We start from the raw sequence: 144,179 nt of genomic DNA on the forward strand, positions 1-144,179 counted from the left end.
GTTAGCATAATTTAGCTAAAGCGTGCACCGCTTAGTGTTCCCAGTACGCTACGTTCGCTTCAGTCCAAGGTAGTGGGGCGTGTTTTCAGAGGGTGAAGGGCACGCTCTTATTTGGAATGTCGTGGCTCCAAAAGGAAAAGATTTTACTGACCATAAGCTGCAAATCTTTAAACCAGCTCCAATGCAAACCAATGGGTGACATCACTCTTCCTGCTACGTCCATTTTCATATAAAGTCTATGAAATAATCAAAATTCCATAAATATTAAACTATTCCTTTGCCACAATTAACAACATAACAAAGACATTTTCTTGAGAATGGACACATGGAAGACAAGTGACACATAAGAAGAAAACACATCTATGTAAATTCAGCACTGATGCAAGACAGCCGATCCCATGTCAACTTACTGTGAAAGAACTTACAGCACAGCAGCCAAAGGTGTTGCTGCTGTGATGAAAGAATAGTTGGAAATACCTCCAAAGTCAAGCTGATATATAGAAAATAATACACAAATGGAGATATAATATTAATTATTCTGACACTTTAAAAGTTGAGAAATCTTGATAAATCAGGACACAGACAAAGTCAAATCGCCAGAGAAAGAGAGACAGTAAAAGAGTGCGAGAGACAGTGGGTGGGTGGGAGCGGTGAGATAGTGACATAAATATATAACACGAGCAAAAACTGCAAGAAGAAGAAGAAGCTTGCATGCAATGGTTTTGAAGCAGGTGGGGCTGAATCCCTCCTGGTGGGCAGTGATTGCTGTTGGCTGAGGTCCACCCAGCCTGCAGCTAGCAGAACTTTATCTATGGCTCAGTAAATTCCCTTTTATTTGATTTGATTTTTTTTCCTCAGGTTGAGACTTTCTGTAGTTCCGTGACAGAAGCCCATAACATATGCACACTTTGAAGCCCAAAAGTTTAAAACATGTCTTCATAAATCCCACTATAGTTTATAAATGTGTATGTACTTTTATGATGTTACGGAGAGGAAAGTACATTTACAAAGCGTAAACATATGGGTGATGCTGTATATCATGCTGCTGTAATCAAGGGAGCAAAACCCAGGCCCCTGATTAATTTACTGCTCATTAACAAACACACACAAACGCACACACACACACTCACTGCTGAATATTATTAGTCAGTCCAGGACACACACAGACAGACAGAGCATTTGTTTTTCTCACTTTAACATAGTTCATTTTTAGGTAGCAGTGGCCAAAAAGTCTTTGAATAGCATTTGTCAAAAAGATGAGTATTACTCTTCTTTAAAATTTATCACAGTTCTTTAGAAACTGTGATTGTTTATGGGATACACTCATAAAGAGTAAAAAGAAAAAAAAATACACACATGGGTATCAGCTGGATTTCATTTCTCTCTTTTTTCTCCTTTCCGCTACTCTCTTCATAGAGACGTGGGGAGCTCATAAAGAGGCAGAGAGGGAGAGGATCTGGGTGATGTAATTTGCTCTTAGCGTCAGTGAGGAGCAGACCGGTGATTTAGCAGGAGTGTGCTGAAGACATGACAGAGACTAATTGCTTTCATTAATCACGTTTTGCAGGGCCCTCTCCGAGGTAAACTAATTGAAATCCTCTTACCTGTCAGGGCGCCAACCATTGTGCGCCGGCAGGAGTCACGCAGGGAGGAGGGGCGGCAGCGGGGAGGGTAAAGGTGCAGGGAGAGAGTGCAGGAGAAGGAACAGGCAGGAAATGAAGCTTTAACTACAAATAAACCATGTCTTTGTCTAGACAAATCTCTTTTCAAGCCGTAATGCTCTCTGAAATGTGTTAATGTCATGTAAAGTCTTTCAGGGGGCTGCGGAGCTGAGGAGAAGCCAAGCGCAAATGTGGCTTGGGAAGAAAGGCTCTTTTCCAGCATAAAATACCAAATCAAATTATTCCCCTGGCCCATCTGCCAGTGGCGTCGGAGAGAGAGAGGCTTTAGGCCTTAATACCTTTGTGTGTGACAGGGGCCATTACTGAGGCCCCTTTATGGTGGAACACAACAGAGACATCAGAACAGCCCGGTTTCTGCAGACAGATGGAGGAAAGACAGACAGACAGACAGTGAAGAGATGGAAGAGAGTGGATTCCCTGGAAAGCATGCCTGCAAAGTATAATGTAGGAATCAATTACTTCCACTATCTAAGCATACAGAAGCCTTATTGTTTGTTACCACTGTGGATTGGTTTCAGGTATTCACATTAAAATTTGAAGAGAAATCAATTTTTCATGGACATTTTGTACATTTAGAAGTCACTGCGCCAAAAAAGTAAAAACTTTGTGGTATATTTTCAGTTAAATCTTGTTATACACAGCTGGTAAAAGAAATAAAAGCTAATTAAATCTCCAATAGCAAAAAATGAAGTTGATGTAACTGATTTATTAGGTGAAATCACAACTTTCACCTTAATTCACCTGTGGATGGGGGCATGAATGGAATGGAAAGTGACTTCTATTGTCTTACTTTTCCTTATTCTCTCTCAATTTTTTTGTATTTGCTAATTTTACATGTGACATGATGGTGTTATAAATATAAACTATGGCATAGGTATGAATCAAGTATGTAATAATGGTATGTATGTCCTTTATTAAAGAACATCAAATGCTAACAAACAATGATGATATGACCTCGGCGTCAAATCCACACATACCTGTTCAACTCTCATGTATTGTACCTCACTGCCAATCGGAAGCAGTTTGAATTTAAAGAAGCGGTCACACCTGCATATACATCCACTCACATACACACACACACACAGACACACAAACACACACACCTCTATTTGGCAGTGGTATTCAGGAGTCGCATAGAAGACAAATCCAAAAGTGATTGCCGTGTGAAAGGCCCTCCTCCTGCCTTGAGAGTGCGTCTCCAGTTACGAGGTCACAGACAATTAGAGAGAGAGGATCAGACAGCCCCACTGTTGTCATGGTGCTGCAGAGTGAGTCTCTATCTGCACGCACACACACACACGCACACACACACACACACACAAACACACACACACACACATATACGTCCACAAATAAGTAGAGTGATACAGTACATGAATTATACACACGCTAACCGCTGATTACAATCACTCACACGTTCTTTAATCACATACAAAACACAAACATGCATGTATGCAATGCTGCAAACACTTATGCATCCATACGCAAACACACACACGCACACATATAGACAGCTTACTGCCCGGGACTGCCGTCAGCTAACACCTTGCACGTCCTCTTTCCCCCCACCCTCCATGTCAGACCAACACTGCCTCAGGCTTCAAGCACAGACATCTTTTTGGGAGGTGTAAATGTAATTTAAGGTTCAGGAATGAATTTATTTGCCAAAAAAATATTATCTGTCGATCTGCAGGGTGTTCACTGCTTCCTGAACACCTCTTGTCACTGTGCTGCCTTCCCTTGTGGTGTAGCGAGGAGGAGAAGGGCCTGCAGGGACACGGGCCGACTCCAGATCTTATCGCCGCTACCATCCCGTATTAGGTTACATCCATTTTTTAATTTAGCATAGTGGGAGACAAGTCAGCATTCACAATGAAGCCTTTATGATCTGTGTCAACTCAGTGCCAGGGGATGAGTATTGCTCTTCATCTCTCTGCGCATAAACGAACAGACAGCAGGCCAGCTTCTTTGGCTTGGACTAATAAGGACATTACAGTAGCCTTGCAAAAGATGCTACTTAAAGCTAATAATGTTACATTTTTCATAAGAAACTATCACTGGGGTGTTGATTTAACTTTAACCTAATTTATGAGGCTTTAGTTGATGATAATGCACATTATATGTATAGAAGATTTGTTCAACATATTTGGATTTCTTGATATTCCAGGGCAATTGACCCATCAATAAGAGCTGCTCCCTGTTGCTACGCCTGTCAAGCTTTCCATTGTGGTACGCCAAATATGCAGTTTTAAGGGATAATAGTTGCAGATTTCCTATTTTAAATTTGTTGTAATTTTTGAAACAACAGGTTTTCAACTTCACATAGAAGTATACAAAAAGCAGGATTCTCTTTTCTAGCCAACAACTATTGATTTTGGCAGCTGAAATGATGATTGTTACTAGCTAGTGTTAGCTAATTAGCTAATGGTAACTCTATGAGTTAGTTGAAAACTTTGTCTCCAACTGACTTTTTGATTTTTCCAGTTGATTTGTTTTAAAATGAAAACCCAGTAAAGGGAGCTTAAATGTGTGTATGATGATGCCATACTAAAAGACTGAGGTTAAACCATCATGTCCCATACAAAAAGTCATCATGTAAACCAGTAAAAACAGGTGAAATGTTTTTTTGTTGTAAAATAATCCCAATGCGATGCTTACTGTTGGAAAAACATACTTGGACAAGCAACACACAGGTTAGGTCTGCTGTGCCTAGTAACAGTTGCTAAACTATTAGATTAGACTGTTCACTATTAGATCACTGTTCAGGGGAGGGGTTTGGCAGTTGTACTGTCGGATTTTGTAACATCTTCATTATGTCATCATTTCAAACTTTCATTTTGCTGCACATCCATACTGTGCATACCTCCACTGAACTTTCTTTCATTCTCTCATGCTAACCTTTCTACTGTAACACTAATCGGCCTAGCAGCTTTTTGTCAAGAATAATATCCTTCTAGTATGCTACGTGCTGATGTGAATTGGCGTAGGCTGCTTGGCTGAACAGTCCTGTGCAGCTCATGAACTAACTGAAACAATTAACACAGTGAACTCTGTCAATGCTCTAATTCTCAGGGCTTGAGGTTCAGAGGAAGAATCATGAATTATGGATTAAGGTTTAAATACCCCTGCACCTGTTCTATTAGGCCTATATGTGAGCTTTGTACATTCATATCTGAGCTGAGTGGCAACTACAGTTGGCTGCGGTGCAACTCAAAGCATTAAGCTCAAAGTGAGATCATAAAACAAAATATTCAACCCGCTTTGAAACTGGGAGAACAGCAGTGAGACAAGCCAATGTCCCCTTATCAACTTTACCTGGCAGTAGCACTGATGTGTGTGAATGTGTGTTTAGATACTGTACAACATGCCTATTCAGGGAAGAGGTATGAGCAATCAGAGGGCAGAGAGTGAGCAGGGGGTGGTGAAGGAGAGAGGGCATAGCAGGGGGTGAATGTGGGGTGTGTGTGTGTGTTGGGGGCAGCTGGGGGCATAGGGGAAGGGTGAGGTGTGGGGAAGGAGCGAAGGGGGGGGGGGAGCCTCGGTTTCCTGTTCCCCAAATTCCCAGCTCCTGTCTGCGGAGCAGGTACACAAAGCCTCCCTTGAAGGGTTTGGAGAGGGGCGGCAGGATGAAACGCAGCCACTGATGGTTAACAGATCTGTCCCCCTGGACGCCCCCCTCTTTCCCTTCCCTTCCCTTCCCCTCCCGCACTGCTAGCCAGCGCTGCGTTTGTTTACATTCTCCCAAGCCTTTTTAGCATTTTCTGGCCAGGCCAGGAGACTTGGCGGGGCTCCACGCTGCTGATTGCCATATTCCCAGACCAGAAATGTCACTTACCACTTTGCTCTCCTTCATCCGCCAGTTAAACCCTTTGTAATCCCCCAGAAGAGCGGAGTCACCCAGGATATAGAATATTTTCTCCTGTCCCAGTGGCTCCTTGCCCTGCGCTGCCCCTCCATCCCCTCTGTGTCCCCTGCCCGGACAGAGGCAGAGCAAAGAAACCATTTCAGCCAACTGGAACGAGACATTAACATTCCTACAGGGGCAGTGTTGGCTCAAGAGACAGAGTCAGACCATAGAGAAAATGCCAAAAGAGCAATAGAACAGTGGCATTAAACAACACTCACATGGGTCTCTTGGTTCCTGTATTGTTTAAAGGGTTGATTACCAAATTGACATTTTTTTTTTTTAAATCAACCCTGTACCTCGTTATCTAGCTATGCAAATAGCTTTGGTTTTATGTGACCAGGTTTTGAGGTACCCATCTCTGAGATTTCTGTCACCACAATATAATGGAAGCTAATGGATTTTCATTTGTCAGAGATTTGAAGATACATTTTAAAATTTCAAAAGCAACATGTCAGGGTATTCTGGACAATCCACAGACCTCTTTTCTACTTTCTACCTGAAACCTGTTGACAGCATGCTCTGTGGATTATCCAGACTAATGAGAACACTATTTTTGGAAAGTGTCGTTGTTAATTTTTTTACAAATATAATTTTAACAATGGTTTTTAAAATTCGACTCTCTCCTTTTGGAGGGAGCAGAAATCTCAGGGCCTGGCCCTTCCAAACCTGGTTAAGAAAAAAAAAAATCCGCAAGCCTAGATGCCTCTAGGGGTAAGTGAGAAAACATGTTTTTCGGTGAAACAACCATACGAATATATGAGGATGTTGTCACATCATTTGTTATATCTAGGGAAAGTTTGCTGAAAATATGCCTGTGCATACGAACACACATTTATAATACATTCACGTCACAGTCTGGCCTGTGGTTCAGGGCTTTGATGAAGTGGATCTAGACTAAAAGTAAATATACGTTGGCCCATGGAACTGGACTCTACACTGATAAAGGACTTTAATTTGACCATGATCAAAAAATGTTGATGTAATATTTGTAATTTTCTCTCCAAATTGAAATGATTTCCTTAAGTAGAAGGTCATAGGTAAAAGTGGTAAAAGCATGATATATTTGTAGTCTTAGCTTCAGTCATCATCTGAATGAGTGATCTTCACCATAATATTTCAGGGCCTATGCAAAGAGAGTAGAGTATCAGGACAAGGAGGGAAAAAAAAATCTAATGAGCGAGAACATACGGCCTACCTATGAAACGGGGTTCACCTTTCCTTCATTTCTACTTATAGAAAAAATATGCGAGGAGAAAGAAAACATCACCCATGACTTATCGAGCAAAAACAAGCCAAGGTGGGACGCGAGGCTGTTTTATTAACCGGATGACATCGAGTTTATTAAACTGGCTGAGAGGCTCCTTCTCCTGCCAGACGAGAGGGAGCTTGGCCCGGGTCCGAGACCTAACTGGGGAGAGCCGGCCCAATTAACACCCGAGAGGGAGGTCCTTACACACACACACACACACACACACACTTACTGAACACACACAAACACACATATACGTAAACACCATGCACATACTCACACACCCAGCATACAGGGAGGTCTGAAGGGGCCACAGCAGCCAAATAAACCCTCAGGGACACAGTAGTTTGCAGCTCTGAGTTAGCTAAGCAGTCATGCACGTGCACACTTGCGCTCACTGTCGTGGGGTGGCCTTAGCTTGCCATATAAATCTCTGCCACTCACCTTCATATGGAGTGGTGTGGTGGGCCCAGTAAATATGAGGGAGTGTGTGTGTGTTTGACCACAGATGCAGGTGGAGCTGCGGTGTGGTCGGGCAGACAGTGAGCATCGTTCCAGCTCCAGCCCTGGCAACGCCGTCACTCCCGTAACGACTCAAACACTACAGCCCTGCAGTGGTTATGAGCTGTGGTGAAAGGTTATGTGAAAGTGTGCCTTTGTTGCCGAATTTGCTCAGCGAATGAACTTCAGTACCAGCAGCTGTTACAAGCTGGTACAAGATTTTTTTTTTCTTTGTAGGAGGCACACAGCAGGGAAGTACTGCACTACATCAACTTCCAAAAAAAAAGCGATTTAGAAAATTTTCAAATTGTTCTGGAATCAGAACACAAAAAGACTAATACCTCATGTATGACTGGCAGACATAAGAGTTAAGTTTCAAGATGTTTCTGGTTTATGATATTTAATCAAGAATAGATTGCGTACTACTGCTGAGCTAGTGTAGGATAGATGCATGATGAGAGACTCCTGCAATGGCTTCCACTGTATATCATTGCTTTATTGAAACAGCATGGGGTTTGTCAAAACTACTTCTGGTAAAATAACATAATTTGCAATACTAGATGCCAGAAGACCCTAATACAATACATGGCAAATAGAACAAACCCTGTCCTCGTCCTGTGGGTGCCTGAATGTGTATGTGTGTCTAGCTAACCCTCGCTGACCTCTAAAAGACACAACCTGCTCTGTGAGTCCATTAACACCGTTGACCAAATCTTATTTAGACCAATCATACTCAAACTCCCCACCAATGCACATGAATAGCGATGTCACAGTCTAGAATCACTTGGGAATGCCTCATCTGTGTGGGACCAGCATAGTTGTGGACGCCCGGCCCCTCGGAGTTGACACTCCTGGCTGGGATCCCTGGCATCCACAGCTTCCTGATTACCAGCTGTCCCTACCCTACTCTGCCTGTCAAATCCCAGTAACTGAGAAATAAACAAACAGTAAACAAAGGGCCTAGTTTAGCACCATCACCCGCCACAGCATGACAACAGGTTTGTCACTCTCGCTGCCTGCCAGGGGGAAACTGAGCCCAGCAGAGGCCTTCTTCATCTTAAAACCACTGGAGGAGGAGCTGCAATCAGCGACAGCGGGTTTGTCTACCCTGCCTCAAGACAAACAGCATCAGCCAAACCAAGAATAAGGAAACACAGACTGAAACAACCTAATAGCGTGCCGTTCTGGTTCTTTGATTGAGCAGAAACTCCTTGCAGCTCTGCTAAGGATGGAGGCTTTGTGTCTAATCCCCCTCCCCTTTTCTCCCTTATTGTCTCAATCTGTGGACATCTGCTCGCTACAGAGACAAATTCCCCTAACTTGAGACACACTAGCCACCAAGAGGAGAACACAGGCCTATTAATAGGCTTCCTGCTCGTAAAAGAGATGTGGCAGATCAGGTTTTTTGGGGGAGTTTGATATGCATGTAATACAATATTAGTTCAATTGTGATGCACCGTCAGAGGCCCCCTCTATGGAAATCTGCATGAAATCACTGTCTGGGCAAGGTCGTAAATCACCAATGGCGTTGTTTATTATTGCAGTACAGTTTTATGGAGGGCGGGTGCTTTGCTGGGACGTCCTGGTGAGGAATGCCCAACAGAGGACCTGCTAGGTAATGGTGCCTTTATTGCCGGGGGGGGGGGTTGATGGGAGTTCAGTGAAGAGCAGGCCTCTTGAGAATTACACGGTTACTGTAAAGCCTGATTAAAGCACAGGAACACCTATATCTAACAAATGCAAGCACATGACATGCTCATCAAGCAGCCGCCGCATCAAAAGATGATAGATCTCGCAGAAAATCCGTCAGGACTGTGAGTCAGGTGAATGACACAGGCCAAACAGACACAATCTTGCTCGTATTTTTATTCCTTTCTGTTTTGTGCGAGAAGCCAGAGCGGCTGGCCGACATGCCACAACACCCACTCTTTCTTTCACGAAATGTCTGGTCTGGTTGCGACTGACTTTTTCTGCCAGGTCTCAGAGCATCGGGAAAACTTATCAAAGAGAACAGACGTCTATTCTACACTGCAGAGAGAGCAGCACTTTTCTGCTAGAGCGACAGCCAGTCAGAACCTCAGACAGTACTTAGTCTTTCAGCTGTTCGGAAGTGGGAAAAGCACATTAAGGGTCATTGTGCCGGTGCATTCCGGCGGTAGCAGCCCGACTGCTTTGTCCAGTCTGGCAGACATACACGCCTCACCCTGGCCATCGCTCCTACTCCATCTGAAAACATAATTGATCTGGATATTAAACGGTTCGTGCGGCTCTAAATAAAATTCCATGCATGCTTAATGCTCCAATGTGGTTTTGGACGCCGGACACTTTCTTCCCTATCCAGGCTAGTGGTACATGCTGGACTGTCTTAGCTGTGACCACCTCATAAAATCAGCCTCATAAATATTTTTCATGTGTTATTTAAACTAACTCAGCTCTCTATGACTTGGGAGTCTTTTGATATCTGTAAATTATGCATGGACTCTCCTACAAACATACACTACGGTATAAAGATAGGACTATTACAAATGTTGGGCTGAGCGTCGGCTCAGCTTCAGGAGCCTCAAGAATGTATGACGCATGTAGTTCGCTGTCATGAAAATCCAGTATTGTCTCACGATAAAATGAAAATTGAAATTTATGAGACTCTTCTGAGAAAAAAACATCCAATTAATAGAAATGCAACCACAAAAATACTGAACCTTTGCATTATTTTAAGAAGTCACGTTAGTTATTCCAGAAGAGTCACAAAAGCATGCCTGTAATTCAGATGTAGCCATGATGTAAAAAGTATTTTATTGCAGCTATTGTGAGGATTTAAAGAATGTGATTAGCATGTGGGTATGTGATGTTGTTTGGCCTAGACTTGTGCCAGCTCCGGTTTCTATTTGCTTCCTGGTAGGATTAGTGGTCAAGGCCTGTGACATCAGTGTCAGTCTCAGGACACTGGGGGCAGATAATGGTGTTATTATTAATAACACAATGGGATGTTAAAAAAGTTTAACCAGACCTCAAAACTTTTTTCCACTGATAAAAAAATATCAATCTTTAATTGTTTCAATTGTTTTACACCTAAATTCTACATTTGAGACACAAATTTGACATAATTTAATTCCTCAAATATCTAATCATGTATTAATCACCAAGTATTTTCTCTATTTATGATGACATTTTGTGAAAAGTACTGTATTATAGTTTAAAACAAAAAGAGAGCAACATGTACTAGTTCACAAATCAGTTTTATTAATTTAAACACAATCAAATAATAATGTCAAAAACATCTGTACACATATTTTGCAGACACAACAATCTTTTGCATTTCACAATGAGGCCCATGTACTGTAAAGTATTTCCAGTTTGCATTAATGATTGCAACGTAATAAAAAAAAGCGTGCTGTATGAATCTATAAAACATTTCCTCTATTTACCTACCATTACCTTGACCTAGCAGCAATATGTAGATACCCCGGAGTGCAGGGGAGAAGTTGTTTTGAAAAGATCACATAATGTGGTCAAAGGAGGGGGGGGACGGGGGTTGGAGGGCGGGTGGGGTGGGGGTTGGGGTGCGAGGGATAGGGAGGACAGGGATCCGAATTGAAATGTAAAGGCCAACAGTGATCATGTGCAAAGGAGGGAAAATCAGAAACACAACAAGTTGGTTTCTGTTTAAGAAATTCACAGTCGATAGCACATGTCCTGTATGTTCACAAACCCCTCGAAGTTAGTGGCTTTTCTCTCAACGTTAATTATGGTTTCCCCATCCACAGATGTAGAAGCACTAAGAAAAGGGCTTCATGTGTTTCAGCTATTTCAAAGAGGGGCACAGAATGTATTTTCAACGTCAAATAAAAACACTACATCATACAAAATTACGCTTGCTGTACAAGAGTTTTGTTATAGTGCTTGTATAAAAGATAATAAAACCTATTCAAGTCTGCTTTTTTAAATATCAGATTTATTCAAATTTGTTGTTAAAATGGCTCTTGGGAGACAGGAAATTTGTGAGTTTTCTCACTTCCATGCCGAATCCAAAACCCTTATCAGAATTAAGTTTACTTCCAAATATGTGGGGTCAGGGCTGCAAGCTGGTGAAATGACATAAGGACACAAGTTGTGAGCTACCTTTCTGAATAACTAAAAAAACAAATACCTCTTTCCCTTTGAAATATGAGTCTAAAAAGGACTTGCAATAGAGGAGACCTGTTATGCTATATAAAGATGTGAATGAAGTTTCCTGTAAGGACGAGAAACATCACAGAATCAAATGAAAGGTCATTGACACTTGACATCCATGCTTTTGGTCTTGACAAAACAATTTATCACAAAATCCCATTATCTACATATTTGTTTACTGAACAAAACTTGAACACATCAACACTTTAAGGCGTTGCACAAGCTTACGTATGTGCGATGGGATGCCTTTTTTTTTTTTTTTTACTTCAATGAAAAAGCATTGCCACCTTTCAAGAGCACGTACCTAAATGAATATAGGAAGGAATAGTCCAGTGATTACAAACTTACACACACAAAAAAAAGATTTCCTCTGTACACGATTGTCTCAGCATTGTAAATAAAGTTTTTTGTAATTTTCTTAAATTATTAGAAAACCCCTTTTTTTTGTTTCTTCCATAAACGCCTTCCTCTTGCTGTGGTGGAAATCAATAGTACTTTGTAAAAGGCACGAGTCTTTTGTCATCGAGGTACCTTCTCAGTGGCACGGTGCCACTCACAAAGTCTTCGTTCATAAATAAGAAGCACAGGACTCCCAGGCCGACGGTTAACAGAGGAGCAGTCGCTTTGTCTTTCTGTCCCATGACGGAGGGGGGAGGCCGAGAGAAAAGTAGGTTGACAGATAAGGAACAGCAATAAAGGGGAGGTGAGGGGCAGAAGGGGCAAAGAGCTAGACGGACGAAGAAATGTCACCACCAGTAGTTGTGGGCCTGGGGTTTACTGTAGCTGAGTTCTGTGGCGAGGTGAGGTGAGGCGGGCGAGGCCATCAGTAGCTCTGCTCTCCTCACAGGTGTGAACCCTGACAGAGTCCCGGCACAAACAGGGGGGCCGTAAAACACTCTGACAGCTTCAGAAAGCAGCCAATTCACAGTAACCAGGGCAAGCAGCTGCAGCGCCGTAAATTCACCTCTCTCCTTCGCTTCCAGAAAAAAAAAAAAAAAAAAAAAAGTTTAGGGTTAAGACAAAGTGTGACCGTATGTCAGCACATTAACCGTGTGCTCAGCCTTTTTTTTTCTCTCCATTCTCCTCTTCTTTTCTTCCCGTGTAGTGGAAGACAGACGCCAGGTAGCACAGGGGGGCCTTTTCTGAGCTGTGGGGTCTGTGGCAAGCGTGGGACAGGGCTGGAGGGTGGAGGTGAAAGGTTGCAGGGTGTGCTGAGGCGGAGCAGGGTGTACGGTGGTAGTGTAGTGCTACAAGTACTCCAGGTCTAGAGCATGGTGGAGGGCCATGAGGTCTGAATGGCTGGAGATCCTCCAGAAGGGCATGTTGTGCTGTAGGAAGAGTAAAAAAAAGTGGAATCATATTATATCAAATTTTATTTAAAACATAGAAAAACATTCTCTACATTATTTTAGTGCTAAAATAATGAGTCAATTAATCAACTGGTCAGTTGAAAACCTTTAATTTATCATTTCTTTTTTCATTTATTTATGGAACAAAATGCCAAACTTGCAAGCTTCTCAAATGTGCTTTTCTCTGTTTTATATTATTGTAAATTCCATATCTTTACTGTTGGTTGGACAAAACAAGCAGTCATCAATTTCCCAGAGCCTTTTCACTATTTTATGATGTTTTAACAGCTAATTATTAATCTGATTAATCTGAAAAATAATCTATAATTAAAATAATAGTGAGTTGTGGTCCTGCATTATTTTCTAGTGCTTGCAAGAAGCACTGAGAAGATTTTCTGCTTTATACTGCAGCTAATACATACAATAAATAAAGAAAGTCTGGTTCATTCACAAGGAAAAGCAATCATTTCAACAATACACCCCGACTGCTCCTCTTGCTCCCTTGTGCATAAGTCTATGCAGCCAAATAGCACATCTGTACCTCTAACTAATTTCTCTGCTGCATCAAGTTGTAGCTTTATACCACCAAACCAATCCAATAGCTGTCTTCAACCTCAACAGAAATAAACTCCCCACAGTGTTTTTGAATGAATCTCCTGCCTGTGAGTGTGTGTTTAGGACAGTGCAAATGAGCTGTTGTTCCCAAGAAGAGGACAGAGGAGAAACCTGAGTCGCAGAGAATGAAAGGAGCTTGTCAGGTAGAGTCCTCAGCTCCTCAGTGTGCGGAGCCCATTACCCTCCCCTTATCAAAGGTATGGCCTCTCCCAGGCATATGTTCCGCTTAGGAGAGCCTGCACTGACCCTTAAAAAGCTCTTTGCTTTTTGTTTTGTAAATTGTCTTTGCTTTTAAGTTTAAAAGCTGGAGATGTTATCTCTGCCGTCTCTCCCAGGCGATGGTAATAACTGAAGGCAGAATTGTTTCAGGGATTGTGGATTTTTCTCAGGTTAGGGTGAAGGAATGAGGGCCGAGAGAACTTTCAGACATTTGCTTTTGTAGTTCCACACAGTGTCACGTCTGATATGAGGCCTCCTGACGGGTGAAATTGTTGTGTTATTTCACGTCCTCTCTGATGTTGACACAGAAACCTTTTACCGCATGGCGTGTCGTGGGACTCGCTGCACTCAGACGGGGGGAAAAAAAACGCCTTATCCTTCCATCAATGTCACACTCCAACAACTCAAGACTGAGTAAAAATATTTGCATCTTTTTCCACAATCATCCCTCAAGACCTTATTCCCAGGGCGTGCTCGCTTTTCATAATACAGAGCTATTGCTTTACACATTTATCCAGGGTAAAGGTTGCTACTTCTTCCTAATCACTCTTCATCTGTCCTCATGCTTCTACTCATTGTTTACTGAGAAACAGGTGAAAAAGGAGCTGGAGGCTTTTCAAAGGGAAACTCTGTGTCTTCACCCTGACACACTGCAGCTCACTGTTGCTGTCAGTGAAATATGCTCCTGGACCGCTGATTAATTTGCTAATGAATATGTTTGCTGCGTGCGGCTTGCACGCGGTTTACACCCAAACTTGGCAGAAATGCTGAATACACAAACTGTGGAGCAAGAGCCAACAGGTAGCATAAAAAGGGTAAATCAGATGTCAGATTCATCTGAACAGACACCGTCATGTTTCCTGAAACACTACGGGAGATTTCAGCTTTTGGCCTTTCTTTATCCATCTTGTGCTAACAGGCTTGTCATTGCAGTAAATATTCTAATTTCATCAACAATGATTTAAGTCTCTTTTATGCGTGCTCTATTTACGGTGCGCCTTCAACATGCCTGAAAGGGCCTGTCTAGCATTACACATACAGCATTCACGCTGCTCAGGGCACCAAGCAGGAATATATAATTATGCCATCTCTCCCCTCCCCTGCTCTGTAAACCTGAGATGGCGGAGGAAGAGCGCTGATTACACACCACAGACTTTCTCTCTTGTACTTGGATGCCCTATAAGAGGATCAACAAACGAAAGTAAAGCAAGACTGTTAAGGAGGAGAGCTCGAGCGCTGTTTCCTTTCTTTGGGAAGGTATGGCAGGTATGTTTTGTGTTCTGAAGGCATTCATAATGAACTCTCGACCTTACAGAAAGTAATTACCAGTCCAAACATTATCTTTTCTCCTAACTCTGTGTATTTCTAGTCAATGTTTTCACTACTGTGCATACAGTATGTGCTGTCTATTATTCTCAGAACTCTTACCTTTTTTGAGCCTTGCTCCTCTTCCACACCATCGCCAACAACAATGTAAACAACTTTCCTCCCGAACCTTTGAATTACTCTCTCAAAGCAGCTCTCCTTCCCTGTGGAGGAGTTGACAGCAGAATGTTAGTGGAGCGTTGCATGGATGCAAACAGATACACAGGCACACACACACTTTTGACCCACACTAAACACCATCAAGTTGATTCAGAGGCACAGGGTGACAAGAGCCCTTTTAAAAACACCACACGCACACAAAATAGGCCAGAGTGTAAACACTTTGAGCTCAGCACGGAGATGTGATAAGATCAGCCTTCAGATAAAGACAATCTGAAAAGCATTAACTCTGCAGTCCCCCCCCCAAACCTGGGACAAATGGACTTAAATCAGCTAAATCACTCTTGTATGGACCTGGTTAGAAGAACCAGTACGCTTAACGCTCTGAAGAACCCTGAGCTATGCTGCTCCAACTCTGTGCTGATGGGCCTGAAAATGGCGCAGGAGTGAAGCTTGATGTTTATTTTGCATTTGAAACAGTGAAGGGGAAGGACTGGAGGAAAAGGGGGGAGATGGGAGGAGGGGGGTTGCTGTTTCTGTGGAATGACATAAATGTGCAGAAGTGGTTTCATATGCAGAGACTGAGCAGGAGAGGCCTGGGGAGGCCCAGCACAGGCCCAGCTCCAAGAAAATAATCCCAGGCTGATTAGGCCTATTCCTTCATAGAAGAACATCAATCCTCTCCGCTGACTGAATATCCCACCCCATCCACGCCTCTGTCCCATCATTTAGGTAGCACATGTGTCTTAGCTAGCCCCTTTCATACAGAGATATATAAATAATAAAGAATAAAAAATATTACTGTAAAGAAGACTCCTCATTATGCCGGCTTTGCTTTGTTATACTGAACCAAACAAAGCCGGCATGCTGCTCCTGTGTGTGATTTTGGATAACATGTGTTAGCATAGCGTTCCAGAATCAGAGGCGTGACGTGTAACACAACAGCATTGGCGTCTAGTGTGTGTAGTCCTGCCATGCTGGCTGTCCCTATTACACAGACATTGATCTGGCAATGTGACTACCTCTGCTGCTGGCTTAATTGCGGAACAACAATGCCCCCCATCACACGTTCGTACCTTTTATACAGAACAACGAAGCGGAATAACGGCGCAACATCCCCGCCTTGAATAGGCTGTGTAAAAGGGGCTAATGTTTACACTCACATTGCTGTGAGAAGTGAAAGTCCAAGAGGATTCAAATCACACATTTCAAGCATGACATACAAAATTCAGTATTTACCTATTTTGGTTGCACTATAAATATTCTCGATAGGAAAGACTATGCCCAGGCCGTAGAGCAGGACCTTAGCCAGGGCAGGGATTAGCTGCGTGGTGGTCACCAGGATATTCACACAGTTTGACCTGTATTAGAGAGACAGAGGAGGAAAGCAAAGGGATTACATCATTCTAAATCACTGTGAAGGAGGACAAAAGAAAACACAGGGTGCAGAAAATAAAGACACGGCAATGTATCAGTTGTTTAAAACATGTCCTGCAATGATGGATTGGACCTCAGCTCCTTTTTAAAGTTAGATCTCTTCGCACACTTATCTTTCAAAATCAGAACACAAATCCTGTCCAAAAGACAAATCGAAGCGCTGTGTTTTCTTTAATGGCTTGGGAGTATGGAGCTGACTTATTTACACCACATGTGAGTTTATATATGTGTGGTATGGGACTGGGTACAATTTTCCTCACTGGAGTCCTACCTTGAGTGGATTAATGTTAGTGCTTTCAGTGCCAGTGTTAACCAGGAGTCCGTCAAGGCTTCAATTTCTGCTCGCAATTGCAACCAGGCTTCCCTTTTGGCTGGGCCCAGCAGACCTGAAACGCAGGGTAACATTGTTTGGGTTGGACCAGCCCTCCAAATACCACTGAAATTTTCAAAATTTACCCTGACCAAGTGGTATGGCATGTGTGCTTTTTAAAACACACTAACGCGAACACACGTGGACACTCACACAAACGCCCACATAATGAGGGCACGTACATCTGCAAACCCGTTTCTACATGACAAATTTCTGCAGAGTGGCGCTGCTTGTTGGGGATTACCTCCGACGTTATTTTTGTAGGTGGTGTAGATTTCTTTTACTCGTCTGTAGCGGAAGGCCAACTTTCTCATCCAGTCCACTCCCCCCCTCACACCTGTGGCCAGACATAGGTTGGCACTGGTCGCTGCTGCGTGGAAACCATCAGCGCTGAAGTTATACGTACTGAGAAAGACAAAGGAAGAATTTGTTAGGACCAGCAGCTTCACCATTGATGGTAGTAGAGTATATGACACATTTTATTTTGACCTTTGAACAAAGAATCAAAGTGTACCAATGTTGTACCTTAGGTCCTGGCCGTTGTCATCGGAGGACACATCGTCAATATGTACCTGGTCACATTCCTGAAATACACAAAACATGCTCTTTGAATAATGTGGGATTCACATACTCTTAAAGACACACCTAACAAGACTATTTTAGAACTAGAGGTTTCTTTGGTGGGAGAAAAGCGTCACTCCCCACATGTTCTAGGTAATTTTTCACTAGAAAAAACATATTTATTTAGGAAATAGAACTTTGGCTGGACACCTCGTTCTTAAACACCTTCTCCTTGACTTTCTATCTATATCCCTTTGAATCAGCTCGCAACGTTTTTCTTCCCTTGTGCCCTCACCAGCCCTGTCCAAACAAAAACAAACCTTATCATTAGTCTGGATGGACCTGTGGCCCACAAAGTTGTTACCACTAGAGGGGTCTAAAGATATTCATAGCAACAGACATAACCAATTAGGTCCCAATCCAGCAACTCTAAACACTCCCCAGGTTGGCATTTGAACTGCTATGTCTGAGAGTACAGATATATATACATACAGTAGAAGAATGTATGTAGGCTTGCTGAGTGTATAAAGAGCCTTGGCACTAATGGTCTGTGCATGTGTATGTATATACGAGTGTGCATCTCTAAACATATGTGCAGACTACTCTTCCCCTTTAGGGTGCCTGGCTCCTCTTGGAAAGGTAGAGGGATTCTACAGCTCTGCACTGATTCCACCGGTACACAGTAACACAATCCAGACTTTCTGGTAAATGTAACCTACTAGAAAAATTGAACCTGATGCTAACCGCCAATGAAATTATGACCTCTGATTGCTGCTGCGCCACACACCAACACAGCCCCGGGGCCAGTCAGCCAGCCAGCCGGCAAAAGAGCGCAGGAGAAAGCAGACTAAAAATCTGTTATTAGTTTTCCATTTATAGGAGCGCTCTAGTGCCTCCCCCTTCCTCCCCTCTCCCCGCCCCCTCAGCCAACTTGAAATGTGAGGGACTCCTGCCTTGGCATTCAGATCAACACATTTCATATGGGGCACAGGAGAGACAGGCTAGCTGAGCCTCTTTTGACTAAAACTTGGGACAGCTAGCAATTTTGCCAAAAGGAGGTTGAGCAATAGTCTTGTTAAGAGCAAAAGGCTTTGAAATGAATGAGACATCAACCTCTTAATTTGTTTCAGTCATTCCTAATCTAGAATTAATAACACAGAGACTATCTGATATCTCTATGAAGTAGTTTAAAGAATTTCTCTGGTTTGAAATTGGTCGCATAACTGCCAAAAAGGTTCTCACCTGTTTAAAGTTATGTGAAAAATAATAATTTCACATGGAAATTGAAACTTGAGTGAGAGAATTCCCCCCCGGTTTCAAGTATGAAAAATCCTTCCCGAATTTTTAAGCTTTTTAATTAAGTTTCATCCGGCTGTTAAGACACCCAAACACAGAAAGGACTTCCTTGTTTTAAGTCAATCTAACTGAGGCCAAATGCTGACGTTATTGCATTCCTCTCTAATGCTAGAGCAGGGTAAGGGTAAGGGCTTTGGACCGTAAACCTTTTTTATTTTACTGGTTCCCCTCTGAACAAATTTTTCATCTCCCTGGATTTGTGGGGAGAGGGAGGGGAGAGCGACGTGAGGAAAAACTCAAACCAGCTGTTCTTTAACAGAATTAAAATCTTGACCCCCAACCCCTGCTCTAATGCAGCCATTCTCTCGCCAAGCCTCTCCCAGCAAGCACTGAGATCCAAAGAGGAAAAGACTTTGACCCCGTGACCCTTTCCCCTCCTCTCCGGGGCTCCTGCACCCCGATAAGGGGGTGGAAGGGAAGAGAGGTGGAGACGGAGGAGAGCAGCGGGTAAAGGCTGGGGGAGACAGCCTAAACTGACCTCACATGGAGCGGGCTCTGAGCCCTGCGTTCCAGAAGATGGACTGCCAATTGGAGATGGGGTGTAGGCGGGGGCTCATAGCTCTGTTGGCCTAATCTGTTTCCAGACACTCACCAGCAGATCTTTAATAGTTGAAGAAAGCAGCAATTTGTCCCAGCTTGAGGATTTGCTGCCAACAGACTTGTGGATAATTTATGTTCACAAATTATCCAAAAATTTTCCTCAGAAGAAAACCCAAGCCAGAAGTATTAGTGTGCGTAATTCCTTTAGTAGTGGTGGCATGTCTGTTTGTTTAGGAAAACAAAAACAGCTCCCTGGGTTAAGTACCTCATAAAGCCTCCATTCAGAGACCTCCCATTCTGGTGCAAGTGACTGGAATGCTTCTATTATCCTTTAATTACCCACTAATAAATCAGACACAATCAGCTAACTGCAAAAGCTCCTGCCACCTCTTTTACTTTGGGCACAGATCCATTCAGTTCCACTCATTTGGTATACCATTGCTTAATTGTATGCTGTCCCCTGGTACCTTGTTAAATAACAATAGTTCCTCATATTTGTTCTTCCCATGTAATGTGTTTCTTTCAGAGTCTGACAGCCAGCAGGGATCAAAGCAGATATTTGAGAACAATATTACTCAGCATGTTAATTATGGGTCTGCCAGATCCAAACTCCAACATGACTCTAAACACATAAATATGTCTCAGTAATTAGGCCTAACAGAGGCCATTATAACTGCTGCCTGATTATGAATGATTTTTTATGGACTTGTCCAGATCCTCAAAACTAACAAACACATCAAACCTCAATGAATGTAAAGTGATAAAATTCAAAAGGCCTGAAAAAATACAGGGGTTGGGTCCATCTCACCAAGCTGCTTATTTGCAGTTTGAATGCACTATGTTTACATAGCTTTGTAATTATGTAGATATTTCGACAATTAATTAACAGCTAAACGGGGCTCACAGAAGTTTGGATGTGTGTGTGTGTGTGTGTGTGTGTGCATTGACTGAGAATTAGGGGGTTGCTGGAAGAATGCACAGACCCCAACAGTTACTGTTCCCAGCTGGGGCTGGCATAAACCTCTGCGCTGGCTCCCTGGGAGGACTGGGAAAGCTAACAGAGGAGGTGGCTGTGGGTAATGTCGTGCAGTAACCCTTACACATACTCATTAGGAGCCACTTCTGAAGGCCACGTAAACACCACGGAGCCATAGATGGTGCAGGTTCAAGTCGGTTTAGTACAGTCGTATAGTTGACATGGACAAGATGGAAAGAAACACGGTGGGGCGGTGAATTTTACTAACTGACGGACTTGCTGACAAACCCAATGGCATTCTAGCATATTTGCATGGGTGAATGCTGAATTGCCAAAGAAATAGAATTGCTCTGAAAATGCATACTGAGTATACAAAATACAAATAACATACAAATAAAAGAAAATAAAAAGTAATGTGTCTCAAAAGTTTTGATGTAATTTTCAGCTTAATTAGTGTTAAGATTTATTAGTGTTATGATTAAATAGCTCACTTGCAGGACTTGATGGAAAGAATTCATAAGCACAGAAAGTTAGTGTCATTGAGTCTTTCAAAAGCTCAAAAGGAAAAAAAAAATAACACTGCTATTATGTTGTTTGTAGAACACTACTGATAGACTGACAAATCTTTATGATGGTGGCAGTTGAGAGGCAGTCTGAGAATTTCTTAGAACCTTTTGAACATCTCTTTTCCATCGAATCCCCCCATTCTCCCCTCACCGAGCAAACAGTGGTCTCTCTAAAACCTACAATCACCGCTAACTCACACCAGATGTTCCTACTGTACTCAAGAGTGAAGAGCCTCCACCAGAAGCCATCGCAATTACTCCTTATGCAAACACTATGTCTTTCTGTTAAATTCATCAGCAACATATTTTCTTTTATCTCCGTCCATTCAGCTACCAGATAATCCTTATCTGTAACAGAAAGATGAAAACACCAAAATATGTGCAACAATTGAAGACAGGATGCTTCTGCCTCAGAAGGAATCCATCTCTACATCATTCACTCTCTCTTCCTCTCCCTATCTCTGTCTTTCTGTCTGCTGAAAACTTTTCACCGGGGAGGAAGCTATCAGAGCCCTCTTTGTTCCCTTGGCATCTGTCATTAAGCAATCAGCAATGACGGCCTGAGTCTTCCTGTAGCCCTGGAAAGAGCTCAGAGTGGTGACTGCAACCGTCAGAGGCAGGGAGACGAAAGAGGGGGCTGCTCAGCAATGTTACCAAAACACAGAAATGGCCACACTATCTAAACTAACTCTTAGACCTGTTTTTCCCATGAAGGTCTAGTTCACTGCGACATAGACACTGTCCACTTTCTGGATACAAGCTGCCCCCACTCGCCTCCTCTCTCATCTTCTCTCTCAGGTGAGCTGTGTGTGCGTTGGGTGGGGGTGGGTGGTCAAAACCACAGTGTGAGCGATAACAGCCATCATCACAGCATCCCTTGTGACCCTACAGGCTAAAACCATGTGAAAAAGACTCATCCATGGTTCGCAGGTTCTCAATACCGCCACTCCACCGGCAGAGGCTGTCATCCCCCCTGCGGTCTGTGACCCCCAGCAACTTCCTTCTCTGTTCCCACCACAGGCACCCCTGTCTGGGGGGAAAGGAGGGAGGGTGCAGAGGGGAGGGGGCGCTGTGATTACCTGGGGGTCAAACACAGGATGTGGGTAACAAAGGGAGAGTTCTTCGAACCCACTTCATTCCAATCCACAATCTGTGCTTGAACAGTCATGGAATTCAAACAGCGGCGCCAAACAAAGCACAGGTATAGAGAAGTCCATGCTGGTTTTACAAAAATTCACACGATCAGGAGAAGGGATCCAGAAGGAGTTTTGCTCCAGAACTGACTGAATTTTAACAAAGTGGTCTATAAACACTTGTTGTAATAATTGGAAAAGCTGTAAAAAAAAAAAGAAAAGAAAAAAAAGAAACGACCCCACAGGTAGCGAAGAGTATAAATTAGTTGGGTGTGATGGATGAGCTGCTTCTCATTATTTCCTTTTTTAGGCATTGCACGTCCAAACCAGACCTCAAGGAGAGCGACATTAAATACAATATCAAATCTCAGGCACTTCAGCATTTTCCCCTCGCAACAAACGTATCCATAGAGAAACAGTTTATTCCTGCCAAGTGAACTGTTGTCTGGACAAATCTGTGCAATTTCTGTTCTCTTTCTCCACCGACAATCCTGGGCAGGTGTTATGTCTCCCATTTTAATGCAGGACAAGAAATCTATTTTTAAATATCATCATTTATCACCAGACAGTAATGTTATATTTTCAGTGCACCCTCAACCCGTATTGGTGCATGAATCGGCTGTGTTAGGATAGCGGGTAAAGGGTGGGGGTGAGGTGGAGCTCTGCGGAGCGAAGATTGACAGGGTGGCTTTGAAACCTCCACTTTCTCTCTGTAGTCTTTCCAAAACACATCAGTGGCCTCGCCTTGAGACCTGATGGAGTTCTGTCGAGGAGCCTGACAGAACTGCTGCATCAGTGGCCAGACAAATGATGAAATACCCACATCAGTGTGTATAGACCTAAACAAGCCCATATGAAAAAACATACTACATGCTATATATGGATTTATTTATGACGGTGTTAATTATTTAAAATATAAAAAAAAACTGTGATATAGAGCCACAGTGTTAATAGGTAAGCAATGAACTGAATGACTTAATTTCATGATTCAATGAATAGCACAGTTGGTGTTATGTTCGTTCTTACTGGGAATAAAATCACAAAAAATAGTCAAGGAAAATATCATAAAGCTACCAATCATATGGAACGGCGAGTACAGGATCTAACTCTCTACTGCGAGACATAAAACCAACAGAATGGGTCCACACTAAGAGGCTCTGGAGGGCCATTTCAGCCTGTAGGAAAAGGTAACCGTGCGTTTCACAGCATCTCTCATTAACAGGCAGCCCCTGGGTGAGAGTGACAGTGGAGGTTTCAACCCTGCGACTGCAGGCTGGGAGCTATAAAAAGCAGTCAGCTCGCAGTGTCACAGGGTTGTTCCACAGATACAGTATGCGTGTGTGAAAGAGTTTGTGGGTATTTTCATGAGTGTACGTACAGTATCTATGTTTGTCTGTGTGTGTTAAAACTATGGAGCACAACATGTTTAGAGTGCACGTGCATGAGAGTGTGAAAGAGTGTTGCACACAGCATGGAGGCATCAGTGGACTAATTTAAAATGTTCCCACCTTTAGAGACCTCTCCCCCCTCTCTCTCTGTGAGTGGTTTGCCCCCATGCCCTTTATTCTCCAGACAGGGAGGATTGTTTTCTCACCCAGGGAGGGGGGAGATGGCAGCCCCTGTACCCCACTGCGAGAGGAACACAGGGGGCTCGGCCAGTGAGAGAGAGGCCCCTGGTTCCCACATACCGCTCGGCGTTAGCATTTGGGCTGCAGCAGCGCACCTACAGTAAACTCACACCCTGAGTCACAGCAGAGCTGTCAAGTCTTTGCAGTGAGCTCAGTCTCAGTGGGCTTCATTATACACATCACTTTAGAACATCAATTAACTCTCAAGCCCATGCCACAGCGCTAGAGTAAAAATGACATCCAGTGAATTTACTATCTTATAGTAAATATAAGCTATATATAAGAGAGTAATTTACTCATAAAATTATATTATCATGAAAAATAATAAAATGTTATTGTAGAGTGTAATTCATAAAATAAAATAATTAAATTATTGATATTACATTACCAGTATGGGTTTGCTGTTAATTCACAAATTAAGAAAATAATAGATGTTGTACTAAAACTTATATTTTATATTAGATTAATCTAAAATATTGATCATATGTTTATCTCTGTAGCTATTAAAATACAACTTCTTCTATAAGGAAAATTAATACAGTGGAAATCACATCAATAGGGATCATATTGCCTAGAATTACTTTCGTAATACTGCCTTTGGTGAGAGCATTTTTGATGATAAAAACAGATTGTGCTGTTCATACAATACTACACCCGTCCTTTAAAGGACTGAGTAGCAAATGGTTTTTGTGGGACGATCAATACAGAGATTTGTGTGTGTGTGTGTGTGTGTGTGGGTGGGTGGGGGGGAGTCTTTTGGGGGGGGGGGTGCAGTATTTCTGGGACCCACCTTCAATACTATCTAACAGTGAATGAGAAAAGAGAGCGCTGATCCAGAAAAAGGTTAGAGGAGAAAGAGAGGGAGAGAGAGACGTAAGGGTGAAACTGATCCCTGTTGACCTCTTCGGCATGCCCTCTTTCTTTTTATGACTTTCCTCTGAATCGTCACTCACCAGCTCTATCAACATGGTCCAGCCTCCATTCACACACACTCACACACACACTTGGAACGCACATAATACACCAGCTAAGACTAGAGTCTTTGCTGTAGCTTTGGCAGGCAGAACAGAATATTATGCTTGATTGTGACGTTTAGAGGCCCTGTAAACAACTTAAATACGTTTCAAATGTTTGGATCAAATTAATGCTTAAAAATCAACATTTTAATAAATAAAAAAAAAATCCATGAGTGCATGCATTGTAGGTTTTAAGAAAGCTGAGTCCACATTTAATGTTCTTGTGGAGAGGCTGGCAGGACACCAGTGTTAAGACTTAGATGGACCACTCGCACACACCGCTAGGCCACTAACTCTGCACCTGTGTTTCTGCACAGCCTCTGGGGTCTCCCTTTATGGCTTAGACTAAATTAGATGGACCATATGCATTTCTGCACATGCTTAAATACATAACTGCTGCTGGCTGTGGTATTTATAGTTGGACTCTATTTAGCTCTATCTGAGATGGAGGACTGTAAATCAGCAGAGAGGAAACACAACTGGTTAGGCATTGCTGAGAACTGGCACTTAACACTCAGAGTGGTGCAGCTCAGTTTAGGAGGAGAGATCAATACGGCTTCAACAGAATGTCACTCCTCCTCTGGTATGATTGTTAATGACAATCAGTGCGATGTCTACAGAGAGGTCTTTATGTTGGACATTCTAAAAAGCATTCTTTCAGCAGACCACAGACTGCTATTTTAGTCATAATACTATACTCTAGTTTGAGCTGGAAAAAAAAATCTAAAGCTTTTAAGTGTCAAAACAAAATCTAATAATTTCGTTACTGAGATAGAGCAGAAGAAATATACGCAGTGCATTTTTAAATAATTTTATAAGAAGTCTGAGCTGCCAATTCATCTGTGAACAGTTTCATTACACATGAAAAGGAATCAAAACACAGGACAGATGTTGAGCAAAACCACATTTAAGAGTTGTCACAAACTGCCATTTTTTCAAATGATTGGGGCACATCTATTAAATAAAGTGCAGCTACAATGGATTCTACATGGCCAGGGCATAAGGAAATATTTAACCAGCCAATTGCAGCCAATTAACTTTGATCACGATGACTGCATTTGGAATCTCAGTCACTAGTCTGTCTGGGGGAGTATGAACATTTTCTTTCCCTGTCTCTCCCCCGTTTTTTCCTCCTTCTTGGGTTTGCTTCATGTAACACAGTCGAACATGGTGGTGAGTAATGAGACTTGGCAGACTAGCCACAGATCTCTTCACACTTAAGTATCAAACAAAACATTTCCTCTCCTGTGAGGTCAGCATAAAGCAGGACACTGAGGAAAAGCGCTGGGTCAGTGGGATCGGATTCACCGGGAGAAACAGACTGAGAGGAGGAGGCTGGGGCAAAAATCGAGGAATAAAAAAACGCAATAAAAAACATAGACAGTGAGTTGGAAAGAGCTAGAAATACAATGGAGATAAGTTGCTTTGTTTATTACTATAATGTGATGAGCACTGATCGTTAGCTGGGTCTGACATCTGGATCGGGACAGTAGTGGGTGTCTCTTCATATCTGTGACTGTGTGTATACTGTATATATGAATGTAGCAAACCTCTATCTGTACATACAGTCTGACCTAGGCATCTCTGACCCTCTAGTCGTTGCTTCAACTCTCCCAAGAGTGAAGCACACACTCAGACATCCCACACACACACACACACACACACACACACACACAGACACACACACAACCTCCCTAGCCCTGATCCCTCTATTCCTGTGTCCCAGGGGCAGATTTTACACTAGCCGTACATGAATCAGGGGGGCAAAGAGGCGTGGAAGGGGAGACGGCGGGGGATTTCATGCTGTGACAGAGGGGTCTGTGGTGTAGGTGGACAGCGACACCAAGCACACAGCATGACATACAGACAGACAGAGCGGCCACAGAAACACTAGAGCCTGACAAATTGCGCTAGCCGCTATGGGAGTGGGAAGGAGGTGGGGGGTGGGGGCAGGGCTGGTGACCCAGGAACGATGGAGACTGACAGCACATGCAAAATTCATGGTATCCCTTGGGCTCCGAGGTAATACTTCACCACTATGAGACTGATAACTGAGAAACAAGCTCCACGCTATGAAACAGTTGTTGCTGCTTTTACTAAAAATCCTGTGGACTGTTCTTACGCTCCTGTAAGAAGATACAGTATACACTCTGACCACTAAAATCATCACAAGGTGAACAGAAAGCATTTGCGCTGAACAGGGACGTAGCAACAAGTTAGAGAAAGCTCAATGAAGAAAGTAAAACACAAATAGACGCACCTCTAAGTCGTTAAAGAATAGGTGTGTGTCGGCCAAGTTGAAGATCATTTCTTCCATCCTCAGGCCTAATGATACAGATGTCGGGGGGTCCTGAAAAACAGACAAAAACAATTAAATAAAACTTTTTTTTTAAATTCTAAGTTTTTCCCCCTTTTTGAAAGAGATAAGGTAATACAGTGAATAATGCTGTTCCATGTAAGTCACTCAATTAACACAGAATCCTTTTAAATTCCTCGGCAGGCCATTCTCATAAAAGAAGACATTAGACAGACTTGAAAGTTTCAGCCTCTGTTTACGACCCTCCAAAAGGAACCAGAATAGTCATCAGAAATGCCACAGACTTGAATGAATGCAGTAAAAGCTTGTCTCTTCTCAAGAAGGGTGGTCGAGAAGAGTTTAGAAGGTTTAGAAGAGTTGAGGTCACTGCCTCATCGTAAATAGTCCATTCTCCACATAGTTGTGGTAATGCATCATCTGACTGCTCTCTAGGTAATACAACACAATTCACCCTGAAGTTTCCCAAGATCACTGGTAGCAACTCTGAGGTGTTTATTAATATTAAAAATCATTCACAGGCAGAGTAAATGCTAATAGTTCCTTGTATTAAGCAGAACTGTAATTTTTCCCTTAAATCATAATCTCTGTCAGTAATGTGACACGTGCTGTAATGGTGATACGGTTGCACTGTCTGTAAGATAATACCTCGAGAGAAGTGAACTACACTGTAAATAGTTAATGAGCCTGTGACAATGTGTGTTATTTTCCCTTTAAAAAGATAATGAATAGGCAAAAAGTCTTCAGTGCATTTCACATGAATATGGATAGATAATCCTTGTGCAATTAGTTTTTACAAGTTAACAAAATTGCACATTTAGTTAGTTTTTTTTATGAAATTCACTTGTCCATCCCTTTATACAACAAAAAAAACATACAAAACATAATATAATTAACTATCAAAAGACTGAATTAACTAACTGGAGAGAAGTGCTTCATTTTTTTTAATTGTTGCACAAATTGAATTTGTTGTTATCTTAAATCTCTAATCAGCGGATTGTCTTTAGCAAGCAGAGGATGAAGACAGACAATAACAGGCTGTAAGAAGAGAATTTTTCTGCAGCTGGGTGAGGCTGCATTAAAGACAGGCCAGGCAGGACCAGAAGCAGGGATTACAGAGTTAAACCACCTGAAGACACACCTGAGCTTTCTACTGATTAGCTGTCACACCCCACAATGCTTATGTTTTCACTAAAATGACAGAGGACAAACCACACAAGTAGAGCTCAATCCCCACTTCTAAAGGCTTTGTCCTTTCTCTTAACCCCCCAGTTTGAATCAATCTTTCAGTCAGAATTCATCAAAAATAATTAGCCTCCCACATCAACAGGTTGCTAACTCCCTCTTTCCAACCTCTGTAGGGTGATTTAACATTATGGGTTAGTTTGGTGGGAAAAGGCAGTCTTCCCCAGCGCAAGTGAATCCTTTCCGATTAAATCTAAACAATCAGTCAGTGAGGGAGTTAAGAATACAAGCAGGCCAGAAGGCCAAAGTGCTGCTGCTGTCATTGCTCCAGCACCACCTGTCCCAAGATGTCAGTGCCATCCACTGGGGCGCCAAGTCCTCCCCTCCCTCTGAGACCCTTACCAATAACACCCCCCCATCCCCACCCACTTTAAGCTCTAGCCCTGGCCAGCCCAATAGCAGCACAGCTGGCCTTAGCCATCAGCTTTATGGGGGTGAGCTGCCTTGATGCCAATTAAAAGAGCTGATAAGAACAGCAGTGTGTTTGAGAGAGAGAGCGAGAGAGAGAGAGAAAAAGAGAGTCAGAGAGAGTGGGTGGGAGGTCACAGTGAGTGAGAGAAAGTGTGGATGTGCGCTCACTCAGATACACATCTATTTATAGTAAGCTCGGAGCAGCTAGGAGGTAAAACTGTTTTGTAACTTTTTTGTATATGCCACAGAGATAGGGATGACATGTATGACAGACAGGTGGAGAAGGGGGAGAGACAGGGTGGTGGTTGCGGTAGATGGGTTGTTGTAGTGCTTCACTTTTTTTTCTGAGGTAGTTTACAGATCTGCATTTCTGATAGGCTTTGAGGGAGAGCCCTCTGTGGTTGCCGTGAGTAAGCGTGTCTCTCTTTTATAATATAATTTTAAGGGGTAATGTCAGCTAGTTGGAGTATGAGAAAAAATGCTAAAAAGGGACTGAAATGGGCAGTGTTTCCTGTTTCAGAAGAGCACACTAGAACCCTGTGTATGCCCGTGTGTGTGTGTGTGTGTGTGTGTGTGTGTGTGTGTGTGTGCGCATGCCCGTGTGTGCAACACATCCTCATAATGAAACGCCCACATAGGACGATTGTACCTGCACTCCAGAACAACCCATAGCAGCGTTTTCTAATATGCTGCCTCTGTCGGCAGTAATCGTAAAAAATAATTCTATTTTATGGTGTGACAACGCTGTGGTTTAGGTCTGGTTAGGTTTAGGCACAAAAACCACTTGGTCAGGGTTAGGGAAGGATCATGGTTAGGGTTAAAATGATCACTATAAATGTGGTTTACAGTTACTTCCTTAAAGTTAGGGTTAGGGCCTCCTGGAGCTAAGTCCACTTTTTCCATCTATCTATCTAGCCATCTACGCAACCTGCCTCTTCCTAATATGAAAATTTGCCACCTTATATTTACGTCATCTGAACTGCGTCACTTCCCTTAGTCATAATTACTACGGCTGCAAAATAGGTCATTTTTGTCGGCTGAAATTTCAACCTATACTGCCGTTTTTCTTGTGAGGACGGGCTGGTGTGTGTGTGTGTGTGGTTGGAGAGTCCCTCATCACTGAGCCACAGCTCCCTGGGCTAAGCCTTAGCTCTCTCTTTACCCAGCATGCAGGGCTCAGAATAAAGTAAATAAACAGTGGAGGGTCGTGGGGCAGCCCTCTTTCACCCCAAAAACAAAACACTGCCCCCATCAAACACCCCCTCATACCAGAACAAAGGCACAGAGAACGGGCTGCAGACACTAAGCTCTTTGACATATGAGGAGCAATATGTCATTTTGGACTTCAAAACCAGACACCTCCATAGCCAAAACAACTGGTGATTAGAAATACTGCTCTCAGACGAAATAAAATAAAATATAGATTAATTTAGCATTAAAAAACTGTGAATTAGTCATGAATTGATGCCAAGATTAATTTTAATTCATGTATACTATATCTAAATGGGAAAAAAGTGAGTGAATGATGCACTTTGAAAGCTATATAGAACCTATGACCTCAACAAAGCCATGAGAATAGGATTCTGCTTTATTTCCCAAATTGTTTGTTTTGAAAGTTTAAATTTAGAGAAGCAATTTACATGGAACAACAAGCAAAGCCTAGAAAAGTAAACTCTTCATCTTATGAGCATACACAGGGACATGGGATAGAAAACGACCTTTCAGTATAATAATATCTGTTTGTTAAGATTTATATATACATATGTATATATAATTAAGGCAGGTTTAAGAGAAGCTCTGTGTTCTAGTTTGAGTTTTGACTGAACTACATTTGGTAGACTCAGTCTCCTGCCAGGGTCTCCAGGGAGATCCTTGCCTGAAAAGGATGGATTGAGAAGCACTTAATTAAACTAACAATGTGGCATTTCTGAAGGAGAAAGGAACACTTAAGATGTGTCAATAGACATCCAGAGTGCAACTGTTGTGAGCCCCTACAGCCGAGCCCCATCCAGCCATGCATAGCTCCAACAGCTGCAAAGAGCAGTCAAATACTTGCCAAGCCTCATTGGACCTATTAAAAAAAGAAACAATTATCTGTACATTGAGTTCTGCTCTATCTTCTCACTATGGACTTAAGGCACAGTGTAATCTATACTCCGCTCAATTGCAACCCCCCCCCCCCTCTGATTCTCTCTTTTTTTTTGCCTTTTAATATTTATGTGTTTCGCTGATAAAGTGCACCGCTACTGCCACAGTCTGATGTCACTCACCCGTCCATATCTGTTGGCATAAGAACCCGTGAGCAAGGAATGGAAAACGATGATTGTTTCATCCAGGTCCCAGATGAAAACTCGCTGGAGAGATGGGGGTGGAGGGGGAAGAAAGAAACAAAGAAAAACAGAGAGAAAAGAGGCAAAATCAATGGTGCACTCTGTAGGGCTGCAAGGTGATCCTCCTGGTCAATAGGCCAGGAGCGTGTATTTATGCGCCACAGGGACCAGAATCCATTTGCTTGAGTTGGTCACCGCAACACTCCTCCCATCACTCCACCACATGCTTTCCACTCCTTGCCCTTTACATTAGAGTAATCAATAGTGACAAACTAATTAACTAGATATGTTAACATGCCATGATGTCAGCACTATAATAGGTGCTATTAAGCTTGTTGAAATTCATATCATATTAATGAAGAGTCCTATGAATTATCACAAGTATATTTTGACATATAGTCACTATTGAAGTGTTTCAAGGCTTATGGTGCAATTGTATCAGTTAGTCACAGCTAGTGTCCAGTCATTAATTACCAGAATATATATATTATTTACTTCAGTGATGACTTACTTAATCACATTCCTTATTTATTTATGATGTATACATGAGAACCTTATATAAGATATGTGTTTCATGATGTCATATATTCCATAATGCATCAATAATGCACTTTTAAATAAGGAATCAAATGTTTAAGAATTAATGCCCATCAAGTGTTAAACCTGGTGTGGCAGCCATATAGTAAGTGGATTAGTGTCCATGTGCCTCAGACAGGGCGAGGCTGTCTGTCGCCAAGGTAGCGGGCTCACCCTACCTCAAGGTCGGAGTCGGGCGGCGGTGATGGGTTGTTGTTCCTTCTTCCCCGGCCACGTGACTTTCCATCTGAGGCCCGGCGCAATCGATCCGAATCTGAATCTTTAATGGGGGTTGATGGACTGTGGATGGTACTGTACTCTGCTGAAGGGAAGGAAAGAAGGAAGAAGGAGCGTATAAAAAAGAGTGTATCGAAGATGAGCTATTATTTGCTTTTAGCAAGGAAGTTTGAATGATCATTTGTCTTGATGCAGGACAGGCAGCTTCCTGGGACATTTTTAGTGATTATGCAATCCTACAGGTAACAAACATATCATAAATCAGTGGAGGAGCACATACTAAAAGCTCTTTGATTTAATAAACAAGAGATAACAGAGGAGATATCAATTTAAAGTAGTAAAGATGTCATTGTATCTAAACTAAATGACTCTGTATGAAATTATGTTTGGTTAAAGCCTGTTGTCTTTTCTGTTGATTGATGACTATTTGAAATGTATTCATTGCACAACATTTCAGCAAGTTACAAAAGATATAATCAGTGTACGAATGCCAGATGATGCATTAATGTCACAAGACATTACAGAAAATTCTTGATCTGATTTTAGTCTCAACTTGTCCTTCTTGCCACATTGCAGTACACTGGATCTGTTGGCTGAATAGATTTTCCACTTATATTGTGCATTTGGGTTAGGAATAGCAAGGATTTTTGGCATTAACTCATGGTCATATAAAGAGAAACCTCCATTATGTGAGAAGGAGGGGGTTCAGTGTCTCGCTTGTTGATTTTAAAAAGAAACATGGCTGAAACCAGGATCAAACTCCTGATATTCATGTTACACATGGAAACCCTGCTACCTGTCATATGATTCATACCTGCAGGGTTTTCTGTGAGGGCCTGGCTGGTGATGCCAGCAGGTGGCTCCTGGAGGGTGTAGGTGGTGGTGGTGGAGGGCGTGCTGGGACTGGTGTTGTTACTTGTCATGTAGGGTGAAGTGTAGGGTGAGCTGTTGTAATACTGAGCATACTGGCCCTGTCCAAAGGTTGGATAACTGGGGTACTCCTGTGGAGAGAAAGACACAGGGAAATGGTGAAAAGGTAGTTTACATTCGGGTAAAGATAAGGCAAGTAGAGAAAAAAAACGAGATATAGATAAAAGATAGGTGCATAGTGGTGAAAGAGGGAAGATTTCGATCAAAATGGTGGAGGCAATGAGAGACAAAAGGTAGCAGAGTTGAAGAAGAGAAGTATGAGGTTTGGCAGAGTAATGTGAGATATGCCCTTCACCAGTGTTGCTACTTTACAGTGCAGATTCCAAAACATAAATGCAAACACATGTCTGTTCTGTCCTACATCTGGACAACGATCTGTCTTGTTTTTTTTTTCTTCTCCCTTTCCTCTGTGGCATAATACATGTGTTGGAGGAGGTACAGTAGATAATCCTGCATACAAAGCTTTTGACATCCTGAGTGATTTATGTTTGAATGTGTCACGGATGAAATGTAACATATTGAGTATGCATGTTTCTTAAAGATTTCCAGGTTGAGAAGAAGTCTGTGATTCAAACGAACATAAACTGATCACTGTACACTGACACAACTTCATAGAAATAGAGGGAAAAGATAGAAATCCAATTACCTGTTGTGCGGTATTGAAACCAGTTGAGTTTGTCAGGGAGTTGTTTCCTGCATACAATCCTGACGTTGTCGTGAAAGTACCACCTTGAGGGAAAAGTAAAAGAATTTTGAGTTATGTATACAAAATAGTATGTCAGAAAACATTATAAATTCTGCTGTGACAGAATTGAAATGACTCATTGTTAATAGAAAAGAAAAGATTAGCCTTTTGTGAAACAACTATTTGAGGTGGTGAACAGAGGGAGGCCTGAGGGAGAGTTCCCAACAGTGGCCTTATCTTTCTCCTTTTCCTCCCTTATCAGTGATTGGATCAGGCTTGATGAGTGACAGGAGGGGGGGCAGAGGAGGGTGAGGGGCGGACTGAACCTGCTTCCAAAGCCGTCCAAGCCCGCACAATGTGAGGAACACAAGAGACTGTTGTGTGCAAGCTACTGAAGGGTGGCGTGGGGTGAAAGGAGGGGGCGTGGGGGGAGGGAATGGTGGATGCAGTGGGATGGAGCAGGGTCAGTGCAGTGAGAGATATATACGGAAGGGGAAGGTCTGGGTGAGTTACACTGGGGGGGTTGCCTGAATGAATATGTATGTTCCTCTTTTCACTTTCTCAAAGGATGGTCCTCCTGGGTAATTAAATAATTCAAGGGGGTTGATAGCATCTAATGGCTTAATAATATACATGACATGAGTTATAGAGGAGAAGAGAAGCGGCTGCCCCTGAGGCCATGACTTCTCTCTTCAGTCACAGTCCACCTGTACTGTCATGTCAGGAAAGAGAGCAGCAGGAGGAGCAGCAGCTTGAAGGGGATCACAGACTGGCAGAGACAGGCAGATTAAGTTTGGAGGGTGGAGAGCTAAAAAAATGTTGTTGTGTGTGATTTGTATGTGTATTAAAGCTAAAATTATCCCATTATTTTGCTATTTTTTAAGATCACAATTATTCATTAATCTTACAGAAAAAAATGTTTTTTCTTGTGCTTTGAGATTTTTAATTGACAGAAATCTTTTCTTGTATGTTGTACTCCGTAAACCTACTGAAAACATCATTACAAATCTTCTAAAAATCAACAAATCAAAATATCTAAAAGCTAAACATTTTTAAACTGAACTCAGAAATATGTAATAATGGCATCACAGCATACAATATAGAAAAATAATATGTAGACATATTCCACAAGCAGGTTTCCTTTTGAGTGGAAATTCTCTTGTCTGTCATACAAAGGCAAATCGCTTCTTTATACATCCGCAGGGGACATTAATGAGCGCAACTATTGCATTCTTTAAAGCAGCTTCTTCACTTATCACTGCAGTGATCCTCCCATAGCCCAAAAAAATATCCCATAGCTTCAGTGAAAACGAAGGGGGAGATAAATTTACTGTTCCTAAATGGGGGCGTAATTACACCTTTGTTCCCAGAGACAAACAGAGGGAGTTCCTTTCATCCTCTGGTCATTGGCCCCATTAGGAGGGCCCTCCCACACCGTGACAAACATGAAGCAGCTTTCAGAAAAGGGGGAAAGATCAGGGAAGTGGGGGCAAGAAGGTTGTGTATGGAGGAAAGCACGGAAGAGAGACGAAGTAGTTCACTGTTTAGCCTTGTCTGTTCACTAAGTACCCAGCACAGTGGCTAAAGAAGAGAAACAAATTCCTCCCGAGCTCCAAAGATTACCAGGATCCACTAATTATTTGTGCAGTTTCTCACTCTCTGCTTCCAGCAATCACACACACAGCAGATTTTTACCTTGTTTTTCATCCTGGCCTCTACTGGTTATTTTCCTTCAGAACTGTTCTTTCTTTGTTGGTTTGTTTGATATTTCAAGGCTGCGAGGGGAATTTTAAAACTTTTGTGTTCTCCGCAGAAAGTTCAAAATCAAGTGAAAGTCTGACAGAACAATAAGACAGAGACAAGGAAGAGTAAGGCTACAAAGGACAACAAATTAGCCTAATGCACAGTTCAAACAGTCATAAAAGCTCTCATTGGCAGGGTTTGAGGGTTGCTCTGTGGAGAACAAGGAGCCACATAAAAGCCGAGGGGACCCCTGCTAGTCCAGTGAGAATGGACCCATGCTGTTGGGAGTGGTGGTGCTGGTTATGGTTGGGGGAGAAAGAGGGGGTCTTGTGGTTCCCCCGGGGGGGCCATGTTTTCTCTCCCTCCCCCTGTCCTGCTCCAGTTAGTTCACTCACTCAAGACCAGACATCGTCCCTCCCTCCTCTCCTCCTTCCCTCCTGCCTTCTGGCTCCACACATTGGAAGTCCATTTGCTTTGCTTGATCAGTCGCCTTGCCATGGGCTATGTCTATCATCAGTGCACAATATTTGTAGCAGAAGTTTGTATGCCCCACTTGGGAATAGGCTATCAAGTCCAGATGGGCTCTCCTTTTAAAAAGGCAACCGAGGCTTCAGCTTCTTCAGCTTGCACTGCCACTGGGACAGAGAGCTTGAATCCAATTATTCACCTAATTAGCATCTGCTCAATCCCACCATCAGCACAATCTCAGTATCTTTGCACACCTCTGATGTTTAAGGCTTTTTCTGACAATCCATGAGATGCACTATATAAACCGCCACATGGGATTGCAGAACTGTGGCACACACAAATGCCTTTGTCCCCTTTACGATTTGGTGCCACGACTTTAGCACCCACACAAAGCTCCATGACATCAGGCATGAAAGCAAGGAGCAAAAACATTAATTTAATCGTACTCTGTCCTGACAGCTGGCCACAGGCTGGTGGCAGGGACACCGACAGAGAGGAGGAGTATCAGATGTGGAAAAAGAGTCTTTGGTTGGGACACCCAGGCCTGAGGCACCTCGCCCAGGCAGATCAATAGGCCAGAGAGAGTAATGATGATGGTACGGCTGAGGGCCAGAGCCACAGTTAGAGTAAGAGGCCAAAATAGTGGTCAATCTGTCATCTAACATGGCTGTCAATTACTAACGCACTTAACGTTACGTGTGGCATCCGATAGCCAGAGATAGCAGGAGAGAGTGAGGGAGAGACAGAGATAGACAGAGGGAAAGAAAAAGACAGTGTAAGAGCATAATACTTAGAAGATGAATGGGCACATAATACTGTCATCGTGAGTTAAACCACTAAGGGCAGGATAGCAGCTTGTGCATTCTGCCTCACATGCTCCGTCTCTTGTTCCCTTTCTTCCTCTCTCTCTCTCTCTCTCTCTGCCTTTCCTTTTTCAGGCTCTTGGCTGCGCGCTGCAAAACTCCGGCTGTGGCCGACTGTATTTGGTTAAGAGGCGTGGAAAAGAGGCTTCCCCGCGCCACATCTGCTGCTGAGCTGGCATTATTTATTGTGAGATGCTCTGGAGGCTTTTCAACAACATGTGGAGATGTTTCTACTGTCACACATTAGATATTACAGGACAGAAGACAAAGACTATGCTAGTAGTTAGTTAAATGTCCTTGCCTACTGCAGGTGGAACTGAGACTTTTTCAACTAATACTAAAGAGAGAGTAAAAGAAACAGTACATGACAGCAGGCCTGATCTACACTTAAACTGAATGAATGACTGGAAAGAAAGAGCAAAAGAGGGGGAGTGCAGGGGACAACAACTCATCTTTATCGGTTTCAAGGCCATAAATCTCTACAGTCTTAGCTCTTAAACAAATACAAATATGATCACAGGGAGAAAAAAAACAAAGGCTGAGGAGCGGGGAGCGACATGGCTGGTGCCTCCTAAGTGCCTGCCATTTTTCCATCTGTGTTGATTCTTTTAAGAGGAGAAGGAAGCAGCCGTCGTGGCCGCACATAACGACTGCTGAGATGCAACCATCTTCTAGGGTGAGGGCAATCAAGGGCCGTGTTGTGAATCAGTCTGGCTCTGCATGCTATTAAATCAGGGACAGAGACATATTTCTCTAATATTTTGTAAAAAGAGTAGAATAATTGGACAAGCAGAGGGAACACGTGGCAGCGACACTGTAATTAGACAGACATATGAGGAAGTCAAAGGAGAATATGTGATATTGGCGAAATAATGTAAAGAGAGGACAGAGTGGATGAGTACTGAGTTGACAATGTGGTGCAGCACAGGAATAGAAACAAAGCCAGAGACGGGTCTGAGTGAGAAGGAAAAAAACCCCAAACAAAACAGGAAAAAAAAACATTCCAGCAACCACATTTTTTAGATTGTTGGGGAATCAAAGTTAAAAAAAAACTCTGAAGAAAATTTCAGCTCATATATTTTGCTGTGAACATTTAACACTTGTCAGATCGGGCATACTGCCAGCTTGAAGAGAGAGTGATGGCATCTCAGGCTGAATTTGGATACCATACAGACACCCAGCATGACTTGTGAGCATGTACATAGAAAAAGATGAAAAATTCACAAAGATGTCCTCACCCTGCATCTGGTAGCTGTAGGGCGCCTGTCCTGTCTGCGGCGTGGTGAAGCCAGAGCTGTAGCTTAGGAAGCCCGTCTGTCCCGGGGATTGGGACTGGCTCAGACCCCCCTCTGTCTTTATGCCTGCCCACAATGGACCTAAATCAGTTAGTGACACCAGATCGGTTTGATGCACAGACAACAGTCAACACACAGGTTTAAATTACACTGGACACAGCAAAGGGACACATAGACAGGCTCTGTCACTTACCATAACAAACTAATCACAATGGACTACCGCTGATTATCTGTTTACTGATTTTTACTATTATTGGTTGTTTAGAAATATTATCTGTCACTGCCAGAGTTGTCTACTTGGATCTAAAACCAAAAACCCTGTTTAGACTATGATTGTTTGATTTAATTTTATCATCATCATCATTATTATTATTATCTAAGATCTGTCATCTGTGAAGCGTTGCACAAGTAATAAAACATTTTGCTTGTGTTTGTGAATTAAACTGGCCACTGCTTAGATTGAATCAGTCACGATGCAGTTTCTATGCAACGGTAGGTTACAGACTCCATTCAAATAAACAGTGTAAATTCCTCCTCATATTGAAGAGTCTTCTGGGCTCAAAACACTCCAGACTTTGGACAAATAAAGCCTACAGTGAGCCATGTACTCCATGCTTTTTCTTGCAATGCCAGAGGGAACCAGTTTTTGTTTTCAGATTCATATCACTAATCTGTCAGACCTATCTGAACAGCTTGACAAGCAAATTTGGTTTTATTGCATTGAAGGAGAATATGCAGGCACTAAACAACAACTCAGCATATCTGCTGCTGCTGCTTCACAGGAGGAATTGTGGGAACATAGTTTGTTATTAGCAAGGTCTTGGTGCTGACCTTCAGGAAGGAAAATTCCTTAGTTTTATTATTTAGTTGTACTTTTCTCATCTACTCATGCATGCATGCAAAGTAAAGACACAATATTAACAGGCACTTTTTAAAAAGACAAGAGGAGGTTAAGATTTGTGTTAGACAGATCTTACCATAGGCTGGAATGCCATAGGGCTGGCCAGGCTGGGGGTAGCTAGCATAAGCTGCGGCCTGCTGCATTCCTGTGGTGTACTGCGTCTGCCCATACGCAGCCATATTTTGGGATGAAGGGGTAGGAAGAATATGTGGATATGTTCTGCTATTTGAGAAAAGAAATAAAAGACAAAAGTGAGAAAGGAAGGCAGGAAGAAAGAGGGCCGCGTTTTACCCCCAAAACCATAACACAAACTTTGCTAACTGACAAATTCTTTGTGATTGTGCTACTTCATTTTAAACACTGAGCCAAGCTGTGAGGCAGATAGCATCGCGCAGCTCATATACATAGTGAAAGAACAATAAATGGCAAAGGAAATTTTTGCAAGATAATAATTACAACAGATTTCAGAGTACGCAAGCTGCAGACATCCAGGCAAACAAAGCCAGTCGAAACCTCTCGATCTAGCAGAAGGATCTAATTAAAGATCCAAATGAAGTTGGATGCTGCTTATTTTTTAAAGAAAAATAAAAGAAGCCTTACTTGGAAGGGTAAATCTGTGGAGAGAACTGGTGAGTTTGTCTTGGGCTGAAGCCACTGGTTCCAATAGCTGAGGAGAGTTAAAAAGAAAAGAGGCAAGCACATATTTAAACACTAAGAAATAAGGTAAATATTATCTTTTGCCAACAGAACTTCTGGATTCCGAGGAAAGAGTAATTACATTGCATTACTCTATTTATTTCGGTAACCTTATTTAAGGTTGAAAACCGGAGAGCAATAATGAAGTAAAATAATCAGGTAAGAACATCAGATTTTTCTGCTGACCTGCGTATCTCTGAGATACTTCCAAGCTGCTATGACGACCACTGGTGTAAACACACACAGGATGGTCTGAATCAGTCTCGGCCTGTGGCTTCAGTTGCCTTGGGCCTTTAAAGCCACAACCACATTGGAAGTGACATCACTGATTGCAGGTAATGAGTGCTACTGCATAATCATTCCTTCATTAAGTGAGCGACTATGTGGTTCCACAGTGATGTTAACTTGTGGAAGTTCAATCACATATATCTCACAGAAGTACGCTTGTTTTCGGCAGTAAGAATGAACTAATACACACTGACTTTTCCGACCACTAGTTTTAGTAAAGTAAAACCTCAAACAAACTCTTATTAGTATGAATATAAAAATTCATATTACAGTCACAAATGTTACCAGCAGACTTCATTTCCAAAACTGTAAATATCAATTTGGGGGAAAAAAGAAAAAAGAAATTCAACACAAGAGATCCAGTCTGTCAACTGCAAGACTTCAGTTACCAACTTGATACTTAACACTTGTGCCATATTAGTTTTAATTAAAACAATCATTGAAAAAAATATACATAATTTGCAAATTAATATCTAAATTTGAAGTAAAATACAACATATGTCGGTTTAAATTGTAACATTTTTAGTGTTTGATTAGTAATGTACGTTTGATAAAATTCACTGTTAGTTAAAAATCTGAACAATTCAGGCAATAATCAAAGTTCTCCAACATTACTTGCATTAACTGCGGCAGAGTGGCACAGTCTTGAAACATCTGTTTAATTGGTCGTGACATGTAAAATAAGGGATTTGGTTGCGGGGGAGTGCTAACTCTATGTAACTGTATGCTGTAACCCCTCACACACGTTATTAATATTGAACACTTTTCCCACATCAGCAGCAACTGCCACTGGACAAAACCTGCTCTTCTGAACGGAGCTTTGGGTTTCCCCGTGGAGGATATGGGGTATAAGATTACTAAATTTCATTAATATTGTCAGAGACAAAAAGTCATAGCAGCGATTTATGCGCTTCTAGAGTTAAAGTATCAAGTACTTAGTTAAACAGTTAAGGAAATACAGGAAAATTAGCAGCAAGATAATACCATGCACAGTTGGATGCAGTGATAGTAATACATGTTTATAGAAAATGTCAGACACTGGTGAGGGTGGGAAAAAATAACCTAAAAAATTATCACATTAGAGATTTATTTCTTTTACAATTCCTACAATGCTCATTATACTCTAAGGCCTTTTTGTTATTTAGTGAAGGCCCTGTGTATGTGTCTGTGTGATGTTCCCTTTCTGGGAGGAAGGTGTGAAAACCCTGCTTCTGACAGGGTGATAGGATAACAGCCCATGGAGAGTGAGTGCCACTGGGATGCCATGTCACTCCACTGGACAGACAAGCTTAGTGCATAACAGGTCATAATTCAGTCCTCACTGGCATGGGAACCGACAGAGTGAACACACACACACACACACACACACACAATACACATATGCAAGCAAGCACAGCATATAAATGTGCTGACAAAGGTAAGGTAGAGACTCTTGTTCTTAAACACACACACACACACACACACACACACACACACACACACACACACTATATCGGTGTTTTAGCTGCATGGACACTTCCTGGGGCCCAGCTTATCAGTCACCCATCTCTGGGCTCATCTCTCACTAATCAGTTCTGCAGCTGTGTATGTGTGTGTGTGTGTGTGTGTGTGTGTGTGTGTGTGTGTACTCATGTGTCTGGTCGCCTCTCACACAACTCTCCACATGAAAAACAGTCCTCCCTCCTCCCACCTCACCTGATCCTGAGAAGCTGTCTAGAGAGGTGTCTGCTACGGAGGTGGCGATTTCGCTGCTGCTCATTGGCTCGGTTTTAACTGCAAACAAAGAAGCCACATTGTCACGAAATGCACCAAATCAATGTCTGGAAAAAAAAATAAAAATAAAAAAAGATATGATTAATGTCTAACGACTCAAGGCTTTCACATTTTCACATTCAACAAATCATGTTTTGAAAAAACATCAAAAAGTTACTCAAGTAAAAACAGAACCGCCAGGGAGAAGGGAGTGGTCAAACAACTTTCCAACAATAATATCAGCAAATGTAAATGCACTATAATTATCAACTTTATATCTGTATGAGTTCATGTTTTTTTTAGATATTTTTATTTTATTATCATCTTTTATTCTTTTTGCTGGGATATACCTGATGGTCCAAGAGAGTTAGTTTTATCTTACATTTAGAAATGTGCTTGAGACCTTTTTCAATGCATTTTAACTAGTTTAAAAGAGCAATATAAATTTAACTTTTTGCAGTCTAATATTATCATTCACATACACTAATTAATATACCAGCTTATCCATAATTAAATGTAGTGTAAAATAAAAATCTTTTTATTTTATAGTCTAATGAATGTCTGAGGGCTGAAAGCGCATTAATAAATTGAGTACAAGTCAACAGTGTGCAGGATTTTCTGGTTCTTTTCACAGTTAGAGTTACAGATAAAAAAGAGCTCCGCAGGGATGTGCAAGTAAAATTGAAACATCAAGGAAAAGTATGGTGTATAAAATCTTTTTTAAGAGTGTAGCGAACGCTGTTTGACCTTGGCTCCATTATACAACTCAGTGATAGATCTGCAAAGACAATTTCACAGCTATCTGACAGCTCAGGAATCTTTGAAATCAATCCATTTCACTTCAGGCAGGCTGGAGGAATTTTTTTTTTCTTTTTTGGCAAAACAAATTGACAATGTGGGCAAGGAAGTCATGCTCAGTGGAATCCCTCATGGTTGAAGAAGCCATTTGCTGTCATGTTTTACATGTTTCTGCTATGCTCGTTCTGTGCGGAAACATATGTTGACAAGGGGCAATTCTTTTGAACAACACACCGATGAAAAAATACTGGTAAGGTGCATGCATAAAGTAGCGCACACTCAGGTCACAGAGCACACAATAACCACCATATTCAGGAAAAAGCATGAAATATCCACATTAAAACAAAATGCACAGTACTCTATTCTCTATGCAACTTCACAATCTGACCATTCATTAACAACGGACTCAAATCCATTCAGTGCCAAACCATGCTTAAAAAAGAATAACACAACAATTAAATACCAAAGAGTTTCTGAATGAAAGGCACAATAGTTGAAGCAATGTTAAAATTTTGCAGCAGATAAATTGCATCTTTTCAGAACTTTGAAAAAAAGGTACAAATTTATTTTCTTCTTTAAGCGAAGCAGGTGGTTCAAACTGCAAAGAGTTTCTCACTCTCTTTCTAAAAAGTAAAGTTGAAGAGAACACCAAGTATTGTCCTTTCATTGTGTCACCAAGAGAAGACAAACCTGCAGCGGACTGTGAGTTAGAACCTAACAACCAGTCTGCAGTGGTAAGCATTGTGATGTTATCACCTATGGAAAAGAAAGAATGGCAAAGGGACATATGACAGTCTGCACCATGTCTACGGGTCCTGTGTCATGAATGCGTACACACAACAAAAAAAAAAGCCCTGCGCTCAAAACACACACTAACCTGAAGATTTCATGACAGGCAGGATGTTTTGGTTTGTGACATGGGCATGGCTGCTTCACTAAACAAAGGCTCAGATTTACGCACAGGTGAATCACCTGAGTAAATAACTATGTACAGTAGAAACCTTATGCAAAACTCCATCATTTGCATGCTGTGGCCTTTGAATAATTACATGGTTACTTAAATAAACAGCTAATAGTCGCCGGGAAACAACCACTAGTAGCGCTCAATTGTAAAAGCTGCAAATGCTACGACATCAAACACACTGTAAGGTCCAAAATAATCTACATTCAAAAACTGAAAATATAATTTGTATATGCGCACTTTTCTATTGTTGCACTGGTTTCTGAACATTATATAACTGTAAATAGGCTATGTACTGTTAATTCACGTTAAAAAAATAATAACTACCTAAATTTTTGATGTAGTGACACATGCATTAGCCTTGCTGCTAATCAGGACCTATGTGACATTAAAAAAGTATAAACCCTACACAAACCTTCAATTCAGATTCATTCAAATCTTACTCTATCTCACATCGAATGTTACTACATAGTTCTTATCACCATTTTCAGCCTTTTTCTAATTCAGAGACAAAAACAGAGTGAACAACTAAAAAACAGCAGCACCGCACACATACCTTCAGTGCCATTGGGTGTCATGGAATTGTTATTGATGTGGGAGTTGTCGAGGTTGGGACCATTAGGAGATTCACTGCTTCCACTTACTCGGCTGTGAGGACTGGCTAGATCCTGCATTTCCATAGACCTAATGAGACACACACACACACACACACACACACACATGCAAACACACAAATGCACACACACACACACACACATACCAAATCAAATTACACATATCACTCTGGTTTCAGGAAAGACACGCAGCTTGATACACAATGCAGTGTACACGTTATGCATAATCCAGAAGTCCCAGTTTAGACAAGTAAATAACATCATAATGATACTGCGGAGTAAATAAAAGAATTATAGATGCTTTGTAAGATAAAAAAAATTTTCATCAAAATTACATTTGAAAAATACAATTCACCACAATTTTACTGGTAACATGATATTTACTATTAAATGTAAAATACTGAAAATTTAATGTGACAGCACATGATGAGTAAAAATTTTCCTTGTGAAAACTAAAAAGTACACAAGGGAAAATGTTACACACACACACACACTCTCTCTCTCTTTCTCTCTCTCTCTCTCTCTCACACACATATGCACAAAGAAAAACTGTGTGGAATTTGAAGCTATGAATAGTAAACATTTTGACAAGATAACTTCCGATTTCTCTTATTACAACAATCTCACTACGAGTCAATGCTTTAAATGAACACAGAATGTTTACTGTCAATTTGCTCTGATGTATCTTGAAGCAAAAATGCCCTTAAGTGTATATCGTATTGTGTGGTATCGAAGACTGTTAACAGATGTTTGCTGGTTTGAGGCAATAGTTAATGTGCCTGTTAAAAGTGCAGCACTCTGCTTGATTATAAGAGGCCATGCCTCAGTGATGGGCAGATGAGAAGATCATGAGGCATGTGTTTGCTCTGGCAAGCTCACTAATTGTTTCTGTGTTTATACAAAAGACCACGCCACTGAAAACATTATTCTATCTTCTCATTCGAGCGCTCAAAGGATTTGATCGAGTATAGACAATGGAGTATAAAGAAGGCATGAGTGATTTGAAAAATACGGCCACAAACTCTAGACCCCATTTGTCTCTGTCACCGTTCCCGTTGCAATAGTGAGTTAATGAAATTAGGACAAAATGTTTTGTACATTATACTGCCATTTCCAATTATATTTCAGGGTTCTGTGTATCTCTTCTATCAATAAACATTGGCCTTTTACACAAGGCCACAAAGATAAATGCTCAAGTAACTCTGAGTAGTTTGAGTGCTATCAGATGGCACAAACACACCAGAATTATGAGATAAAAAGATTAAATTATGATATGTATTTACTGCATTTAAGATGATATTACTATAATGTTATGATATTGTGATACTTTGCAGTATAGTTTAACTAAAATGTCATTTTTTTTATGGTGGTTTAAGTCCAATTTAAATTAACTGAAAAAATATATTTTTATGCATTATATTACAAACCAAATAGACAAGAAATAATATAAAACAGTACAACAAAAGGCCAAGTCAGTCTTCTTCACACAAACTCCAATAATGGCAGCTGCATTGTCCTTTTCCCAAAGGTATATTAATTTACTCCTCACCTAAAAATATCACACCCTCCAAGCATACAACAACAATGATGTATAAATATAAGCACATTAAGGATCATAAAGAATAAAATAACCTTATTTCCACATATCACACACTACCTAATCCAATGTTCCAATGTTTTTCTCCTTTTCCAAAACTTTTTTCTCAATAGCTGATGACTAAAAAGCCTTCACTATCTCCAGCCAGACAACGCAGAAGGCTGAGAGAAGTTGACAGTTGTTAGAAGAGAGTCTAAGCCGATCTCTGATGCCACGCAGAAAGCTACATGTCTCTGATGCAGCTGGCACTGGCTCAGCTGTGCTCTTACCTGGACCTAGACGGCTTTCAGTCCTCTCAAACCACACTCCCTTTTCCTTCTTCTGCCTCCACCTGCCCCAGCAGAAACAATGTCACTCCTTGTTATTGCAGCTCGATGTCACAGTCCAAAACCATCCATGACACAAAAAGCCTTGTCTGAGAAAACATTATTGTTATTCTGGAGCAGAATGGGAAGAGAGGGCTAGCGGGGGAATAGAGGCGCACATTGTCTCTCTCCGAGCCGCAGCCCTGCTCCAATGTTGTTTCCTCCTACAGGTCCTCCCTCCTCCCTGAGCAAGGGGAGCATGGCCAAATGACGGAAAGGTGATTCATCATTGGTCTACGACAGCTGCAAACTGGATTAGCCCTCCCCCAATCAACATGCAAAGCGGCTTAGCCAAGGTAAGCAGGAAGGGGTGTGGGGGTTGTGGGGGTGAATGAGTGAAGGTAGGCAAAGGGGTGAGGGGTTGGGGATAGCGGGGTCTGAGGGGTAACCGAGGGTGGGAGAAAGGCCTGCCTGCTTTCCTGCTTGAGGTAGCCTGCTGCTGGAAGGGAGATGGGACTTGTTGAGCAGAGACAAGTCAAGCGTGACACCCCTAGCATCTTCAGCAGATCTTTCATCTGCAATTGACACTATCTGAAATTTATCAGCACTCCCCCTCCCGGCCTACTGACAGGTCCTAATGACCGTCAGGGCTGCTTCCCGCGGGCCTGCCTCAGCCTGGGGCCATGCCACAGCACAGAAATACACAACTTCACAGCCTATTCACAGAGGGCAGAGAGGCAGAAAGAGAACAATATATACACTTACACAGACATTATATAAATCTTGTCTTTCTCCGTGGCAACACAAAAACCCATGCTTATGACTTTTTCTTTAGCACACAGAGGCACATAACTCATGCCTGTATGTCTGCATGTGTACACACACACACACTCATGCACCGGGCACTTCAGAGGCCCCCAGACCAGTGGTGCAAATGCACACTCACACATAACACACGCAGGGCACTTTAGAGGCCCCCAGATCAGTGGTGCATCTCAGACAATGAAAGAGACTGGAAACAAGAACACGGAGAGCATATGGAGCCACATATGTTTCCTATGACGCTACGAATGCCTCTATTACTCTCCTTTAGCTGACAGTTACATTTTGCTGTCCACTCCCGCTCTGCTCGTCTCTCTGCAAACATCAAGAAGAGCCATATACTTGCATGGCTATAACACTATATTAGACTTGACTCCAGCCCACCATGGGAATACAGGGTCCAAAAAAGGTCAAAGGTATTCAACTGGTCAGGAAAAAACAAAAAGACATACATCATCTTTTTTTTCAAAAATCCTGGCATGATTTTTTTAATGGCTGACTGTTTACATGAGCCAAAGTAACATGAGATGCATGGTCTTAAGTTTTTTTTTCTCCTTTTTTTTCCAACAGGCTTTGCTCTTCACACCAAGGCAAAGCCTTCATGAATACCATTCCGGCTTTACAATTTGCCTTCTCTCCTACTGCTTATGGTACAGCCATCTAAGAAAAAATAACCATTACATTTCATCCTCTCTTTAGGACCTATGGACAACAATGGTGCCTCCTCCTGGCATTTCCCAAGATTAAAATATGCTGAGGGGATGTAAAAAAAAACACAGTTATATCAATGAAAAAGAAAGTCCGCAGAGGTAAAAGCCATAAAGACGAAAGAGAAACACATTTTGCCACAGCACATTAACAGCGATCACAGAGTTGGGGGAAATTGTGGAGAGAGAGTGTTGTGGTGGAGTGATGTGGTATAGTGTGTGTGTGCGTGTGTGTGTGTGTGTGTGTGTGTGTGTGTGTGTGTGTGTGTGGTAGCTGGTTTCTCTGTTCAGCAGTGCAGGCCTATGAAGCCATTACCATGCTGGTGTCTTAGCTATTGCCAGCAGGTGAAACCAGCCAGGTGAAGAGAGAGAGGGGGGAGCGAGGAGGATGGGAGTGGAGAAGGGAGGGGGCAGGGATTTAAAAGCAAAAACAAGTCTTTCTTCTGTGCCGCTAAATATTTATTTTTTTTTAAAAAAAGGGGTGCATTCAGCATCTTTGATGTGCTTCTTAGTTCAACCTGAACTGCCAGGTCTTTGAAGCTAACAAGAACAAAGCCAGGCTAGATGAAGCGCTGGAAGTGTCATCAAGAGAAAGAAAAAAAGAAGAAGAAGTGCCACAACACGCTTCACTCATGGTTGTTTGCTGGCCCCTTTGTTTCGCTTTACTTATTTCAAGACCTGCATTTCCAAAGGTAAACATAGCCACAGCCAAGCTTTTAGCATAGATCATCTCAGTATGCAGGCTGTCTGACCTGGCACAAATGGTTTCTTCTCATTTGCTACATATACCTATGTCACCACACAGGTGAGGGCTCTACCTTTTCTCAAGGGAAGTGTTATCTCACCGCACAAAATTTTAACATGTTTGTTTATTTCACATAGTTACGATTCTGCTGCAAATAAAAATAATAAAATAGACACTGAAAAAGAAATATTAATTTTCACTTAATATCTTTGGACGCTTCCCGTTCTCCACTCCCTGTGTCATCTTCAATGGATATTAATTTTATAGGGCAAAGTTTGAATTTTACGGACTATGTAAGGCATGTGTTGTGAGTTACAACTTTTGAAAAACAATGCTTTAATCAAAATCTAACTTTAAAACAACTAATCCCTACTTAAGCTGGTCAGCTGAATCCACATGGTGGCCCAGGAAAAATAAATCCACTCGCAAAGAATGTAGATGCAGACAACAATTGGACACAGATGTGAGTGGAATTAGGCACAGTTTACAAAATGCTACACTTCACTTGTGTCTCTTTACGTGGCCGAAAAAATGACCGCTGCCAACAAATGTAACATTAAATAGCTTGGTGTGTTTTAATCCTCGAAAATCGAGTATTTAAGAAAACAGCTGCATGTTAAAAAAAAAACAAAAAAACAAACATTTGAAATTACATTGTGATGTCATTTTGAACAATGAAAGCACTTTTCTGAACTTTGATTTCTGAGTGTGAAGGAGTTTGTTCTTACACACAATAAAACTAATAAAAGACATTATTAAAAAAAACTTTTAGATAAAAAAAAATTAAATGTTGCTTTTTATGTTTATATTCCATCCACATTTATTAGAACGGATGTACTGTACCAGACTATTCAACACTTTTTAGCAAATAAATGAGAGTTTAGGCGACAAATTATGGAAGCATATAGTGCTTCACAGACAATTAAAAAATTCGTCTGTATTTAAAAGCACAATTATTAACAGCTGCAGTGTTTGTTGATGTGCAATTTGTCTCTCTCATTTGGTGCAATCTGACATGGTGCTCTGGCAATTCACTCAATAGCTACATTAAATCTGTTAATACTGTGCTCTTCAACCTTCAAAATTATTTCCAGAAGGCTAGTTCGCCTTTGAGAGGCCATCAAACAAGATTTAAGGTGCACATTTTATCACAACCTGCCTACCACCGTGACCACCTCAGAACGAGGGAGACTTTACAGCACAAAGATGAAAGCAAGTCCAATGACAAATCTTAACGATTTTATCACTTTAATGCTTGTGTCTTGTTACTCTAATTCTCTCAAATCTGACACAGTCCTCTATTACGTTAATCGAATTATTACCTGCCCTGGATGGGAAACAGAAGATATGGTAAAATTTGCAGAAGCTATCCAAAAGACTGTATTTTTTTAAATTCAAAAAGTGAACATTTTTGAATGATCTGTACAGAAGTATGTTGTACTGAAGACATGTTTTCAATACAATGATCCCTACGGTTTCTGTTTAGACGTACAACTCAGTAGCTTCCATATTTTCTTGCACGACGTAAACATATTGCCATTTACAAACAAACACACGAGTGGGTATTAGTGATTGAAGACCTGTAATGCAATCACCAGAATCTTTAAAGCTCATTTCCTGCTCTTTCAGTCACATATTTCAGATCCAAACAGTGATGTGTTAACAAAATAACACCCTGCAGTATTTAGTAAACAACCCCTGCCCACTAATCAGGCTACTTAATAGCAGGTCCCCCATTTCCTTCTTCTTTCTCTCGCGCTCTCTCCCCCCTCTCTCTTTCCTTCTTCCTTACAAATAGCCGATTGAGGCAGGATCAATTAGCCCTCTGTGTCTTTCACCATTTTCAATCTGCACTCTGAGAGAAGAGGGCTTGGGCTCGGCCGGCTAGACACATCCATACGGAAGGCATCAGGCCTTGGGCAAACAATGCCACCGTCATCGCCGACTACTCCTGCTTGTACACACTGCTGCAACACATGCATGGAGATACGCAGCCAGGCAGAGAGACTCTGATCTCTCCCTCTGTGTAAAGCAAATACACAGTGTAAACAGCCCCAAATCAGTCTGCTCATTATCTGCTAATTGAATAAATAAGGTTATTGTGTGAGTGAATGGTTGCAGCAGGCGGTCACACACACTGTCATGTTTGTCTACACAGGACGGAGGCCACTCTGCAAGCAGTCTGGCCCACTAGCCTATCCTAACCTCTCTATTTCCACGCTTTCATCTACTAACACACACCTCTCTAAACACCGAAAAGGGCAGGCGTTTGAAAATGATAGGAATTAGAGGATGAAAAAGGAAAGGAGAAAAAAGAGCCAAATTTCAGAGGGATGAAGTGCACAGACGCGCACACAATAATTCCCTGACTTGTGATGTAAGTCTGTGATCCTGCACAGAACATTAAACCAGAACATCCTTCAATTAAAGAGGCTAGTGATTACAGCGAGTGACTCATCTGCACTACACGTGAAATACTGGCGAGTGGAGACGCAGCACGGCCGGGAGTCGGGCCTGTTGTCTTGGTCAGACGCTGAGAGCCTCTCAGGTCTCCTCATAGCATTCCTGGCCTCAGCAGATGGCATTAGATGTCAACTGCTTTAACTGTGTTGGTTTTGTTTGTTCTGCCAGTCGAAAAGGACTCCTGCAGGCTCCAGCATGTTTTCCTTTCCTGATCAAAAATGTAAACGGGGCTAAACAGAAAAGGATCCCACACTTCAAACAGAAATTTAGATATATGTGCAGCTACAGTATTATTTTCTCATGTGAATAAAGTTGACTTTTTTTGCAAATCAAAAGGGTTTTTTAATTACAAACAGGGAAAATTTTTAGGTTATCATTTTTAGGATGGCAATTTATATCTGTAGCAAATAAAAAGATTTTTTATAAAAATGTCATCTATAGTTACTGATGGAGATTTTTGTAGACAAACTGGACATTTAAATTTCTAATCCTATATGACATAATGCATGTGTTATAAAAACAGAACATATTATAATATGATTTGTAGCAATTATCAAATATATGGATCTAAATTATTATTGAAATGAAGTCATATTACATTTTTAAAATGACATCTTTATAAGGACATGAGTTGTATTTACTTTTACTTAAATTAAAACGCCTGACCAATTCCTTTCTTTATCACTCATAATAAATTAATTAAAACTCTCCCATGAAGATTAAAACCATCACATTTAGGTGATATTATTTCCATTTTAATTACTTTTTTGAATAACTCCAAAGAATTACAATAATTCTTATCAAAATAAAAATTCAGTAGGTACTCTTTCAAACCATAACAATTAATGAAAAGGTTTGCTCAGAAATTAATTCATCACCTGCTCTGTTTGACAATAATGCTTTTAATTCTGTCCTAAATTTTATGCTGATGCACATTTATGAAATAAGAGACTATTTCACACACACACATACACACACACACACATACTGACATACTCAAAAATTAGAAAAAGTAAGACAAGATTTGTAAACCAACGCATTAATCGCCACATAGAAATCAAAGTCATACTCACTACAATTATGGTTGAATCCCCTGTGTGTTTATCCCTTCTTATATCTTCTATTTGAAAAAAAAAATCTGCTGCAGAAAGATTGGGCAGTCCAGCCGAATGGACAGCAAACTTTCTAAAACAGTTCTTCAGGTGCTGGTAGAGTCTGTAGCACAATAAATGAAAACTACAAGACTACTTTTTTCTTTTTCATTTTAGGTGTTGGAAGCCATGGAGCCCCGCGCGGTATCTCAGGAGACCCAGTCCTAGTGAGAAAGAGAGTTGTCCGATTACTGCTTCAGGCAGTGACTTGTGAGTGTCTGAGGAAGAGGGAAAAAAAGAGAGAGAGTGAGAGAGAGAGAGAGAGAGAGCAAGGGAGGGAGGGAGGGAGGGAGGGAGGGAAAGGCAGTGAATGAGGGAGGGAGAGGGAGGCTGCTGCCGTTTGAAAAAGCAGAAAAGTTGCTTGGTGCTCTCTCACAGGAAGACTTTGGGTCTGGAGGAGGCACGGGGGAGTTGTGCCTCACACTAGCTCCCCATATGTCATTCACTCACAGCTTTAAGCAATAGAGTCCTCTCCAGATTGTATCAGTGGAGACTAAGACAATGAAATAGCAGATCTCTCCACCGGCCTGCCTGTCCACTGGAACACCAGGCTCTGCTCACACACCCCGAGGGCCCACACTTCTCTTCTCCCCCTCGTTCTCCCTTGTTTTTGTTATGTTCCTTTTTTCGCCACAAACCGCGTTTTTTGCTCTCTCTTCTGTGTCTTAGGTCATTGCTGGATTTCTCTCTGTCATAGAGGGACTTCTGAGGGTAAACAAGGGTTTAGCTCATTAGCTTAGGTGATGGGGAGCTGGAGGTTTAACAGCGGCCGAGCGGCTCAGCTCTCTCTGTCTCAACAGCAGTCTAGTGGAAGTCTTCCGTCAACACATACACACCGCGTCTGTGTGCAAGGTAATGACTGCCTTCTGTCTGCTCCAGGTTATTATTTCAACTGTGCGAAGCTGCTACACAAGGCCATGCTGCTACTGATGAGCTTAAACTGGTGACTTATTCAAGCTGGTGATGAGGCTTGTACAGCTTTTACATCAATCTGTCATACCTTTTTTTTTTTAAAAGAATATCAATTCTGTGTAATGAATGGTTGAAAGGTCAATGGACCATTTCTAATTTGTTTAATTTCCTCAGGATAAAAACTGTGCGTGAAATACCAACTGCAATACTGAAAAATGATTACCAAGAAAGAGGAAATCATACGTTTGCTATGGTAAAGAAGTGGTGAAAGAAGAAGAACACACACGGCTAGAAGAATAGTATACTGTGTTAGTTGTTGGCCTGTGTATGCAGTGCTTGTATGTCTCTGTTACCAGCTGGTCAGTGGGTGATTATAAGAAATAAAAAATGACCGTGTGTTGCACTAACAGAGCACATTCAAATAATTTTGTTGTATGGCATGAGGTCAACCAACTACTGAACTACTACATTTCTCAATCTCTAATAGCTGCAGAGTTCACAACCCGTACTGAAAGCAGGTCAACACAAACCCAACCTCTGCAGCAGCAGTCAACAAGGAGCTGACAGAAATAGAATTGAGCTGCACTGCTCCTGATTTAAATACACTGCAGTAATGATGTGGACTGCTGGAAATGCAAGTGCTACCTCCGTTTCCAAATCAACTGCCCACAGGTAAATCCATAGGATCATGTTTCAATATCTGTGCATGAAATATATTGCACATTGAACAGATTCTTTATAACTCAAGTGACTAATAGATGCTTGGGGAATCTCAAGTAACTATTTCTAATAGCGGAGGGGTACACATGCCAATTGAGTTACTGCATTTACTCTGTCGCTCTCTATTTCAATAAGCAGCTGTATAAAATTAGCTTGAGATGTCATTTTGCAAGTGAGTTATTTTCAAATTGCACAGTATAATTATCCAGAGTTGTTTATGTCTCAACGACAAAACTCAGATTTTCCTCGCACTCCTCAGCTGCATGCAGTGCTGTATGGTATGTTTTGAATCAAGGCTCCAATCAACCCAGTAGTTTTACTGGGGATGTTTCGTGATTGCTATTTTCATGTTCCACAGGATTGAATGCAATGCCGTTAAATGCAAACGATCTCATGAAAAGTAGGTTTAACTGAAAATGTATATTTACAAGAAGCTGAGTTGCTGAGTTTTAGAATTATGCATTCGCACAAATTGCTGAACGCTTTTCGTTTAACATTTGATAAGAAATATTCATATGTACAAAACACTACAGTTTAAGAGGACATATTCAGTCAAAGAAAACCTAATTTGATGCGCACATTAGAACAATAAAATAGTCTATTCTGCAACTATAAAAACCTAAAAACCTAATAGAACAATCTACATCTGCCAAATGGAAGCTTAACAAAAGATGCACTGATACTGTTCAACTGACATCAGTGCTAAAACGCCACTTGCCAAAAACTATATCAAGTAAGAAATTTGAGAGGTTTGCTAAGATTAAATGTGAAGCCGTTCTTTATTAAGGATTATCTTGATGGGACTCAATGGTCTTCATGTGGGGTTGCAGGGATGCCTGCCTGCAATTTAGAGTGAAGAGAGATCTCCACTGTCCTCCACTGCCAACAGGTTATCCACTCAACTTCTCACACACATGAAAATAGACTCACTTCCAAATGGCTGATTTGGTTTTTGAGATAAGGAATGGAGAGTTAATGTACATCAAACTGGAACCCAAGTACTTGGAAAGTTTTAGATCCTAAACTGTGGTGAGTTTTTCCTCCTGTTGTTCCACAAAGAAGAACATGTTGGTGTTTAAGAGTTTACTTATCTTGACAAAGATTACATAAACAGTGTGAGAGCAGCATAACCGGTGTGACAAGGGATCAAATGGTACAGATGAAACGAAATGCTAACACCCTGGTGACACAGTTGCAATATTTTCATATGCATATGCTGCAAATTTGTTTGGGTAGAGCTACTACAGTGTTTATACAATGTCACACATTGGGGAGGATCAAGTTCCTTTTTTGACATACATCTCCACAGAGCATTACACTCAAGTCCGTCCCCCAAGACGGGAAATCTAAACTTGGGATAACTTGGGATAAAATAACAGTTTTTTATATATTTATACAGGCATTACCAGGTGAAGTGTTCACCTATTGACTAAGGAGAAAATACAAACCTCCCAACCCCTAGGCTTGCCCCTGACACAAGTGGGACATTAAAGTTGCTGGATGGCAATTTGTCAAAGAGCTCTGTAAGTGCAGGTACTGGATATTCCTGAGTTATTTAATGTGCATAGTTTCCTGTTGAAAATAACTGAGCTGCACAGAGTGACATATCCTTGGTAAAGCAAAGCAGCACTGATGACCAAGGGAAATTCAAGATCATTTTCAATACTATTCCATTCCTCCTCCATTCCAACTGCTTGTATTTTCATGTGAAGTCTGTAATACTAACTTAAGACAGCTAAACCAATCAAAGCAAAAACAAAAAGCAACCCACATTTTGAGGCCCCAAAACAAGTTATCTTGAGTTTAAGATGTCTTTCTGCATGTAGGATTCAAACATATACAATATAACATTAACCCATCTATCTACCAGGCTTTCATTAAATTCTAAAGAAAATCTTTGATGATAAGTTGTCACCACAAAAAAGATTTTGACAGTGCAGACAGATAATTTTGAAGTCTCTTAAGGTAAATTAGTAGCAAGTCAAGTGCTTTCAAGTGGTGAATGAAAGTTCCGAGTGAAGCCAGAATTCCTTATAAACATAAACATCAGGTTGGCCTGCCTCGCCGAGGAGCAGTGATAAAAGTAAACACTGTGCATACCTCAACATGAAAATACATGGGAGCTTTCCTCTACGGCAAGAGAGGAACAAAGGAAATGGTTAACCTCAGTGGACGTCACAAACTTAAATTAACAGAGTGACCTTATTGTTGCAGCCATCTTGGTTCCAAACAAAACAAAGAGAACATGTTTTGAATTAAGTTAAATACTCATTTGTATGATGAATGAAAAAAGTAGAAAAAAGTCCCAGGGTTTCCAAGTGTCTATATTTTGTATTTGTTGTGCTAAAAATAACAGTGCATGCTAAATAGTATTTAGCTAAAGAACACTAACCTGACACATTTATCCATATACTATGAGAGACAAGTTATACTTTATGACCAGTGAGGCACACCTGGGGAAAGTCTATGAGGACCCCGAAAATCCTCAGACAGACACTTTATTGCTCTCCAATGGCCCCAAAAAAGCCAAACAAGCACACTTTAGAGACCTATTACTCAGAATGAGACATCGCTACAGCTGGAAGTATCACCACGGGCATTACACTTAGAATATATAGCCCGTTAAAAGATAAAGCAAGTGAGAAGAGTAAATGCAGCTTAATAAGGCACATGAATGAGGTTTGTTTCATATATATACAGAGATTCATGTTATCCTTAGAATCTGAATTTCTTCATTAATATGTGATTCAACTTTCACCATAAAGTAAGGCTTAATATGCATTTGCATGAAGCATCATTTAAAAATAAATGTTTTTAGCTTAACTAAGATATCAACACTTTATGCAATTCCCTTTTTACACCGTAGTCCGCATCGCTTGTGAAGCTGTCACTGATCTTTGCTTACAATTTATGGACTGGAAAAACACAGGGACAGTTCTGATACAGATACGTTTTCTCCCAAACATTCCAACAAAATCATTTTTTGAATAAATTTGAGGAGAATAAATAGTGCGTGCAGTTGCAAAATATGCTCAATTTTACATCTCATGTCAAATGGTTTTTAGAGGCAGTTTAATGTCATCTAAAATTTCCTTTAGTTCAGTGATTGTTCTGGCTACCAACTGCTTGGCTTATGTAATTCTCAATAGATGAAAACTGTGTGGCAAAAACTGAGCTTGCGTGATTTTGTAATGTTTTAAATAAAAACAGACCAAATTTGAGCCGTATTGTTATCGGCATCACAATATTAAACAACATACTGTTTAATTTATACCAGAGATTATTATCAATATGACAGCATTTTTAACACCATATGGACTTAATAATCCTAATTTGGCTTGTCTTTGTGATATGAACATATCCACAAGGCAAATGTATTAATATACTCATATTTAGATTTGCTTCATTTAAATCGCAGGCAAATGTTCAGTTTCTCTCTGGTCATTGTTGTTCTATTGAGCTGCCTTTGCCGGTCCTCAGTATTGTGTCATCTAGTTGAAAGTTGTATGGCCCTTTGCCTCCACCAGTTTTCAACAAAACGACAAAGCTTCCATTCTGTATCTCTCAGCTACTCTCCTCACACCAGTGGATAAATGATCTCATATGAATTTCCCGTAAATGCACTGTACTCAGTGCTGGATAAAGCTTCACCTCACTGGTGCAGGTTTGTAGGACAAAAAAGCAGAAAAAATACTTTTTTTTCTATACACTTGAGTTCAACTTCTCACATTTAAACCTGATAGAACAGTTCTTTCTTCTTAAAACTGTTCTACAACAAGCCTTCTCGTGCTTCTCTGCCCAGATTCCATAGCTTAGCAGCATATTTTGATTGTGAATACAACTACTAAGGAATCTGATGAAAACTATAATCTGGCAAGATGAGCAGATATCAGTGATTGTAAGTAAGTGGAGGAGGGGCAGTGAGTCAGCTGTGTCATTAAACCTGAAGGCCAGGATTACTGGTGCTAGTTCTTAAGTCACAGAGCCTCAACCAGCAATGCCACTAAATCTAAATCAGCTGCACCCTAAAATACCAATATGTTTGGTAATAAATTGTCAGCACCCCTCTAATGGCAGCATTTGTCAGGGCTGCCCCAACTGTCTGGGACTGGCTTCTGACTTGTGCAACCCGGGCGGCCAGAAATGTGGCACTCCCCGTCTCCTCCACAGCTGCCTGCCCAGTTGGGCCCAGGTCAGCAGAGTGCCGGGGCCGGCCGCTGATCAGCAGGCTTGCAGTGGAAGGGGAGGGGGGGCGGGGGGGTTGTTGGCCATCACTGGGAACTTATGTTCACCACACCACCAACTCCCAATGGGTTAGAGTACAAAATGCAGAGGTTATAGACATAAGTTGCTTGCAACCCCCTTCCCCTAAGGCTTACTCCCTGTTCCTGTACCCCCCTTCCACCAACCCCTGAGTCACTCGCCAAACCCCCACTAGTCCAGCCACTGTGACATTTGTGAAGCCAGGAGTCCACATAACAAAAACACATTAGGCAAATGTCTGGGGTCAAACGTCTGTTTGAATTGGCCAGATGAAAGCCACTTAGATTGGGTCTGTGCCATTCTGCTTAGTGACTAAATACAGTTACAAAAGAGGGAGTGCTGTATGAGCCAGTGGTTTGTCTCACTGACAGAATATGCTTCCACATTCAAGTTATGGTGCTGTGTGTGCCAAGGGACGATACAAGAGCACAGACAAGGCTATTTAAGCCAGGGGTATTAACAATCAGCTAGCTATCCCACATAAATAAAACAGAAATACTACACACCGGAAAATAACTTATATTTAACCTACATCCACATTTGTTCTCTAAGAAGCAAGTGCAAGCAAACACAACGGGGGTATTTGCAGTGATGAATGTGCATTGCCATTGGACACCAGTTTTCAGTAATTTTTAACTCCTGGGCAGACTTAACAGCTGGGCTTATCTGTCTTCCTTGCCTCCTTCTGCGTGTGCACTTAAAAAAGCAGAAGCTTGGATTATCTAGGCACCAAATGTCACTCATTTTATAGGACAGCGGGAAACGTGCTGAGCTGCACAATTTTTTACAGCCTTGAGGACAGTGTGAACTATCAGCAGCTTGCCCAACTAGTAGCTTCCCCCAGTCATGCTGGTGTCAGAGGGACATGAAGCATGACATGAAGTTCTAAAATAGCTAATGAGATAATCGCAGTTTAGGACTATGAGAGAAGAGTGCTGATGTATATGCTAATACCTTACTGCAAAGTACCTCTTGGTGACTTCTGTACATGTGTCTGGTACTTGTCACTGGAGTCATTACGAGTGAGGGAGACAGCCTTTCATTTATTGTTTTTACTAGAGCACTACTGCTGCACTATCAATATCCATTGAACAGGAAGAGCTGTCTTAGTTACTTTACATATGATAAAACAAAGATCGCATTATCCAAGTGAGGAGACTACTAATGGGAGGAAATAACAAATACAACAGTAATTCATTGAATGTAAACACCAATTCACTCTATCCAATTCTGTCTAATTGTAATGCTAGTCCACCTCCCTGAAATCTCAGGCTTTGCAGCCTCCTAATGCAGTTCATTTGGACAAACATATCATTGTGGAAGACATCAATAGAACCGACTGAACTAAATGATATGCCAACTTTCCATGTTTGTTTCCCCTCGATGTGTTCGGAACAGCAGTGGCCCCGCTAAAAGGTGACTTCCTCTATGAGGAAATGGAATTTGCAATGCACTCCTTACAGCACACTCTCCCTTTGTACTTGTGCAAAAATATGTTCTATCTCATCTAGCTAGAACTGCTTACAAGTGATTTGAGGAAAAACACTCTCATATTTTAGTTTTCTATGGCAGTAAACTGCATGTCGGGGTACAGTATTTCTCTGTTAACATAATTTAACAGGCTAATGCATGATACCCTAGAATAATTTAACTTAAATGTGCCTTTTTTACTGCACCAAAAAAAAGACGCTGAACAACAAGAGACAAACTCAAAAATTGAATGCAACAATAATCCTGTTGTCTGCCTCGCTCTTGAGAGTGCTCTTTCCATTAATAGTCCACTGCTATAAGTTTTTCTGGGAAACTTTTCATCTTCTGATACTGTAGAATTATATATGTTGCAAAGCAGCATTAATGAAATTTAACTGTGATCACGAGGTAGACAGCACAGTAAAAGGTGCATTTCAAAGGGGGAAGTAACAAACGGACTGTCTTAGATAAGTAACCACAACAATGGTGTTGAGAGTGAGCATGAAGCTGAAAATGTATTGACAGGTCAGATTTATGTGCTTTAAAAAGCTTTAAAGGCAGAAATGATTGATTGTTAGTTAAGTTAATGTATCTGCTCCATAAACTAAATGGATTCTCATTGATATCTCACCTCTTTTAAGGGTCCATCTCATTCCATCTATTGCATAGCCTCTTTAAATCTTCTCTGTGGACTCAAAACTTTCTTACTGTATCCATGTTTGGTTATAAAACAAGCAGCTCATATTTTATTTGCCAACGGCTACAGGTCCTGACCTGAAATTTGATTTTTTTTTTTGGGGGGGGACAATATGAAACAATTGCAGCAACATGTATATTAAGTCAACAACTATGGAACAGACAAAATAGAGGTATTAATATTAAAACGTATTATATGTGCAGTGTATAAAGACAGTAAGCTAAAAGTTAGAGATTTAGAGTTAAGTTTCCAACCACTGCCAATTGCCCTAAGGGATATCTCTTCATGACACCTTTGATAATTAATACACCTTTTCCACCCTGTGAATCAGAGGTAAATTATCACTTTAATGTAGAAGATTCCCCTGATTAACCTTTTGATAAAGACACACACAGTGAAGAGAGACGTGTTGAACTGCCAAGGACCTCTGATGATGAACATATGATTCATCAATACCAGCAGCTCTGCGCGTCTTTCCTGAAAACACAAACGAAACCACAACAAAGAAATTCCAGTCATCCAGGGTATTGCCTCTGACTCCAAAATAAACATTACGTTTTGTTACAAGGATCCGCTTCTGCATTAAGGGGGGAAAAAGAAAGTGGGAAAACAAGGGAGAGAGTGTGAAGCCCTCTTCCTCTTGTCTTTGTGACTCAATTGCTGAAGCCCCAGGTGTTTTTGGTTCTCAAAACATGCAGTCAGTTCTCTGGTTGACTTTTAGTCTACCAAAAGCAAAAGAGAACTTCTTTCTTCTAAATCAATGAATCAAATTGTTAGTAATGTTTTCTGTGCCTACTAGTACCAGCTACAGTAGATAGACCTATAAATAGCTCAGCAGCCTGCCATGGAAACAACCAACCGCCTAGCCTCGGATCAGTTACAGGAGTAGCAACTTTTTATAGGTCACAAAAACTTCCAGTTGCCTAGGAAACAATGTGGAAGAATAGTGCACAGAACAGGTAATACTGGTCAGGGCAATTAGAGGGCCCATTTTGTTGAATGGGAGTTATCAGAGAGCTAGCTTGGAGTAATTGAGGGGTTTGCTCATTCACTGGCCACAGACTGTTCTGCTAAAACTGCACCTGGGCCAAGGCACCTTGAACAACTTAACAATGGAAAGAGATGGCTGTTTGTTTTCTGTAAGCCAGGGGAAGTATCTGGTGGAAATTTGTCAAAGGATGAGACTGGTGGTTTCACAAAAAGCTGTACTTGAATATTGATTTCCATTTTAGACTTGGGTATTCTATAGCTGTTCATTCTATTGCCAAGTTAAAGTGGAAAGCAATGGATGTGCTCTGACTACAATTGTGCCCAAAGTACTGAGCTCCAAATGTGTTGCCTTGCAGCATATTTTACAACATCCGTTTATGTTCATCTCTTGCTCTGGGTCTGCTTTCAATCATTTGTGTGCATCAGAAGCTTTTATATTTTGTTTTTTCTGGCAAGCAAGGTGCTTCCAACTGTCTTTATATTGTTTGTGGATGGCTGAGTACAATTCTACCACATCTGGATTAAACTCCTCCTGTACCTGCTGATAAAATCTCTTAGGCAGCCCAGCAGTCACAGCTGTGACTCTCAAAGAAGCCTGCATCAATTGCATGATGACTATGCAATTTACAAAATTACAAGCTAGCTGAAACCCTGCCCCAAAGAAGCCCCAGACTCTGCCTGAATTATTAATCAACTATTGATGAAGGCCTGATAAATGCACTCGGCTCACCATCCCAATGACATTCTTGTCTCCTGCCCTGAGCCACTTCTGCCACTCCGCCTGCTGATTTCCTGTCAGTTAATACAAAAGTCACAAAGATCTGAAAAGTGCTAATTTAAATCACAAAAGAGAATTGTATTCAACAATGTATCAGCTTACACATCATAATTGTACTACTATCTCTCCTGCCCGGGAACTGAAACAAGCACACTTCCATGCCAGCTAATTACAGTTTCACACTGTGTGACAGTCGACAATCTTCCCCTATTCTGTTGGCCAGCCACCAAAATCTTCTAATGTGCACACACAGGGGGAATCAACATGCCAACCTGATGGAGATATACAAACATCAGAGGAGAATTACTGGCATAATTCTGATTACCTCTCTGCCTTTAGGTATTAATATAAAATCCATCAAGTATTAAAAAGAGAACATTATTTTTGAGGAATGGGAAAGATGTGACATGCTCTTTTTTCACAACGTGGATAAATCGTCTGAAAGACATTCAATAATTTATTTTAACACATCAGGGGAACGCATAATACCTCACATATTGTGGGGATGTTTATTTATCAATATAATGTACATTATCAAATGACAGTCAAGCACCTCAGCAGCCCTTCTGACTGACCCCTGGGCCTGGTCGTCCATATCTCCACCACCATCACCTCTAGCAGCTGCAGAGCACTTAATAAATTGCACCTTTAACAAAAGGAAAAGGTGATGAATTGAAAAATGTTTAGCCCTTTCATGCATAATTAATGCTGCCTCTCCCTCAAATCGTCTGCCGATAAATAATTAAAATTAATCTCATTATGGAAGTTTTCATTATAGGATAATTTAATTAAATGAAACCCTGAGGACCTCTGAGGGCCTGGAGCCACTAGCGCCCTACTCTTCTAATGGGTAGAGGACAGGAGAGTGCCCTGGTAATGCACAGGAGCCCATACATTATTTAATGGATCCCACTAAGTAAGAACAGATCAATGATAACTTGTCATCCCATCAATGTGTTGAAAGCATTCCAGAGCCCACTACAGGACAAATCCCAAAACTGGAATAGAAAAATATCTGCATGAACATGTGGAAAACCCACACACTCACTGTATGTGTGTACATACTGTACACCGAGCAATGTCACTGATGGTCATTTGAGGATGCAACTTTGAATATTCTTTGTTCGTGCATACTGAAATGCAATACCAAAGAGAGGATGCCGGCGCATTTTACTGATGGGAAGGCAGCGGAGGGCTAGAGGTTGGAGGAAGAAGAGAAAAGAGTAAGACTTGACGCCTGTTGCCTACATTACACTTCAGGTCAAATGTGCTTCAGCGCAAATGGTGAAGGGTACGAGGTGTACATCTGATACCAAACAATAAATGATATCAGAGTCAAATGGGAGCCATTAAAGACCTTCTTAGTGAATGAGAGGAGGGGCTGAAGAGGAAGAGGGTATCTGGGTTTGTCTTGTCTCCAGGAGCACTTAAGCACTCTAATTATCACACCGCAGTGAAGATGCACACATCTAGTTCACATTGAGACGACTTGAGCTACTTTTCGCCACACATGGATCAATTTTCAGCTATTCACACAAACCTCAAATAAATAGCAGCTTGAAGTTTTGATTATAATGATATATAAAAAAGATAATCACGATAAATACAATCTATCATGCATATCTACTGGGTTAAGAAATGTAAAAAACTCTCAAAAATACATTATGTTTATCTCATTCTGGCTCTCTTAATACTAAAAAGATTGCTTGTTGCAATAATGATAATTCCTGTCCTCAGATCATGAATGACCTATAGTTCAAAGGTTGACCAATTCTGCGTTCTAACCTATATTTAGAGGTGCTGTTCTAAATAATAATAATACCATTAAGCTTCAGTTAAAGCCATCACCTCTACTTCAGATGCAACACATTGTGTCACTTTTACTAAACTTGTTTGATGCAAAAGAATAATAGATAATGAAAATGGGAGTTTTAATGGTGAATAATTGGTATGTAAGTATGTGTTTACTCATATATAAATGTCAGGCCAGTGTATCTTATTTACAAAGAAACTGAAATCTCTTTAACTAAAATTATACTGATGAATTTTATTCCTGTTGGACTTTAAGAGATTTTGGTTTATTTGACTTCTTTTCAGCACCATGGAAGCCTTGTGCATGACACAAAGTGTGGCACATTTTGCTTTTTGCATTTTCTATTCTTTGATTGGTGCTTACTGAATAATGGTGTAACCCAATGTGGAAAAAAAAAAACAGTTTCCAAAAGGGGGGTCAAATAATTTTGGTCCAGGGCCAAATTTGACTGAAGGGCTGCTATTTGATTATTGTGATTGCAGTTCTTCAAAATCAATGTGTTCACTGTTTTATAAATTAAATGAATGAAATTATTATGCTCAAAGTGTTGTGTAAAGTGTGTGGTAATGAAGAACATATGTGACAGACTTATATTTGAATACACAATCTCACATTATGCATATGTCGTGTCTGCATTTCAAAGAGGAAATCTTTAACATAAACATTAGCATTTTGTGAAAACAACTGAGTAATTAGTTTAGGGCATAATAAGCTGGGGTAGGCACACAATGAAAGAAAGCATTCTGGCTTTAAAATGAATAAAAATTGATTGTGTCCCAATAAAAAACGAATTGGCGGAGTGTTAACTGGATTCCACATAAACGTCTGTAGCAGTCCCTGGCCGCTTTATTGTGTGCTAATGCAATAGAGAACACTTAGCAATAAATGCTCCTCTCTGATGAGCTCACAGAGGCTTTCCAAGATGGCCTGATGAAATTGTAAAAATTAGATTTGAGCTAGCTGCTAATGACTCCTAAAACAAAGGAAAATCTCTAAATAGAATTAGCCTGCCCTCCTCTTCTCTAAATACATCATATGTAAATTACTGTCATTTGGAGAAATATGCTTGCCTGGAAGGTAAAGCCTTCATTAGAGATCTCAGTAGGTTTGGGACTCGAACAAGAACTCCTCCAGGACATTTAAAAAGTTTGAGTACTGAGAGAAGGTAAAGGTATTGTTCACTCACGTCAGCAGATTAGAGATACTATATGACTTAAATCTGTTTTTGATCATTTTAATCAGACCAGCTGGATTTTGTTCCTGGGCTGACAGCATAAATAGCTGCCATGAGAAATGCTGCATATGTAAAATTTAAGATTGTTTTAATCTATATTCATATTTAATTCCAAATCAAATTGTGCTCAACATACATCAGCCAAGTCGATGTACCCTTTCTCTTAAAATAGCATGCTCACTTACAATATCTTCAATGAATCACTTCATAAACGCAGCACCACAGACACCAATATAGCATCTCAGTGAAAGTTATTTAATACACATAATTAAATGTGTGAAAGTCTGATACATTGTGGTGGTCACTTTGACCATAGAGTACATAATTATTTTTTAAGCTTTTAACATGTTATAGCATCAACCCTGTGTGACTACTCCATTAACTGGATGATATCTAAGCTTTGATTAGTGCTGTCCTTTCAATTTAGCTTCCACAGCCAAGAATTAGTATTAGATCTTAAGTGCTGTGAGTGCTAAGTTTTTCCTCAAATTTCTCAATTTCTCCAATATGTTATTAACTTTTATATAAGGCTAAAATAATTTGGAGGATGCTAAAATAAATCTTTATACTATTCTATAATAATGATTTATTTATGTAATTATTTAATTTAGTGTTTTTACAAGTTGAGTTAAGTGACTCCTGCTGTTGTTTTCTGTGTTATGTTGTGCAAGATTATTTATTTAATCATAATTGTTAATGCCTATTGCCTAATCTAATCATTATGCTTACTGACTAGTCAGGTGGTCATAATTTGGTGTGACATTGTTCATCAAATAAAATTTAAAAAAGTCAAACATTAAACTGATAACTATTTGTTTATTGGGTGAGTACATATTTCATGTTTTCTTTTAGGGTTTTTTTGTTGTTTTTTTTCCACAGCTGATAAGGCTGTATTAGTGCAGCACTGGTTGACAAATTAGTTGGCTGACTTACACCAAATATGTTGTTTAACTGCAATTTTATAATTAATGTCAACATTTCATTCAACATTTTGTGAGTAATCAAAAATATGTAGGCATTATACCTCAAACACAATTAAGTAGACTTGACTGTAATTCAGCCAGTTCCAAAATGAACAATGCAACTTTGTCAACTAAAGGTTTAGAAATGTTTACACAGTCCCTACAACCAATTATTTGCCCTCCTAGAGAAGCCTCCACTTAACCACTCAATGGCCATTCACACTACCCTCTATTGTTTGTATAGGGCAAGTAAAACAGACATATATGACAACTGCAGGAATTACACACCAATTAAACAGGATAAGTTGTGTTTGCAGGAGCTGCTCAACTGTTTCCTAATACAAACAGTATGCCTGCCAGTTGCCTATAGCTTCAGGACACAGCCCTTGTGTGTTCCTACCATGTAGGTAATTCACTTATCTGGGCATTGTTCTCAGTTCATCCCTGTTGAATCACATGGCTTTGCCATTAGATTTTCCCAGCTTTAGGTAAAACCTCCACCAAATATAAGCACAGACCTCACAGGGTTTCCCAAATTAAAGCATCCAAAATGTTTAGTGTTACCAGGGAGTTACATGTGACCCTACATGTCATTGAAATTGTTTAAAGAAATGCGTTGTTACACCATGCATCACTAGCATACATTACATATTTGCAAGGTAATCACTAATAGGGTGTCAAAAAGGTTTTAAATAAATGTAATTGTAAGTAAAAGCAGAACATCTGTGGATTTATTATGCATTGGACAGCTGATGTCCGCATGGCTGCAGTGGAGAGTGCTGTACTGTATGTCTGCATGGTAGTGAAGTTTGAGTGTTTTCTGAGCGTCTGACAGGAGGATCACATATGGAGCAACAGCTACACTGCAGCTGTGGGGTATTTCCACTGTCTATAAGCACCTACCTATTAATGGGCTTAAAGAAACTCATAATACCTACAATCTGTCAAACAGCTGCTGCACTATGTTTCATTCTTAATAACTCTAAGATGCAACCATTTCTTATCAATACAAAGGTGAGCAGATATTCTATATTACATTTCCTGTTTCCTTTTATAACTCACATATAAATTGTGGATGGAGGTCAAGAGGCAGAGGACAAGACTAGAATAAATCCATACAAGTTATACTTTATTCCAACCTAACATCTTCATTTGGCACTTTCTAAATAAAGAGAAAAATATAAAGAAAATAAATGAATTTATTGTCAAAAATACAGCTATGTCCCTTTATGATATGCACTGTAGGTGACACATCAGATGTATCTAAATAGTTAATCAGCCCTGATGTTCTTGAAGGAGTCAAGCAACGGATTACAGTAATTGAAAGTCCATACTGCGACAGAAATAACTGTTCTCACACAGGGGCTAGACCCACTGGTGCCTTTTGCTGTCTGTTGGCGAGAACTAAATATATTTTCTGCATTCTGAATGGCATTCCATTCGAACACATACATGCCAGTAGTTAACAGTGTATGTGAATAAATAGCTTTCTCAGCCAAGCCTTGAGACACGTCAAAGATGGGTGCGTATGTATATGATTTGTTTGTTTGCGGACATATATGCTAGTATGGTATACAGGGAGCTGTAAAGAAGTATGGTAATTTTGTCTTTCCCTTTTTATCAGTTTAAATTAATAACAGGTCAGATAAACTTGCGCTTATACATATTGACAGAGTAATAATTCTTCTAGAGCACCAGAGCCTAATTTCTAAGGATCTAAACAGTGAGCCAGAATTATGTCACTCTGACCACCTGTTCCTCTGAAAAACGTCACTGGCCTTAAGTAGTTCCGGCACGCATCCAAAATGTGAACTTCTGAACCGGAGTGCTTACTTTCTCATCTGTGTAGAAGCAGGAGGCGGCAGTGTGTAGCAACAGCCACTCTAATTTCGTGGTGGTAGAGGAAGGGGTTTACATAAGGGATGTGCTGTTCTGTGCCTGTCACTCAACCTGCTTCTGACTGGCAAACGCAAGATTGAGACTGATGCTGTTTCATGTCACCTAAAGGCTAATGAGAGATTAAACATCAGTAGCAGAAATGCAAAATATTGTTACAGTAGTCCAGCAATGAGTTCACACTCGCATCTGTAGAAATAACCAGGGCAAAATTGAATTATTGGGTGAATGCAAATAGCACTCATAATTAGACTGTTTTCCAAGCATTTTCTTTTTTCGTCTTATAGTACTTCTATGAATTTAAATTAACAGACAGAGGAATAACACATGTGATAACACCAATGCTCATTTACATAATCTATCAAAAATCATCCCAGGCAAGACAGACTTTTTATATTAATGAATGCACGTATATTAGCTTTGACAGGAGGTCACATAAATTATGACTGAGCTCAACAAAACTAATCTCTTCTCTGTCAAGGGAAAAAAGCAAAATGTTCTGCTGCTTACACCATCTGTCTTCAAGACCAAGTTGTATTGCAGGTGTAGCACAATTACACAGTGTATGTCTTTTGGATGTGAGTTTTAAAATAGCTGTGCAAGCATCGCTGGACCACACACAGCTGTTAGTGGTGTGGTGCTGCTTACATCATTGGAGTTTATGCCAATTAGCTTTTCTCCCTATTTGCAGGGCGTTTGTCATGAATGAATGACACACACACAAAAATAGATGGACCTCCCTGCACAGACATGTAGCGTAATAATGATCTTAATGAAAGAACCCACTTGGTAACCAATGCTTGAAAGGAGTAAGCAATAGCAGTACACTGATGTATTAAACTTCATGACTTATTTGTGATTGGAGAGATTTCATTTTTTTTATACTATACAACTTTTAATTTTGGAATGAGTTTAATTCACCTCACCTAGTATGTTCTATATTTTTGCTCTTGTGTGTTTCTGTTTCTGATTCGACCACAAACAGAACCAAGAAACTAAGTCAAACACCTAGAGCGCCACAGGAAGAAACTGCATTGACTGAACAGAACATGTTCCTGTTAAATGAAACAGGCTTGCTGAGGAAACCAGCCCAGCAGTGGTCCATCATGGGGAGCAGGGCAACCACCGTACTGTGGTGGCCTTGATGAAATCAGCTTACACTAAGGCCATTGTGTTGACAGTGGGGATCAAGGCAGTCAGAGTTATTCCAGGGGTCCTGCCACTCTACAGCCTAGTGCCTGACCCTGTACAAGAGGCTGACAAGCCACAGACACAGATTGCCAGTCTCCACACTGTAAACTACAGCAAAACCTGAAATAATGCTTCAATCTGTGGGGGGATAAGACAGAGGCAGGCTGGCAGGCAGAAGAGGGCACTGTTTTTCTTCACTGTACACACAGCATGATGCATGTATAAACAGATCTTTCTGTGTATTAAATATGTAGATATATGTAGAGAGCATATTCTAGCATGTGGACTATTATTTCATTGTGGCTAATCATCCATCAATTACTAAGAAAATGCACAAGTTCACATTTTAAGATAAGAGAGAAACCTATTCTCTCTAAAAGGTTAACTATTAGGTCCTTCCAAGGATTATAATACCGCATGAATTTTCTTAACAAGGCTGCTGTGTGTTCTGCTATAGTAAAAAAAGCAGCCAAATAGCCCACTCCCATTTGCTCCATGTGTTGAGGTGTCTATCATGTGCGAAACAAGCTATTTTTCTTCAGCTGTGCCTTTTTGACTCTGATGACATAATGCTAGAGAGAGTTGGTGCTGGGGTAACTTTCCCCACTCTTACTTTTATACACCTATTTAAGAACAGCAGCCTTTCACACCAAGTTCAGCAGGAAGAAGTAGTAAAATGAAATGGGCAAGACCTACAGTATTTCATAATTAATAGGTAGCAGTGAGAGGAGAACAGTCCACGCTGACGTAAAAAGATCAACAACGTATAAAAGTGATCATTCATTCTCCAGAAAATTACGGATTGAAAAACCCGGAGCCATATGTTATTCCTTTCACAAAAACAAAACCATAACAAATTTGAAATATGCGCCAAGCTTTTTATATTCTTTGATTACTTTGCTTTATTTGGAAGTCGTACAGAGCTGCTACTCTGCTTGCCTATACGATCTAATTTGTTACTAAGGTGGTCCCCAGCTCATACCAGGTCACCACCTGCATGCAGTACTGTAAATTACTTGGTGGGCCTAATTGCCCATGTCCGCTGTATTACTATAAACCACTAGTGCTGTGCTAACTCTATTGTCAGGTACTTAATCAAGGCCACCAGATTTATTTCCCTGCACTAACTCCGGGGACAACCACAAGCAGAGGCCTGAGTAATTGGATCTTTTTTTGCATCTAAAATTAACCACCTATTCTTAGTGAGAGCTGGGGTTTGGAAATGATAACAATAATGATATCAACCAATACCATATGAGGCCTTGCCTTTCATACTGGGAGTTGCATAATGCATAATAGACCCAGATGTTGCTCGGAATGACCTTACCTGGGGGGGTATGGTGCCATTATGCCAATCAAACACTGTAACACTTGATCAGTCACAGGCCTAAAGCAGACTGGAGAAACTCAATTATTCAGTCTCTTACCTCACACATACACAGCAGTAGCAACAGGCGTTAAGGTTAGCCCAATCCCTCCTGCGTGGACCTAAAGCAGGAAAATGCAATAGAGAGAAAGAAGTTAATAGCCACAATTATACTGTTATAACATACATTTTGTGAAAGAAACCTTACACATTCACAAAAAAACATTTTACTGCTTTCACTGCAATTTTCACATTTCCTGTATTTCTCACATTTCTAACAACAAATGAGACGAAGAAGCTGATTGAAAAAACAATTTTGTAAAAGGACTATATGTTAGAATTAACTAAAAAAGACTGATATAACAGTGCTATGAGTTATTACTTAATAAAATGTTAATACTAGGGTTATTGTTGATAGTTAATGTGCATTATATAATCTGTTTCAAGACTCTTGCAAATGACTGTCTCTATACAACCAAAACGTAACACACCTTTTACAAGATAGTAGGTTGTTTCTTAACAAAATGTAAAACACTTTCACAAAATGGATGTGTTGTTTTTTTTAAAATATTTAATATGTAATAATTTAATTTTACTATGTTTTCAATTTCAGTTTCTTTCATTAAGTGAATGTATACAGTACTTTGTAATGTAACTCCTTTTTGTCCATGCGGTAGGCGAAGCAGTGCGGAGGGAGAGAAGAGTGAGCACTGAGCATGCAGAGGGGATGTGGTCTGTGTAGGGATGTCAGAAGCATAATGGCCAGCTGAGTCATAGGTTATAAAAAGCTGTCATTAGGGATTTCTGTCCTCAGCAGCTCATCACACAGGACTTGTGAATTATTTATTACACTGGAAACTCAAGTGGCCTGTTACTCAAGACTGCCTGGTTTCCTGTACTTCCCTTTCCTTGGCTTGTTTAATAAAAGCATATCATTTAGTCGTAGTAATTCAAGTCTGAATAGGAATTAATTTCATTAATGTAAGTACTATGGTGATTTTTTATACTGGATCTAAAGAATTATACCTAATGAGGGCATTTTTACAATGGAAGTGTACAATCAACGTGTTTGTATTATTAGGATGGCCCTTGTATTTACTTTGCCTGCAGTCCAAATGACCACCTAATTAGCACTCAAAGTGCATTAATGATGTTGATTTTTATTGTATGGCTGGATTCTTTAAGATAAGCCATAAAGCCAATAGCAACAACTTTGAAAAACTTATGAAGAGGCAACAACATAGTTAACAATTAATGCCAATTTCGGCCTTTTGGAGTGGATCACTGATATTTCAGATTTTTTCAGCAGCTGAGTATGATATACCATTGCCAACACAGTCCACAAACCAGCAAAGAAGAAAACTACGCATCCCCTAAATCAGTTTCACTTCATTTCCCCCCCTCAGTTTTTGATAGCAAAGTCGATGCAAATCAGCTCAGGCATTTTTCCTCACTTTGTTTTGTTCTCAGTATATGAAAATGGTTAAAAATCCCATGGGTCAGTGAAAATGATCCCTCCACTCCAGTCGCCTGCTCAAAGTCAGCCAAAACATTCCAGACTTCAAAAGGCAGCTTTGCCTACCAGGGCCATTTCAGTGTCCCAACCTCCATGGCCCAGGAGGACTTGGTTATTTGGATAAATTAATTTCTGGAGTCTGCCTGAGTTGCAAAAACAACCTCCTGCCTGACAGCAAATTAGTCTAACTGAAAAACCTAAAAAAATGCATAACGTTAAAGGAAACACACCCCCTCACTCCCCACCCTTTTTTTTAAACATAAAATTGATTTTCTGTTTTGATAATTTACTAGTGTTTATGATTTTATATATTTTTGTAAATATTGATAAGAGAATAAAAAATATTGTGGAATACAATCTGTAAACCTATCTTCTGGCAGGTGAGCAGTTTCAATAGGCAACATCAGCACACAGGCTGTAAAATACACATGCTGTGTACAGTACACAACTGACAGGCTCTATACCATAAAACAGGCTGATGTAAAAGTTTAACAACTGTCAGTGGGATTGAAAAAAATGACATAAAACTGAAATCTCTGTAAGACTCAAACATTTATGAAAGAGAAAAAAATAAACCTGAAAGCACAGACTGTGAAAATGGGGGAGGAAAATGGTTACGGAGGGAAAATTATGCAAACAGATGAAGACAATCCAGAATTAATGGTCCGCAACATTTTCAGGCACTCAAAGAGCTGTCCAAGGACACCATAGGGGAGACTGCATGGCCCCAGTAATTGGAGGAGCATGTAACTTCAAAAGTAAGGAGAACAGACTGGAGAACTTTCTTCTGAAGTCAAGTCTTAAAGAAAATGTGAAGCACATGTACAGTACAGTAGGGAATCTGGTACATGTGTGAATGAAAATTGTCCTATTCATTGCTGCAGACATGATACATTGCAGTATTCCTGCTGAGCTACCACACTTTTAAAAAATTGAATGAATTCTGATCTTGAATCTTTAGGTCACAGCTGTTCCATCTCAATGAGTGAAAATACAAAATGCACCAAAAAGAAACTGGGTCAAACCAAAACAACATATTCTGCAATGTCAATAAAGATGTCCATAAAATAAATCATTCAACGGATGTGAGATCACCCTAAGAAAGAGAAAAAGCTTTAAAATGTAATGGCCATAAGTCACAATAGATATGTCATCTATAGTGTTGTGGATTTTGACCATGTTCCCGATCTTTCATAAAATGGATGATATTTCTGCAAGACAATCCCAGGCAAGGAACACAAAACTGTGGCCTTGTCAGATGATGATTTCATCACAGTGAAAAAAGTAGTACAATATTATACAAATGACTGATTGTAGATAATCCTAACTGTCAATTGATCATGCATGGTGCATGTCTGTACACTGAAGGGTAAAACATGATAAACAATGCACAACAGCCTGGACTTTTCAGCTTATGCATTATGAAATGCTATCTGATCTGATCGCCAACACTTTCAGCTTCCTGGTAGCAGGCAAAGAAAACATCATATGTGCACCCTGTTCCATTTTTCTAGTACTGTAATGACAGCAGCGCATGGTTTGTGCAACCATGGACCCACGCATGTGACCTCTAGCCAGAAGTGAGCCAGTACTCAGCAGTAACCGCATCATAACATTTAACCAGGTGCATAAATATGGCAGCTCCTCAAATTGACATTTAGACACTGAAGTACTACTGATATTTGACAACTTGCTCCGGTTAGACAAAGAAAAACATCCAATCAGGGAACCACCATCTTTATACACTCCATCACTGAGATGCGTATTCAATCAGTACAGCTGGACTGGTAGAGGGCCTGCTTCTGCAACCTAGACTGTAATCATAATGGCATAACTTTGACATAACCTACACTTCTGTCTTGATGATGTGCTTTAGCTATATATCATAGAAAGGACTCCAAGTCAGAAGAAAATGAAGACAAACTGTATAATATTTGAATGGGAAAAGCAGAGGGGAACACAATCTTTCCAAGGTCCTTTGGTCTGAGGGAAGAACACCATGTGTGCTTGAGTTAATCCAACATACACGGAGGAGAAAATGTCCATTTTTAACCTGTTATCCATCACTGTCAAATGTGGTGCACAGTAAAAAAGGAAATAATTAGACAGAAAAATGACTGCAGCCTGGGGCAGAATGAATGAGAGTAAAACCTAGGTACAACTGCTGTTAACTTAAGGCAAATGATATTTTGATAAATGCCCCGTATGCAACTTGTACCTGCACTACCCTACCCCCATGTCTGAGAGTGAAAGCATGCTATTCTTACAGTATATGCTTTTGAAGTTACACAGCATGTACACTCAAGTCTACTGTATGATAAGGCTTACTGAAGTATATAACACTTAGCCCATTGTGTTGAAATGGTGTTAATCACTTTTTTGAGACTAATATCAGTTACTGTAAAGTAGCTACTTTACAGTAACTGATACTAGTTTGCACAACAACCAAGTAAACTGCCCTAATGCTTTACCCCACAGGTAACATATAGCCTAATAAATAAAAATTTGAAATAGGTCTATAAAACATAAATAAACAAAACACACATTTTATTGAAATTACACCAGTTGTTTTTCAGATAAAAGTCACATCTTTCGTTCACCCATCTTTACTTTAAACCTGCACACAGCTGCGGATTCATGGGACTCAAATCAACTGCTGCTGTCCCCGCCCATGTTGGAAATGGCTCAACACCACGCTGTCATCTCAACACACAAGGAAAACAAATAGATATTTATAACATTTGTGATTTGAAGAAGCAAAACAAGTGTCAGGAAAGCAAGCTAACCCCAAACTGAGTCGTCTCGTGGCTGCCTACCTTATGTATCACCGCTGTCACCACATGCAACAAGTCTCCCTGTCCATAACCATGAATTTTACGTCTTCTAACCCGTCAGCGACTGCTTCTCTCCCAGTCCGCTGGTAGATATTTCACAGACTAACGCGACAGTACTTCGGAAAACCCGCATAAAACGCGTAGTGTTGTTAAAAAACGTTTCATGGCAGCAGAGTCGGAGAGTTACAGTGAATTGACATGATATCCAATGCGTCTGTGCGCGCGCTGCCCACTGGTATCAAATGTAGCAGGCACGAGGGAAACTTTACACACACTGTATTACAGTTCACTTCGTTAATTATGTCTGGTTGTTTTTACTTGTGACATACACAGTCTGCTTAAACTCAATTAATAGGCTATGGGTAAGTTTAGGTAATTTGTTCTACTGTAATTTGTTCTAATGCAGATTAATTTTTATAATATGCCTTTGTGATTTTTATATTGGTCTACTTCAATAACTTTAAATGTCTTGGAGGGTGCCCAAATATTAAAAAGTGGCGTTTGCTGTAGTAAACCATATTGTGATGCATTGCCCACAAAGCTCTATTTCCCAGTTATAGATATGAATTAGAGCGCCACCTATAGGTCTCCACATAGTTATCAAGATTGTTCCATGGTTTTCAAACGTACGTGGGTGCTTCTTGTTGAGTTGTGGGCAGGAATTTATCAAAATATTAGACGTTTGATGCTTTCATTCAGTGATTCTCAACTTGCACCCCCCACAAGGTGCCCCAAGGGACACAGTCATAAGCCTACTCCAAGTCTACAAAGCACATATAGACTGGATGTGCAAACTCTCATGACCCTTCAAGTATCTCTGCAAGGGTGAAGAGCTGGTCCACTGTTCCACGGCCAGGATGGCATTGTGACCTCCAGCAGGCACTGTGACGGTTTGCAGCCAAATGTGAAGCGGTCAGGATGAGCACCTCCAAGTCTGAGGCCATGGTGCTCTGCCGGAAGAAGGTGGACTGCTCCCCTTAGGTTGGGAGTGAGTTGCTGCCCCAAGTGAAGGAGTTCAAGTATTTTGGGATCTTGTTCATGAGTGAAGGTAAGATGGAGTGTGAGGTCGACAGGCGAATTGGTGCCAGGTAAGCAGCAGAAAATGGATGGATGGATGGAGTGTTATTTCTTGTTTTTTTGTCCTTTAATATCTGCCTGTTTTTTTGCAAAATGCTGTATCAGATGTACTCTTTCAGGCCTAAGTATTCAAATTAAACAATATGAGATGGGAAAACCACTCTTCAATTGAACTGCTCATAACTTATGCAGCCTTTGACAAGGGGTAGCAAAGAAATATTGCTCCGTATTAAAGGGTCACAAGCAAAAAAAGGTTGGGAACCACAACTTTAACGGTTGCATACTTTTCTATTACTATTACACAACAGTATACAGTATGGAAAGATGTACCTCCAGAATTGTAACAGTTTCAATGTGAATGATGAATGAATGCAACATTTATACTTATGTGAAGAGGCTCCATATAATAAAGCAATTGTCATCCTACTCCTTTGATAATATCAACTTATTGGAAGAGATGATTGGATGGACAGCCCTTAATAGCCTTCAGCAATACATCACAAGACAATTCTGATGATTTGTTGCATCAATTGGCTGTTCACATAATCTCATTTGGGTTTGAAAATGCACTCATCCAAAGGTTCAAGTCCAAGCCTTCATTTCAGCACAGCACAGCACAACACAGCACAGCACAGCAGCCCACACACCTTCAGATAAAGGGATGCAAGCGGATGGAGAGCGCCACATATCCTTGAGAGCATTTTTTTAATTTCTTGGTGCTCCATCTGTTGAAATGATAAAGTGCAGCCATAATGGAGTGCAACAAGATTAAATTAATCAGGTTTGTCCATTACTCTGCCGCAGGCTCTTCACAGATGATTGCAATTTTCTCTGTCAGGCCCATTATTGTAAGATCTGTTTAGTGGGTTGATGCAATTAAAATGGACTTAATGTAAATTTAACAATACAAATAACACTTCTGTCTGTGTATGTTTAAGAGGGGTGCGGCTTGAGAGTCCTGAAGTGCAACGGTAAACACCCACTGTAACCATTTTTAACTTCAAACAAAGCAGGGTGCTATTTGATTAGTGTGGACTCTGTGATCAATAACTGTTTCATGTTTTCATGTTCTCTGTGATGTCAAAGGATCCGGTTGCACAGACCACCCTTGTCTGGACGTCGGCTGTAAGGAACACAACACCTTCCACAAGCGTATCATAATGCCCATAGATCATTTGAACCTGGAGAGGGGGGAGTTTAATGGAGTCACTCTGATGAAAGCATATAAAGTGTACGCCTTTACTCTTGTGTATGAATCTCATGGTTCAGTACAGTAGGTGAGGCAGACTTGAGAGAATTTTTATTAATTTTTCCCGGAGCTGATCTAATATCTTCCTGATTGGTTGCTTCCTCCTGCTGGATCAGGTCACTGCCAGGGGACAAAGCCTACAGGATGTGTGCTTAACAGGAGGAGATCTCGGCCTAGCGTCACAAAGCTCCCACCACCACTTAAACACGGGAACGGCGGAACTGTCACGCTAAAAATGTCAGATGCTTTTTATTCTCAGCACCTCTATAATTTTTGATTTATGCCATACAGTAAAATATAGCAATGCACCAATGCTTTCTCTGTTTTGAGACACTCTCCTACAGTACGCATATGAAGACCAGGCTTGGTGGTACCTCTGCTGCGAGACACATTTTTCATAGATCTATCTGGAACCTCGGAGCCACATCTGTTTCAAGTAATTTTACTGGATTTGAGGCGGCTGAGCTTAAGGTTATTGTGGCTAAATGAAAAATTACCATAACCAATCAGACAATGCACTTTATTACATTATATGCTGCATTTCATTTTGAGCTCAGGTGTTTTGCATTAGTCTTCTATCACATTACAAGCAAAGTGAAATAACCCACACCTGGAGAAAAGTACATATTTTCTTTGATACATAAAAGGGAGGAGAAAATGTTTTTATTCAAATATGACTTGTTTTTTTCTCCTCCTTGCCCTCTTTTTTTTTATCACACAATGAGATTTATAATACCTGGTGTGCCGCTCAGGTAACCTGAGTAGGTATGCACCAGTGTGTTTGTTGGAGGCACCTTTCACATGAGGTGCATTCCAGTGGTCATGGCAGGCCAACAACTAGTCAATCAATCACATTCTGTACACCAGTAATTTAGTAGGTGTCACAGTATCTCTTTTGTTAGACACAGGACAGCAGTGGGAGTCAGAGAAGGAAGTAAGACAACAAAATGTTTTTCAAACAGCTGAGGACACACAAAAGGCAAAACAGATGCCAACCCTGACTATTAAGAATTTTATGCAGTTAACATTGCCTTCCAATCATGAAGCAAGCAATTTAAGGCAGTAACAAATTTATATTTGTTGAAAGTGAGAACAGGAATTGAAACATAATTCTGATTACAGAGAAGCTTCCTAAACATTTGTGTCCCATACTTAGATACTTATGAATGGTGAAGCTAGGAAAGGAAAGAAAAGGAAAGGAAAGGAAAGGAAAGGAAAGGAAAGTATTCAGTTACTTGCTTAGTGGCACAGTGGATGTATGCTAGTCAACATGAAGACATTAATATCATACTCAGTGTCAGTCAATTAAAGGACCAATATTCCATGTTTAATTAAAAAGTATAATTACATGTATCATTTGACTTTGATTTCTCATGAAAAATAACAATTTTCAAGTTCTTTAACTGATTATAATATTAGATATAGATTTGTTAAACTGCTGTGTATGAGAGTGATAGGTTTAAAACCTGTGTTTTGAGTTTGGGAGGGAGATTTCCCTCTTGTTTACATTTGGATCAAGACTTTTTCCTTAAAATGTGTGGCTGTATAACCATTAGACCCTGCAAACTATTACTCACAAGCTATAATATGATGGATAAAAAAACAATTTGCACTGTTGATCTAGTAATAATGCTTAATAAACTACATGAAATACTAATTTACTTATTTCTACATGCCATATGTGCCCTTTGGTAATTAATTTTCATGGGTGGACTTTTGTATGTTTGACTTGCTTGACCATCTGCCCAAATATACAAATACAATAACAACCAAAATATTCTGATTCATTGCTCCTGCATTATATGGCCTTGAGGTGAAAGCTGTCCAGTTGCCAAATCAAATACTTCAGCAGGTATGTAAAACCCTGAAAAATGCAGTTCAATCTGTCCTCTATCAGTGGTTATATTGGAGAGGAAGTATGGCCAATGTTTGAGAATGGAGCGCAAAATAATGAGCCGCCCATTCCAAAAAATGTTTAATACAAACATACAAGCACCGGCATCAAATGCCAAAATCTCCCACAAAAAGAGCTTATGAAGCCCCGGTCCAGTGGGATAGCATAAAGTATGGGAAATCTGCAGTTGGGAGAAGTCCTCCAAAACTGCTCAGTACAATTATTCGGTATGTGTGGAGATTTTTTTAATATGTCATGAAGAGAACTGGCACCAAATGTGAGACCTCTTCTTCCCCTTTTACCCAGTCTTCATAGTTTATGAGCTGTAGTGTCTAAATAAAACAGGCATCCTCTAAACTTTGCCAAGGTTTGCAGTGAATTTTCTGTTTTTATATAGAGCTTTTCCCCCACTGCAGAGAGAGATGTCAGCTTTTTAAATCATCACCCTGCCAGAATCTTTTTGCCCCTTAATAGAAAATCCTTTTTGGTGGAGTAATGCATGTGAAGGTTAAAAACTCAAGATGCCATAAAGAATACCAAAGTGGGGTTGCCTTATTCATTCTCCTTGGATATAACATGATTCAACTGATGGCCATACCCAACTAAATTCACTTCTTTCTTTTTTAGAAAAGCCATTTTCTTTGGGTATATAAAATAATATAATCACTACTAGACTTCTATACTAGGGTTCTTACTTATAAAAACATTATACAAATAAAAATAGTGCTGGCAGGCTAGGTATTTGCTTTAAAAGCACATTGTCACTTACAGGTGCTACCATGGCATTATATACAAGGTTATATTTCATGATGACGGTATAATTTTCTTGTTAGGGGAAAAGTGTTATTGGATTTGTAAAGCATCCACCCTGCTGTTTTTTTAATGAAGACAAAATGACCTCTGCCGTAAAAACAAGCCACAACCCATACGGTGAATCTGATCTAATCATAACACATATACCTTCACCAGGACTTTCAAACACGTTCATTGCATCTATTGAAAACATCTAAATCCTAAAGAGAGAAACACGCAAGGAGAGAGGTTGAATGAAAATGTGTTTGCCTCATAGCAATAGGTCAGCAATAGGTGTGGTTGAGTCCGCAGACGGATAGTGATCATGTGGATTAAACTGCATTTAGCCACACTTGTCTCATGGGATTTTCCTTGGCTACATGCAAGCAGACACTGAGCCAAAGCCCAGCTCAGTATTTTGACAGCAGAGCCAGAAAAAACAAAAGTGTTTTGCTTTTCCGTTGAAAAAAGTGAGAGAGAAAGAAATGAAGATGTAGTGGAGAGAAACGGTAGTCCCTCAGCCACTGCCTTACTCAATCCATATGCGAGGCTTAGAGGCAGGAAATACCCACAATTCAGTGTAATCAGGGTAGAGGCCGCCTACCCCATTGGAACGGACCTGGTGGAACTGATTGGGCACCATTAGGGCCAGCAAGAGCTAAATATGCAGCACACTCAAAATGTTACATTTTCATACAGCCCAAAATGCAATCAAAGTAATGGAAGAGAACAAGTTCTATCTCCCATGAAAATATAAGTAGAAATGGATTTGCGAAGGTTTTTACTTTATGATTTTTAGGTTCACCTCTAATCTAACAGCTTTAGTCTGCTGCCAGCTTTATGTGAGCTCTATCGGCCCACACTTGCCTTAGTTTAGACTGACACATTTCCAAGTTGCAAATGTTTGATCACTGCAAGAGCACATTATGTAAAAATCTCCCAGATCCTCGCTGCTGTGTATTCTCAGTTCACTTTGAATCACAAAGGAACATTTGTATTTTGTCCAGTTGCATTGATAGTTCACAAACTGACTCTTCTGTGGTACCAACATTCGACCACAAGTAAGACTTCAACGGAGCAAATAACAATGTGCTTCCCTAAGAGGGCAGCAGTTGTTTGACAGGCTGGTGGGTTTGTTTCATGATGAGGGAGAACTGCTGGCATGTAAAACCATAATAACACTTCCCCCAAACTAGCGTGCTATAGCTGTAGCACTGTGTCAGAACCAGAAAGGGGTTTCCCAGTTATACAAACAGAGGCTGGTTGGCTTGTTGTCTGTAGCTTGACGTTTATGGAATTTGAGGAGTCTGCATGTTTACTGATAGTTGGTTATGGTTTGTCCCTTTTGAGAAATAATTGGGGAGGCTGAAGGAAACAAGGAGAGCGACAGCTGATGTGGTTTGGTCAAAAGGGATGAACATCTGCCTTTGATTTAATGTGTGGCCCAATAAAGACCCTTGGCACGGGTGCAATATCTGTCTTTCTCTCCGTCTCTGTCTATCTGTCTGTCTCTCAAACTAGTTCTCACTTTTCCTCTCACACAGGATTCAAATGTCCCATATATTTGACTTTTAACGATTCAAATAGCATCATTACCACCACACAGCTCAGCACTTCGTGATAACTTGTTTCTTTTCTGTAGTAATTTGTAAGCCTCCAACACCACACACAGTCAAAAACACAGTCGAAACACGGGCCTACACATTTTGAGTAGGAGAGAGACGCTGGAGTAGTTAAATCCTTGATTTGTACCTCTCGAAACTCTCACAAGTCCCCTGTGCCCCTCCACCCCCGCTCTACACCTCCCACACAATTCCCAGGTCAACAGAGCTCTCAATATGAGGCGCGTCTGGTCTACTGTGACGGCATATGGTTATCCACTCAAGGTGTCCAGAGACACTCGTTCTTCATACATTTCCAATAAACAATAGAGTAAGGGGCTTATTCAATCAAAGTGGGTGCTCCGTTTAAGAAGCAAAGAACATGTTTGCCTAAGTAAAATAAAAAAACAACAACTAGTATTTTCTTCATAACTCGGCTTTTAAAAAGGTATATGTCCTCAAAAATTCATATTTCCTAAATACTTAAATATACTGATACAGCAAATTGGATTTAACAATTTCACTCTCTCACTCTGTCTCTCCCTGATTTTTTCTCTTTCGCTGCAATCAAAGTATCCCCTTTTCAGCAGTTAAATGTCTGGCAAAAAGGAGCTATACTGTGTGCGAGCGAAGAGTAAACACACTAAATTAGACACTGATTACATCATATTTTGAATCGGGGGCTAGAATGGCATCACGTGGAGTTTTATGAGCACTGTCAGTTACCTTTTAAATAACACACTTGCCATGGAGATGATGTTTACTTTAAGAAAACAAGTGTACGTTTTGCCTGTTAGAGGCACAATTCCTTAAGTGCTCAGCGACTCTGTGCAGATGTTTGTACTGTAAACATATAGTGAATATTAGAATGATGTAAACCCAGAAATAAAGCTGTACTCCAAACTTCTGTAGTCTATTACCACCTCTACTACTTAGTCTCTTTATTTATAATGCTGAAGATTAACAATAAAACTTCTTTCCCAGAATGCAAGTGAACCTAATTTTATTACATCATACTGTGTCCTCTCCAGCAGATTTGACTTACTGACTGGAAGATAGACAGATGTTTCCTGGAGTTTGTGTATTGCAGTTGCGTGGCGACAGTGTGGTAGGCATGATGGAGACGTGTGCTCGGATTGATAGCATCTCTGAAAGGCAGCTCCCCTGGGTTAATGGGGGAGTTTATCCTATTAGAGCCCCTCCTCTGCTCCACTCCTCCTCTTTCTGCAGGAGAGCACCCATCATTCCTCCGTCTCTCCTGCAAGTGGTATAGAGGCTAATGGCCTCTGCTGCACACAGCCCTCTGCTCCCTTTCTGAATCAGTCTCCTGTCTGACTGGCTTTCTCTGTCTCTATTTTACCTTCTCATTCCACTCTTTCTATGCCTCCTCACCACGTCTTTCTCACTGCAGATTCCCAGGATCGATAATTCTCGGCGGGTGCCCTAACATTTCCCTGTCAACATGTTGGGCCATAAATCACCCATCTGCTTCTCCGGCAGGAAGGATGCCTCAGCTAGAAAACATCTCAACCAAGCTCAGGTCAGGCGGAAAGGTGAGGACAGCTTAACGGACTGTCCCCAATAATACCCTCTTCTATTGCTTCTACAAAAGAGATTTTTTTTCTTCAGTCCTGAGTCAAAGGATGGGTGGGGGAATAAATTAGGAAGGCACATTAAGCTGTCACACAGGACTTTGAACAACACAGACTGACATTTAACATGTGATTGTGCTTTTCAGAAACCACAGTGAGGAACTGGTCCAGATTGAAGCCATATTCATAAATAAAAAACATTAAGGCAAACAATAGTGGACTTTTAAGACTGTTTTATAATACTGGATTGTTTTCTTGCTTTTTAGGAGTTATGGACATATTCATTTTTAGAGAATATTACATAAAAAAGCATGAGGTTTACTTTAATATGATTTTTGTCATTGCTTAGGTATATATTGTTCAAATATCTGTGCTCACATTGACCACAGCCACTGGAGAGACTGCAACACAGGAAACAACAAAACCACTCTTTTTTTTTTTCTTTTTTTGAAAATCACCACTGTTATATTCCTAGAGACACACATTCAAGAAATGGCATCCTGTTGTTTAAAGCCTAGCCCTGCTGTTGTGTAAATCACACACTGCCTCCAAGTTTTCCTCCCTTACAGATCTGACCATCATATAAAGCATTCTTATTGCACATATGTTTGATAGTGAAAGTCAGAGGAAGGAATCTTTGAAGATTTCAGGAGTGTGCATCTGGGCTCCTCTCAGACTCCTGACTCCCTCCACCAGAGCTGCTAGTTATTTCCCCATGGCTTCTGAAGGCAGCAAAAGACATTGACCTAGGCCTCAGTAATGGCCCCTTGGTGGCCATCCTGTCTTGCAATGTCCATCTTCAGCATAGCTGAGTACTGAGGCGCATGACATTTTAAGCTTTAACTTGTGCAGCTCAACCATATCAGCAAGGGTGCAATTTTAAGACGTTACAATAAAGGAAGTGAGGGAGGAACCATAAAAAAGTTGGAAGGATTAAAACAATCTTATAGATCACAGTGTTTGTCAACTGGGGCCTCCATGAGGCTCCACCATAGTTTGGTCCAACAGTGCTTACAAATTGTTGTCTGGAATCTTTAGGACATCAAAGGTGGTATGGGGAAGGTGACTCACCCTCTGCGGGGAAGGCTGATATATGTCACGAGGAGGGAGACAGTATGAGGCTCATTTAGGGGCTCATGTGGAAACCTCTTGGACAAACTCTCACTGCAGCAAGTTTGCCCTTGTGACCCATGTTTCTGAAATATTGTTGCTTTTTCTTTACAAAAGATGCTCAGAAGCTGTAGTCAGAACAAGGACAGGCAGTGGCAATGGGCTTGGATAAAAAAAAAAAAGAAGAAGAAAAAAAAGCCAAGGATCATGTTCATCGTTCAGTCTTCTACTGTTTTAACAACATGTTTAAAAAGTTAGCGTTTTCAATGGGGCATGCATCACTTTTGGGTCTCAAATCAACTTCTCTGCTCTGTTGTTTCTTTAGGAGATGAATAGCGGCAGAGTGGAGCCAAAAACACACAAATAGTTCAAAGAGTGTCGAGTTTGATGGGGTTTTTTGCACCAATAATTTATGATTTTGAGTCAAAGGTATTTCCAGGAGAGGCCAATGTTTTTCCTACCAGACTATAATTGTGCTGATTTACACCAATGGCTACAGAAACACTTAATTTCACCTCCTCCTTTCAGCACTAAACTTTGTCCTTTACTGCAGCACAGGCAGACCTTTATATCTCTGCATAACGATAAAGAATATGCAGATAAGTGGAGACTCATACCAGACAATGGCTTTTCTATTGCAAGTGTAGGTAATCGTCTTGTGGAGGGAGGCACTGTGTTTTGGCAAATTGCACCAGATTCATCTGGCTATAGGCATCCCCTTTCCTGCTTTCTCCTCAGGTTTCCTCCACCCCATCACAGTGCAAGGCCTTATCGTGCTGCTCACTCTCAATAGGCAGGGCCGACACTAAGATTTCAGATGCTGGCCAACCTCTCCAAGGGAACAGGTGTCCCCTCTGTCTGCCTGTGGTCGAGGTCCCGTAGTGGAAGCATGGGAAAGGGCAGCCACCGCAGAGGTTCTACCCCAGCGGACAGGTAACAGTGCGCCTTTCAACTGAGCCTGAATTCAGCTAAATTGGCATCCTTTTAGGAACCACGGGAAGCAGTTGGAAGTAGAAAATAAAGAACGGAAATTTGCCCAACGATTCCCAGTTGGCTTGAGGAGTATGGTGTTCTCACAATGGGAAAGGAGAGAAACTATTTTGATGTGTAAATGAGATAAGAAAAAGAGACTTTGGCCAGGCCTGCTTTACTTTGTAGCATGCTTTATAGAAGAGCTTAATAGTACTGATCATGCATTCAGTACAAAAAAACCCTACACAATTCAATACAAATACGTTTTAAATTTGTATGAATTTGCACTCGATGAATTTTACTACAGACACATTTTCAGTGAAGAGAGGTAAACAATGAACATTTCAACATTACAACAAACTTTTTTTTTTTTTTAAACCAAAAAGCTGACATGAAACAAGAAGGATTTTGGTCCCATTGCTGGAGCAGGCCACTTTGGAGAGAGATCAAAAGAGCAGCAATGTCAGCCCTGGAGCATCGAGCCCATCAATGTGACCTGTGATCAATGGTGCAGGTGTGGAGGAGTACACCAGGGCAGGTAAATATCTCAGAGGCTAACACCTTTAACTACTCATTAGGTACAAATTTGTATGAACTTTGACAGATGGGATCATTATATGTTTACCTTCAAACCTCAATCTTAAATCCAAACCCTCAACCATGGAGTGGAGTGTTTAGGTCTGGAAAACACAATTTTATGCCAAAGTATTTAACGGTAAGTAATATTTTTAGTGCCTCATCATTTATTAACTCTCACTGATGACACATTATGTGTTCCACTCCATTCATAAATGTAGCCTAACATAAACAGCTAAATCATCAAAGTCAACCATAGCCTCAGGGAAGCTCCGGGGTTGCAGATGTCATCTGTGACCTCTCAAATTCTGCAGAGTGATAATATATCGATGGCAATGCCATTAAAAACAGTTTCAAGCTCCTCCTGGATTCATTTGCGCTGACCCAGAATGCAGTATTTTCTTAACACAAGCAGCAGGCTGCTTTGATGTTATCTCCCTATCCAAACAGTGGAAGGCCGGCGGCCCCTGCCCCGCCTGTGGCCGCGGAGGACGGCGTCGATTAATCACAGTGTTGCCTGCGAGAGCGCGCTCATAAATCGCCTCGCCGCTCCTTAAACAGGAGAGTCCCAGGGCGCAGCGCCGTCATTTATCAACACTCTCCCCTCCGGATGAGGAGTAAATAAAACTCTGAATATGTAACGGAGGGGGAAGGAGGGGGGTGTCCTGGGATGTTGAGCATATCCAATGGTGTAATGTTAAATAAAGAAGTGCCTAAAGTATGACCTCCAAGCAGAAATCAACTTATTTTACTTATTTATCATTTATTTTTCATTTTGTTAATTTCCAAAATTGACGGAACAGAAAAATACGAATCTGCTGATGTTTTAATGACTTTGCTGAAGCCTATTTGAAGGTATTTTCCACTGCAGCATTTTCTGTAAGTCATGACTAATAACAGCTGTGGAAAGCTTTGCTGGAATAGGAATATAGCATCTTTGTAAAGCCTGCAGTGCTACTGGCCTCCTTGCAATCACATGTGCTCCAATCTGCGTGGCAGAGAGATAAATGGGTGTCATAGCTGCATAATGTTTCCCTCAAGTGGAGATTAAGAAAAATGCATTAGCTTGATCCTGAGCATGTGTCTCCAGTGTCAAGTGTTTCTTTAGCTTCTAATCATGTGCAATAGATTTTATACAATATATCTGGATGTCAGCAATCACAGAGCTCATCTGACAAGTTTTATCGTTTTATTCCTTTTTTGTTACAATACTCTCAAAATTGAAATTTCTGTATATTTACATGTAGCATAGCATGGTATAATATAATGATAATGATAGTATAACAAATGAAAAGAGGGAAGATCTCATACTTTGAGCATGGATGAGTTTCTCTGCTTTTTCATCTTACCACCTCCTGCCTGCACCCGATCAGTCTTCGCCTCCTCTGTCCCCCTCTGACAAGTGCCTGTCAGCCAGAAAGGTGTTATTCTGCTCAAAACCAGGGGAGAAACTCTTTTCCTCTTTTAATGTTCTTCTGAGTGGTTAGGGACCAAATAAAGTTGTAGACAGATATACAGTACATATAATTGAACAAATACATACACACAAGCACAAATGAACATGAATGAGATTACTCCAGAGCTCTTTGAGGTGTATCATCTGAGGTGATACCTTTGAACTCTGCTTTTAACTTTTACCTCTTGTGTGGATTATTTTTAGACACTTGCCTCACTGAAAATACTATTCCTGTTGAAGCTATACATTGGTAATTCACAATTTAGTGTGTAAATTAACATTTACTGCAATAATTCTATACCATGAGTAAAGGATAACATGTTCACATATGTGTCCTTAAACAGAACATCACACTATGAACTTATACAATGCAACAATGAGGCATGAAGACCAGTGAAAAATCTTCCCAGGATTCCTCTTCGGGACTGGTTGGGGGTGTAAACTTCGCTCCTTGTGTCCGGCAACACTGGAGTCCTGTGAGAGTCTGGGAGAAGCAGCAGCAGAAAGCACTATCTCCATCATCGGTGCTCACCAGGCCTGTCCTCACACTGGCAACCCCACAAAGCCTGCTCGGAGACAGATGACAGCGCCACAAAGACAACACAGGTGGCTGGCTGCAGACCACCTGGAGCAGAAAAGCCCAGCCACACTAAGACCTCTGGGAGACAACACAGGAGAGGAGAGTTGGGAAATGTGTGTGTGTGTGTGTGTGTGTGTGTGTGTGTGTGGAGGGGGGGGGTAGACAGAGTGAAGAGTAGGATGAGGAAAAAGACAAACAAAGGAGGTATAGCAAGAATTTATCAAGAATAACAAGAATCAGGCAGCTGAGAAAAAGTTGGAGAAAATTTCAAGAAACTTTTTTTTCTGGTACATTCTTGCATTTTTTTTTAAATAGATGAGAAGATTGATATCATTTTTATATTTGTCTGTTAAATATAAAGCTAATTCCAGGAGACATTTAGCTTAGCCTATCTTAGCATAGCACATACTGGAAACAGGGTGAAACAGCTAGCTGAGCTCTGTTTGAAGGTAACAAAGTCCTACCTACCATCATCTCTGAAGTAATTCTTACAAAAAATAAATTTGAAAAATGCAAATTGTTAATTTAGGAGGGCTATGTGCTACTTCCTGGGGTCTGTGCTGGTTGTCAGGCAACCCCACAATGACAAAAAAAAACTTACCTTTTGACATAACCATGCTAGCTGTTTAGTCCTTATGGTAAGCTAATGGGTTGTTGTTGTTGTTGTTGTTAGTGTACCTTCATTTTTAACTCCCAGATACCAGAGTGGTGTTGACCTTTTTATCTAGCCAAGCAAGCAAATAAGCGTATTTCCCAAAATGTCAAACTATTACTTTAACTGATAAGTCAGTCTTAGACAATAACAGCTGCAAAGAAGCTGCACACCAAAGTTCAGAACTGCATTGTTAAAATTGTTGCATTATTATAAACTAGGACTCTTTCTCTGAAATTGTTATGGTAGAGTTTAACATTTTCAGATAGTAAATGTAGAAATGTACTAATTACACAAGTATAAAAATATAAGTAATGTCAGCATAAATACTAGTAAAATACCCCTTTTTTCCCCCAAATGACATGTACCTCTGTGGTATTATTTATGGTGATAAGCTCATCAAAGTTAACCCTATATCTATCACCAGCATCAGTGAAGGACTCGTCTCAAATGTCACAATACTGCGGCTTACATCAAATTTGACCTCTTCCTCCTATTTCTTTTAACAATACCGTTTAATAACGATATGGTCCGTCACGCTCCATAGCACGATTACATGCCCTCCTTTCAAGAGGTTTTCCCCTGACCAAGATGAATCTCTCTTCAGGACTCACATTCATGCCCACCTTTGAACTGAGGGAGATGCTTTAGTGCCGTGACCTCAATCAATTCCCCTTATAGAGCGAAGTGAACTTTTATCCAGACAGCACAATCCCTGGATCAAATTCTTCAACATGATGGAGAATTTCTGGAGCCAGCAAGTCTTTAAAGAAAAGATGGTCTTCCAATGAGGTTGAGTGGACTTCATAGCCTTCTTAGACCTTAGATCAAGTTTTCCTGAGCTGGACTCTGCATGACATGACCAGTAGTTAGTGTTTATAGAGAAAGGAGAAAGTGAAAGGCGGAGAGAGAATAAAAATAAGTATGACAGAGAATAAGGGGGAGCTGATTAGAAAGACAGGAGAGTCCCATACTCCCAGCACTGGGCCAGTTTGGGTTTTTGACCTCCCGCTATTGTGAAAGTTTTACACGGCAGTTATAGCAGATATGACCTTACCTGCTGCTGGAAGAGCAGTGTTGGACCATCATCAAGGCAGATTGATAAGCCTCCGCTCTGTCATTGTGTTGAAAACCACCCACAGGAGATTTCCTTGACATAAACGCAAAGTCAAGTGTCTGTTATTTCTCTATAAGCTGTGTTAGCTATGGGAAGTAATTATTCCCTTTCCAGTTCCCTCCTCTATTTCTTAGCAGTTTCATTCTTTCATCTTTTCCATTATCCTCATCCTTCTGTCCTTGTTGTCATCAGTATGTTTTCTTTGTCTGGATCACTTCTTTATCTCATAAACCTAATTTTTCAGCCTCTATATCCCAATATTTTTCCCCTTTATCACCTCATCAGTAGTGCTTCCCTATGTGCACTACAGCCTCTTCTGCATCTGCACGTCTTAAAACTGGGTCCAGGCCTGCTTGATGGGAGCCCTTTACCTCCAGTGCGAGGCCTGCCTGTCTGAAAGCCTCCTCAACAGCTGTCATGAAAACCAAACAGACACTCTTAATTGGTGTTCCAGACTCAAGGAAACTGGACTAAAATATTTGCATAATTTCACAGAGGACGGAGGAAATTGTTAAAACATGTGAGCTGAGGCCCTGGCTGCTGTAACCCTACCCGTCGGCCGAGTGGCTCTTGGGTGCCACCCAGCGCCAACAGTGCCAGGAGGGAGGGGAGGGGGACGGCAGGGGTGTGGAGAGAGAGACGAGGAGTGAAAAGGTCATTCTGGCTGATCCTATCAGAGTGTCTCACCTTTTCACACTGCTCAGAGCCAAAGAAGACCTGACACAGGCAGAGCCAAGCCTGCAGTATCAAATGAACTCAACACTCAGTGGTTCTTGTGGCAAACAACCTTTTTTTTTGTCTGAAGTTTCTTCTGTTGCTTTTGCAGATATACTGTATGCATAGGTGCTTGTATGTTCTAAATCTCATACAGAAATCATGTTTTTCAATAAACAAAACATGCATTAAACCACGCTTTTGTGTTGACAGTGTTTTAGTTTATTGGTTTATTGTATCACTGTGTGTGTGTGTGTATCACATCAGAATAGAATAGATTTGAATTGAGATTTGACGATTGTGATTAAAGAAAGAAGAAAAAAAAAAGATTTTTTCTGCTTCATAAAATTATGTTTAGTTTTTTAGGAAATTTGTCTTTGCTTATCTTTCTTGTAAAATACTGGATAGTTTTACTTTTTAAAAGATATTAAATTAAATAATCTGAGAAGGAAAAAATGTGTCTCCTTGCTTGCTTCAAGTTCTCATAGCTCATAGAAATCTGCAACTTTTATTAGGGGTTGTGACTTTATTTTCTATTGTTTTAAAGAGTCACAAGTCAAAAAGGTTGGGAACAACTGGTTTACATTATTACACATGTCAGCATTGCAGATTCGTGAAGTAGTGTATATGATGCATTCCTAGCAAATTAAAGATAAATACTCATGTGTCCAATGGTGCCCATAAATCCTAAAATTCCCCCCCAATTAAGGGTTGATGTTTTAAAAATCAAAACAATTCATGGTTGAGTTTGGGAGGAAATTTGGGGATTTGGGAATGTGGCTGTGGGTAGGGAGAGTACTTTTAAGCAGTTATCTCATCTTTAAGGAAGGTAATTGCAGGCCTCCTAGAGTAGAGTAGAATAGAAGTACAATAGAGCAGAATACAATAGAATACAAAAGAAGAAATGATAAAACATCAGAGATAAACATTAATGCATATGCTTTGGAAATGCTCTTTATTTCAGACTTCTTAGAGGAAGTTTTCAAGTTATAATTTTGTTTGCAATCATAGACTGAAGTATATATGAGTGAGTCCCACTTATTAAAGCAGAAAGCTTCAGGTATGATCCAGACTAGCATAAGAGGCAAAGAAAAGTCCAGGGGAACCATGTTTTTGTGAACTGATTATTCTGATAGAGAGGGTTGCCTCATTTAAAAAAAAAAAAATTAGAATGAAGGATAGGGATTTTTGTTATACAGTCTAACTCTACATTAACGCTATGAATGTGTTACTGCAACAAAACAGAATGTAGGACAAGTTGGATTCTGTACAGATTATACTGAAGGTAAATGGAAAGACAATTAGTATAATCTATGCAGAATCTTTATGGAAAACAGGGCAGTAAATATTTGTAAAATGTAAATGTAATACATTTTGTGCATGTGTATATATATATATGTTAATGTACATGTTTGCACCTATCGTATATTTGTAATTAGGCACATTATGTATGCAGGCATAATGCATATGTGTATGTGCATTGTGTTTTGATTTTTTAATCTTTATTTCGTTTTTCATGATTTTCTAGAGAATTAGATATTTTTTATAAATATTTATTTAGCAATATTAAATATATATATAGAAATCATAAAAGATAAATGAAAAAAAAAAACCCTATAAAAGAAAAACGTCTAAGTGACCTTCACATTGTCTGTGCATGTATGGAGATGCGTTCATTTAAAATAGAACAGAATAGAAATGCTCCAAATTTTGTAACTCTTTCAACAAATTGTATTAGTGTGTATTAGTTCATATTAGTATTAGTGCATATGCAGAAGACCTCCTGTCCCTGTCCTCCTCCATCCTGATTCCCACATAGTGAAACAGAGTGGTGGGCGCTCTCAGTCGATGCTGAGGCAGGGCAGGGTAATTAAACTGGCCTGGGCCATGTGGAAAAGGCATAGAGCTTTAAATGCCCTCACTGGAGATAACATGAGCACCATGCAGATAGATCACATGGGAGCCCCCCGTTTACTGGGGATGCCAGCTGCACTGAGACACTGCGGCGAGCTTTGTCACCTTGTAAACGAAAGAGGAGAGAGAGAAGTTACGGGAAGTCAATGAGTGGCTACAGTGCGTCTTTTTGTTGCACACCAGAGGCAGAGGGAGCAGAGAGGGGACAGGGTCTGAAATTGCACGGTACTTAATAAAAACGTGGAGGAGGCAAGTATGAGACGCATGAAGTAGCTCAAACAAGCATCAGGTGTCTCTGGGATTTCAAAGGAAATTTCATGCTACAAAACTGTATTTTATGGTTCTCAGCTAAGAGAGATTGTGAAATTCTAGCCAATGATTGTTGACATTAGATATTATTTAGTTTTCTTTGTTTGCAATATAGATGCAAATGAGCCATCACCACTCCTGCACTTCAGTGAAAGGCCTAATTAGAAATTCACTGAAGCTATAAGTAATTATTATAAAAAAAACCGTCTTTGTATTACTGAGCAGTGATTAGATCTAATCAAGTGGAGATGAAGTGAGTAAACAGATCATTAAACATTCGCTCTTTATGAATACAACATAATTATTAAATGATTATGGTGATTACACACCCACCAGGGTTTGTGCCGTGTCTTCATTACCACGCAGATTAATCAACGCCACAGGCTGAGGCAGCAGGCTGGAGGAATATTCACAGTGCAAGAAGGATGCATAATGAGGTCACCATTACCACCATAATAAAAAAATTACAAACACAATATTGAGACAGTTTATACATTTACCTTTGTATATTGAAAAGCAAAAAAATATACTCGGAGTGCATGTGAGTATACAATAATTTAGAGGTGCATTATATTGAATGTTCCTAATATTTTGTCCACTCCATTAACATACATGAGTAGGGCAAAATATTAGGAACACTTTTAAAAATAATGCCCTCCAGTACACCACCACCACCCACTACGACCTCAATAATAAACATAAAGTAGAATTATCGCCTTTCTGACAATGTCAACAAAAACTGAAAATGTATAAGCTTCGTTAAAGTAGAATTTATGGCAGCGCTGTTGTATTGGATTGCGTTAGATTGCACAGGTGTTCCTAATGAAGTGGCTGGTGAGTGTAGTTTGCCAAATAAAACTTTGAAATCTGCTTCCCTCTCCGTCTCTGGCAGCAGATGAAACCATTACTGATGTTTGAAAGCATTTTGTCGGTATGATAAATATAAGAAATTGCTTTTGTTGAAATTGTACATTATATATATTGAACTACATCTAGTTTTCCAATTTTTTGATATTGATCAGAAATCTAGAATATGAGAAAAGGTTTGTGTAGTCTTATCTGCATGTCTCATAATCTTCTTCCACTGCATCACAATGTCTAAATGATTCCAGAGCAGTTTCTCTGATATTAGTTGTGTCTCCATTATACAGCGCAAATTAATCAGTGTCACAGGCCCAGACAGTGGGAGAAAGATGATGGATGAAAAATGTCTGCATGGCAACCATATGATGCAGAAAGAGCAAGAGAGTGGGTCTGTGCATCCGTGATGTAGTGATAGCGGAGGAGAGAGGCAGGATGCAGAGAGGAAGAGACAGTGAGAGAAACACAGTGCGTGTGTCTTTTCAAGTGTGTGTGAGTATGTCTTTCTATGATGACAGAACAAACGACCTCCTCTGTCATGCATGGCCTTGAGAAACCTCTATGGATTTAGGGCTCCATCAGCCCGGGGGCTCTCTGGCTGTCCTTGGAGCTGCCTGTTTGTCTCTTTCCACACCGCCGACTAGCCAAACAGCAGGGTCCTCCGCTTCTCCCACGGGTCAGGTCCCTCTCAACCCCCGGTAAGCTTTGATCTGATGGACAGAAGAAGGGGGTCTGAGAGGGCTTTGGGAACTTTAAGCTCTGTGTGTGTGTGTGTGTGTGTATGTGTGTGTGTCTCTGTCTGTGTGATGGGGTAGCAGACATAAAGGCAGGGGGATGGTCCAGGTCAGGTGGGGTCAAAGGCTGGTGTCCATCTCTCCTGTCCTTCTGTTTGTTGGCCACACACTCAAACACACACACACACACACACACACACACACACACACACACACACACACACACACACACACAATCATACACATAAAGATATAAAAAAGACACCATAAAATAGCAATGGATCAAATGACCATGTGTAGAATAAAAGGTATCACTCGTAGTGAGGAGCCCAGAGAATTATCACCTGACTCTGCAGTTTCCATTAGCGCCACAGCACTTTTCAGCTCATTGTTTTTGGTTTTCTGGCCTTTTACCATATTGGTTCACTCTCTACGCCCTCATAGCGTCATTTTCAGCTGCAGCAGGCGTCTGTTTTCAGTGTTGAGCTCTAAAAACCCATTTTACACTACCTTCACCAGCGGCAAACAGCAGACGGACAGACAAATTAGCGACAAGCTGGTGAACACAATGAAGCATTTAACATTTAAAGAACCAGATATTTCCGTCAGGTGTCTGTGGAGACCAAAAAACTGATCTAAAAGGACAGTGAATATTTTACTTATATCCTCTATATACATCAGATGGCCAAAAATACCACTCCAAATTAATGCTTGTGTTGCTACATATTTGCTGAACTTGTAAATAATAAAATTGTATGCTAACAAGTTTATAATATCATCATAAAAGGTGATATGCCAATGTTGTCTTCTGCTGCACAAAAGTGGCAAAAAAAATCAGTTATTGCAATTTTAATCCACTAAAAATGTCCAATATTTTGTGGCATCATTTTGTGTTCAGAGTGATTATGGTTTAATTTGTTTTCTCAGTAAATTATTCATTATTTGCTGATTGTGCCACCAATATGTCAAATTTGAAAAGTAATATGAAGGACCACATACAGGAAAAGGGAGAGTGAGCGAGCCTTGTTGTCTCTTTGTGATGAGTCTACTCTGATTGCTCACCTGTGTGATCACTGGGTATGCACGTAGATCCCCACATGTGTCCCTCATCTCCACGCCTTTTCCCCACAGGCAGCCTCTCTGACCACCACACAGCCATCAGCCCTCCACTCACTTCAACCCAGGACAGCCACCCCCCCCTGCCCCCCCCCCTTTTGAAGGCTGAGTAATTAACGTGCCATCTGATACACCATCCGGCCATAGAGGCTCTCCAGGGGAACACACACGCACGCACGGACACGTACATCTATGATCTCACATGCACATGCACACACAAATGCGCGAACACTTGCACGCTTACATGCACAGGTGATCCATCAAACGTTGTTAACTGGGCTAGTGTCGTTGTCAGCTGTGTCTTGGTGTATGATGGTGACCCTGAGGTTAGCTCACAGACATTCATGGGCCATACTGACAATCCCCACTTTGGCAATTTGAAAATGAATGTATCATAAAACTAATCCTAAAGATGATGTCCGATTGAAGGTCACTGAGTATTACACTTAAAGGGATAATTGTTTGGAAGGGATTTTACTATTTTTTCCACTGACAGAAGAACTCATGGATTGTTTTATGTCTCTTTGTGTAGTTTGAAGATTTTGCCTGATTCTGTCTATTGTGTGTGATCAAGTAGCTGTTCTGCTTTAAGTTAGGGACACAACCAGTAGGGTACTATTAATTTAATGAATTTTTTGTCCTCACAAAAAAAATCACAAATTCACACAAATACAAATAATTACATCATTTTTTAAAACTATTCTTTCTGAAATACAAGTGGATGAGTATTTTGATATAATTGAATTTGTTAACAATTAGCTTAACGACTCAAACAACCAAATAAATTAGGACATGTAATTTCATTTATAATATTAACATAGCCTTTACCTTAAGCCTGCACACAAAGACACCAAAAATGCATCAGTGTGTCTTTCTTTGAGTGAGTAGAAGAGAAAATTCAGTTAAAAAAAAACAACTCTCCAGAACCCTCCAGCTGTGATATTTCTGTCTGCCAAGGAGCTCACATGCTCTTCTAACCTATCTGAGAAATAAAAGAGAAATATTTGATGATAAAATCTCCTAAATGGATTCAACAGTAATTTGAATTGTGAAATATGTTGATGCTGTGTATGAGATGTGTGTGTGTGTGTGTGTGTGAGGCTTCCCGACAATCCAACATTTGAGTAGTGTTGCTAAGTTATTTATGCTGCTGTGTAAATTAGACAGGAGAGTTCACCTGTCTTACAGAACTCCACCTTAACTCAGCACAAAAGTTCAACAGCACTGAAATGAATAACGGGAATGACTGAATCTTGACTGTTATCCAAGAAGTTTAATTAATTTAACAGGAAATATTATAACGATGAAGAAGTCATTGTAAAGCAACGAATTAAAAACTAATACCAACATAATAACCAGAAATTCGGTTATCTCCCTTTTTTCGAAATTTAAAAGGCCTGCATTGTCTTTAGTTGCACCTGTGCAGACTACACAGTCTTCCCAGGCAATAAACAAGAAAAGAGACCACATCTCAATAAATTTCTCCCTTCCACTGAGATTTTTTAGGACATCACGTTCGACATGATAACCATGAAATCACTTTGATTTCTGATGTGGTCATGAAAAGTTCAAGCCTTTTAGAAAAAAAGGTTGGATTTGGGATTTAGTTGCTTGGATGTGGCTGTCGAAGACGCTTGACAGAATATTTTTTCCACAAGGTTAAAGGTGATACGGGGCCGTCAAAATAAGACTGATGCCTGAAAAAGATAGATTTCCTGACATTTATTTGGGCTTGTCCAACAATTGGTACTTTTACTTGAATAAATTGAAGAAGTGGACTTCTGTAAAAGATTACTTCAACAGAGTACCCTAAATTAGAGAACTTTGTCACAGGTAATCCTCATCAAATCACTATGATAAAAAGACAACAGTAATACTTTTATTGAATGTAAGTATTTCTATGTGCTGCATATCTTGTCCGCCATTGCCCTGCGTGTTGACAAGGAAAGCCTGTTTTTTGTCTTAAAGATTACTTTTGATGTGGCCAAACTGCCATGGGCAATGTGTCAGAAAAGAAAGAGAAAAAGACAAGAGAGAAGAAAAAAGAGGCCAAAAAAAAGTTCTAATCCATAGTTGCAGGTGTGTTACACTTTTGTTGCCCCAGCAGAAGTTCACAACAGAGTTGATGACAAAGGGCTGGGCCCCATGCAGCCTATTGTGGCCTGGAGAACAATATGGAGGCTGTGAATGGCTAATCCCTCTGGACCGCTGACAGGTTGGGCCTTTAAGCAACCTGGGGACTCATTTCTCCACTGGGCTGGGCCGCTGTCTGACAGGGATGGGAAAACCCAGGCTACTTACAGCGACTGAGCCTTCGCCCAGAGCAGAGACTGGGTGCCTTTGTGAAGGGAAAATATTATCTCCATTGTCAGGTTGTGGCCGTCTTTGTAATGTCAGAAGATGAACTGGGGGAGGATGTGCCACCGGAGGGGGACTGGAACAGCGATGGAACCAGCTCAGAGTGTGTGAAAGCTATTCAGCCAAGTTAAGAGTTTTAGTCTGAAACCTTGTCTCAAAACAAATTCCTCTGACCTCATTAGGCTTACACATAAATGCCTACAAGAATCTACTATTAAATAAAATGTTGGTGTTGATATCTTCATTGCTTTCATTGGCTTTACAGTTTTGTAATTTCTTGATCTTTCAAGTTTTCATACAATATTATGGAGGTAACAAAATCCTACCTAAACTTAAATTTCCACCTCTTTCAAACCAACATTTTGAGGACTGTAGATTTTTAGTGCTGGTGTCTGTTTCTAGTGAGTGAATGAATGATTTTTTACCTTTGTGTGTGTGTGAAAACTCTACATGTGTTTACATATCATCGAGCACACCTCACATATCTTAGAGACAATGGAGAAATATGCAGTCTGCATGTATGTAAAACAAGCCTGGTGGTGTAAATCTCTCTGTGAGAGAGACAGAAAGGCGAAGACAATATAATAGGCCAGGGGGCACCGCCCAGTCCTTGTAAACAGGGCTGGGATAGCTCCACATGCCCTGAGAGCAAACACCAATATCTGTTTCTTCTGGGTTTCTCATTGGCAGCTTTACCCTGGAACCAGGACACCACCCAAGCAGCTCTGCAACTGTCCCATCCAACAGCCAGCAGCGCATAGCTGATACTCACCTCCTGCCCTGTCGCCTGTTTGGGAGACAATGGAGGAAGGAGAGAGGGCTGCAGGGCTTCTGTGGATGTTGTTTTGTCAACCCTCACTCCTTCCTCACCCCTCCTCACCAATATTTTTTGCATCTTCCCTCTCTTCTTCTTCTTCTTCTGCTCTCTGTCTCTGTTTGGCTCGACCTTCCCTTTCAGAGTGTCCAGCTCATCCTGCCACAAAGAGCCTCCATTCTCTCCAGAGAGGAGGCTGCCAGTCTCACACTGTAACCCAATCACCTGTCTAACAGAAGAGTGTGTCATCTCTCCACAGAGTAACAGGAAGTCTCGCGCACAAGACAGATCTCCTTCTCTTGGTCTCTGTCTCTCTTTCATTCACACTTACACACCAGAGGGCACACATGCACTCTCTCAACAGAAAATCACCAATATCACAGACAAAACAGTATGATGTTTTGATGTAGTTTTTTTAATACTCGGGGGCTTGGGGGCTTACATCGTCATAATTATGCCCTTCTATGACAATCACATAATTTTGTAAAGGGGTATTCATGAATTACATTAAAAGAAACAAACTTAAATGTGTTTTTTGGCCAACAACACCAAAAAGTTCATTTTTTTTGTTTTGATAATCCTAAAATTGACAGAACTATTAATGAGATCAGTATTCTCACTGATATCCATGTGTAAATGTATGATTTTGAAAATATGTAATGAAAACAAGATGCATAAATGCTTACACAGATGTACAAACACACACAAATGTTTCATTATCTTGCAATGACCTTCAGCAAGAAAAACACTTTCTCCAGTTTGAGTCCAGCTTTGGATCTGTTGCAAGTTTTGGTTCCTCAGTTCATGGACACATTCTTGGAGATGTCCCATGTAGGCAACATTGAGATTCACTATAGTAAGTATGTGAGTGTATGTGCATGTATAGAGCCAGTTATCAACAAACATTCACCTCCATGTTGCACTACCATCCCATAGCAGTAATCATAATTACAGCAGTTGTTAGAAAGGTAATAGCCCAACTGTTATCTTCAATTTCTGTTTTAGGAAGACAGTTGTAGGTCCAAGGGTCAACTTTTCCATACCTGTACTGGAAAGAATGTATTTTCTAAACAAAGCCTGGACACAGGAGAGGAACTAATCTCCCCATTGGGAAGTGTATACATTAGGCAAACGTGATTGAAATAGTTGGGGATTTACATATCCCTTTTCTCATTAGTGGTATTGAGTGACTGGATATTGAATAACAAACATGGTGAAAGTGGGTTTGGAACTCAAAGCTTCCAGGCTGGATTCCTGCAGGCTGTAAGGCCTAAAGTCAGTGCTTTTGGGGCAGCTACAAAGGCAGCCTCACTGAACCCCCGATGTTGGCTTTGGACCTATAGTTCCTTCCTGTTCATGGAAATTCTTGTACAAATGAAAGATGTTTCAGTTGTACCAAAAAAATGTTGGATTGGGCTGAGCCTTGATGGCTGACGATGCAATTTTATATCAAAGCAATGTGTTCTGCCTGAATTATGTTCATATCTAATAGAAAACATTGCAAAGAGATGAAGAAAGGTTAATGACAGTTGTAAAAAAGACATTTTTATATGAATAACACAAGGAACAATAATGCAAAATCACTGTTTTGAGCTCTCACTTGAATCAGTAAATAAGAAAAAGACATGAATGGAGAAAATATTAAGGGAAATAAACTTAATGCCGTATGCTCTACAAATCCAAGTATTGCTGCATGGAAGCACAAGTGTCTCACTCTTGTGACCATGTTGACCATTGTGAAGATATGCTGACCTCTGCTGGACATAAAGATTTGTGGGGTTTTTTATAATTACACACAGTGCCTCTCAGTAGATTCATGTGCCACTTCATATTTGTTGTAAATCTTTTCAGTTTCTTCTAACCTGCTCAGGGTACTGTAGCACAGAGATGAGCTCTATCACTTATCACATTAGGACAGTGCAAAATTGGGCAAAATTTCAGTCTGAATACTTGTCTGTAATTTTCTAAACTTACAAACAAATCTTTCCACTGTCCTTGTCTTGTTTTAAACCTCACCACTTTTTTACCAAATGCTAATTAAAAACAAATTTTATTGGCATTTTAACAGAAGACATTTTGACTTGTCATAGTAAAGGAAACACAGGTGTTACTAATAACCTTAACGATGGCTCTGTGTGACAGTGAGCCACCAGGACACTGACTCTGAAGCAGCTAAACTGAATTCAGCCATCATTAATTTTCTCATCTACACTACTGTGACATGTTCTGATGTCTCTGCCTTTAGTATCTCATACTACTAGTCATGTTGTCTTACATTTAAACAAGAAGACTTACTTTTTTTATCTTAAAACAAGCTCTGATCCTGCTGTTATGGTGAGATTACTTAAGTAGTACCCAATGAAGCTTTCCATGTTTCAGGCTATAGCAATGTTTGGTAGTATCTGCAGTATCTTTTCACAAAATAATTAAAGAATATACTATTGTTGGATGACTTTAAATGAATGCGTGTTTTTACGTGTAGTAAACTGACCATAAACTTAACTCACTGCTAAATGTCTTTAAGCTGCATGTTTAATCCAATGACAGAGGATTTTTTTCCACCTCTACAAAGTGAATATTTTAACTTTAGAAAATATGTTAAAATCACAAAAGAGTTTAGAAAAGGTATGTGTCGTGATTTCTTCAAAGATTTTTGTTCTGCTCATCTGAATGTGTAATGTAGGCTACCATGGCTTTGCTCTTTAGTTCCTCACCACTAGATGCCACTCATGTTACATTACAAACTGCATGAACAGAAATGAAACTTGCTCCCAGCAGCCCATTTATATTTTAGCAGCCGTGTCTTTTTTTGCCAGTGCTACCATAAATTGGCACGAATTATTTAACCTGTTAAATACAAAAGCTTCAGTCCCAGACAAGTGAGATCAGTTCACTGCTGGTGAGCCAATTCCAACCATGAATTCCAGCCACCAACCATTGCCATGTTTTGATTGATGGCACCTCATTTTCAGTGCAGTCAAGACGCACATTGGATGTTGCTTTCCCTCGGTACCACATTTGAAGTGGATGGTGCGAGAAGACTGAGTGTGAGAAGGCAGCTCATTAGCTGTCCGGGTCCAGCAGAGTGGCTCGTTTGTCCCAGGAGAGCTGTTCAGAGTTCTGGGAAACTCACCAACACGCCAACAGCTGCAACTCTACAGCAACCTGATGAAAACTCTTCCTGTCCTCTCTTCGTCTCTTTCTTCATCTAAAGAACTTTGTCAGTCTGTCCCAGCAGGCCTGGATCTCAATCCATCTGTACTCACATCATTTCAGGGTTTAACTGAATAAAAGGACCCTTAGATCAAGAGATAACCGTCATCTATGCTTTCTCTGTCGACTATGTGTGGATCCGGGGATTGTGTGTGTTTGTGCAAGTGTAATATGGAAGTGAGGCTGTGTATGTGTGTGTGTTAAGGGGGAGGTAGTCTGTCTCTGTGAGTGAGCTTCAATTTCTCCTTGAACTGTCGACCAAGGTTTTGTGAAGTTTTTTTATTTTTATTTTGACTGAAACTGCTCTGGACTCCTGCTGGTAGATAAGAGTTGTGATGTGCCACAACTTTAAATGTAGTTTCACCTGATTTGTTCAGTGTTTTTTTTTTTTTTAAGTTAATTGTACAAACAATAGAACTTTAGCGTCATACACTAAAAAGACTACACTAAAAATTTACAGCAACCTATAAAAATTTTTACACTAACCTTTCATGACTACATTGGATTTTATGCATGTTTTATGTTTGCATGTCAAGATGGTGTGTGTGGTGGGTAATATTTGTCCAGTGAACAAGCTTTATGGCAAAGATACTGTTGTATCTTCATTTTCAGCAAAAAAAAATAAAAAATGTATTGTATGCTCGTTATATGGTTAACAAAAAACACCTCACATGCCTTTCTAAAATGCACACATTGTGTGGGGTTACACACACAAATTACACAATATCTGACTTTTTTTGTCTGCTTTTGACTGCATATATATGCTGCAGCAACTGATTCTGCAAACATGTAATTTCAACCACCAAATTCAGATGGAGATACTTTAATTAAAGTCAGATGGCATAGTTCAGGTCCTGGGCTGCCATTTGGTTCCAACAGATAAACACATAATAACATCCTGTTAAATTATTTCTGAAATCAATTCTGATTTTTGGTTTGATTTAACACAAGAGAGAAGGTAATCATTATCGGTAAAATCTATCTCAAATGCAAACACTGTAAAGCACAAACACATAAAAAACACAATAAATAGATCAGTATACAGAAGAATATGGACCTGCTGCACATGTGAGCATGGTGATCCTGATTGAAAGTAACAAAACAACACTTTGAGTATATGTAGCGTATACAGTATGGGGTGATTTAGTGAGCTACATTCTGATACCTGTCAAAAGTATCTGTATAATAATGAACAGATACTATATACGACACACAGGCTGAGCTTGCAAAGCCATACTGTACGTTTATATGGTTTTGTTATCAACTGTGATGTTTATTGATAGACTGTCCAATGGTCAATAAAATGACAACACATGTAGTGAAGATGAAAAATCCAAATCTAGACTTAAAACCAAATATAAATGAAGAAAAGAAGTTACATTCAGTGTTAAAATGCCACAATATTAATTACAGCACACATGCACACAACAAAATATACTTTATTTAGAAACAAACTGTAGCTTCTGAGATTTCTCATGGCTTTCTTCATGAAGAAACAAACCGAGTATTGTCTTTATTGATCAAATCCTCAAAAGACATCTCTAGATACACGTCACTGGAAAAAAGACAAGATAATGAACACGTGTAGCCAGTCTGGCCTGACATTTCATTTTACCACGCACTCTGTGTTATGTTTGTGGATGATGAGGAATGAGACGATGACAACTGCTGTCTTGCCAGCTTGCTGGAGGGGATTTATTCTCTCGGGGGCGGTGTAAAACACAATAATATCAGTACAGCAACTTCACATGACCGGGTGTCTACATGCACACATCTCCTCAGCAAGGCCTGCAGCAGAATAGCTCAATCCACAGGAAGTAACATCGCCAAAATGTCAAAGGTCACACAACCAAAATACAATTAACAAATAAAAGCTCCCCAAAAGAAATATACACAGAAACAGGTATTTAGGCCTGAAAAACAAAAACAAACTGTGAACAGAGATGGAAAATGGATTATTGATGAAATATAAACACGTTCTGAAAGATACAACCCATACTGCATTAAAGATTGTGATGGATTTGAGTTTACAGGTGAGTACTGGAGAAGATGATTTCAGAGTCAATATTTCTGGTCATCTGCAGGCTTTAAAAGCAGAACTAAAGCTGGTCAATGAAGAGGGGAGTCCTAGGCTGTTGCTCCACAAAGTCTTACAGCGGCTGAGATGTCTGAGTCCTCTGATCGCCCTGTCATCATAAATGGCCAGGTCTGTCAAAGCAGAAGACAGCAGGTTTATCACACAGCCAGCACATATCTCCAGAATCATCATACATTGCAATAGTCTTGATGAAGAGATTACTACTGTACACTGATCATATCAAAGGCAAGAAATACATTTAAAATTCTAAGATTCAGGAATTAATTTGCTTTCTGCTCTTCTGAGGCAGTTTGAACAATTTATTTTACTTTAAAACTTTAAAGGTAGTTTTATAATTTGAACATGCTTACTATGCTGAAAAATAGAAGTTCCTGCAAAGTTTGAGGTCCATACCAGATTGACGGGGTGCGCAAAGCTGTTCTCGAATCGGTCATCCTGCAGAAGCTGTCTAAGGTGAGAGATGTAGCTAGAGGCGAGTCGGAGCGTGTCCAATTTTGACAGCTTGGTGTCCGCTGGTACCCAGGGCAGGCTGGTTTTTAGTCTGGAGAAAGCTTTGCTCAACACTCTCATCCGCGCCCTCTCCCTGGCATTGGCCGCGTTTCTCTGCGACTGCCGCGTTTCCTTCTGGTGCGTCTTGGACAGTTTGCGCCCCTCCTTGATCCTCCCGTCCTCACAGTCATTGTCCAACTCCTCATCCGAATAACGGGTGGGATTATAGCAAGTAACTTTCCGCGCCGTCCTCTCCAAAGGGTTTGCAGTCCTTCTCTGACATGTGTCATAGTCCTCAGCATCGCTTGTTACTGAGCCAGTGGACATGGCTGTTCCACCTGCGCCTGGAGGCAGACAGGAGTGGCACTTTGGGGACAGCAGTGACTGAAAATCTCAATTCTCAGAAAAACAAAAGGTGGAAGTCAACAGGCTATCAGCACTTTTAAAATATTCCCATTTGGTAACCCTCAGCCTGAAGCCCTAAAATGTCACCACTTGACTATGCTACAATACCAATTGCATGAGGTCAAGTCTGAAAATTGCAGTGCTCTCTAAAACTAAAACATGCCCCCTTGCTTTGCTACCCCTCTAATTTAAGTGTCCTGGACTTGGCATCTGTACAGTTTCTTCTGAACATTTCTCCTCCCCCTTTTTCTGCAAGCCACCATGACCTCAGTAAGACCACAACTCTATCTCCCTTTGTAAGACTGACGCTCATCTGCAACTTGATAATTATATTAAGCCTGTATATGAATGGCAAATTATTGGCAAATCCGGTGGAAGGTGACCCATGTAATTAAATTGCAAAAAATCATACTGATACATGCCTGAGGATTGATATTGCAAAACACAGAGATAATATGTTGTATCAGGAAGGCAAACTTTCTTAATAATGATACACACATTGCAACATTCGGAAGTGCACTCTGTATGTCCATGTAGTAAACATTTCCTTGGTTTGTCAGCTCCACAGATGTGTTGTGGTAATAGAAATGTCTTGAGGACCTTATCAAAAGTGCCTAATCCTTCGCTGGTTTCACAGAGGGATTGGGTTTCTGCAGATGGAGCAGCCTTTCACACGCAGTCTGTGTGCACCAGCCCCAGCTGTTATCGGTTCCCATGACATCTGGAGCGTTGGCATGACAAGGGTGTGGCACAGGGGAGGAGGCACCATCTTTATTCCCATAGTATCACAAACGCTCTTTACTGCACATCTCGCCATTTTCTTGTCTGTCCTCCAAACCTTTCTGAGAGCATCCACTCAGAGGCCAGACAGGACAGCATATTTTATTGTGCAGTGAGATCAAGAACTAAAAGAGAGGGAAAGAGAATGAAGGTACTCAAGGCCTCACTGGAAGCTGCAGGATTGCAAAATGTGTTTGCAAAGTTGCCATACTGCCTGAAAAGCTCCTTTCAGAAAAAGGAGTGTTATAGCAAACTTTGCCTGTCAGACAGCATAGTTGTTGTAGCCTGTGCAGTTTGTTAACATTGCAATGGAAAATACTGCAAGCACTGTGCCCACTGAATTTACAAATGCAAGTCAAGCCTTGGGGAAAACTGGAAGGAGATTTAAAGGTGTGGGATACTGGGAAATGCACAACCTCTACCCATAGTTACAGAAAAACCCCTCTAGTTTCTGTAAGATATTCTCAGAAAATCCCAGGTCCCTGTAAACTATCACTCCACATAATATGTGTGAAATTTAGATTTTTTTTATGACAATAGCAAGTCTCTGCCAAGGATTACCTAACTGCAGCTGAGATGCATGCTTGATTTTGGTAATAGGCTATGCCAGGGTCACTAGAGAGAGAAAGGGGGAATTACTGTACTGTGCACTGAGCTGAATGATGTACTGTATTCCAACAGTTCCCAGGATGGTGTGTAATTTATACCAACACTTTATTATTCTCTCTTTATTAAGCTACCAACATGTTCAGTGTTTAACAAGTGATTCAAGGGCAAAAATAATCACTTGTTCCTCTTTATAATGATATTCCAATTCAAACTTTGAAGTACCCTGTGGTTTTCCTCAGCTGTCATACACAAAGAATGCTCCTAAATCTAAGGACACATTCCTAAATTCCCCATAATCCTGCTCTTCCATGTAGTTTTCACGAGAAGACCTGACATCAGCTGGACCGTGCTCTTAGCTTATCCTTGGATGTGTCATGATGTTGAGATATGAGGTTCCACTTGTGTTGGTAAGACAGTCAGAGCTTCAGGCAGACTGCCATCTCATCTCCTGTCGCTGCATCTGTCAGCGAGGTGGACGGCCTGACTGACACAGCTGAAGGTGCAAGCTGAGGGATTCTGCTGTTGGATTTATTCCTCTTTTGATAAACTGTCTTTTTTTTTTTTACACAACACGAAAAATTATTTGCTACATGACACATATTTCCACCTGCTGCTTCATTCGCTGTCGCAGAAACAGGTTGAGATAAAACAAGGGTGCTCATTAGTCATTCTCTGCATGTAGTTCCTCAAATAAAAGCAGAAAATATTGTCGAAAACATCAGTGTAATTGATGGTTACATGGTTATTGTATTTGCCCTGGGAATAATTAAATTCAGGGCCAACAGTAATAAATATCACTTGAAACCTAACTTGAAGGGAGAACTAGCATTTGTCTATCAGCAAAGACTTTCAGGGGTCAGGACCTCCATTGGGGCCCTAAACTGGAGAAGCAGAGAGACAGGTGCAAGCTCATGATGTCAGAGGCCTTTCTCTGTTTCTCTCCCAACCTCATATGATTCCCACTGAACCAGCTTGCGACACATTGAGCTGGTGTGTGACACCAGTGAAGACACAAATCAGTGACAGCCATCAGAACTTTTTTTTTTTTAATCATTGCATACATACACCTATGCCAAGTACACATGGGCTTTCAAGGCACCACAATTACTATAAACCGGATCCAGATCCAGTATGTAGCACATACAAACAATACCGGACCAAAAAACCCAAAAGACTAATGATACCAGTTCATATAACTTACAAAATCTGAATTTCAGGCCTTCATGTCTACAACAAAATTCATAGGTTACTGATAAAGTCTATTAAAGTCCAAACTACTGGAGAAATGAAAGAAAAGTCTAATCAAATACTCAATTTTGCCTTCTTCTCCATGCTTTTGAGACAAAGTTAAACAAACTTAAACGCATCAAATCCATTAGAAAAAGGGTCTCTGTGGAATTGCTGCATGCACATACTGTATATTCCATATATACTGAGGTTTGACTCAGTTTTTAATGAAATTGACATGCCCACTAACTCATCCACACATGGGGAATTTCATCTCAGCTCTTAATTTATTGCAGCTGTAAATCCTCTCAGTGTCTCACTGTCTTGTGTGTCTTAACAAACAAACTGAAATTTGAAAAACAAACTGAAAAACGTATTTCCTCATTTTCGGGTATTTCAAAGTTGAAAGACACATGTAATGACGAAGTGAGACAAAAGAAGAGACAAAACATCATGTTTGAAAGATAGAAGAGCACATGCTGTATTGCACATTAGGGCACATTACAAGAAACAGCAACTGTGTGCGTGATAGAAGTATTGCAAGACTGCATACACAACACAGAATGACTTGACCATTGGTTTATCAGTGGGGTCACTGGTGTAACTTAAAAGTGCTATACTAGACAAGAAATGTTACTGTTTCAACCAACTGCATTGACAAAAAATTAATAGCACTAATACCATAGGTTTAAATTCAGTGTGCAACAGTATTCACTATTCCACATTTAATTGTTAAAATTCAAAACCACACAATAGTTAATAGTTAAAAGTCAATTAATTGCACTTAATTAAATGGATCACTTCAATATACATAGATAGTGAGTACAGTTAAGTTTTTTCCATCTGAAAGTCAGAGGCTCAATCTTGATATAATGAATAATGTGAAGTAGCAATATAATTATGCCATTATACTGTAACTAGACTTTTATAATGTAGTCACTTTTCAAAATTGCATATGTGTTCGTTTAATCTTCTTCAGTTTTTTTTGGACTCAATGGCCTTCATCAGTGGAACCCACCGAGACACAGTGCGTCCTCTTGGTTTAGTCTGACTCAAGCTTGGCCACATGCTGCCTCTGATGTTCACAGGGCCGTCGCACTCGTCTGCCTCCGAGGTGATCTCCATCTTCTGGATGATGAGCTTCAGGAGGTTGTGCTGCTTCTCCAGCATGCTTGACATTTCTTTCATCCTTCAGAAGAGAACAGCAGTTCATGTGGCTCAGTGACAGACTTCTTTTTAATTTTGTATAGAGTGAAAGTCAGGCATCTTAAGGATATACTTCTGAGTGATTCCATGTGCTTATTATAGAAAGGAATATAGTGGCTGACATCCTTCTGTGACCCGATCACAGTCTTTATTTCTTTATATCCACTAGGGGCTGCTCATGCATCAAAAACTATATTGGTAAAATGCTTCTTACTTCTTTCCCACTATGCCACTAGTTGCTGCATACCCACTGTACTTGGAGCGATAGCTCCCCACTATTTATTGTCCACTATCTCACTGGTATGCCTGCAGTCTGTTACGGTTCCAGTGAGTGGTGGAACAAGTACCCAGATCTTTAACTCAAGTAAAATTAAATACTCAGTTACAAGTAAAAGTCCAGCAAGTAAAATTTTACTTTAGTAAAAGTACAAAAAAATTACCAAAATTTGCTTAAAAGTACACCATATTGTATTATGATATATACTATGTTATTGGATTATTATTTTTGAGGCATTAATGTGTAAACAGCAATTTGATGTTGTACCTGGTGAAGGTGGTAATATTTGTTTACTCATTTACATACTGTTGAGTAGTTTAATTTATACAAAAGTATCATATTTTATAAGCTGATCATATGTTTTGTATGTAAAATCTCACAAGAAAGGTAAGGAGCAACTATGGCTGGCAGATAAATGTAGTGGAGTAAAAAGTATATTTGCCTCTGATTCTAAGGGGAACAGAATTATACTCATCAAATGGAAATACTCGAATAAAGTACAATTTGTACTTGAATACAATACTTGATTAGTTCCACCACTATTGCATGTTTTACCTGGACTTCTGCTTCTTGAGCTCATTCTCTATCACAGTAGAGCTCTGTGACTTGGCCTGCACATGACTCCAGACTTCATTTGTATCCTCTTCGCCTGAGATTAATTGCCTTATGAAGTGCTACAATCCAAAGCGGTCAGGATTAAGAGAGGGAAATTATTTAAATGGCATGTGTCACAAAAATAAATCAGTATACTGTTCATCATCTGTTTTTAGCATCACCACTTTTTCCACTTGCAAGTAAGAACATACCCTGGAGCACTTGCGATTTGGGTGAATGGTGATGGAGGGTTTGTCAACTCGTTTCATAAACCAATAAGGCAGCTTATCTTCCAGGGCAGTATGGAGATCAATCTGGAGTCAAAAATTCCAGATTTTAAGTCAGCCGGGACACTTTGGATAGGAATCTGCTACTGACAAGCTTTGTTAAACATAAAGGTTGCATGTTCTAGTTGTACACAGCACACTGAGCAAGCACAGAGCAAGCAGGATAAAAGATGTGATGTCTTCTCTGTTTGCAGCATACAGTATGTTTAAAAAAATGTTTTAGACACTAATGAGCCAATTCCATAAATACCTGCATGGCTATTCTTTTTAGGGCAGCATTCCTCTGTACTTCAGCAATATCTCCAACTGCTAAACCAATCTGCAACATAAGCAAATAACTATCTGCATTATTTGTCCAGCAACTCTAAAAATATAAACTAGTTGCTTTTATGTGAGAAGTAAATGAAAATGGACTTGATAAGAGCGACAGGACATGCTTACCATCAGGTTCACTAGCAGTATTGGCATGAGCAGAACAAAGGTCACAAAAATGAAGTAAGTCAGAAGACCAAAAGGAAGCTCATTTTTCAGAAAAGCATCCAGGAAGTTATTCTGGTAGTTCAGTTCTCCCACCATCATCACAAAGGTTTGCATCACTGAGAGCGGCACGCTGTCAAACTCTTTCTGATGGTACAAAAAGAAGAGCGCCAATGTAATTTTATTAATCATCACTGAATGACCATAGGTTGGTAAAACAAGTACAAAACAATATATCACAATATAACGTACAGAGGCCTAATCTTGATATCCAAATGCCCTAAAGTGTAATTTTTAACCCTTAATGAACATTTTCAATGTCAGTGGTTTCAGTGGTGTCAATGAATAGAATCAGTAAGTGATCTTATGCAGCATTTTGTCTTCTTGAGCTTTCTTCTCCTACCTGGTTGAGCATCAGAGCGTGGAACGCCAAACTGTACGCTAACATCAGGTAAAAGAACAGCATTACAATACGGACCAGTGTCTTCATGATCTCCCCAAACATCACAACATATATGCCAACCCCCTCAAACCTGGAGAAACAAGAGATCATACAAGTCAGTGGTCTTTGCACTATGAAAAAGACATTATGTTGAAATGGATCATCAGTTAGAGTGAACAGTACCGTTGGAGATAAAGGAGAAATCCCACCCAGGAGTTTAAAACTGCCATTGCCCCTGCTTGCCAATGTAATGAACCCTCTGCATTGAGCATGACAGGAATGATGAACAGAAGGGAGAAGATGGCTGAAAGCCAGTCACAATGGTTGGAATAATCCCTGAAGTAATTCCAACGCTTTCAAGTGACAAGAAAAGGAAAATCAGCAAAAATATGAAATAATTAGACAAACCAACAAACTTGTAGCTTTTTGATAATATTTCAAATTTCTGATGTGTTCTCACTCAAAGGTAACAGTACTTCACTTTAGCAGTCACGCACAACAACACTTTAACAGCATATTACTGAACATGTGATGTGATGCGGGAGCTATAGCTATAATAAAAAATGGCTTAAGTGTGGAGGTGACATTCTGACTGTGGCCACTCAGTGATCCAGCAAATCTAAATCAGAGGGTGCTAGTCCATCACATCTGATTGCTAGTGTGTCCACAAAGACCTGGTGCTGAGCAGATTTATGTGCACATGCTCTATGTGAGGTAATGACACTTGCGTAACAGCACAGTACCTGTTGTGATATCTGCACCACTTCCTTTGCTATCGAATAGATGTTTACGACCAAGACCATCATCATACACCAGGACAAGAACAGACTTTGCTGTGAAATGAAGAGCAATATCGAAATGTGCTTTATCTTGGAAGATTGTATCACACAGTAATCACAAATATATATTATGGTGAACCTTAAATGTAATCTGCATTTTTTTTCCTCAAGAAACACTGAACAAGATAATAGCCATTCTAACCTTCATGCCAGTGAATGTTTCAAATACAAGATAGCTCATAGCAAAAATGAGTAAGGTATAACATTGAGCAAGGACCTTGGAAATAATTATGTTGATTATATTGACTGAAGTAATTAAAATAAATTAAATACACTTTTCAAAGATTTCCTCTGACTCACAAGGTCACAGTGAAAAATGTATGTATACACAAAATCTGTGCAGGCACACTCATTTTGATCTTTCATATGATTAAAGGATAGGTTCACATTTTTTCAAGTCTGTCCTAAAATAAAAGTCAGGCGCCCAAATAAACACTGAAACTGTTTTTCTTGCTGTAATCATTCCTTCTGTTCATACTGGCCATTAAAAGATCCCTTCATAATGCACTTACAATGTAAATGACGGGGGATAAAATCCACAGCCCTCCTTCTGTGCAAAAATGTATTAAATGTTTATTTGAAGCAATATAAGGCTTCACAAGTCCAAATTAGTCAAATCGAGTCAATATCTTTTGAAGTTATTATCTTTTTAGTGCCAAATTCTCTCATTTTGACCTTTCACTGCAGCTGAACAGGAAAATACTGTCTGTCAGGAACAAAGAGGGAATTTTTTACTATAAAGATTGTAACTGTGGAAGATATAAACCTTATTTAACTAACTCAGACAGCTGAATGTAGCTCATATTAATTTCAGGTAAACTTTTAACCCTCACCCTACCAACATACTAGGACAACCGACTGGGGCCCCTGGGGACCCAAGAATAAACTACTGTAAGAACCAACCATCATAGCAAAATGTTAACTTGTTTCCTCTCAAAACATTATTGGTTAGGTAATTAATGTCATCTGAAAAAAATAGATTATTATTATTTTAGGAAAGTCACAGTTAATTTGCATATTGTTTAAAATGAAAATATATATTTTTCTTTAATACAAATTGCAGCTTTCATCCAAAGTACAATCTTTCCATAAAGCCTTCAAAATAACTGACAGAGTGCCCCCCCCCCCAAACACACACACCCCGATAGTGTGTGATACTTTAAATTGGGGCCCATGGCAAATATGAACTCAATAAATAGTTCCATTTATTAAAAATGCATAGGCGTAATTGGGTGCTTTTGACTGAGGTCCCCCAGGGCCCGAATACATTGGTATTTGTAAAAAGCATTAATTAAAACAGAAATAGAAGACAATGATATGAAGTTATTAGGAACAAATTGTTTGCCAAAGTTATGAAAAAATTGAATGATAGAATAAAGCACCTGTGAGATATGACAAAAAGTATACCTCTGAGGTCTGCAGGTACCCCAGTTGGTAGAATTAAGGTTTAATATAGTTTTGCTCAAATCGAGGAAAGTGGATTTTGTCCCCCATCGCTTTCATTGTAAACACATTTGAGGGGTATCTTCTAATGAACAGAGGGAATGATTATAGCAAGTAAAACCTGTTTCAATGATCATTTGGGCCTCTGACTATTATTTTAAAACAGACTTATGAAATTGTGAACCTATACTTTAAACAGAGCCAGAAACCTCTTTAATACAATGTCATATGTACCTTTATGAAAGATGTGGGCACCATATTGATACTGTGCTCACTTGTGTCAGTGGTGTTTATGGAAGGCCTGAGAGTCACTATCAGGTGAGTTAGGGGCAGCAGGCCTAACAGGTAAAAAAACATGTTAAGCACATGAGCCGTGCTCCCGTAAGCAACCCTGTGGATTATAGAGAAAGAAGGAGACAATTAGATCAGGAATAACATTAAAAGACTGACATTTGTTATAAATAATGTATTGATATCCACTGTGGAATAGAGCAAATCAATCCTCTTGAAATCTGGTCAGAAGTCACAAAATGTCACAAATAAGAAAATCACACTAAATACACACCACTTCATTTCCAGGTACTTTTTGCAGACCGGGTGGTTGAGGAGCTCAATGCGGTTGTACTGCACCATCGCCTGTAGAAAGAGTAACAGATATGTAGCCTGCTGTTAATGGCACATTTTCTGCAAGCAAGAAAGAACAGCCTGGCTGCTAAGATTTACAAGTACATGAATCTTATTGATCTCCACGGGCACAATGTATAAGATGATGTCAGTGGGAAAAAACATGAAGTCATGAAATGTTTTGTGAACATTTGGTGAAAGAGGAGATTGTGTTTTTGTAATATATTGAACAATACAATGTCATTATGTCTTACTGTAAAAGAAGTGGTGTTTGCTGGGTGGATGACTATGGCAGAAGATTGCAAATTGCACCTCAAAAATAGCTCAGAAATGTACATGTGGATGAGCACTTTTGGACTTCTGCTAGAATTATTACTCACTCTCGTCACTACAAAGTTTTTTCCTACAGTAGGAACCAGCGGTAGCATGCTCAGTGAACAAGGCTTCTAATCAGGGCAGGTAGAGGGCAGAGTAAAATCTGGGGAAGTCTTATGACAAAGCCACAAAACTTGGCTATGGTGTTGTAACTGTCACTGTCAGTGCAGAAAATTGGATGGAGAATAGTGTTGCCACTGTTCCTCATGGATAGGCATGTAGCTGCAATATATGGATGGATGGATGAAGGTGAGCGCTTAGGCCTATAGAGCCATATCATCATAGGGGGAGTACATTATTTGCATTCTACTGCACCAAAATTATTTTTGAGAAGAAAAAAAAAAGCTTACGTTGAGTGCAGCTAGTGGCTGACATCTTAAGGTCTTGTCCGTCGCCTTCTGCAGCGCAAGGGGAGCTTGGAGCCATTTGAAATCATATTCAATCTACACCACATAAAGAATTGTTTAATTTGTTTTACCTGGCAGATGCTTTATATAATATAGATTGGTTTGGTGTTTTGATGGTGCAGCTTGTAGCTTAATTACATGGTAATCAGGACTGTTATAATCATCGTCAGATTCCCTCACACAGCGGTCCAACAGGTGCTATTGACGAGAGTAGAAAAACACAGTGAGAGAGAACCTAAAAAAGTGTATCTAAGGCAAAACTGTGTAAAGAGATGAGTTACGATGACTACTGTGCACACAGATTTATGTGAAGCATGTTTTTTTTCTTCATTTCCCTTGGCAAACCTTGTAGGTCTCAGGCAGGACCTCAATCATGTCAAGTATTGGACATCGTTGGCTAGAGCCAGGTATGAACAGTATCAAAGCCTCTGCACATCTGGAAGAAGTAAAACACAAATGGAAATCACAAATCTTAAAACCACTAAAATATGAGTAGAATTTAAAAATGGGGACTTTAGTGCCCCCCAGTGGGAGTATCAAAAAAGAAACTGGTACCAGCACCACATGCCAATACTTCCATAATTTAGAAGATGGTATGGAGGCATAAATCATCTACAAAGAGGGAGAGGCTTTGAATGCTGGATCAATACAGACGCATGAGCTGACATGATTGATGACTTGAACACAAAGCCCAGAATCAGTGACTATGTTGACTCCACTGTTTGATTGGCAGTCTCACATTAACGAATGCAGCATATAAAAAAACCTGCAGTATAAAAGTTGTTTTAGGCTGAACTACTCACTTTTATTGTTCTCTACAGAACAGACATTTGCATTCATAACATACCTGTCACTGTCAATTACAGCATTGACTACATCTTTTCTCCCATTTTGCAGAGCTTCATGGAGGAACGATGTGTCATTCTTGTTTAAGATGAGCTCTGCCCCGCGAGCCAGCATGAGCCTGACTGCAGCCACATGCCCCGATCTTGCTGCAATGTGGAGTGCAGTGTTCTGGTGTGGCAATACACCGTAGGAGACAGTGCTTAGTATTTATCACAGAACAACAACGTCTGTATTATTCAATGCTACTGGTAGTGTGGGAATATTTGGAAAACAACTTACATATACTGTCATTTTTTTCTCACACTTGTCACCGCACAAAAATGCATAAATGAATTATGAATTTGGATAATGTTAAACTTTTTGAAATAACAGTTATTCATACCCCATCCTCGTCAGTTTTATCCAGTAACTTTAGATTGGCTGACAGGAGAATGTCCATAGTTTGTGTGTATCCCTCAGATGCAGCATGGTGCAGACACGTCCAGCCCTTGTAATCACTGTAGACATGCCAAACACTTCTCATAAAGTCACATGTATAAGAACTGTAAACAGATGGCCAGTACTGCAGATTTTGCAAGTGTAGCTTAACAGTACATAGAGGATAGTATAGTACAGTACTACATGTTTTTGTGTATATATGTACTTTTTATGTTTGTGCATGTACATGTTATTCCGTCTGTGCACATGTGTTTGCATTTACCTGTGAAAGAGAGCTCCTTTACGAAGCAACAGCTGTACCACCTTGGTGTGCCCGCCTGTTGAAGCCAAATGAAGTGGTGTCAGACCCCGCTCATCACCTTCATTTAGCAAGCGAGAGTCTGTGATGGTCTCCAATAATCTGTGACATGTATTGATGCGCCCGTACCTGAAAGAAAAGAACATGTAGTTGAAAACACTTTGATGTCAACAATGATCTGTTGATCTCTAAAATGGAAAAGCTTTTTGTACATTGCCCATAGCACGGGGGGTCGGAGGTCAGAGGGAGTTACAGCACAGTACCAGGGATTTAGTATCTTGCTCAAAGACATTAAATATTTCTGATACAGGGCTTAAACCTTGGCCTTCCAACACTAAGTCCAGTGTCCAGTGTCCAGTGTCACCCTGCAGCTCATAGGTAAAGAGTGTTTTCAAGCATGATTCACAGTGCCGCAAGCTGGGAGAAGTCATACTGAGAAGTGACATATTAGCTTGCGCTATGCTCTTTCTGTATCTCTAAGCCTTTTAAAGAAGGTCGGCAGCCCTTCTTCTCAGTGCAGTGGGATAGGTGAGGAAAGGGAATGAGGCGTCTAAAAGATGTAAGGTATGATATCATAGGGTGGCTTTCATTTGCCCTCTAGCTCTAATGAAATGGGTGTGCATAATAGAAAAAATCAATAACAATAATGTTGAAAGTCCACTCATTTCACACTATTAGTAACATTTCTCCAGTACCTTGCTAATTGAATTCTATCCTTTCGACAAGTCCTTTGGGTCATTGTAAAATGGGTGTGTCACAGCAGTTCATCTTCAAAAAGCTTTTGAGTACATAAATTGATCACAGGATTAAACAACTGAACAGTGAGACAACGTTTTTAAATGCAGTCACATTTTTCATTTGACCACTGTTGTTCAATTAGAGAGATAAAAGCCTTGGCTTTAGGAAGGTTGTAAGTCAAAGTCTTTTGAAGAGCCATTCTTCATTAATGTTTTATACTCTTGTGGAATCATTGATCAATACACATAGCTTGTTACAAAGTAACTGGAAGAATAGTGTCAGGGATGTGATCTTAAGCTGCCCATTGAGCTGGCACCACCTTTACCTGAAAACTCTTTTGGCTAGCGTAACCTTATTTAATATATTAAAAGATCAAACCTAAGACATTATTTTAGTATAGTGCAAAATTACACTGGTCAATGTCAACAGCAGTGACATTACGTTGCACTTGTTTGATCAAACTTGCCAAGGTTAAACAACTTTGAGTGAAAATCAAGTCAAATCAGCATTGTTTAGTTCAATGGTATGGAAAATCATGCCCTCAGGGACCAATCTAACTCACTGAGCAGCAAAGTGCAGGGCAGACTTCTTGTCCTTTGACTTGCATGCAAGGCCGACCTGCCCCGAGAGGCCCAGCATGTTCTTCACTGAGTCATGGATACCCAGTCTGCAAGCGTAGTGGAGCGGGGTACAGCCCTCATTATCCTCACAGCTCAGCAACGCCTTCACACTGCTATTCTGAAATTAGACCCATTATAAACACATTTATTTATATATACATAACAATGTACACTAATATGTGTATTAAACAAAGCACACAAGCAAAAAAAAATGGCACAAATTATATAACTTCCATCCAGGGCTACAGTTAAACACATACATACACGTGCACACCCACACACACACAGATTATATAAATAATAATGTACTGTAATAATTTCAGATTCAGGGAGATATCATTCATGCTCTGTCTACAACAACTATTAAGTGTATCAGCCTTCCTTTGTGGCTCATATTGAATGCTTTGACATCATTGTGCCTTTAGGTAGCCTATTGTGTTTCAAAGGACTATCAGCTGGCTTAGTGAGAGTGTAATGAACTTTATCCACTGGCCTTGAATGCATGCAGCTACAGCAGGCCCAAGACAAATTGTTCAAAAACAGTATAGTAATTAGAGTAGGTTCCAATCTCTTCATGACATCTTTGTCTAAGGAGGATAGAGCGCATTTGATAAACTACAAACAGGCTACATGGATTACCTGCAGTGCATCTTCTGGGAGATTTTTCAAACCCTTAGGCTGCTGAATGGCCAGATGAAGGAAGTTGCAACCAAATCCATCTTTTATATTTACATTTGCCCCTAAAAGACATAAATGTATGCATGAATGTGCACAACCTGATTTATCAGGCACCTTACAAATTATATGAGCTTAGCTGGCTATGTAGCTTACCTTTTGACAGAAGCAGAGCCACAGTACTCCATGCTCCACAGCTTGTAGCCAGCAGCAAGGGAGAGTTCCCCTTACAATCAATGCTGTTTAGGTCCGCACCCTGAGGAGAGAATGCACTTCAACCTTAGCATTGCCTCATTAATTACCGCATTAATTTCACCACACATTGCTGTAATTATCTGAAACAAATGAGACCGTCATGGGAAAATTAGCATGGTCTATATTAAATTCTACCCTGCCTTTCACATTTTTTTCCACATCCACAATTTGCATAGAGAATTATGCACTGTTCTGTGGCAAATGGGAAGGTGTCTTACTGTAAAACTATACAAAACATATACAAATACAAAAACTATACTGTTCCGAAGAATGTGAGATGTGTAGTGTAAGAAAAGCACTGATTCATTGATAAAATGTAATGGGCATTAGATAAATAAATCAAAAAAATATTTGGTGGGATTGTAGGAAATGGTGCCAATAAGAGTGTCTAAAAATGGACATGAATATAATTCTGTTCAGTTAAGTAAATTTGACACCAGAGATGGGGAAAGTGGCCAGAAGCAACACAAATAAATGAGAAAAAAAATGGCTCTGATTTTGACAAATGCCACAAATAAAATGTCATTAACACAGAATAACTGCTGGTGACAGTTATTATGACATATCAAAACCATAAACCATCACAAATATCTATGAATCTAGTGGCAAAGCCAGATACTGAATTTATCCTCTGCTACTAGTTGGTCCTTAGTGCCAGGTGATGTCACTCTCAGTGAACTGTTTTATGGTTTCAAAGATAAACACGCTTAGTGTTTAAAGGTTTATTTCCTGTTGCAGTGTTTGCTAACTGAGTCAGGAGACGAACTTGGACCCAAGCTTTTACCTAGCAACACAGTAAATGGTCTCTAACGTGCAACAGATGGTGACAGGTGGTCAACAAGCATTTGGTAGCACCTTTTAACATGTAGTAAACTAAAAAGTGTGTGTTTGAAATTGCAAATATTGTCTCATGGTCGCAATAGTAAAGTGACAGAATGATCCAATCACTAAATGAAATCCATGCAGTTGTGGCCACCATAATATGACATTTATAAGAAAGTCCTCAGAACAGATTATTTGACAAATTTTGACAATTTCAGTATTAACAACAGAAAAACATACAGTTTTACCTTTCCTGATCCCATGCCATGCACTTAAGGCAAGAAATGAATAACATGATACTGGAGCTGGGAATGCGCTGCGCATAGCAGCTGCGAGGTAATGAATGTTCATGTTTGTTTGTGCATGTGTGCCTTATTTACCAAAGAAATTAGGTACTCTGCCAGCTCCATGTGGTCAAATATTGTAGCCCTGGAAAAGTAAACACAGTTGTTGTAAACCAGACACACAACACACTCACTTTGTGAGTCAAGCTTTTATTTTAATACTGACAGATGTTGAAAAGGGCGATTATTTCCAATTCTGTGTTGTCAGAGCATGATATAACAGCCAGATTTCCCTTCATGGTTACATGTTTTATCTCTTGGATTGTAATGGCTACTAATTCCTGGTATTTTAGTGACATAAAGAGAGAGACTTTAATGGATGAAAGATGATTTCCATGACTGAATGATAGCCTTGAAAGACTTGATAATCCAGAAATCTCCTAACCACAGATGATGCTATATCTGTTGAAAGAAGCCAGCATGGCCCTCTTAGAGGTCATAGGTTATCATACCAGCTATTAATTAGTGAGTTTAGTGTTGCATTAGGGCAGTTCCAACAGGAAAAAATAGCAACAACTTAATCATAATGCCTTTTATGAATACTACTATGACTTGTTTTAATCGCTATAAGGCCTAGCAATTTAAAACAATGATAACAGGGTAAGAAAAAATGTAAATGTAAGGATTTTTGCTTCCAGGTGTTAATATGAGTGTTAACAGGGTTGCATACTACACAAGGATCTATATATAGTGCTGCTTGAAAGTTTGTGAACCCTCTAGAATTTTCTCTATTTCTGCATAATGACCTAAAACGTGATCAGTTTTTTACACAAGTCCTAAAACTAGATAAAGGGAACACAATTAAACAAAGGAGACAGAAACATTAAACTTATTCATTAATTTATTGAGGAAAATTATCCAATCTTACATATTTGCGTGAGGCAAAAGTATGTGAACCCTTGCTTTCAGTAAGTGGTGTGACCCTCTTTTGCAGCAATAACCTCAACCGTTTGCGGCAACTGTTTATCAGTCCTGCACATTGGCTTGGAGGAATTTTACTGCCCAATTCAAGTCCTTCCACAGCATTTCTATCAGATTAAGGTCAGGACTTTGACTCAGCCATTCAAAAACATTAACTTTCTTCTGCTTTAACCATTCTTTGATAGAACGACTTGCGTGTTTAGGGTCGTTGTCTAGCTGTATGACCCACTTTCTGTTGAACTTCATTTCACAGGCAGATACCTTGACATTTTCTTGTAGAATTGCTGGTTCAAGTCAGAATTCATACCTCCATCAATGATTGAAAGCTGTCCAGAGGCAGTAAAGCAGTCACAAACCATGGTACTGCCACCACCATGTTTCACAGACAGGATAAGGTTCTTACTGGAATGCAGTGTTTGCTCATCGCCAAACATAACGCTTCTCATTCAAGCCGAAATGTTCGATTTTGGTCTCATCCATCCACAGAACATTTTTCCAATCACCTTTTGGCTTATCCACATGGTCTTGAGAAAACCGTAGATAGCACCAATGTTCTTGTTGGAGAGAAGTGGCTTTCTTCTTGCAACTCTGCCATGCACACCATTGATGTTCAATGTCCTCCTGGTGGTGGACTCATGAACATTGACTGTAGCCACTGCAAGAGAGGACTTTAGTTTCCTAGATGTTACCCTGGGGTCCCTTGTGCCCTCCTGGACTATTACACACCTTGCTCTTGGCGTGATCTTTGATGTTTGACCACTCCTGGGGAGGGAAACAATGGTGTTGGATATCTTCCATTTGTACACAATCTGCCTGACAGTCGACTGGTGGAGTCCAAACTCTTTAGAAATGGTTTTGTAACCCTTTCCAGTCTGGTGAGTATCAGCAACTCTTCTTCTAAGGTCTTCAGACATCTCCTTTGTTTGAGCCATGACACACCTCCACAAACCTGTGTTGTGAAGCTCAGACTTTGATAGTGAAGACCTAGATTTCTCTTCTTTAAATAAGGCAGGGCCTCCCAGACTCACACCTGATTGTCGTTCCATTGACTGAAACACCCAACTCTAATTTCCCCTTCAAATGAATTGATAATCCTAGAGGTTCACATACTTTTGCCACACACAAATATGTAACATTGGATCATTTCCCTCAATAAATAATCGAACAAGTGTAAAGTTTTTGTCTCATTTGTTTAACTGATGTCTCTTAATCTAGTTTTAGGACTTGCATGGAAACCTGATCATGTTTTGGGTCATATTTATGCAGAAATAAAGCAAATTCTAAAGGGTTCACAAACTTTCAAGCAGCACTGTAAATGCCAGTGTGAGTGAGCCCAAAAAGAATTCAATCAAAGCAAGAATCGGGTTCCATCTACAGCATAGGGCTAATTGCTTAGCAGTCCTTGGGCACACAGCTCCACCACAAATGGGACACATCCCAAGGTTTAAGACTGAACCATCTTCCTTGACAACATCCAGACTCCAGGACAAACAATCAGGTTATATGATAGCAATCTACAAATGTCTATATGGCAGTGGTACCAAGCCAGTACAGTATATGGCCAAACTGCTATGATGGTGCACAGACCTGGAAAGTATACCACTCACATTTCAGGTATAATATCGACACCACCAGCATACTGTAGAATTAGTGCCAGCCAAACACCATGTTCAGTGGGTTAGGCAATTGTATTTGATGTTGTGGAGTTAATGCAACAGTTTGCCATTTTTAGGAAATATTCTTATTCTGTTCATTCCCAAGAGTTAATTGAGAATATATGTACCATTTTCATGTCAGTTCACCACCAGCAGCCAGTTAGCTCTGCTTAGAGAAACAGCTAGACTGGCCTTGTCCGAATGTAAAAAGAATCTGCCATAAGAAGTGCAAAAATTACTTCTGTAGTTTTGTGAAGGTTATGTGCCACTTTCTGAAGTTTCTGACTCCAGGAAGTCACTGCATCCAGCTAAGAAATAGTCCCACACCAGAACCTGTGATTTTTACACATAGATTTTTGTACGTTTTAAACAAACAAGATAAGTGTTTAGTTAAATAGCTTTAGAAGTGCCAGTAGATTGATTTCTTTACCTTTGACAGAGCCAGGCTAGCTGTTTCCCCATTTTTCAGTCTTTATGCTAAACTACGCTGTTTGGATACTGGCCATATATTAGGGGACAGACATCCGAGTGGTATCAGTCTTCTCATCTAAATCTTGGTATGAAAGCAAATGAGCATATCTCCCAAATGTCATATGATTTATTTAAGTCCTAAATGGGAAGGGACTGGCAGACAACAAATAACAACAAAGCTCAGCTACACAGACCAGTAGAAGAACATCATGAAAAGGTGTGGTATCAGTTGTCCAATGGGCAGATGGCTGAAGAAAAAACATTATGGAGCTAAATTTGCATCTTACCATTTTTGAAATGCAGTAGAAATCAACAAAGAGCCTCCACAGCCACATCCATTGGCATCATCAACACATACAATTAATGGAAGCACAATAATCGGCAATTTTTCATTTACTGCTTATGATCAGTGAACTATGTGGGTGGAGGGATAGGGGAAGCCCACCTGTGTAGAGGGGTCTGACACGCCCCATCGGTTAAGTTGATGATGTCTTCCACTCGGTCATAGGAGGAGAGCATCAGTTTGACTACCTCAGTAGCACCCTGGGTGCAAGCCAAATGAAGTGGTGTGGATCTGTCATTCTGGACAGCAACAAACATGGATATATTATGAGCAATGAATAATGAATAAATATAATGAATATTCACAGGCTCTTCAAAAATGATTCTAAACAGACACTGTGACATACTGAGCTTGACAGAGCAGAACAAACATACACACACAGGAATAAGTATACACACCGGCTCTCACATATACTCATTTACACACACACATACATATTGTACACTTCCCCAGTGTAACATTAGCAAAGTATCTCCCAGACTCGCTGGCTGAGCACTGGGGGCTGTAACACAAGCCTTTAATGAGATAACCAGGACTGGCAGGAGGAGGCCAGTGATCGCTCCACTCAGCTCCACAATGTAAGTGGGGGTAATTTGTATCAATTTAGCCAACCGAGGCTATTACTGTACTCACTATTCCTGCTGTAGCTCTGGCCACTAGCCCAGGGATAGACATAACGATCACTCCCAGATGGGCGTGATAAGACGGACGTGCCCTAACAGTACAAAGACTGAAACCCTTTGCCAGGGAAATGCTTTACAGGTGTAGGCAAATGAGATCTAAATTAAAAAAACAATGCAAATCTGACAAAGGCCAGACAGAAGATGAATAGTGATGCTTGTAATCTGCATCTTCCAGGTGTTAATGTGTTTATGTAGAATGGTAGAACAAACATTGGAGCTTTGACAACCAAATATTTTATGGAAAGTGCAGAGTGCTAGTGCAATACCAACATAGAGTGAACTGTTACCTGTTGTTGGTCAACCTTTGCCCCAGTGGCAATACAGAGACGGATGGCTTCAATGTTTCCACCACGTACAGCCAGATGGAGGGGACTGCTCATGGACTTGTCGAGATAGTTGATGTGAGCTTCAGCTGAGTGGCCGAGCTCTTCTCCTGTCAGCAGAGAATTGAATGAACAGTTTCTTAATTGTGAGTAATATTCTAAATTCACATCAGGATTATAAAAAAAGGTTTCTTTATTCATGCCTATTGGTATAAGCTTATTTTTTAACTTCTGTCAATCTTTCATGGGTATTTCAACTGCAGGGTCTTAATCAGACACCCTCCTCCCTCTACACTGAGATTCTTGGTTTTTACTGTTTTATTGGAAGGAAGTAATAAGTAAACTGTTTTCATTCATGGTGGGCTGTCTGTGTAAACCCTCAAATAACAGAAAATGTGAATGCTGATTAATTGCCTTGCTGAGCAACCACAAAATTATCATAATATTTTGTGCTCTGACTAAACTTTTCCACAACAACACTGGATTTACCAGCAGACCTCCCAGGGTGGATAAACACAGTGACAATCTGTTGGCCTCTGTACAAGACAGCTTGAGTATTTTTCTACAAAATGTCTCTGGGGGCTTCAAAAGTCTGCTAGCAGCTACTACCTGACTGAGGTGAACTTGTTTGTTATCCATCAGTTTAATAGGCTGTTTGGCCTTGTTTAAACTTTTTTTTACTATCGTCAGCAATTTCAATTTTTGATGTTAGATCATTCCTTTTGTCGTACCGGCCTTCAGGATCACTTCCATGGCTGTTTTTGCACCTGCGAAAGCAGCTGCGTGCACAGCGTAATGGCCGAGTTTGTTCTGTTGGCAAAGGTGTGCTCCATGCTTTATCTTTGACAGAGAGGAGAATGGATGGAGAGAAAGACAAACAGAGAGAATTCTTTGTCAGAGACAAAGCTGCAGTGAGCTGGCCATCAATATAAAGCACAGCTACATAATCTGTTCTGTACAGATGAGTAGTTATCTTTTACGAGCCGGTGCAGGAAGACAGTACAACTGAATGAATACATGAGTATGAATGCATCACTCTTGTATATACCAGTGTGCTGAGAGCCTCATAGTTATTGATGGAGCAGGCCAGCATCACTGGGGTGTTCCCAAGGTCTCCAGGCAGGTTACAGTCTGTAGCATTGTAGGACAGCAGGAGCTGCAGGGGGGAAGAGATAAATACTTTACAGTCTTCAGTGTCCTCAACTCACCTACTTATACACTGACATCCTTCACCATACTGCAGCTGTGTGAGTCTATGAACAACAGCCAAATGCTACAGGGATGACAGGACAAGGTCTTTCCAAGTAAATAGTTGAGTCAGGTTTTGTCAGTACGTAAACACGACTTTAGAACAGCAGTGGATGCTCCAGTTTGTGTAAAAGTTATTAAGCTTACCATCTTTCCATAAAGTAGATTTGAGGTAAAAAAATAAATGTGAAAACTACATTGTATTTCCTGTTGGCATTCAATCAGTATGGAAGATTTTTTTTAATGTCAGATTACAGCAATGAATCATCACATCTAATTATGAACAAATAAATGTAAAATGCAACCATCTAATAATTAATATCCAAAACAAATAATGAAGGATATTTAATTTGTGGAGTTTCTTTTTTGGACTGTCTTTTCTGATTTAATGACAATTCTACCGCTCTATTCATTGTTTGATGGGAGATTCTTCATTGTTTGACCTTTCTATTTATGATGGTTGGCTTTTCCTTAATTACAATGTTGTTAGTTGATGTTTGGCCTTTCATTATTAGTTATGGCTTTACATTATTAGTTATGGATATTTATGGTTGGATTTTACATTATTTGATGATGTAATTTGTTGTTTGAAGAGTTAGGGTTTTAATCAATAGACGTTATGATTCATTGATGTAATCTGACATAAAAAAAAGCTCCCATAAATCAGAGTGATCAAAGCTTGGTTAGATAAAATGACTTAGTAGTCCATAATAGTACAGCAGCAATATCACATTTAAATTTGCACCACTAAAATAAAAAGAATGATGCCATTCTAAAAGATTTAGAAATATTAGCTGTAACATATACTTTACCATGGAATCAGCATTGACAAAACTATTACTACTACTGTATGCATTAAGTTGTATACGTGTACTTATATGTTTGAATATGTTTAAAGTATTGACAAGAGTAGCGAGAGCCATTTGCACTTAAACATTACTTTGCTGCTACAATGACCTTGTTTTTCTAAGAAAACACAAGAACAGAACAGCAAACACATTTCATATAAATTGCTATTTCAGCTTCCTCACCTCCACCAGGTTGTTGTGTCCATGGCTGACCGCCAGATGCAGAGGGGACAAGAGGGCCATGTTGAGGACATTGGGGTCGGCCCCCAGGTCCAAAAGAGCCGTGCAGCTCTCCGCCTTGTTCCTCTCCACTGCCCAGTGCAGGGGCACATTGCCCTGCTCATCACAGCTGTTCAGCTCTAGGAGGGAATACAAGAGCACATGCAGAGAGACACACCCACATACACAAATACATAAAGATGCATGTAGATACAAGCTACTCTTATATGTACCAGATTCAGTGCATAAATATCAACATACTGTTCCATACAGTAATTTAAAGACAGACTTACAGTGATCTACAGTACACATATTTTACCTGTGCTGGAGTGCATCTTATGATCGATGGCTGAGGCATGCTTACCCTTTGAGTCTATGACAGTGGTGATGGATTGGATGAGGGTGACGTGGCCCCCTGCGGCAGCGTGATGAAGGGGACTGGCTCCACATTCATCTCTCTCTTTCAGGACCTCTGGGCTCTTCCTCACCAAGTTCTCCAGGAGAGCCAGGTCACCCTTCTCAGACAACTAATAAATAATATAAATAATAAAATAATATAATACAGTGAGAGTGAGGATAATAGCCGAGCCTGATGTTATCTGTATGTACTTTTCCATTTGTCTTAATGCTTTTTAACACTAATAGTCATTAATAGCTACCTTGCTTGATGTTTCTTTTTCAATAGTTGAAGAACATCTGTTTGTCAGTTCTTCAGACCACTGGCTATTATAATCAAAATTTCAATTTGAATGAAATACTGCAACTCACATAACATTATTATACAATGCTAGAGTTGTTATCAGGTCTCTGGCATATTCAGGCATCTACTCAGCTCTTCACAGTGGTTTTCTTTAAGGTTACACAGGATTGGGATTACTGATGGGGTGTTACATAAACACTCCTCATATTATGAATACTTGTAGAGGAAATAAATCCTCTTTTAAAATACTTTATTGTAGACCTTTGTGATTTAATAAATGGCCATTTGCTTTATAAAATACGTTTTATTTCTTTTCTTTTTTTAAATTTCCACACAGCTTGATGACAGTTGCTCACCTCAAATATATTTAGATTTGCCAGGGCTGGATCCTCATCTTCTATCACATATGTATAACAACTGGTCTGTCGGGCCACCTCCCTGCTGAAGTTCATCACTCAATAGTAACTCGGTGAAGACGAGCCCTCCGTGCCCGCATGAAGGGTTATGGCAATGACACGTGTCTAAACATAACCACATATACACAGAGATGAACATGTCCTTATGCATGCAACAACTAAATACTAAAATAGAAAACAAATCCACCATAGTTTCAATCAAGTCATACTACTGAGTATGTACAGCCTGCTTTACAAGTAAGAAGAACAGAGAGTGTTATGTGACTGAGAGGGCAGATAACGCCTTAAGCCATAGGCTTCTCTCGCCATGGGGGGATATGGGCACAGATGACTTTGTCTTTACCCAGAAGGGCATTCAGATCCACAGAGTGTTTGGTGGTTGGAGCCCTTGTCTTGAAGAAAGCAATTATGTTCTTCACAGCTGGGGGGCAGCTTGTTTGAGTCTGTCCCAGGTGTCCTTGGGTGATCCTGGGTGAGCGAGATTGAAAAAGAGCTTGTAATTGTATTGTATGAGGCCCTCAGTCACATCAAAAGGCCAAACAACAAATGGCATTTGGTGAGCAAATTACTATGGAGAATTCTCATTGGAAATTCCCTCGACCTTATGCAGTAGAGTTCCTTTGGTGTGTACTGTGACTGATCGGAGTTGTTTTCAGGTCAAAACAGCAACCAAGTTTAGAGTTATTTTATGAAAATGATATTTTGTTTCTATCACTCATTTGATTTATGGTACGTTTCTGCACAGCAAGTGACAAGTTTGTGCAAGATTATATTGTGTGGGTCAGTGCACATGAATGAACATTCTCTACTGGCTTCTTTAAGGTGAGCAGAGTGACTCCCTCCAGATGAGAGATCAATAATTAACCTTTGTGGGCTGTGGTCACCATGGCAATTGATTTATTGATTGATTCACTATTCTTCAGGAAGCTCTGCAGATTAATAATGGATTGTTCTAGCCAGTAAGAATCATATCGTAAAAGTGTAGCTCTCACTACAACATACAATGTTTGCTTCAGGGGACAAGGGTTTACCTTGTTCGCACCAATTTTGTTACAGGTGTAAAATTATTTTTGATAGTATTTCTTCCAAAGAGGACCCAGAAATGCAGTATAATGTAGGTTGCCCATGTTTGTAATAAGATACTGGAAAACACTTCCACCTGAGAGAATCCATTACAAACCATCGATATAATAATACTACTCATACTTTGATCAACTCAAGTCTTGACCACAATGCAATTTATATTAGTCCTCACAGTGAATATACCTTACTCTACCTTCTCTGTAGTTAAGAAAGAATTTAATTTTACAGTTAAACCAGTCAATGTGGCTTCGTTTTCTTCAAATCAAATTTGATAATGACCCACTGTGTGTCATCACCAGCAGTAAATTAGTGTCATTGGGTTTTGAAATTGAGCCTGCCACATATCTGTTTGCAGAGGCCATGTGTACAGGAAGTGCACTAATGGGCATTGTGAAACACATCTCCCAAACAGCAGAAATAAAAGGGGTAGATATAATTTTACTTAACAATGACATCCCTGCATGCACGGGTTACACGTAAACTTTTGCTCATATAATTTAATAAAAATATAAAATAACGTATTACTTAAGAATAAATACAATGACCAGTGCATGTTTAATAATAGATGTATTCTTAATTAAGGATAGATCATTGGCTACAAAAGTACTAAAATACTAAAATCAGATTTAAAGTGGCTAGATTGTGTTAATATTGTGTGATGTAAAGCTGAACCGATTGTATTATTTGATGACACTTGTTGAACATAACTCACCCTCTGAACAATAACTGATCTTTATCAAACTACACTGAATACTTTTTGACATTTTAAGTGAAAAGCCACCCACAACTTGAAATTGAAACATACTTTTCACAGTGCAAAACATATGACAACATCTGTAATTGTTAATCATATTTTCATTTACCCTCATTGTCTCATAGATAAATAAGCAGTAGCATTAAAAAATAAAAGACAAAGTTGAAGATATGATGCACTTACTGTATTTGTATGAAGGTTGTGTTGAGCTGAGCAATCTTGATGTTCTCCTCACCAGTGCGAAAAGGGCTTTAAATAGTGTGGGGGCAAGCCACTTCCTTGTCTCTCTCCCACTGTAATGCAAGATGCTGCCCCTTGTGACCAATTTACTCTCATCATCTTTTCAAAGAGAAGGCTATGCCCATGTTGTAATACTTTAAGCAGCAAACATGATATCTCCAGTTACTCATGATAAGTTTTAAAGTGCCTGTATGACTGATACTGATTTTATGAGGAAATGTGATTTTTACTTTTTAATCAACTCTCTTTTTTCATTTTGTGCCTATTTACAGACTTGAAACTTTTGTTCCACCACAGGACCTGAGGAACCTGAGCATTCGTTCAAGTTTGCCTGCATTATTGTTAGTATTTGAAAGGCAGGGCCCCCCTGACATTTTCAAGAAACTTGACCACCCAGCTGCACATGAACATACTGTATACCATTTATCAAACTGCACAGTTAAAGCTATTTCCTATACCACCCGTGTTTGGGATAATGCCTACTCAGCTGCCTTTTCTCATAAAGCAAGTGACTTTTGACAAGATAGATTGAAGGCAACCTTTAAGACCTCCTTGTTGATGGTGGGATTAAGGAAATATTCCACAGGGAATCTTTATCAAGCAGGATTATCAGATAAAGTATATCATTAACTAAGGATTATAGGAGCATTTCTACCAGCTTTATCATCAAGGGAATAAGTATCATCTGAGAATTGTAAACTGGTCTTTTACCACAGAAAATGTATATTTTTGCTGCCAAGGCTGAATTTCTAATTTTGTTAAAAATGTAAATTAATAATATGAAAGCTACTCACTGCAAAAAGAAGAACAGGAGAAAAGGGTCATTTTGAACACTTTATACCATTATAGGGGCAGCTCTGGGGAATGGCAGTGCTGGTCTGTTGGTTGGTCGGTCCACCACTTTGTTCCATACTGAAATCTCTCTAAAGTTCTAAAACTAATGGATGGATTTCAATGAAAATTTGAACAGAGAGTTATGGTCTCCAGAGGATGAAGCCTACAGACTTTGGTCCTCCACCACGATGAGGTTGAAAGATTTGATTTTGAGTGAAATCTCTTGAGAACCACTGGTTGAATTGCTATACATTAATATTGCTATATCAACAGTGCCACCATGATGAATTCTAATCACTTTGGTGATCACCTGACTTTTCATTTGGTACCACTAGCAGGTCCAATTTTTCATTCATTTATTTTCAATGGACTGGCAAATTTTGTATAGACATTAGTGATTCCTAGATGATGAACCCTAATAATTTAAGTGATCCCCTGACTTTTCTGCTAGCAGCACCATGTAGTTGATATTTTTGGTTTTTATTGAAATGTCTCTTGGACAGATTGCCATGAAACTTGGTGCAGACATTCATGTGCCCCTTGGAGTGAATTCTAATAACTTTGGTGATCCCCTGACTTACATCCATCTTTGCATTATGACCAAATGCCTGCAAAACTAATTCCCATCAGCCTCAGCTATACTTTGTACTTAGTGCTGATTAGCAAATATTTGCATGTTAACACACTGAGCTAAGATGATAAACATTTTAAACACCAAACCTGCTAAAAATCAGCATGTTAGCATTGTCATTGTGAGCACATTAGCATGCTGACGTTAGCACTGAGCTCAAAACACAGCTGTGCTTAAGTACAGAGACCCTGGTCATACTTTAGAAAGTTTGCAAAACTTAAAAAAAAATGTATTGCATGCACTTTCATGCCTTAAACCTGCATTTTTCCTAATGGCCAGCAAGGGGCAACTGCACTGGTTGCAAAAAGAAGTTCGATAGTATGGAAGTCTATGAGAAAATTACCCTACTTCTCACTTGATTTATTACCCCAATAAATACTTTCCTAACGAGTTTACGGTCTCAATCACTAGTTTCAAGTCTTCTTCAATACATCATGATGTTCAAATTGTGGTCCCATTTAAAGTAAAATAGACGATAAAGTAGGGTATGCTTTAGGGTGTGGCTACCTTGTGGTAAGTCATTACAATGACAATGTTGATTACGTAATGTAACCCCTGATTCACAGTATAGACGTAGCTGCTACTATTTTATGGTGTGTTTTCAGTTCATGAAAGTTAATTCTAACATTTTGGTCACCTAAAAAAGTCTTGTTCAGCAAAATTAGCATTAGCTTTAGCATTATCACAGTTAACCACAAACTGTAAATGCACCATGCTAACCAAGTTAGCAGCTAGCTCTAGGGTCAGCTCCTTCCTCTCGTGTAAATATGGTCACTTCTGGCTCCAAAAATCAAAGATGGAAATGCTCAAAGTGCTAAACTCAAGGCTTCAAAACGGCAGTCCTCAAACCAGTTGGTGACGTCACAGTGACTGCGTCCATATTTTTTACAGTCTATGGTTTAACCCTAATCCTAACCCTCCCACCCTCCTACTGCAGGATTATCATATAGGCCTAGCCTAATTCTGATATTATAATTGTGATTATAATTTTGATTAAATAGAACTGCTATTAGTCTAAATACATATTTTGTGTAGGCCTATTCTTTTACTGGATGTGGACATTAAGCATTTTAATGATGCTTTTTCAAAACACACCATAGTTTTGACAATATAACTTTACCTAGTTACTTTATGTAACTGTAGCAGCTGAGCACTGTGCAGATTACCTGCTCCACTCCCAGGCAGTAAAAACTATATCTGTAGTCATGTCTCCCATAAAATATTTAGAGGTGGCTTTGTTTTGGAGTGTATTTTCAGCAGCACAGATGCTACTGAATGATCACAGAAATATTATAGGAATATTATCACACTTATCACACTTCTGCGACTACATGTTGCTACTTGTCACTTTGATCATGAAGGTAACACTACTCTATAGAGTGTATAGGCCACAATGTAGTATAGAATTGAGCACTTATAGTATATAGTTTAGAGAATATTATAGATCAAAGACAAAACTGACAGAAAGGCAGGACTGAGAAAAAAATGTAAAAAGCAATCACAAATCTGTCTGCTACTTCAGCGCCACGGACAGTGCCATGGATTTATCAATACACAGCACAGTTAGGCTACTGATATTTCAGAACCATGGTCGGGGGCATAGATTCTAACTTGCGCAAACCTCAGTCAGATAAAGGATCAATGAGTCAGGCAGACTAGACTAACATATTCAACTAAACAACCCCTCTGCCCCTGCACTCTCTCTGCTACCAGTGGATGGAGAGGGGAGATGGCAGGTTAACAAGGGGGATGCATTTTGGTCATTTGCTAACAATGGGGATGGCATCCCCCCTCACCCTCCCTCAAATCACCTACTGCTGACAAAATACCTAACTTAACCTCTGAATTAAAACACTAAAAATTAATTGCAACTACGGATACAGGTTTGATTTATAGATGCAATATATTAATTAATGAACCAATTACTTTGTATACAGGCAAACATTTTTCTAATTTCATTAAAAATCTTAAAGCTCTAGTTTGCTGTCAAACAACAAACTACAATTCATCATTATAAATGTCACAAGCTATACAGTACTCAGATCCAGAGTCCAGATCTACCATACATCTAATTGCTCAAAACTAATATTTGCCAGGTTATTGTTCTCATGGGTTATCTTTGAGATGTGTTATTGACCAAGCAATATTCGTGGATAAACCACACATGCAGCAGAAGCAGAGCCAGTGTCACAAACCAAGTATTATCTGTCCAATTGAGTTTGATGAATTGCCCGTACCAGTTTGTATTACATAAATAAACATGACTACTACCCGCATAACAAAATGGTTGTGTTTGCCTTGGAACTTTGTGGCAGGGACTGATTCAATGCACAAATGCGGAGATGGAAGAGAGATATACAATGAGATATATATGTAATGGATATATAATGACAATATGATTTGAATATTTGGTTGGTCACAGGGAAGGCATGTGTATTTAGCAGTTCAGTGACACTTATGTTCAGATGCTCCATTGCACCTGTCGAATGACGCCACAACTGCTGATGAGTCGGTTGCTGTGCTCTGGTGCTGGAAGGGCTACTTGGGACTAAATTATACATTCATGCTATTATGCAAAGGGCATGCTGCACACTGCATAAAAACCACTGCATAAATCGCTGCAAAAATCTTTCTCTGCATTCTCCCCCACATGTTCACCCATGCATTTGATACCACTATTACTAATACACATAAAAATTTTATTTCCAATTTGACACATTTGCCCTTATTTGCATATTGAGTGTTTTGTTGGCAACAGAACATCCTCAGGCACCACGGAGGAATATTTGTGAATCATTTCACCAGTGTGAGCTATTTAAAGTGCTTACTTGCAGTAGAAAAGTCTCTTATTGGTTTATAAAGTATAAAAAGGACAGGTTAATATGTTGCTGTACACAAAAGTGGCTGAGAGCAGCGATATGCAGAGTGCATTAACTGCAGAGCTGTCAATCAGAAGTTCACAACAGCCTAAGTGCTGTTAGTATGTGTGTGTGTGTGTGTGTGTGTGTGTGTGTGTGCGTGCATGTGTGGTCCGTACTGGTAACATGTGGTACTGCGTTGGTGTTCCATCACTTATAAATGAGGTTGCCTCTTAAGAGTGGTGGTGTCCTTGGGGAGGCACAGCAGACCTGGGTGGCTGACTGCTTTTTGATACTTTATTTGTCCACTGCTGCAAAGGTACTCAGCATGTTTGACTTTTCAAATGCAACATCGTCGAATTAAAATCAAACAAAAAGCCACTTCCCCATCCATTAAACCAACTAGCACCAACAAAACTTTTCATGATGGTCATGCTCGTTCTGGTGATTTTTCCATCAGACAGTGACAAGCCTTTCAGACACTGTAAATCACTCGGAAACAAGAATGCAAATTTCATGTTTGCCCAGGGAATCTCTTTAGTCATACTGGGGATTAAATTCTTTCTAAGCATATAATTGGGAGCTCCAAGGCATGCTTTTCAGGCTTTAGTAAGATACAGATTTATGCCAGAGAAACATATTTTAATGCTTGTTTCTTTTGAAAGGAGAAAAATGTATGATGTTGGTATTTTTCTATGTATTTCATCAGGACAATTAAAACATTCTGAAATCTTGTAAAGTTGGTGTGAATAACAAAATGTACAAATGTAAAATTATTCTTCAGACTATTCTGATATTCACACTACACTGACAGTATTGTTTGATGAGAAAACATTTAATGATAAGTACTTTTGCAGGAGTATTCTATGTAATTTTTGTGAAAGAGTGCACATAGCAAAGTTGGTATCGCATCTGGAAGAATCAGAAATTGCTCAGTGGTATTTTTCCATGTTCTGTTTTTGCTTTGTGTTTAGGTTAAGTAAACACCATAACAAAGTAAAAAGGTATGGGTCTCTTGGGGTCTCATCTCATAGTTTTATTCTGAACAGATTCTGCATTCAATGCAAAACAACACTTTATGCTGTTATTATTTTTTGCTAACAGCAAAGTTATGAAAAGTTTATAAGACCACTTTGCAGACCAACTAAAATGTGTATGAGGGTGCAGAGGTGACAAAGTTAAAAAAAAAAAAAATAGAGAGAAAAGTGGAAATAAAAATAAAAGTTTGATTCAAAATATAATACACAAAATATAATATATAATTGGATTTCTTAATTAATTTACTTGATTTGATTTGATTTATTGATTGGGACAGTGTGCAGTTTTTAAACATTAAAGATGCATTGCACTGGAGTTAGCTCAGAGCTAATTTGCATCTGCAGTCCCCCACAATCAAAACATACAACAGCACAACAACAAACAATACAAAGCAAAAAACACACAGAACACACCATACAAAATACAAAATACAAAGCTACACACAATAGCACATCACATACACCCACAATGTCAATTAGAAATTAATAATGCAAACTTGTCAAATTAAAAGCAAGACAACCTGCACTAATGAGAAGACCACAGATGGAGTTAAGACTCAGTGGTCACAGAGCTGATTGGTCTTTAGTAGATTTTTCAATTTGGCCTTGAATGTATTGATTGAACTACAGTTCTTCATATCATCAGATAGGGCATTCCACTGAGTTGTGGCTTTCACAGAGAAAGCTGACTGCCCAAATGCAGTGCGACGAGATGGTATGGTACTATCTTGTATAGAGGATATTCTGGAGGATCTAATAGAACTTACTGAGCAAGTGTACATAAAGTCACATAGTGGAGGAGGGGCCAAACCATTTAAAATTTTATAAACTAGGCACAAATTTGAGAATAATCTAAAATTCTCAAAGCTCAGTAAATTGTATTTCTCCAGTACCCTACAGTGATGGAAATGCATTGGCTTTTTGTCCAGAGTTTTTAGCGTTTGTTTGTATAAGGACTCTAGAGGCTTTATGGCTGTTTCTCCAGCCTGCCCCCAACATGTGATGCAATAAGACATATGGGAAAAAATCATAGCATGCATAAATATCTTGGCTGCACCCAAAGAGAGAAAGTTTCTAATATGTCTAAAATTTGCTAGGTTGTAGTTTATGGTTTTAACCATTTTATTTAACATATTTCTGAAAGTTCAAATTGGGATCCAGTGTCACACCGAGATATTTAAAATTAGTAACTATGTCAATTTTTTCACCTTTGATGAAAATATCTGTGTCAGGAGGTTGTACCATAGTTTTAGAGAAAAACATATCTTTTTTTTGTTTACATTTAGACTCAGTCATGATTGATCAAGCCAATGTGTGATCCTTTCCAATGCAATTGTTAGCTTAACAGCAGCTAACTCAGCTGTTTTTGCATGTGTGTACACAATGGTGTCATCTGCATACATTTGTAGTTCTACATCATGACACTGTTGAAGGAGATCATTAATATATAAGCTAAATAATAGGGGACCTAACAATGACCCTTGCGGAACACCCATTGTGCACTTCATGTTACTGGACGGTGTGTCACCAACTTTAACACATTGTATCCTATTAGATAAATATGAAGACATCCATGCCAGTGCTCCAGATGAGTTAAAGTTAAATTTAAATTTAAATTAAAGTTAAGTTAAATTTAGAGAGTTTAAAATATTATGATTGACTGTGTCAAATGCTTTACGCAGATCTAAAAATACAGCACCAACTACTCCTCCTTTGTCAAGTCTTGATTTAATTTGCTCTATTAAGTGCAAGGTAGCAGTTTTGGTGGAATGATTTGCTCTAAAGCCAAATTGCATACAATGTAGACCAAAATTGCTTGTGTTAAGAAATGTTGTCAGTTGTTTAATGACAACTTTCTCGGCAACCTTTGAGAGTACTGGCAGTATACTTATTGGTCTGTAGTTACTGGCTTCAAGGCGGTCTCCAGATTTAAAAATAGGCGTGACAATGGCACATTACCAATCATCAGGAAAGGAGCTGTGTTTAAAAGACAAGTTAATTAAATGAGTAATAGGGGGAGTTAAAATATCTTTGTGTGATTTGACAAATATGGTGTCAAATTGGAAAGCATCTCTCCTATATATATGCTATATATATAGATTTCCTAATAATGCTGTTTTTATTTACTTCTCTTTTTTCTTGTATAAATTTATTTCCGTTATTTTTGATCAATTTGTCCTTTTTTTGCAAAATATAATTGACTTTATTACCTTTTTATTAGTGTGCATTTATTAATTAATCTATCCATTTTATATTTATTTTCTCATTTGGCCCCCACAGATAACATTTATGGTTAAAGGAAAAATAAAATCCTTTAAAGATTCAACAATGTTTAGTGAGTTTGACAACAAGTAAATGCTTTTGACAGGGCACTATGCTGCTATTTGGGAGAAAGTTTCCTAGTTTGCTTTTAAACTTTGATTCTTGCTTTCTATGTGTGATATCCGTGAGTTTACTCACATGAGTTGATATGAGTCAGTTGTCCCCCAGCCCCCTCTCTCTATTCTTTGTTTTCCATCTCTCAAAGCCCCAGCTGGTCTGAGCTAAGCTGAGGTGAGCTCAACTGCATTGTCTTGAGACTGCGCGCATTATGACTGCTGGAACCCCCTAAGGTCTAAATCCTTGATCCTGGTGCCTGTGATTATCTGTGTGGATTCGCACAGGTCAAATTGGAAAAACAATCATGAGCTACACAGGCTGCTGTTGCTTGTCAGGTCAGAGACAGTATCATTTCTATCCCATCTAGCTACACCATCTGCTCAGTTTGTAAGGCTGCACCCTCACACACTTGGTAGTGAAGCATTGTATTTGTCAGTATTCCAGATCTTTCTCAATTTTTTTTTTTAAATTGTGTGAATGTATTGTGCTGGATTTTTCTAGAAATAAAATTCAAGGTAGAGCATGAATCCAGATATTTTAATAGCCTGTTTCTTTGTAATCTTTTAAAGCAAAGTCAGAGATTTGTTTCAGTTGATGACACCAGAACAGTCCTTTTCATCAAATCACACAGATCAGCAATATCTCCAGACCAGGACTGAGGAAGAAGATGTGAAGGATGTGTGTTGCCGCTGCTTCCAGAGTGTAATCAATGCACTTCATGTGCTTCTCTGTGCTCCATCCCCTGATGTACCTGGTGGAACACTTCCCCTGAGCCAACCTTTAATCCTCTTTAACAGTATTCTTCCATCTGTCAATGTGGTGCCCTGTGCCGATCATTAACACTACATTTACACTTCAGCCACCGACCTGGTGGATTTTCTTATCCATAGTGGCTTACAATGTCAGTGAGAGAAAAGTAAGCTCCAGCTCTGAGATAACCAGCATCACCAGTAAACTGTATTTAGGAGTTAAATTGTTAAAAAAAAACAAAAAAAAACATGCTGCCCTGGATTAATCTAATCTTAAATTCATTACTAAATTTGTGTGTTAAGTATTTCATAGGTTCTTCATAAGCAAAAACTACCAGCTGGAACTGTGTAAGCAGGAAGTCATTGCCATCATAAGCTGTAGCATAACTGCCAAGAGTAGCCGTTTTAGCAGGGCTAGCAATTTATTCAATTTAACTGCCAATCCTGAATATATGTATACATATTACCTTGCCTTATTTAACAAGGCTATGCATACATGAAGAAATATGTATGGTTCAGTATTAGGATAGTATGCATAGTTCAGAGTGGAAAATGTCTGACTATGCTAATGTAAGAGACGCTCTGTAGTGATTTAGTTTGAGGTTATTAGCATAATGTTTCGTAATTTGAGGCATATTGTGTTATTTTTTTGTGAAATGTTTTTTAAAAGCTTTGCAGTTTACATCATTATTAAACAGCGTTTTGCAGAGGGAGATATGTTACTCCTCTATTTATTTGTGATGAATAAAATATTTAGTATAGCTGCAAATTTAAAAGGAAAAAACCTTTGTTATTTTTCCCAGAGTTCATGGGATGTTTATGTACAGTATGGGGGGTTGTTCCTGCCATAGTGTTATCACCTGTTGTATCAAACTGACCTAACTGACACCTGGCATTTAGCAGGTGTAAATAACAACTAATATTGAAGAAAAAACAAGTTTGTGTAGTGCAACCTGCAGGCTCTACAAATGCTGGATGCGGATCAGTAAGCTGATCATGACTCGTGGTTAGTTCCACGTGCTTAGCCCAGACAAAGCTTGTTAACCCTGACACCAAGGGAGACATGCCTGGGTAAACTCAGCCACAACTAGAGCTGACCACCAGGGCAATGTGTCTGGGGAAGAAAGCGGTTTACTTATAATTGTGTTACATAATCACTCATCATTTGTTTTTGCACACAGTGGGGACTTACAGGTTTAGAAAATCAATGTATTGATTCATTTCCATTTATTTTTGAAGCTATGTATAATGACAGAGAGCAAATGAAAGTCAGAAGACACGGAGGAAGAGATTAGGTTGGAAGGCTCAGGAAAGAGGAGATAGAGATGAGAGTCAAGCTCTCACCACAACAGGATGACCTGTTTTCTTGCCCTTATTTAGTGATTGAGGATGTATGAGCTAGTGGACTGACAGGCATTGTGGGTAATGAACTGTCTCCACTCCACTGCAACCATTATTTTGAAGGTCAATGGACGGGTCAAGACAGCCAGCTCTTTCGGGCTGATACCTCCCAAACTGTGGTAATGAGTGGTTGGCTTCACCGTCTCACTTCACTGAACTGCTTTCAGCAGTGAATGATTTTGTATAGTCGCACATGGCACTTCATACTACAAGATAACAAGACAGTTTTAACTGACTGTAATAAACAATAAAATACACATGCACATTTATTCTAATATTTATGGGCTCAGATCTACTTTGCATCTTTCTTTCAGCAAATAATGTAGATATGGGAAGGGGTGAGGTTGTAGTTTTAGTATCACTCACACAACTATGTACACTGATGCAAGAGTCAGACTGGCTGTGAAAATGAGCTGCAACATTCAGCTAATGAGCATGACACCACCTTGTGGAGACAAGACAGATTTCCGACTGTAACAGTGTGTGTGTGCTTAGAGATTGTGCTCAAACTGCTGGAAGACTTTCAGTAATTTAGACATCATTCATGAACATCATATTTTGCTTAGACAGGCAGGCTGTTAAATTTTTAATTGGAGAGGACATGCTTATCTGGCAAATGGATGAATATGCTAATGGAGTGCAGTACCATCTTGAAAACTGTGGCACATCGTGTTAATCTTTTTTACCTTGTGGCCATAGTCTATCCTACTTTATTTTTCCCAGCATTGCTGTATCAAGGACGTTAGTTTTGAAATGTGTTCCACTTCACTGTTTAGGAGGCAACACCAAATCAAACGGCGACACCTCCTTTTTCTCCCTCCAAAATCCAATCAGACCTGATGAATTTGAAATTGATGGCAAATCTTTATGAGCACCGGCACTTACTCGGGTGATGAGGGACGCTGAGAAATGAGAAATGAGTGGATGAAAAGGTGGAGGGAGAGATAGCGAGGTGGAGACAGCTCAACAGAGAGAGAGAGAGGGGGAGGGAGAGGAGAGGAGTGTGGATACACTGGTAGATTTATGACTTCTTGTTTAGAGCATACTGCTGAAACACACTCATAAATGTTTTTGATGGTCCGCAAATAAATAACTCCCAGCATGTCTGCTCAGCACACAATAAATAATCCTAAAAAGTTTAATCATTCACCATCCTTTCGATTTATTTTTGGGGATATTTATGTGAGCTCATATATATACAGTACATACAGTCAAGGCAGAGGCTTTACACTATCTTTCCATCTTACCCCATGTGTCATCTTCAAATATGTGATATTTTAGTGAAGTTGTATATTAAAGTAAAAATGTACCAGCAAGATTGTGAGAAACAAGCACCGGCAAAGCTTTTTGTTACTACATCTGAAACTCTATTGGTTGTCTCCTCTGTGCAGTAATTTCAGTGTATTTGCTAAGAGCCGTGTTCACCCTTGAACCTCCTCCTCTCCCACAGCAAACAACTTCCCACATGCACAGGTCAAGAGACTCACTGTAAAGGTGCCCTTTGTATAACTCAGTACTCATTATAACATATCAGGCTCAGAAAAAGCCTTAAAAAGGAGACTGTATATGTGTGTTTATGCACAAATGCATCTCTTATAGTTGCGTGTTGCATGCATGCATGAAATTGTACGGTATGTTCTGCAGGTGCATGTGTGTGCTCTCATAAGATGCATTTCTGTGTAGGAAGACATCTGCAGTGATGCATGTGTTGGTGGCGTGCCTGCAATTGACCAGTGTGTGGGACTGCATTTGTGTTTGTGTGTGTGTGTGTGTGTGTGTGTGTGTGAGCTCATATGTGTTGGCGGAGGTTTCCCTGGAGGAGCCAAGCAACAGAGCTGACCTTGCAGTAAAAAAAAAGACAATAATTTATTCATTGGCATTGCACAAATTTCTCTCTATCTTATATTAGGTGTTCAGCTGTTATCTCAGCTGTTTTAAAGCGTCTCTTCCTGCTCTCTGTGGATTATTGATTTCTCCAAACACTCTGTCTTTAGTTTAGGACACAAAGATTGAAATCATAATTTATGATCTGATCAGTGTGTTTTCAGTAGCTTCTCCCTCATAGTTTGGAATCAGTTTATTCCTCTTACAACTTTAAGGGCCCACACTTACCAATCTGGCTGCATTGTGTATTTTTAAACCCTGAAGCTTAACCTCACTGTAAAAATGTCTCTTATCGGACAGGGTCCAGCTGGCAATGTCAAACAGATGGCTTTATACCCTCTAGGGTTTCCATTCAGAATAAATTAGTTCAATAAAATACCAAGAGGGCATTTAGAAAGCAGACAATTAAACACCTTGCATAAAACGCAGTCCAGCTGTATTTCAAATGACCGAAAGCTACTGATGAATGCAGTCATTAAAAAAGACATCACTCAATACCATTTCAACAATGGACAGTAAAACACACAGCCAACCTTGAAGTGCAATCGGCCGCAGTCAAGATAAGGTTCAGAAACCATTCTTTTAATGTATCTATATAGTTGGGATGAAGCTGTTATATAAAGACTGCATTACTTAACAGGAAAGTGGTTATGTTTGCTTTTGATTTAAATTAACCATCACGTGACATGCTGAAACCTCTCAATTTGTGTATAACGCATGACTGAAAGATTTTTTACCGGTATTCTTGCCAACATAATCACTGTGCTGTATAATATCAGTACATTAATGGAAACCATGTATTGTTACACCGTGAAAGATGATGGTTTTTAAATTGTTCTGTTCAAATTGAGGAGCTACCATTTTTTTTCTATATCTTAAAAGATTCTGTAAAGTAGGAATGATAAACATCACAAATTGCTACTTTAATTACTTCTATAACCAGTGAAACAAAAAACAATTCTCTGGATGAATTATCAAAGAGATTGCCTGCTCCTCTCAAGTGACTGTCGGCTTGTACAAGTTAAATAGCTGAGTGTGGTGGCTCTGGGAGTTTTAATTTCAGGACCCACGTTCAATCGAAACTGCCATCCAGTGATACATGTTGGTGGCACACCTATCTCACACTGCACTGCACTGCACTGCCTGTAACCAGTGATAACAATGAAAGGCCCCCCGACTCTGGAACGCCTTATCAGAGAAATTTAGGCTCACCACCTGAGTTTCAACCTTCACATCTCTTCTTAAAACACACTTGTACAGACAGGCTTTCTCCTGTTCTCAATCTGGTCTGCTGTTAGCTTATTTCATATTTATTGTGCTTGGATTTTGAGTATTTTTGTTTGTTTGCTTTGCTTTGCTTTGCTTTGTTTTTATTTTATCCTTTATTTTAATGAAGCTTTCAGTGTTCCAATGCTCTATGAAGCACTTTGTAACTATTTTTTTGAAAAGTGCTATACAAATAAAGTTATTATTATTATTAAACATTTATTGAATCCTACTCAACGTAATTAAACTCTTTTCACTTAATTACCTCTGCCTCTGTCACGGTAATCAAATGGATAGAGTTCAGCTGTGCGCTAACCTTTCCCTCAGATGTGAGTTACACTCGAGGGATAGCATTACCACCGCTGCCAAGGGCCTGTCTGTCGTTTCTGTTGATGACTTCATTGCTTTTTTGTCTATCTGCCAGGCCCGGAAGCATTTTCAGCCAGAGGAGCTCCTTAACGTAGGTCTCTATGATTGCCCTCCAGAAACCAGAAAAGGTATTCTTAGAACAATGACCCAACTGCCTCGTGAAAGTAAGCTTGTGCCTGATCCCTTCACAGGAAGGTTAATGTGGGTGCAATGATCCACGGACTGCCATCTGTCCTCAGGGGTTCTCTTTTATGGTGACAGCAATAACTCATTTTGATACTTCTCATCATGACTCTGTTTTTGGACAAGGGCTTGAACCTGCGCGCTGCGTAGAGGGCGTGTTGGGCTGCACGGGGTTGCCTGGCACACCTCATGATGGATGAGGGGAAGGGAGTCTCACTCCTGACAGGATCCGTTGGGATTTTTCAGTGCAGGACTCTTGTCAGATTTTTCAGTGCAGTAAAACTCTATCAGGGCACTGTTCCCTAAAATCACCTTAAGGTTAAGATACCACCTTACAACAGCAATAAGATCATCTTCACCTTAAGATTGTTTTGAGAAACATGGTCGAGTCCCTCACCCATGACCAACTTGATATATGTTTGGGCATCATCACCTCACAGGAACAATACGGATCAACTGAGCTTTTCCACGTCCAGAGAAATCTATCCACCAGGGTTTTACCTGGCTTAAACTGGATTTACAGATGTGCGTTTACGGGATTACTTAGCCTCAATTGCTGCACCATATCTGACATGCATCTCCTTAAAAATGTAACTACACTGCAGGGCTATGGCGTCTATGGATATACCATGCTTGTGTTTTCTCCTTTTCTGATGCCAGTGCAACTTGAAGCACCTGCTACAGTACTTAGCAATCATTGATCTCAATGAACAAAAGAATGTAAATACTCAGAGTGCATGAAATTATTTCATACTGAGTAATGAAGTACCTTCCCGCCCTCGCTCCTACCAAGAAGTTAACAAAGGAATGTAAACACAGTTACTGTGAGGAATATTATTAAAGCAGGGCACAACCTGATTATGTACAATGTATCCGTCTAGTGTTGTTGTGGTTAACTATGAATCAAAACCAATGCAAGCTTATGGTGGTACCAAACAGTTAGAGGAGCCATGACACATGTGACTGAGTTTAAAGTTTAAGGTTTGCCTAAACAGCATTTGGCCTTTCTGCTTAACTAGGAAGTCAAATTAAAAAAAAAAACCCTTAGGGTGGGATGTCTTAGACTTACAGAGGTAAGGAAGTCCCTATTGACTCCTACTGATGGTTAAGTGCAATGAAGTATCGGGCCATAAATAACTGTGTGTAAACCTCGTGCAAGCAGACCAAGACATAATCCATCCTAAAACGCACATGTCAGCCTTATAGAACATTTAGTGGCATTGTATACTATATCCAAAAGGCGTGTATAAGCATTGGATGGTTTTCCCAGACATAAGCCTGGTCATCAGATCTATTTTTAAATTAGAATTCAGACACATCACGAGCATCAAAGATGATGACACTGGATCAGTATTTTTTAACTTTATTAGTGAATCAATTGCCATGAATGACACGTATATGACCCTAAAGCATTGATCCCTCAACTATTGTGGTGCAGTACATTAAATGGCAAGAAGACTGTGGTCATATTGGACTGACGTTGACATTGGAAAAAATGCCTTCAGACCACATCACTGCTAAATAAGTTTAAAAAATTGGGATACAGCCTTTTATTCCTCTGAAATGAAATGCAAAATTGTTCTGAAAGCATCTTGCATGTTTGTATGTGGTATTTGTGTGTGTGGGGAGCCAGGGAAATAAAGAGGGGAAGAGAGAAAGAAACACAAAGAGGACAAGTCCAATTTATCTTTTTCACAGAAGTGGCAGAGGGATTTTCTGGACTGTGCTATTTAAAATTAGAAAGTAGTTGTACAAAAGGTACAAAGTGTACAAAAATTTGAAAAAGAGGAAACTGGTGATGGCAGAATCAGTTGGTGCAGTTAAGGTAATGGCTATTAAATATCCATCTGGAACATTGCCCAAAGTGATGGTGTTCTTTTTTTAGGTATAATTTTACTCCTCTATACACAAATTGGAACGCCATGGCAAACATGAGCTGCTTGGCCCCATAACCCTCTGTTCTGTGTAATGTAAAGCTTCTCTTTAAATGATGGAACGGCTTTGCTGTCTGATCATTTGATTAAACACATTTACAAATATGCAACAAATGAGCATAAAAACAACAGAAT

The 144,179-nt window shown here is 40.0% G+C and overlaps 3 protein-coding genes and 1 long non-coding RNA gene across 19 annotated transcripts; 1 reads left to right on the top strand and 3 right to left on the bottom strand.

Annotated features, from left to right (window-relative positions):
• Positions 1 to 12,662: 12,662 nt before the first annotated feature.
• On the bottom strand, positions 12,663 to 74,652 carry eya1 (EYA transcriptional coactivator and phosphatase 1). Of its 16 annotated transcripts, XM_042400047.1 has the most exons (20): positions 74,282 to 74,652; positions 70,011 to 70,071; positions 45,734 to 45,795; positions 43,810 to 43,937; positions 42,983 to 43,048; positions 41,438 to 41,515; positions 39,359 to 39,425; positions 38,835 to 38,980; positions 37,801 to 37,938; positions 33,450 to 33,532; positions 32,688 to 32,874; positions 31,816 to 31,958; positions 31,001 to 31,084; positions 27,021 to 27,110; positions 17,510 to 17,568; positions 17,229 to 17,389; positions 16,886 to 17,000; positions 16,417 to 16,538; positions 15,121 to 15,221; positions 12,663 to 12,837 (listed from the first exon to the last, which is right to left on the bottom strand). In XM_042400047.1, exons 4-20 carry the CDS (start codon positions 43,931 to 43,933, stop codon positions 12,757 to 12,759), a joined length of 1,845 nt encoding a protein of 614 aa, XP_042255981.1. In that variant the 5' UTR covers positions 43,934 to 43,937; positions 45,734 to 45,795; positions 70,011 to 70,071; positions 74,282 to 74,652; the 3' UTR covers positions 12,663 to 12,756. The 16 variants fall into 16 exon arrangements, with proteins under 16 accessions (XP_042255981.1, XP_042255989.1, XP_042255980.1 ...); XM_042400055.1 differs by lacking the exon at positions 45,734 to 45,795 and having other exon boundaries at positions 31,816 to 31,955; positions 37,801 to 37,923; XM_042400046.1 differs by lacking the exon at positions 45,734 to 45,795.
• Positions 74,653 to 99,940: 25,288 nt separating this feature from the next.
• On the top strand, positions 99,941 to 101,108 carry LOC121888399. Its single transcript, XR_006093232.1, has 2 exons — positions 99,941 to 100,121; positions 100,760 to 101,108. It is a non-coding gene; the product is annotated as an uncharacterized LOC121888399 (long non-coding RNA).
• Positions 101,109 to 102,669: 1,561 nt separating this feature from the next.
• LOC121888365 (musculin) lies at positions 102,670 to 104,026 on the bottom strand. The gene is made up of 2 exons (XM_042399829.1): positions 103,492 to 104,026; positions 102,670 to 103,208 (listed from the first exon to the last, which is right to left on the bottom strand). The coding sequence occupies exons 1-2, from the start codon at positions 103,912 to 103,914 to the stop codon at positions 103,128 to 103,130; spliced, it is 504 nt and encodes a 167-aa protein (XP_042255763.1). The 5' UTR covers positions 103,915 to 104,026; the 3' UTR covers positions 102,670 to 103,127.
• Positions 104,027 to 106,470: 2,444 nt separating this feature from the next.
• On the bottom strand, positions 106,471 to 126,849 carry trpa1b (transient receptor potential cation channel, subfamily A, member 1b). The gene is made up of 28 exons (XM_042399708.1): positions 126,786 to 126,849; positions 126,383 to 126,547; positions 125,691 to 125,853; positions 125,291 to 125,466; positions 124,060 to 124,167; positions 123,743 to 123,851; positions 122,976 to 123,121; positions 122,108 to 122,244; positions 118,652 to 118,700; positions 117,351 to 117,450; positions 117,159 to 117,259; positions 116,462 to 116,637; positions 115,126 to 115,290; positions 114,808 to 114,922; positions 114,427 to 114,593; positions 113,925 to 114,015; positions 113,718 to 113,777; positions 113,523 to 113,615; positions 112,739 to 112,809; positions 112,408 to 112,564; positions 110,635 to 110,724; positions 110,075 to 110,244; positions 109,853 to 109,982; positions 109,414 to 109,596; positions 109,223 to 109,291; positions 108,898 to 108,999; positions 108,647 to 108,765; positions 106,471 to 107,797 (listed from the first exon to the last, which is right to left on the bottom strand). Exons 2-28 carry the CDS (start codon positions 126,476 to 126,478, stop codon positions 107,584 to 107,586), a joined length of 3,357 nt encoding a protein of 1,118 aa, XP_042255642.1. The 5' UTR covers positions 126,479 to 126,547; positions 126,786 to 126,849; the 3' UTR covers positions 106,471 to 107,583.
• Positions 126,850 to 144,179: the final 17,330 nt, after the last annotated feature.

Source organism: Thunnus maccoyii, chromosome 21 (genome assembly GCF_910596095.1).
Source record: "Thunnus maccoyii chromosome 21, fThuMac1.1, whole genome shotgun sequence".
In the NCBI taxonomy this organism is placed as follows: Eukaryota; Metazoa; Chordata; class Actinopteri; order Scombriformes; family Scombridae; genus Thunnus; species Thunnus maccoyii.

Coding starts and splice junctions, on each gene's coding strand:
- eya1 (XM_042400046.1), bottom strand. CDS start 43,933: ATGGAAATGCAGGATCTAGCCAGTCCTCACAGCCGAGTAAGTGGAAGC. Junction 31,959..32,687: donor CCTCACAGAAAACCCTGCAG/GTATGAATCATA, acceptor CCTTCCCTTCAG/CAGAGTACAGTACCATCCAC. Junction 17,390..17,509: donor GACAACGGCCAGGACCTAAG/GTACAACATTGG, acceptor TGTCTTTCTCAG/TACGTATAACTTCAGCGCTG.
- LOC121888365 (XM_042399829.1), bottom strand. CDS start 103,914: ATGTCCACTGGCTCAGTAACAAGCGATGCTGAGGACTATGACACATGT. Junction 103,209..103,491: donor TTGCGCACCCCGTCAATCTG/GTATGGACCTCA, acceptor CTGCTTTGACAG/ACCTGGCCATTTATGATGAC.
- trpa1b (XM_042399708.1), bottom strand. CDS start 126,478: ATGAACTTCAGCAGGGAGGTGGCCCGACAGACCAGTTGTTATACATAT. Junction 114,594..114,807: donor ATAAAACTGACGAGGATGGG/GTATGAATAACT, acceptor TTGCCACACCAG/AACACTGCACTCCACATTGC. Junction 107,798..108,646: donor CTCAAGAAGCAGAAGTCCAG/GTAAAACATGCA, acceptor TCTCTTCTGAAG/GATGAAAGAAATGTCAAGCA.